This window comes from Coregonus lavaretus (genome assembly GCF_964263955.1).
Source record: "Coregonus lavaretus genome assembly, contig: HAP1_SCAFFOLD_720, whole genome shotgun sequence".
Lineage (NCBI taxonomy): Eukaryota > Metazoa > Chordata > Actinopteri > Salmoniformes > Salmonidae > Coregonus > Coregonus lavaretus.
In genome coordinates, this window is record NW_028164941.1 from 1 (window position 1) to 144,179 (window position 144,179).

The 144,179-nt window shown below is 47.8% G+C and overlaps 2 protein-coding genes and 1 long non-coding RNA gene across 3 annotated transcripts in view; all 3 read left to right on the plus strand.

The window, feature by feature from the left end:
- Positions 1 to 407: 407 nt before the first annotated feature.
- On the plus strand, positions 408 to 53,724 carry LOC311116438 (uncharacterized protein; the record flags this gene model as incomplete). The annotated part of the gene is made up of 19 exons (XM_084191524.1): positions 408 to 507; positions 5,936 to 6,083; positions 17,668 to 17,712; positions 23,499 to 23,587; positions 29,626 to 29,722; positions 30,291 to 30,433; positions 30,674 to 30,846; positions 33,304 to 33,407; positions 38,364 to 38,587; positions 38,708 to 38,815; positions 38,975 to 39,053; positions 39,170 to 39,230; positions 39,323 to 39,386; positions 39,511 to 39,873; positions 42,354 to 42,473; positions 43,450 to 43,485; positions 45,357 to 47,924; positions 48,103 to 48,247; positions 50,324 to 53,724. Coding segments are annotated over 19 exons (6,752 nt in total), but the record flags the coding sequence as incomplete, so codon positions are not given.
- A 33,356-nt stretch (positions 53,725 to 87,080) lies between these two features.
- Positions 87,081 to 109,855, plus strand: LOC311116437. Its single transcript, XR_014611414.1, has 3 exons — positions 87,081 to 87,190; positions 97,389 to 97,468; positions 109,785 to 109,855. It is a non-coding gene; the product is annotated as an uncharacterized lncRNA (long non-coding RNA).
- Positions 109,856 to 118,170: 8,315 nt separating this feature from the next.
- Positions 118,171 to 144,179, plus strand: part of LOC311116436 (trinucleotide repeat-containing gene 6A protein-like) — an 83,585-nt gene continuing 57,576 nt past the window's right edge. Inside the window, exons 1-6 of the mRNA XM_084191523.1 lie at positions 118,171 to 118,212; positions 122,524 to 122,571; positions 124,630 to 124,718; positions 127,153 to 129,853; positions 136,420 to 136,644; positions 141,400 to 141,626. Coding sequence (XP_084047649.1) covers positions 122,526 to 122,571; positions 124,630 to 124,718; positions 127,153 to 129,853; positions 136,420 to 136,644; positions 141,400 to 141,626 — 3,288 coding nt within the window. The 5' untranslated portion in view covers positions 118,171 to 118,212; positions 122,524 to 122,525. The remainder of the gene's footprint in view (positions 118,213 to 122,523; positions 122,572 to 124,629; positions 124,719 to 127,152; positions 129,854 to 136,419; positions 136,645 to 141,399; positions 141,627 to 144,179) is intronic.

The window sequence follows — 144,179 nt, forward strand, 5'->3', positions numbered from 1 at the left end:
CACTGTCGGGATCCATTTCGAAGTCTTGACAGCCAGACAGCCACTGTTGTTACTGTTCTAAGGGGCCCTATCTATTTTTGACAGGGCTTGAATAGAGTGGTCGATGTGTTTGAGCCGTTAGATTGAAGGGAAATTAATTGATATTGTGTGAACCACTTTGTTGAACCGCTTGCTCTTTGGGGTTGAGGCAAGGGTACTTTAAAAGCACTTCCAGACAGCCATGGATGTAAAAAGTGATGTGTAAATTGAATTTGATAGATCCAGATGGATTTATTTATATTTGCACGTCAACTGTTCGGGAAGAGCCGACTTGACGTGACTTTAGGTCTATAGGATAGTACCCAGGGAACTAGATATCTAGCCCTGTCAACAGACAGACCAGTAATTCCCTTGTCTCTGATCTGTAGAATACAAAGACGAGGAGGCCCTCATCCCCAAGAACTCCTCTGTCATCATCAGAAGAATACCCATCGGAGGAGTCAAGGCCACAAGCAAGATATATAACGTGTAAGTACATATACAGTGCATTCTGAAAATATTCAGACCCCCTTCCCTTTTTCCACATTTTAACGTTACAGCCTTATTCTAAAATGGATTAAATTAAATAAAAATCCTTATCAATCTACACTCAATACCACATAATGACAAAGCGAAAACAGGTTTTTAGAAATGTTAGCAAATTTATTGAAAATAAAAAAACAGATACCATATTTACATAATGATTCAGACCCTTGAAATTGAGCTCAGGTGAATCCTGTTTCCATTGATCATCCTTGAGCTGTTTCTACAACTTGATTGTGGTAAATTCAATTGATTTGACATGATTTGGAAAGGCACACTCCTGTCTATATAAGGTCCCACAGTTGACAGTGCATGTCAGAGCAAAAACCAAGCCAGGAGGTCGAAGGAATTGTCCGTAGAGCTCCGAGACAGGATTGTGTCGAGGCACAGATCTGGGGAAGGGTAGCAAAACATTTCTGCAGCATTGAAGGTCCCCAAGAACACAGTGGCCTCCATCGTTCTTAAATGGAAGAAGTTTGGAAACCACCAAGACTCTTGCTAGAGCTGGCCTCCCGGCCAAACTGAGCAATCGGGGGAGAAGGGCCTTGACATTGAATATCCCTTGTGTAAGGACACCCAGTCACTACAAAGATACAGGCGTCCTTCCTAACTCAGTTGCCGGAGAGGAAGGAAACCGCTCAGGGATTTCACCACGAGGTAAATGGTGACTTTAAAACAGTTAGTTTAATGGCTGTGATAGAACTGAGGATGGGTCAACAACATTGTAGTTACTCCACAATGCTAACATAAATGACAGAGTGAAAAGAAGGAAGCCTGTACAGAATACACATATTTAAAACATGCATCCTGTTTGCAATAAAGCACTAAAGTAAAACTGCAAAGCAGTACTGGACTTTGTGCAAACTGGAAACCTCATATCCTGAGGCCGCATTTATTGTACCTGGGGACTTTAATAAAGCAAATCTGAGGAAAACACTACCGAAGTTCTATCAACACATTGCCTGCAGGCAAAACGTCAGTACAGAGAGAATGTGGAGTCAAGGCTGTATCACCGCCTGGTACGGCAAACTGCACCGTCCATAACCGCAGGGCTCTCCAGAGGGTGGTGCAGTCTGCCCTCCAGGACATCTTCAGCACCCGGTGTCACAGGAAGGCCGAGAAGCCACCGGAGCCACGGCCTGTTCACCCCGCTATCATCCAGAAGATGAAGCCAGTACAGGTGCATCAAAGCTGGGACTGAGAGACTAAAAAACTGCTTCTATCTCAACGCCATCAGACTGTTAAATAGCCATCACTAGCCGGCCTCCACCCAGTACCCTGCCCTGAACTTAGTCTCTGTCACTAGCCAGACCTCCACCCAGTACCCTGCCCTGAACTTAGTCTCTGTCACTAGCCGGCCTCCACCCAGTACCCTGCCCTGAACTTAGTCTCTGTCACTAGCCGGCCTCCACCCAGTACCCTGCCCTGAACTTAGTCTCTGTCACTAGCCAGACCTCCACCCAGTACCCTGCCCTGAACTTAGTCTCTGTCACTAGCCGGCCTCCACCCAGTACCCTGCCCTGAACTTAGTCTCTGTCACTAGCCGGCCTCCACCCAGTACCCTGCCCTGAACTTAGTCTCTGTCACTAGCCGGCCTCCACCCAGTACCCTGCCCTGAACTTAGTCTCTGTCACTAGCCGGCCTCCACCCAGTACCCTGCCCTGAACTTAGTCTCTGTCACTAGCCGGCCACCACCCAGTACCCTGCCCTGAACTTAGTCTCTGTCACTAGCCGGCCTCCACCCGGTACCCTGCCCTGAACTTAGTCTCTGTCACTAGCCGGCCACCACCCAGTACCCTGCCCTGAACTTAGTCTCTGTCACTAGCCGGCCTCCACCCGGTACCCTGCCCTGAACTTAGTCTCTGTCACTAGCCGGCCACCACCCAGTACCCTGCCCTGAACTTAGTCTCTGTCACTAGCCGGCCTCCACCCGGTACCCTGCCCTGAACTTAGTCTCTGTCACTAGCCGGCCACCACCCAGTACCCTGCCCTGAACTTAGTCTCTGTCACTAGCCGGCCTCCACCCGGTACCCTGCCCTGAACTTAGTCTCTGTCACTAGCCGGCCACCACCCAGTACCCTGCCCTGAACTTAGTCACTGTCACTAGCCGGCCACCACCCAGTACCCTGCCCTGAACTTAGTCTCTGTCACTAGCCGGCCACCACCCAGTACCCTGCCCTGAACTTAGTCTCTGTCGCTAGCCGGCCTCCACCCAGTACCCTGCCCTGAACTTAGTCTCTGTCACTAGCCGGCCTCCACCCAGTACCCTGCCCTGAACTTAGTCACTGTCACTAGCCGGCCTCCACCCAGTACCCTGCCCTGAACTTAGTCACTGTCACTAGCCGGCCTCCACCCAGTACCCTGCCCTGAACTTAGTCACTGTCGCTAGCCGGCCACCACCCGGTTACTCAACCCTGCACCTTAGAGGCTGCTGCCCTATGTACATAGACGTGGAACACTGGTCACTTTTAATTTAATAATGTTTACATACTGTTTTACCCGTTTTGTATGTATATAATGTGTTCTAGTCAATGCCGTTGTATTCAACTATTGCTGTACATACAGTGGCTTGCGAAAGTATTCACTCCCCCTTTGGCATTTTTCCTATTTTGTTGCCTTACAACCTGGAATTAAAAGGGATTTTTGGGGGGGTGTGTATCATTTGATTTACATAACATGCCTACCACTTTGAAGATGCAAAATATTTTTTAATGTGAAACGAACAAGAAATAAGAACAGAACTTGAGCGTGCATAACTATTCACCCCCCCCCCCAAAGTCAATACTTTGTAGAGCCACCTTTTGCAGCAATTACAGCTGCAAGTCTCTTGGGGTATGTCTCTATAAGCTTGGCACATCTAGCCACTGGGATTTTTGCCCATTCTTCAAGGCAAAACTGCTCCAGCTCCTTCAAGTTGGATGGGTTCCGCTGGTGTACAGCAATCTTTAAGTCATACCACAGATTCTCAATTGGATTGAGGTCTGGGCTTTGACTAGGCCATTCCAAGACATTTAAATGTTTCCCCTTAAACCACTCAAGTGTTGCTTTAGCAGTATGCTTAGGGTCATGTTCCTGCTGGAAGGTGAACCTCCGTCCCAGTCTCTAATCTCTGGAAGTTCATATTATGTCAAGAACAGCTCAAATAAGCAAAGAGAAACGACAGTCCATCATTACTTTAAGACATGAAGGTTAGTCAATATGGAACATTTCAAAAACTTTGAAAGTTTCTTCAAGTTCAGTCACAAAAACCATCAAGCGCTATGATGAAACTGGCTCTCATGAGGACCGCCACAGGAATGGAAGACCCAGAGTTACCTCTGCTGCAGGGGATACGTTCATTTAGAGTTACCAGCCTCAGAAATTGCAGCCCAAATAAATGCTTCACAGAGTTAAAGTAACAGACACATCTCAACATCAACTGTTCAGAGGAGACTGTGTGAATCAGGCCTTCATGGTCGAATTGCTGCAAAGAAACCACTACTAAAGGACACCAATAAGAAGAAGAGACTTGCTTGGGCCAAGGAACACGAGCAATGGACATTAGACCGGTGGAAATGTGTCCAAATTTGAGATTTTTTGTTCCAACTGCCGTGTCTTTTGTAAGATGCAGAGTAGGTGAACGGATGATCTCTGCATGTGTGGTTTCCACCACGGAGCATGGAGGTGTGATGGTGTGGGGGTTGCTTTGCTGGTGACACTGTCAGTGATATATTTAGAATTCAAGACACACTTAAGCAGCATGGCTACCACAGCATTCTGCAGCGATACGCCATCCCATCTGGTTTGGGCATAGTGGCACTATCATTTGTTTTTCAACAGGACAATGACCCAACACATTTGAATGGGGATTAGTGTTGGGTTTAAATATTGCAATACTTTAACTTGTATGCGGTACAAATCACATTATTATGTAATATAATGTATACTCCTCTTAAGAGTATGAATTAGGCTGTTTTTGAGAAGGTTTGAATCCTAAGTAACCTGCCTACACATTGTTGGAAGTACAATAGACCAACATTGCTACTGCAGTAGGTCAACGCTGTGTGTTTTGAAAACCTTGGTGGAGCATGGGTGGAGTAGACATTGTGGCGCTCGTGAGAATTTTCCTTTTTTCGGCTTCAGACCAATGCCTACTTCTCACTTAAAACATTTTTTGTTTGTTTGTTTTTTTAAACGTACAGTAGGCCTGTATATTTTGTTCAAAGTATATCAGTTAACATTGTGACATTTTTTAATGGCACTTCCTGATGTGGCATCAAGTGATGGAGGAAGCGGTGAGTCGGGGGCCATTTTAGATTATTTAGAATAGTTTCCAAAGTGAGGAGATCTGGATGGTTTGTACGACCTGAGAACTGTCAGTTGGGCTATTCAAATACGTTCTGTTGGACTGCAGCTCTGCTCTCAGCCCCCCCCCTGCTCTGCTCTTGCGTGACACCAGCTGCAGGGGGCTGTGGAGCTGCGGTGGCGGGTCTGGTCTGAGGAAGCCGTGCTGCGGTGGCGGGTCTGGTCTGAGGAAGCCGTGCTGCGGTGGCAGGTCTGGTCTGTGGAAACGAATACTCTAGTGGCAGGATATGTGGTGCAATGCTTCATAATCACTTTTATTTGCCTATTTATCATAACTGCTTAGCATTTTTTTATTTTTTATTTTACAGCTCCACAAATTCAGTTAACATTGACTCTCACCAACAAACCGATCACCCATCTAAGGCCCTTGGATACAGACAGACAGATCCACTGACATTTCAGGGCAAAAGTAGACAGAATATGACTCTACCTGAGATTACTAGGTCATATAAGGTCTTAACTCTGTGTTTCAGATGTGTCATTTCTAACAGACCAGAATATGGCCAAGAGAGGGGCCGCCCACCAAAACTCACAGACCAGGCAAGGAGGGCATTCAACAGATAGGCAACAAAGAGACCAAAGATAACCCTGAAGGAGCTGCAAAGCTCCACAGCGGAGATTGGAGTATCTGTCCATAGAACCACTTTAAGCCGTACACTCCACAGAGCTGGGCTTTACGGAAGAGAGGTCAGAAAAAAGCCATTGCTTAAAGAAAAAAAATAAGCAAACACGTTTGGTGTTCGCCAAAAGGCATGTGGGAGACTCCCCAAACATATGGAAGAAGGTACTCTGGTCAGATGAGACTAAAATTGAGCTTTTTGGCCAGTTTGAGACGTGTCATTTCTAACAGACACAACAAGGCCTAACAGTTTGAGACGTGTCATTTTGGGATTTCGGGCTCAAACAAGTTCTGAATCCTGTCTTTTTCTAGACTGACTAGTTAACTCGGAAGTTAACGTCTGGAGAAGAGCGTCTGAATGACAAACATTAATTTAACCCTCTGTCTCTCTCCTGTATCTCTCTGTTCCAGTGAGCATTCTTCAGACCACAATCACTACCCCGTCGGACCCTCCAAAGCAGAGCATTCTTCAGACCACCACCACCACTACCCCGTCGGACCCTCCAAAGCAGATCATTCTTCGGACCACCACCACTACCCCGTCGGACCCTCCAAAGCAGTATGTAACAAACAACCCCACCTCTCACACACACACACACACACCGCCGCACGTGTGCTAAATGTCTTGTCATACCATTCTAGTGTTGTCATGTTTTTTTAAATGTATACGCTGCTTGCTCAGAGTACCACGTCCTCCTGATTGGGCTCACACCGAGGCTCCGACCCCAGGACCTCAGGAGTCTCTTACCAGTCGGTGTGGGGGCCCCACTTCAGGCACCGCCCTCCTGGAGTCTCTTACCAGTCGTTGTGGGGGCCCACTTCAGGCACCGCCCTCCTGGAGTCTCTTACCAGTCGGTGTGGGGGGCCCCACTTCAGGCACCGCCCTCCTGGAGTCTCTTACCAGTCGGTGTGGGGGCCCCACTTCAGGCACCGCCCTCCTGGAGTCTCTTACCAGTCGGTGTGGGGGCCCCACTTCAGGCACCGCCCTCCTGGAGTCTCTTACCAGTCGGTGTGGGGGCCCCACTTCAGCCACCGCCCTCCTGGAGTCTCTTACCAGTCGGTGTGGGGGCCCCACTTCAGGCACCGCACCGCCCTCCTGGAGTCTCTTACCAGTCGGTGTGGGGGGCCCCACTTCAGGCACCGCCCTCCTGGAGTCTCTTACCAGTCGGTGTGGGGGCCCCACTTCAGCCACCGCCCTCCTGGAGTCTCTTACCAGTCGGTGTGGGGGCCCCACTTCAGGCACCGCCCTCCTGGAGTCTCTTACCAGTCGGTGTGGGGGCCCCACTTCAGGCACCGCCCTCCTGGAGTCTCTTACCAGTCGGTGTGGGGGCCCCACTTCAGCCACCGCCCTCCTGGAGTCTCTTACCAGTCGGTGTGGGGGCCCCACTTCAGGCACCGCCCTCCTGGAGTCTCTTACCAGTCGGTGTGGGGGCCCCACTTCAGGCACCGCCCTCCTGGAGTCTCTTACCAGTCGGTGTGGGGGCCCCACTTCAGCCACCGCCCTCCTGGAGTCTCTTACCAGTCGGTGTGGGGGCCCGCCCTCCTGGAGTCTCTTACCAGTCGGTGTGGGGGGCCCCACTTCAGGCTGAGGACTAGGTTCCACACATCCCCTTTTGTGTTACACCAAAGTTGCAGTCGGCTTCTGGTTGTTTCCAAAAAACCAACGGGGGTTTCATTGACTTTCACCCATCTGCGGTTTTTAAAATGGCGGTCGGTGCACCGTGTACAGTGTTTTTCATATTGACATCAGCCTGGGATTGTTAGTTGATACATCTGTTGTACAGACCTGTGTATGATCGAACAGTGACTACGTTTTACATGGACACTAATCATTAGATATTAAACTGTGTTGGGGGGGGGATACGGAATTATATTTTACAGTGCCTTCAGAAAGTATTCAGACCCCTTGACTTATTCCACATTTTGTTGTGTTACAGCCTGATTTCGAAATGGATTAAATATATATTTTTCTCACCCATCTACAAAGTGAAAACACGTAAAAAAAAAAAAAATGTTTGCAAATGTAAATGCTGAAATATTTAATTTACATACGTTTTCACACCCCTGAGTTAATACTTTGTAGAAGCGCCTTTGTCGGCGATTACAGCTTTGAGTCGTCTTGGGTATGTCTGGATCAGCTTTGCACATCTGGATTTGGGGATTTTCTTCCTTGTAGATTTTTTTTCAAGCTCTGTTAAGTTAAATGGGGAGTGGCGCTGAACAGCAATCTTCAAGTCTTTCAACATATTTTCAATGGGATTGAAGTCAGGGCTTTGGCTGGGCCTCAAGGTCTTTTCACATTCTTTTTCTGAAACCATTGCTTTGGCTGTATGCTTGGGGGTCATTGTCCTGTTGGAACGTAAATCTTCTAAGGTCGTTTGCTCTCTGAAGCAGGATCTCATCAAGGATTTGCCTGTATCTGGGCCCCATTCGTTGCTCTCTCCGTTCTTACCAGTCTCCCCCGCCGCTGAAAAGCATCCCCATAGCATGATGCTGCCACCGCCGTGCTTCACGGTAGGGAATGGTGTTAGACGGGTGATGAGCACCGCCTGGTTTTCTCCAGACATGGCGCTTTGCATTTCAGGCCAAAGAGTTTCTGATTTCTGTCTCATCAGGACCACGGAATCTTTTGCCTTTTATGATCTGAGTCTTTCACAACTCCAGGCGTGTCGTGCCTTTTTCTCAGGAGTGGATTCCCGTCTGGCCGTTCGACCCCATAATGCCCATATTGGGGAAGTGCTGTATGGCCGTTCGACCCCATAATGCCCATATTGGGGAAGTGCTGTATGGCCGTTCGCCCCATAATGCCCATATTGGGGAAGTGCTGTATGGCCGTTCGCCCCATAATGCCCATATTGGGGAAGTGCTGTATGGCCGTTCGCCCCATAATGCCCATATTGGGGAAGTGCTGTAGAGACTGTTGTCCTTCTGGCAGTGTTCTCCCGTCTCAGCCAAAGAACTCTGTAGTTCTCTCAGTGGTCATTGGGTTCTTGGTCACCTCCCTCACCCTTTGATCGGACGGCCAGCTCTAGGCATTCTGGGTAGTTCCATATCTTTTTCCATTATCCCAACGATGGGAGACCACTGTGCTCTTGGTTAACTTTCAACACTCTTAGACATGTTTTATACCCTTCTCTAGATACAGAGCCTTCAGAAAGTATTCAGACCCCTTGACCAATTTGCAAGTCGCTCTGGATAAGAGCGTCTGCTAAATGACTAAAAATGTTGACTTATTCCACATTTTGTTGTTACAGCCTGAATTCTAAATGGGTCAAATATCATGTCTCACCAATCTACAAACAATACCCCCAAAAATGACAAAGTGAAAACATGTTTAGAAATGTATTGAAAAATGAAATACAGATCTCATTGAAGCAAGTATTCACAACCCCGTTGCTATAGATGGGATAGCTGACAATGTCACACAAACTGCTTCAATGGGAAGTCCGGGAGTTGTTGTCGATTCTGACTGGCAAGATGGCTACCGGGGAATCGTAAGTGGAGCTATAGTGTCCATGTCGTCAACAATCTAAACCAACCCAGTCTTTTTAGTTCATCTTTTGATCATCCTTGAGATGTTACTTCAACATGATTGGCGTCCGTCCACCTGTGGCCAGTTCAGTATTCACACCCCTAGACTTTTTTTTCCACATTTTGTCGTATTACAGCCTGAATTTAAAATTTATTAAAGTTGAGATGTTTGTGTCACTGGCCTACACACAATACCCCAATAATGTCAAAGTGGAATTATGTTTTGGGGGGAATTTTTACTCATTAATTAAAAATGTTATGCTGAAATGTCATGAGTCAATAAGTATTCAACCCCTGGCAAGCCTAAATAAGTTCAGGAATAGAAATGTGTCACGTAAGGTGCATGGACTCACACTGTGTGCAATAATAGTGTTTAACATGATTTTATTATTTAATAATAGTGTTTAATATGATTTTTGAATGACTACCTCGTCTCTGTACCCCACACATACAATTATATGTTAGGTCCCTCAGTCGAGCAGTGAATTTCAAACACTGACTCAACCTCAAAGACCAGGGAGGTTTTCCAATGCCTCGCAAAGAAGGGCACCGATTGGTAGATGGGTAAACATGAAAAAAGCAGACATTAAACATCCCTTTGAGCATGGTGAAGTTATTAATTACACTTTGGGTGGTGTATAAATACACCCAGTCACTACAAAGATACAGGCGTCCTTCCTAACTCAGTTGCCGGAGAGGAAGGAAACCGCTCAGGGATTTCACCATGAAGCCAATGGTGACATTAAAACAGTTACAGAGTTTAATGGCTGTGATGGGAGAAAACTGAGGATGGATCAACAACATTGTAGTTACTCCACAATACTAACCTAATTGACAGAGTGAAAAGAAGGAAGCCTGTACAGAATACAAATATTCCAAAACATGCATTCGGTTTGCAACAAGGCACTAAAGTAATACTGCAAAAAATTTGGCAAAGCAATTAACTTTTTTGTCCTGAATACAAAGTCTTATGTTTGGGGCAAATCCAATACAACACGTTACTGAGTTCCACTCTCCATATTTTCAAGCATAGTGGTGGCTGCATCATGTTATGGGTATGCATGTAATCATTAAGGACTGGGGAGTTTTTCAGAGCCCAGACTTGAATCCCATTGAAAATCTGTTGAAAGACTTGAAGATTGCTTTTTAAGCTCCGCTCCCCATCTAACTTAACAGAGCTTGAGAAAATCTGCAAGAAAGAATGGGATTAATCCCCAAATCCAAATGTGCAAAAGCTGATACAGCCATACCCAAGACGACTCAAAACTATAATCACCGCCAAGTATTGACTCGGGTATGAAATACTTATGTGAATTAGATTTCTGTATTTAATTTGCAATACATTTGCAAACATTTCTATGAACATGTTTTCACTTTGTCATTATGGGGTATTGCGTGTAGATGGATAATGAAGAAAAAAAATCAATTTAATCCATTTTGAATTCAGACTGTAACACAACAAAATGTGGAATAAGTCAAGGGGTCTGAATACTTCCTGAAGGCACTGTATATATCCATATGGAACAGGAAGCCACTGTATATATCCATATGGAACAGGAAGCCAGTGTGTATATATCCATATGGAACAGGAAGCCAGTGTATATATCCATATGGAACAGGAAGCCAGTGTGTATATATCCATATGGAACAGGAAGCCAGTGTGTATATATCCATATGGAACAGGAAGCCAGTGTATATATCCATATGGAACAGGAAGCCAGTGTGTATACAGTGGGGGAAAAAAGTATTTAGTCAGCCACCAATTGTGCAAGTTCTCCCACTTAAAAAGATGAGAGGCCTGTAATTTTCATCATAGGTACACGTCAACTATGACAGACAAATTGAGAGAAAAAAAATCCAGAAAATCACATTGTAGGATTTTTAATGAATTTATTTGCAAATTATGGTGGAAAATAAGTATTTGGTCACCTACAAACAAGAAAGATTTCTGGCTCTCACAGACCTGTAACTTCTTCTTTAAGAGGCTCCTCTGTCCTCCACTCGTTACCTGTATTAATGGCACCTGTTTGAACTTGTTATCAGTATAAAAGACACCTGTCCACAACCTCAAACAGTCACACTCCAAACTCCACTATGGCCAAGACCAAAGAGCTGTCAAAGGACACCAGAAACAAAATTGTAGACCTGCACCAGGCTGGGAAGACTGAATCTGCAATAGGTAAGCAGCTTGGTTTGAAGAAATCAACTGTGGGAGCAATTATTAGGAAATGGAAGACATACAAGACCACTGATAATCTCCCTCGATCTGGGGCTCCACGCAAGATCTCACCCCGTGGGGTCAAAATGATCACAAGAACGGTGAGCAAAAATCCCAGAACCACACGGGGGGACCTAGTGAATGACCTGCAGAGAGCTGGGACCAAAGTAACAAAGCCTACCATCAGTAACACACTACGCCGCCAGGGACTCAAATCCTGCAGTGCAAGACGTGTCCCCCTGCTTAAGCCAGTACATGTCCAGGCCCGTCTGAAGTTTGCTAGAGTGCATTTGGATGATCCAGAAGAGGATTGGGAGAATGTCAGATGAAACCAAAATATAACTTTTTGGTAAAAACTCAACTCGTCGTGTTTGGAGGACAAAGAATGCTGAGTTGCATCCAAAGAACACCATACCTACTGTGATGCATGGGGGTGGAAATATCAAGCTTTGGGGCTGTTTTTCTGCAAAGGGACCAGGACGACTGATCCGTGTAAAGGAAAGAATGAATGGGGCCATGTATCGTGAGATTTTGAGTGAAAACCTCCTTCCATCAGCAAGGGCATTGAAGATGAAACGTGGCTGGGTCTTTCAGCATGACAATGATCCCAAATACACCGCCCGGCAAACGAAGGAGTGATTTCGTAAGAAGCATTTCAAGGTCCTGGAGTGGCCTAGCCAGTCTCCAGATCTCAACCCCATAGAAAATCTTTGGAGGGAGTTGAAAGTCTGTGTTGCCCAGCGACAGCCCCAAAACATCACTGCTCTAGAGGAGATCTGCATGGAGGAATGGGCCAAAATACCAGCAACAGTGTGTGAAAACCTTGTGAAGACTTACAGAAAACGTTTGACCTGTGTCATTGCCAACAAAGGGTATATAACAAAGTATTGAGAAACTTTTGTTATTGACCAAATACTTATTTTCCACCATAATTTGCAAATAAATTCATAAAAAATCCTACAATGTGATTTTCAGGATTTCTTTTTCTAATTTTGTCTGTCATAGTTGACTTGTACCAATGATGAAAATTACAGGCCTCTCTCATCTTTTTAAGTGGGAGAACTTGCACAATTGGTGGCTGACTAAATACTTTTTTTCCCCACTGTATATCCATATGGAACAGGAAGCCAGTGTGTATATATCTATATGGAACAGGAAGCCAGTGTGTATATATCCATATGGAACAGGAAGCCAGTGTGTATATATCCATATGGCTTCTCTTTAAAGTAATTTGTTGTTGAAATCACCTCTGCATGGTGGATGAACTGTTTCCTTCCCAACGCAATTCATTCATAGAGTGATTTTGTTCTAAAACATGTTTCTCGTCTGACGAGGTGATCTAGATTCATGGGCTTCGATACAGGAACGGTCGTTTTGAAATGATTCGGTTTGATTAGAGAACGAATCCATGCTATACGATTCATGGGCTTCGATACAGGAACGGTCGTTTTGAAATGATTCGGTTTGATTAGAGAACGAATCCATGCTATACGATTCATGGGCTTCGATACAGGAACGGTCGTTTTGAAATGATTCGGTTTGATTAGAGAACGAATCCATGCTATACGATTCATGGGCTTCGATACAGGAACGGTCGTTTTGAAATGATTCGGTTTGATTAGAGAACGAATCCATGCTATACGATTCGATGCACTAACATTTATTGAATAAAGCGCTGGATCGGTCTGCAGCTGGATCGGTCTGCAGCTGGATCGGTCTGCAGCTGGATCGGTCTGCAGCTGGTGTGTGTGTGTGTCTGTCTGTGGTGTGTGTCTGTCTGTGGTGTGTGTGTGTGTGTGTGTGTCTGTCTGTGGTGTGTGTGTGTGTGTGTGTGTGTCTGTCTGTGGTGTGTGTGTCTGTCTGTCTGTGGTGTGTGTGTCTGTCTGTGGTGTGTGTGTGTGTGTCTGTCTGTGGTGTGTGTGTGTCTGTCTGTGGTGTGTGTGTGTCTGTCTGTGGTTTGTGTGTGTCTGTCTGTGGTGTGTGTGTGTGTATATATTATTTATTATTTATATTATATTATTATTATATTTATTATTATTATTTATTATTATATTATTATGTGTGTCTGTGGTGTGTGTGTGTCTGTCTGTGGTGTGTGTGTGTGTGTCTGTGGTGTGTGTGTGTGTGTGTCTGTCTGTGGTGTGTGTGTGTGTGTGTGTCTGTCTGTGGTGTGTGTGTGTGTGTGTGTGTGTCTGTCTGTGGTGTGTGTAGGCTCCTGATCTGAGTCATAACGGAGACTAGGCGTCTACCTCTATCTGATTAGGTCAATGTGAGACTGTGTTTTTCTGTCCCCCTTTTGGTTCTGAATCATTATCACCCACTCATTAACTTCAATTTTTTGCAGATTAAGTGTTTGAGCTAGTAATGTATGAATATTTATTGTTTACAAATTATAAGTGCTGAGCGATTTAGTGCTTTTCTTTTTTTAGGTCAGTTCAGTTTCGGTTAGATTATTTTTTTAAATAATCACGGATTTCGTTTTCGTTTATTTGTGTTGAATGCCGTCACAGAATAAAACAATGAATGAAAGTCCCATGATGGTAGTGACTGCCCAATATACTGCTAATCACTTATTGACCAGCATTTATTCACATTAATACAATATTTCAGATAAAGGAACTGTATAGCGACTATAGGACCAGATAAAGGAACTGGATAGTGACTATAGGACCAGATAAAGGAACTGGATAGTGACTATAGGACCAGATAAAGGAACTGGATAGCGACTATAGGACCAGATAAAGGAACTGGATAGCGACTATAGGACCAGATAAAGGAACTGGATAGTGACTATAGGACCAGATAAAGGAACTGGATAGTGACTATAGGACCAGATAAAGGAACTGGATAGCGACTATAGGACCAGATAAAGGAACTGGATAGCGACTATAGGACCAGATAAAGGAACTGTGTAGTGACTATAGGACCAGATAAAGGAACTGGATAGTGACTATAGGACCAGATAAAGGAACTGTATAGCGACTATAGGACCAGATAAAGGAACTGGATAGTGACTATAGGACCAGATAAAGGAACTGGATAGTGACTATAGGACCAGATAAAGGAACTGGATAGTGACTATAGGACCAGATAAAGGAACTGGATAGTGACTATAGGACCAGATAAAGGAACTGGATAGTGACTATAGGACCAGATAAAGGAACTGGATAGTGACTATAGGACCAGATAAAGGAACTGGATAGTGACTATAGGACCAGATAAAGTAACTGTATAGCGACTATAGGACCAGATAAAGGAACTGGATAGTGACTATAGGACCAGATAAAGGAACTGGATAGTGACTATAGGACCAGATAAAGGAACTGGATAGTGACTATAGGACCAGATAAAGGAACTGGATAGTGACTATAGGACCAGATAAAGGAACTGGATAGCGACTATAGGACCAGATAAAGGAACTGGATAGTGACTATAGGACCAGATAAAGGAACTGGATAGTGACTATAGGACCAGATAAAGGAACTGGATAGTGACTATAGGACCAGATAAAGGAACTGTATAGCGACTATAGGACCAGATAAAGGAACTGGATAGTGACTATAGGACCAGATAAAGGAACTGGATAGTGACTATAGGACCAGATAAAGGAACTGTATAGCGACTATAGGACCAGATAAAGGAACTGGATAGTGACTATAGGACCAGATAAAGGAACTGGATAGTGACTATAGGACCAGATAAAGGAACTGGATAACCAGATAAAGGAACTGGATAGTGACTATAGGACCAGATAAAGGAACTGTATAGTGACTATAGGACCAGATAAAGGAACTGGATAGTGACTATAGGACCAGATAAAGGAACTGGATAGTGACTATAGGACCAGATAAAGGAACTGGATAGTGACTATAGGACCAGATAAAGGAACTGGATAGCGACTATAGGACCAGATAAAGGAACTGGATAGTGACTATAGGACCAGATAAAGGAACTGGATAGCGACTATAGGACCAGATAAAGGAACTGGATAGTGACTATAGGACCAGATAAAGGAACTGGATAGCGACTATAGGACCAGATAAAGGAACTGGATAGCGACTATAGGACCAGATAAAGGAACTGGATAGCGACTATAGGACCAGATAAAGGAACTGTATAGTGACTATAGGACCAGATAAAGGAACTGGATAGCAACTATAGAACCAGATAAAGGAACTGTATAGTGACTATAGGACCAGATAAAGGAACTGGATAGTGACTATAGGACCAGATAAAGGAACTGGATAGTGACTATAGGACCAGATAAAGGAACTGGATAGTGACTATAGGACCAGATAAAGGAACTGGATAGTGACTATAGGACCAGATAAAGGAACTGGATAGCGACTATAGGACCAGATAAAGGAACTGTGCCCCCTACTAGACAATCTGCTTTTAGGGTCATAGGTAGGGGCAGAAGTGAGGAGACAACTTTTTGTGGAATGAAACACAACCCTAACCTGTTAAGTCTGGGAAATCCCAGACCTATGCCTGAACATTGTTAATGTGGGAGGCAACCCGTCTGCCTAGAGAGACTGCTATCGTCTCACATAGGATATTAGCGTGTTGCTAACACCTATCCAAGCTTGCTAGAGATCTGCATCGTGTCTACATAGGATATTAGCATGTTGCTAACACCTATCCAAGCTTGCTAGAGATCTGCATCGTGTCTACATAGGATATTAGCATGTTGCTAACACCTATCCAAGCTTGCTAGAGATCTGCATCGTGTCTACATAGGATATTAGCATGTTGCTAACACCTATCCAAGCTTGCTAGAGATCTGCATCGTGTCTTCATAGGATATTAGCATGTTGCTAACACCTATCCAAGCTTGCTAGAGATCTGCATCGTGTCTACATAGGATATTAGCATGTTGCTAACACCTATCCAAGCTTGCTAGAGATCTGCATCGTGTCTACATAGGATATTGGCATGTTGCTAACACCTATCCAAGCTTGCTAGAGATCTGCATCGTGTCTACATAGGATATTAGCATGTTGCTAACACCTATCCAAGCTTGCTAGAGATCTGCATCGTGTCTACATAGGATATTAGCATGTTGCTAACACCTATCCAAGCTTGCTAGAGATCTGCATCGTGTCTACATAGGATATTAGCATGTTTTGCTAACACCTATCCAAGCTTGCTAGAGATCTGCATCGTGTCTACATAGGATATTGGCATGTTGCTAACACCTATCCAAGCTTGCTAGAGATCTGCATCGTGTCTACATAGGATATTAGCATGTTGCTAACACCTACCCAAGCTTGCTAGAGATCTGCATCGTGTCTACATAGGATATTAGCATGTTGCTAACACCTATCCAAGCTTGCTAGAGATCTGCATCGTGTCTACATAGGATATTAGCGAGTTGCTAACACCTATCCAAGCTTGCTAGAGATCTGCATCGTGTCTACGCGTTGACGCTAGGTTGGGTTTGATTTTTGGAATTGGCCGTCGGTCTTCCAATTGTAAGAATCATTGACTTGAATGTTTCTATACGTTTTGAATATTCTAACTGGTTTGAAAACAAAGAGGCCGTTTATAACATTCTAGATGAGACTACTCTCCCTGACGTGTACTGAGTAACAGTGTAGGCCATGTTGAGATGCATTGAAGCGCATCAGAATAAATTCACTTCTGGGGCAGCGGGTAGCTTTAGCGGGTAAGAGCGTTGTGCCGGAAACCGAAAGGTCGCTGGTTCTAATCCCCCCCGAGCCGACTAGGTGAAAAATCTGTCGACGTGCACTTAAGCAAGGCACTTAACCCTAATTGCTCCTGTAAATCGCTCTGGATAGGAGCGTCTGCTAAAATGAGTAAAAAATGTAAAAATGTAAAATGTTAATTGACTGATTGAAGTTCTGTTGAACATGAATTGTCGTTCTGTATGAAAACTACAACTTCTGCTGCCTCAGCTCTTGTCTTCTAGAAGAATCATAAGACACAATTAAACTGGCAGAGATAGATTAGACTCCGAGTCAAATGATTGTGGATGACGGTGCACTTTTAAAAAAAGATTTAGAAAGGCCTCTAATGTAATTTCACCGTAAGACCTTTTGGGATGTTGTTTTACAAAATGAAATGGTCCTATCCCTTTTTGTAAATCATTTATTTTGTTCTGAAGGTTTTTTTTTACAAATAAATAATAGGTTTTGTTGTTTGGGACATCTTGGTCAATGTCTCCTATTCAATAGCAAGCTGATGTTTATGTATTTTGGCAATGTCTGTTCCAGTGTTTTAACTGTCTGATTTTAATACCATCAACACGGTTTTGACAGTTGATCTCTAGCTCATGTGTTACTCTACAGAATGTCTCTGTCTTCATGGTGTGTGTGTGTGTGTGTGTTCGTTCTATGGAACAGTAAACTGATCTTGTCTCTTATTCAAACAGATTGATGATCATGCTGCTTCTATATCACTGGCCCAACTCTCTAAGGTATACTATATATTCTCTCCTCTCCTCTCCTCTCCTCTCCTCTCCTCTCCTCTCCTCTCCCTTCTCGTCTCGTCTCCTCTCCTCTCCCTTCTCGTCTCCTCTCCTCTCCTCTCCTCTCCTCTCCTCTCCTCTCCTCTCCTCTCCTCTCCTCTCCCTTCTCGTCTCCTCTTCCCCTCTCCTCTCCTCTCCCTTCTCGTCTCCTCTTCCCCTCTCCTCTCCTCTCCTCTCCTCTCCTCTCCTCTCCTCTCCTCTCCTCTCCTCTCCTCTCCTCTCCTCTCCTCTCCTCTCCTCTCCTCTCCTCTCCTCTCCTCTCCTCTCCTCTCCTCTTCCCCTCCCCTCCCCTCTCTTCCCCTCTCCTCTCTCCCTCTTTTCTCTTAGTTGAGTTGATTGAATTAAGTGTAAAACTGTTTTCAAAATGTTTATGGTGACTGACTTTAACTTGGTTGGTTATGTCCAGCGTTTAGAAATGTTTAATATGATGTATTTTATTCTGTCTGTTTACGCCTGTGTGGTGTTAATAGCTATGTGATATATGTACAGTATCTAAGGAAGGGGTATAACTGACCAGTCTTAATAACAATACTGGAGGTATATAAGCCATGTCATCCGTCATTGTTTTACCCAGTTTAAATGCCTTTTTTATTTCATTTAAACCAGAATGTAACAGGATATTAGTCAATCATAACAACCAACTGTAGATGGATATTGTGCAGTATATTGATAATCACACTGGTGATTTTAAGACGATGTTAACCTTTTTTTAGACAATTCATTGCTGGTTATAATGATCTTGATTGGTTGTTGATATTGATGCATCGCTCCTGTAAAGAGATGGCTCTGCTCTGCCCTGTGTCTTTAGTCTGAAGGGACGTACACTTAACGCCTGCTGCTGCTCACCATCGCCTCGTACACACGCTCGTACGTTACACACGCTCGTACATTACACACGCTCGTACATTACACACACTCGTACACTAGAAACACTCGTACACTAGAAACACTCGTACACTAGAAACACTCGTACATTACACACACTCGTACACTACACACACTCGTACACTACACACACTCGTACACTACAAACACTCGTACATTACACACACTCGTACACTACACACACTCGTACACTACACACACTCGTACACTACAAACACTCGTACACATACACACGTATCCGGACCGTACCACAATACAGTCCCGAAGAACGAAGCTCTCGCTTGTTTTTACAATAAAAAATTAAATATGAAGATTCACGATGGTTGTTATTTTCCTCATCCGTGACCTTTCACCCCCTCACGACACTAATTAAAACATACCTGTTATCACTCTTGATTTCAAACTTATTGAAGCGATGTACAACTTTAACATTTTATTAACTTGACCTTCTGTGTAAAACCAAATCCTCTACTGCACCCCATGCTCTGTAACCACACTGTTTTGAAGACATTACGGAAGTTACCATTGTGTATCTGCTAAAATGGCACATGTTATATTTCAAATGTAGTTATTGTATATCTCAAATATAGTTTTCTGAAGTAAGACGCAGACCTACAGTGCAGTATGAAACACTGACGTGCTTCTTGTTTGAACCTTTTATGTTGTGATGGAATGTTACTGATTGTAACGGTCATATAAAGGGCTGTATTGACAGTGAGCTAATAAAGGGCTGTGTTTCACTGGGTAGCTGGAATGTGGAGTATGAATATATATATTTTTTTATCAATAAAACTTGGCAAACGTCTCGTAGACCCTGACCATTTAATGTGTGGACTGCTCATGGATTCTTGCAGGAAAACATCAGTTTTATTTTCCCGGTGGATTTACACATCCCGTCTTCACCAAGATTCACTAGAATTTACTTTACTAAAAAAGTATTTTCTTGCGATTAAATAAGTTGCATAAGCAACGTGTACTCAGACAGACCAGAGTCAATATGAGCACACCTGACAGACCGACTAGGTTAGACTCAGATCTATCAGGATCATCAGGATCTAACAGACCGACTAGGTTAGACTCAGATCTATTAGGATCTAACAGACCGACTAGGTTAGACTCAGATCTATCAGGATCATCAGGATCTAACAGACCGACTAGGTTAGACTCAGATCTATCAGGATCTAACAGACCGACTAGGTTAGACACAGATCTATCAGGATCTAACAGACCGACTAGTTTAGATCTATCAGGATCTAACAGACCGACTAGGTTAGACTCAGATCTATTAGGATCTAACAGACCGACTAGGTTAGACTCAGATCTATCAGGATCATCAGGATCTAACAGACCGACTAGGTTAGAGTCAGATCTATCAGGATCTAACAGACCGACTAGTTTAGATCTATCAGGATCTAACAGACCGACTAGGTTAGACACAGATCTATGAGGATCCAACAGACCGACTAGGTTAGACACAGATCCATCAGGATCTATCAGACCGACTAGGTTAGACACAGATCTATCAGACCGACTAGGTTAGACTCAGATCTATCAGGATCTAACAGACCGACTAGTTTAGATCTATCAGGATCTAACAGACCGACTAGGTTAGACACAGATCCATCAGGATCTAACAGACCGACTAGGTTAGACACAGATCCATCAGGATCTATCAGACCGACTAGGTTAGACTCAGATCTATCAGGATCTAACAGACCGACTAGTTTAGATCTATCAGGATCTAACAGACCGACTAGGTTAGACACAGATCCATCAGGATCTAACAGACCGACTAGGTTAGACACAGATCTATCAGGATCTATCAGACCGACTAGGTTAGACACAGATCTATCAGGATCTAACAGACCGACTAGGTTAGACACAGATCCATCAGGATCTAACAGACCAACTAGGTTAGACTCAGATCTATCAGACCGACTAGGTTAGACTCAGATCCATCAGGATCTAACAGACCGACTAGGTTAGACTCAGATCTATCAGGATCTAACAGACCGACTAGGTTAGACTCAGATCAACAAGGATCTAACAGACCGACTAGGTTAGACACAGATCAATTAGGATCTATCAGACCGACTAGGTTAGACACAGATCTATCAGGATCTATCAGACCGACTAGGTTAGACACAGATCTATCAGGATCTATCAGACCGACTAGGTTAGACACAGATCTATCAGGATCTATCAGACCGACTAGGTTAGACTCAAATCCATCAGGTCAACTTGAACATGCTGATGGTGTCCCCTCCCCTCCCCTCCCCTCCCCTCCCCTCCCCTCCCCTCCCCTCCCCTGTCTATACACTAGTTGCCTTTCTCCCCTCCCCTCCCCTCCCCTCCCCTCCCCTCCCCTCCCCTCCCCTCCCCTCCCCTCCCCTCCCCTCCCCTGTCTATACACTAGTTGCCTTTCTCCCCTCCCCTCCCCTCCCCTGTCTATACACTAGTTGCCTTTCTCCCCTCCCCTCCCCTCCCCTCCCCTCCCCTCCCCTCCCCTCCCCTCCCCTCCCCTGTCTATACACTAGTTGCCTTTCTCCCCTCCCCTCCCCTGTCTATACACTAGTTGCCTTTCTCCCCTCCCCTCCCCTCCCCTCCCCTGTCTATACACTAGTTGCCTTTCTCCCCTCCCCTCCCCTCCCCTCCCCTGTCTATACACTAGTTGCCTTTCTCCCCTCCCCTCCCCTCCCCTGTCTATACACTAGTTGCCTTTCTCCCCTCCCCTCCCCTCCCCTGTCTATACACTAGTTGCCTTTCTCCCCTCCCCTCTCCTCCCCTGTCTATACACTAGTTGCCTTTCTCCCCTCCCCTCCCCTCCCCTGTCTATACACTAGTTGCCTTTCTCCCCTCCCCTCCCCTCCCCTGTCTATACACTAGTTGCCTTTCTCCTCTCCCCTCCCCTCCCCTGTCTATACACTAGTTGCCTTTCTCCCCTCCCCTCCCCTCCCCTCCCCTCCCCTCCCCTCCCCTCCCCTCCCCTGTCTATACACTAGTTGCCTTTCTCCCCTCCCCTCCCCTCCCCTGTCTATACACTAGTTGCCTTTCTCCCCTCCCCTCCCCTCCCCTCCCCTGTCTATACACTAGTTGCCTTTCTCCCCTCCCCTCCCCTCCCCTGTCTATACACTAGTTGCCTTTCTCCCCTCCCCTCCCCTGTCTATACACTAGTTGCCTTTCTCCCCTCCCCTCCCCTCCCCTGTCTATACACTAGTTGCCTTTCTCCCCTCCCCTCCCCTCCCCTCCCCTCCCCTGTCTATACACTAGTTGCCTTTCTCCCCTCCCCTCCCCTCCCCTGTCTATACACTAGTTGCCTTTCTCCCCTCCCCTCCCCTCCCCTCCCCTGTCTATACACTAGTTGCCTTTCTCCCCTCCCCTCCCCTCCCCTGTCTATACACTAGTTGCCTTTCTCCCCTCCCCCCCCCTGTCTATACACTAGTTGCCTTTCTCCTCTCCCCTCCCCTCCCCTCCCCTGTCTATACACTAGTTGCCTTTCTCCTCTCCCCTCCCCTGTCTATACACTAGTTGCCTTTCTCCCCTCCCCTCCCCTCCCCTGTCTATACACTAGTTGCCTTTCTCCTCTCCCCTCCCCTCCCCTGTCTATACACTAGTTGCCTTTCTCCCCTCCCCTCCCCTCCCCTGTCTATACACTAGTTGCCTTTCTCCTCTCCCCTCCCCTCCCCTGTCTATACACTAGTTGCCTTTCTCCCCTCCCCTCCCCTCCCCTCCCCTCCCCTCCCCTCCCCTCCCCTGTCTATACACTAGTTGCCTTTCTCCCCTCCCCTCCCCTGTCTATACACTAGTTGCCTTTCTCCTCTCCCCATACTCCTGTTGTCACCACTTCATGGATAATTTCCAAAGCTTTAGATGAGGCAACACAGCCAAAATAATATGTTTTTACCGGCCTAAGAAATGTTCCATGCCCCCCCCCCCCCCCCACCGTAGTGTGTCTGGCACCAACCACTAGACACATCAGACTTGTTCTCAGCAATTTGGCTGGTGATCTGGTCTGGTGTTCCCTGACCAGTACCTCCCGTTGACCAGTACCTCCCGTTGTCCAGTACCTCCCGTTGACCAGTACCTCCTGTTGACCAGTACCTCCCCGTTGACCAGTACCTCCCCGTTGACCAGTACCTCCCGTTGACCACTACCTCCCGTTGACCAGTACCTCCCGTTGACCAGTACCTCCCGTTGACCAGTACCTCCCGTTGACCAGTACCTCCCCGTTGACCAGTACCTCCCCGTTGACCAGTACCTCCCGTTGACCAGTACCTCCCGTTGACCAGTACCTCCCGTTGACCAGTACCTCCCCGTTGACCAGTACCTCCCCGTTGACCAGTACCTCCCCGTTGTACCTCCCGTTGACCAGTACCTCCCGTTGACCAGTACCTCCCGTTGACCAGTACCTCCCAGGAGCCCCAGGAGCCCCAGGTGGCTGCAGCAGCAGAAGCCAACTCTTTACAGGACACTGGCTGTTTTTTTTAGCAGGGTGCATCGTGGGCTGTTTCAGATAGCAGCTCTATCCCAATGGTATTTCTATGATGACCAATTGTTCTACATGTCAGAGCGCCGTGTCTGTTTTTCTATATACGGTACATTTGTGTCTGAACGTTTCCGCAACGTTGTTCCCCTGCTGAACACGGCCCCAGGGGGCGTCCGTCTCTGTCTGTGTCTGAACGTTTCCGCAACGTTGTTCCCCTGCTGAACACGGCCCCAGGGGCGTCTGTCCGTCTGTCTGTCTGTGTCTGTGTTGAGGTGTCAGGTCTCTTTCACCCCCCCTGACCTCTGTCTTTGTCATATCCTGGTGACCCCTGGTGACCCCTGGTGACCCCCTTTCCTGGCAACAGACGGCTAACCTGGCGGAGGCCAACGCATCAGAGGACGACAAGATCAGAGCCATGATGTCACAGTCCAACCACGACTACGACCCCATACAGTGAGTATTCACACACACAGTCCAACCACGACTACGACCCCATACAGTGAGTATTCACACACACAGTCCAACCACGACTACGACCCCATACAGTGAGTATTAACACACAGTCCAACCACGACTACGACCCCATACAGTGAGTATTAACACACAGTCCAACCACGACTACGACCCCATACAGTGAGTATTAACACACAGTCCAACCACGACTACGACCCCATACAGTGAGTATTAACACACAGTCCAACCACGACTACGACCCCATACAGTGAGTATTAACACACAGTCCAACCACGACTACGACCCCATACAGTGAGTATTAACACACAGTCCAACCACGACTACGACCCCATACAGTGAGTATTAACACACAGTCCAACCACGACTACGACCCCATACAGTGAGTATTAACACACAGTCCAACCACGACTACGACCCCATACAGTGAGTTAACACACAGTCCAACCACGACTACGACCCCATACAGTGAGTATTAACACACAGTCCAACCATGACTACGAACCCCATACAGTCAGTATTAACACACAGTCCAACCACGACTACGACCCCATACAGTGAGTATTAACACACAGTCCAACCACGACTACGACCCCATACAGTGATTATTAACACACAGTCCAACCACGACCACGACCCCATACAGTGAGTATTAACACACAGTCCAACCACGACTACGACCCCATACAGTGACTATTAACACACAGTCCAACCACGACTACGACCCCATACAGTGAGTATTAACACACAGTCCAACCACGACTACGACCCCGTACAGTGAGTATTAACACACAGTCCAACCACGACCACGACCCCATACAGTGAGTATTAACACACAGTCCAACCACGACTACGACCCCATACAGTGAGTATTAACACACAGTCCAACCACGACTACGACCCCATACAGTGAGTATTAACACACAGTCCAACCACGACTACGACCCCATACAGTGAGTATTAACACACAGTCCAACCACGACTACGACCCCATACAGTGAGTATTAACACACAGTCCAACCACGACTACGACCCCATACAGTGAGTATTAACACACAGTCCAACCACGACTACGACCCTATACAGTGAGTATTAACACACAGTCCAACCACGACCACGACCCCATACAGTGAGTATTAACACACACACAGTCCAACCACGACTACGACCCCATACAGTGAGTATTAACACACAGTCCAACCACGACCACGACCCCATACAGTGAGTATTAACACACACACAGTCCAACCACGACTACGACCCCATACAGTGAGTATTAACACACAGTCCAACCACGACTACGACCCCATACAGTGAGTATTAACACACAGTCCAACCACGACTACGACCCCATACAGTGACTATTAACACACAGTCCAACCACGACTACGACCCCATACAGTGAGTATTAACACACAGTCCAACCACGACTACGACCCCATACAGTGAGTATTAACACACAGTCCAACCACGACTACGACCCCATACAGTGAGTATTAACACACAGTCCAACCACGACTACGACCCCATACAGTGATTATTAACACACAGTCCAACCACGACTACGACCCCATACAGTGACTATTAACACACAGTCCAACCACGACTACGACCCCATACAGTGAGTATTAACACACAGTCCAACCACGACTACGACCCCATACAGTGAGTATTAACACACAGTCCAACCACGACTACGACCCCATACAGTGAGTATTAACACACAGTCCAACCACGACTACGACCCCATACAGTGATTATTAACACACAGTCCAACCACGACTACGACCCCATACAGTGACTATTAACACACAGTCCAACCACGACCCCATACAGTGAGTATTAACACACAGTCCAACCATGACTACGACCCCATACAGTGAGTATTAACACACAGTCCAACCACGACTACGACCCCATACAGTGATTATTAACACACAGTCCAACCACGACTACGACCCCATACAGTGAGTATTAACACACAGTCCAACCACGACTACGACCCCATACAGTCAGTATTAACACACAGTCCAACCACGACTACGACCCCATACAGTGAGTATTAACACACAGTCCAACCACGAATACGACCCCATACAAACGCACAGTGAATAGGTATAAGCAATATGGTAGTAGCTCTACTCTATCCTGTAACTGAACCAGTAGAGGATGTAGCAGCAGCTCTATCCTGTAACTGAACCAGTAGAGGATGTAGCAGCTCTATCCTGTAACTGAACCAGTAGAGGATGTAGCAGCTCTATCCTGTAACTGAACCAGTAGAGGATGTAGCAGCTCTATCCTGTAACTGAACCAGTAGAGGATGTAGCAGCTCTATCCTGTAACTGAACCAGTAGAGGATGTAGCAGCTCTATCCTGTAACTGAACCAGTAGAGGATGTAGCAGCTCTATGCTGTAACTGAACCAGTAGAGGATGTAGCAGCTCTATCCTGTAACGGAACCAGGAGAGGATGTAGCAGCAGCTCTATCCTGTAACTGAACCAGTAGAGGATGTAGCAGCAGCTCTATCCTGTAACTGAACCAGTAGAGGATGTAGCAGCAGCTCTATCCTGTAACTGAACCAGTAGAGGATGCAGCAGCTCTATCCTGTAACTGAACCAGTAGAGGATGTAGCAGCTCTATCCTGTAACTGAACCAGTAGAGGATGTAGCAGCTCTATCCTGTAACTGAACCAGTAGAGGATGTAGCAGCTCTATCCTGTAACTGAACCAGTAGAGGATGTAGCAGCAGCTCTATCCTGTAACTGAACCAGTAGAGGATGTAGCAGCTCTATCTTGTAACTGAACCAGTAGAGGATGTAGCAGCAGCTCTATCCTGTAACTGAACCAGTAGAGGATGTAGCAGCAGCTCTATCCTGTAACTGAACCAGTAGAGGATGTAGCAGCTCTATCCTGTAACTGAACCAGTAGAGGATGTAGCAGCTCTATCCTGTAACTGAACCAGTAGAGGATGTAGCAGCTCTATCCTGTAACTGAACCAGTAGAGGATGTAGCAGCTCTATCCTGTAACTGAACCAGTAGAGGATGTAGCAGCTCTATCCTGTAACTGAACCAGTAGAGGATGTAGCAGCAGCTCTATCCTGTAACTGAACCAGTAGAGGATGTAGCAGCTCTATCCTGTAACTGAACCAGTAGAGGATGTAGCAGCTCTATCCTGTAACTGAACCAGTAGAGGATGTAGCAGCTCTATCCTGTAACTGAACCAGTAGAGGATGTAGCAGCTCTATCCTGTAACTGAACCAGTAGAGGATGTAGCAGCTCTATCCTGTAACTGAACCAGTAGAGGATGTAGCAGCAGCTCTATCCTGTAACTGAACCAGTAGAGGATGTAGCAGCTCTATCCTGTAACTGAACCAGTAGAGGATGTAGCAGCTCTATCCTGTAACTGAACCAGTAGAGGATGTAGCAGCTCTATCCTGTAACTGAACCAGTAGAGGATGTAGCAGCTCTATCCTGTAACTGAACCAGTAGAGGATGTAGCAGCTCTATCCTGTAACTGAACCAGTAGAGGACGTAGCAGCTCTATCCTGTAACTGAACCAGTAGAGGATGTAGCAGCAGCTCTATCCTGTAACTGAACCAGTAGAGGATGTAGCAGCTCTATCTTGTAACTGAACCAGTAGAGGATGCAGCAGCTCTATCCTGTAACTGAACCAGTAGAGGATGTAGCAGCAGCTCTATCCTGTAACTGAACCAGTAGAGGATGTAGCAGCTCTATCTTGTAACTGAACCAGTAGAGGATGCAGCAGCTCTATCCTGTAACTGAACCAGTAGAGGATGTAGCAGCTCTATCCTGTAACTGAACCAGTAGAGGATGTAGCAGCTCTATCCTGTAACTGAACCAGTAGAGGATGTAGCAGCTCTATCCTGTAACTCAACCAGTAGAGGATGTAGCAGCTCTATCCTGTAACTCAACCAGTAGAGGATGTAGCAGCTCTATCCTGTAACTCAACCAGTAGAGGATGTAGCAGCTCTATCCTGTAACTGAACCAGTAGAGGATGTAGCAGCTCTATCCTGTAACAACCAGTAGAGGATGTAGCAGCTCTATCCTGTAACTGAACCAGTAGAGGATGTAGCAGCTCTATCCTGTAACTGAACCAGTAGAGGATGTAGCAGCTCTATCCTGTAACTGAACCAGTAGAGGATGTAGCAGCTCTATCCTGTAACTGAACCAGTAGAGGATGTAGCAGCAGCTCTATCCTGTAACTGAACCAGTAGAGGATGTAGCAGCTCTATCCTGTAACTGAACCAGTAGAGGATGTAGCAGCTCTATCCTGTAACTCAACCAGTAGAGGATGTAGCAGCAGCTCTATCCTGTAACTGAACCAGTAGAGGATGTAGCAGCTCTATCCTGTAACTGAACCAGTAGAGGATGTAGCAGCTCTATCCTGTAACTGAACCAGTAGAGGATGTAGCAGCTCTATCCTGTAACTGAACCAGTAGAGGATGTAGCAGCAGCTCTATCCTGTAACTGAACCAGTAGAGGATGTAGCAGCTCTATCCTGTAACTGAACCAGTAGAGGATGTAGCAGCAGCTCTATCCTGTAACTGAACCAGTAGAGGATGTAGCAGCAGCTCTATCCTGTAACTGAACCAGTAGAGGATGTAGCAGCAGCTCTATCCTGTAACTGAACCAGTAGAGGATGTAGCAGCAGCTCTATCCTGTAACTGAACCAGTAGAGGATGTAGCAGCTCTATCCTGTAACTGAACCAGTAGAGGATGTAGCAGCAGCTCTATCCTGTAACTGAACCAGTAGAGGATGTAGCAGCTCTATCCTGTAACTGAACCAGTAGAGGATGTAGCAGCTCTATCCTGTAACTCAACCAGTAGAGGATGTAGCAGCTCTATCCTGTAACTGAACCAGTAGAGGATGTAGCAGCAGCTCTATCCTGTAACTGAACCAGTAGAGGATGTAGCAGCTCTATCCTGTAACTGAACCAGTAGAGGATGCAGCAGCTCTATCCTGTAACTGAACCAGTAGAGGATGTAGCAGCTCTATCCTGTAACTGAACCAGTAGAGGATGTAGCAGCTCTATCCTGTAACTGAACCAGTAGAGGATGTAGCAGCTCTATCCTGTAACTGAACCAGTAGAGGATGCAGCAGCTCTATCCTGTAACTGAACCAGTAGAGGATGTAGCAGCTCTATCCTGTAACTGAACCAGTAGAGGATGTAGCAGCTCTATCCTGTAACTGAACCAGTAGAGGATGTAGCAGCTCTATCCTGTAACTCAACCAGTAGAGGATGTAGCAGCTCTATCCTGTAACTCAACCAGTAGAGGATGTAGCAGCTCTATCCTGTAACTCAACCAGTAGAGGATGTAGCAGCTCTATCCTGTAACTGAACCAGTAGAGGATGTAGCAGCTCTATCCTGTAACAACCAGTAGAGGATGTAGCAGCTCTATCCTGTAACTGAACCAGTAGAGGATGTAGCAGCTCTATCCTGTAACTGAACCAGTAGAGGATGTAGCAGCTCTATCCTGTAACTGAACCAGTAGAGGATGTAGCAGCAGCTCTATCCTGTGTTAATGTTAACAGCTGCATTGCAGTGCTAGCTGTGCCACTAGAGATCCTGGTTCGAATCCAGGCTCTGTCGTAGCCGGCCGCGGGGAGGGTTTGGCCGGCAGGGATGTTCTTTGTCCCATCGCGCACTAGCGACTCCTTGTGGCGGGCCGGGCGCAGTGCACGCTGACTCGGTCGCCAGGCGTACGGCGTTTCCCTCCGACACATTGGTGCGGCTGGCTTCCGGGTTAAGCGCGGGCTCTGTGTCAAGGAGCAGTGCGGCTCGGTTGTGTTTACGGAGGACCGGCGCGGCTCTCGACCTTCGCCTCTCCCGTGTCCGTAACGGAGTTGCAGCGATGGGACAAGACTGTAACTACCAATTGGATACCACGAAATTGGGGAGAAAAAGGGGGGTAAAATACCAACAAAACAAAAACAATGTTAACAGCTGTCTGGAACTAACAGTAATGTGTTGTGTTAATGTTGTGTTAATGTTAATAGTTATATGAAGAAGTTGACGGGTCTCCCGCCACCCAACTACACCTGTTATCGCTGTGGCAAGAATGGACACCACATCAGGAACTGTCCTACTAACGGGGTAAGAGGACACATCCTTGGAGCAACCCAGTAAATGTGTGTGTTATCGCTGACCAGAGCAACCCAGTAAATGTGTGTGTAATCGCTGACCAGAGCAACCCAGTAAATGTGTGTGTAATCGCTGACCAGAGCAACCCAGTAAATGTGTGTGTTTTATAGCTGACCAGAGAAACCCAGTAAATGTGTGTGTTTTATCGCTGACCAGAGCAACCCAGTAAATGTGTGTGTGATCGCTGACCAGAGCAACCCAGTAAATGTGTGTTTTATCGCTGACCAGAGCAACCCAGTAAATGTGTGTTTTATCGCTGACCAGAGCAACCCAGTAAATGTGTGTTTTATCGCTGACCAGAGCAACCCAGTAAATGTGTGTTTTATCGCTGACCAGAGAAACCCAGTAAATGTGTGTGTTTTATCGCTGACCAGAGCAACCCAGTAAATGTGTGTTTTATAGCTGACCAGAGCAACCCAGTAAATGTGTGTGTGATCGCTGACCAGAGCAACCCAGTAAATGTGTGTGTTATCGCTGACCAGAGCAACCCAGTAAATGTGTGTGTGTGTGTGTGTGTTAGAAGGACAAAGGGTTTGAGCCGCCCCAGAGGATTAAGAAGAGCACCGGCATCCCTCGCTCCTTCATGACGGAGGTGGACGACCCGTCTATAAAGGGAGCAATGCTGACCAACACTGGCCGCTACGCCATCCCTACTATAGATGCGTGAGTTGACCTCTGACCCCTGACCTCCGACCCCTGACACCGGTGCCTTCCAAATTGAGAATGAATAAAGTATCACCAAGCAAAGGTTGTTTAAAATATCCTGATTTAACGGCTTAACAGCAGCTTAATGCAAGACCTCAGACACAAGCTTTAGAAAGGGTTTCAGTTTACTTGGCTGTAACTCCTGACCTTTAACCTCTAAACCTGTGAACCTGTGTGTCCTGCTCCTCTCCTCCACAGTGAGGCCTACGCTGTAGGTAAGAAGGAGAAGCCTCCGTTCGTCCCCAGAGACAAGTCCAGTTCTGAGGAGGACGAGGATCCTATTCCTGATGAGCTGCTCTGTCTGCTCTGTAAAGACCTGATGACTGATGCTGTGGTCATACCCTGCTGCGGAAACTCCTACTGCGACGACTGTGAGTTCAACGCTCACACACCCGGAAAGACCTGATGACTGATGCCGTCTCCTCTCCTCAGGTCTCCCTGATGACTGATGCCATCTCCTCTCCTCAGGTCTCCCTGATGACTGATGCCGTCTCCTCTCCTCAGGTCTCCCTGATGACTGATGCTGTCTCCTCTCCTCAGGTCTCCCTGATGACTGATGCCGTCTCCTCTCCTCAGGTCTCCCTGATGACTGATGCCATCTCCTCTCCTCAGGTCTCCCTGATGACTGATGCTGTCTCCTCTCCTCAGGTCTCCCTGATGACTGATGCCGTCTCCTCTCCTCAGGTCTCCCTGATGACTGATGCCGTCTCCTCTCCTCAGGTCTCCCTGATGACGTCTCCTCAGGTCTCCCTGATGACTGATGCCGTCTCCTCTCCTCAGGTCTCCCTGATGACTGATGGCGTCTCCTCTCCTCAGGTCTCCCTGATGACTGATGCCGTCTCCTCAGGTCTCCCTGATGACTGATGCCGTCTCCTCAGGTCTCCCTGATGACTGATGCCGCCTCCTCTCCTCAGGTCTCCCTGATGACTGATGCCGTCTCCTCTCCTCAGGTCTCCCTGATGACTGATCCTGTCTCCTCTCCTCAGGTCTCCCTGATGACTGATGCCGTCTCCTCAGGTCTCCCTGATGACTGATGCTGTCTCCTCTCCTCAGGTCTCCCTGATGCTGTCTCCTCTCCTCAGGTCTCCCTGATGACTGATGCTGTCTCCTCTCCTCAGGTCTCCCTGATGACTGATGCCGTCTCCTCAGGTCTCCCTGATGACTGATGCCGTCTCCTCTCCTCAGGTCTCCCTGATGACTGATGCCGTCTCCTCTCCTCAGGTCTCCCTGATGACTGATGCCGTCTCCTCTCCTCAGGTCTCCCTGATGACTGATGCCGTCTCCTCAGGTCTCCCTGATGACTGATGCTGTCTCCTCTCCTCAGGTCTCCCTGATGCCGTCTCCTCTCCTCAGGTCTCCCTGATGACTGATGCTGTCTCCTCTCCTCAGGTCTCCCTGATGACTGATGCCGTCTCCTCTCCTCAGGTCTCCCTGATGACTGATGCCGTCTCCTCTCCTCAGGTCTCCCTGATGACTGATGCTGTCTCCTCTCCTCAGGTCGTCTCCCTGATGACTGATGCTGTCTCCTCTCCTCAGGTCGTCTCCCTGATGACTGATGGCGTCTCCTCTCCTCAGGTCTCCCTGATGACTGATGCCGTCTCCTCTCCTCAGGTCTCCCTGATGACTGATGCCGTCTCCTCTCCTCAGGTCTCCCTGATGACTGATGCCGTCTCCTCTCCTCAGGTCTCCCTGATGACTGATGCCGTCTCCCTGATGACTGATGCCGTCTCCTCAGGTCTCCCTGATGACTGATGCCGTCTCCTCTCCTCAGGTCTCCCTGATGACTGATGCCGTCTCCTCTCCTCAGGTCTCCCTGATGACTGATGCCGTCTCCCTGATGACTGATGCCGTCTCCTCTCCTCAGGTCTCCCTGCTGACTGATGCCGTCTCCTCTCCTCAGGTCTCCCTGATGACTGATGCCGTCTCCTCAGGTCTCCCTGATGACTGATGCCGTCTCCCTGATGACTGATGCCGTCTCCTCTCCTCAGGTCTCCCTGATGACTGATGCCGTCTCCTCAGGTCTCCCTGATGACTGATGCCGTCTCCTCAGGTCTCCCTGATGACTGATGCCGTCTCCTCTCCTCAGGTCTCCCTGATGACTGATGCTGTCTCCTCTCCTCAGGTCTCCCTGATGACTGATGCGTCTCCTCTCCTCAGGTCTCCCTGATGACTGATGCCGTCTCCTCTCCTCAGGTCTCCCTGATGACTGATGCCGTCTCCTCTCCTCAGGTCTCCCTGATGACTGATGCCGTCTCCTCTCCTCAGGTCTCCCTGATGACTGATGCCGTCTCCTCTCCTCAGGTCTCCCTGATGACTGATGCCGTCTCCTCTCCTCAGGTCTCCCTGATGACTGATGCTGTCTCCTCAGGTCTCCCTGATGACTGATGCCGTCTCCTCTCCTCAGGTCTCCCTGATGACTGATGCTGTCTCCTCTCCTCAGGTCTCCCTGATGACTGATGCCGTCTCCTCTCCTCAGGTCTCCCTGATGACTGATGCTGTCTCCTCAGGTCTCCCTGATGACTGATGCCGTCTCCTCTCCTCAGGTCTCCCCTGATGACTGATGCCGTCTCCTCTCCTCAGGTCTCCCCTGATGACTGATGCCGTCTCCTCTCCTCAGGTCTCCCTGATGACTGATGCCGTCTCCTCTCCTCAGGTCTCCCTGATGACTGATGCCGTCTCCTCAGGTCTCCCTGATGACTGATGGCGTCTCCTCTCCTCAGGTCTCCCTGATGACTGATGCCGTCTCCTCTCCTCAGGTCTCCCTGATGACTGATGCCGTCTCCTCTCCTCAGGTCTCCCTGATGACTGATGCTGTCTCCTCTCCTCAGGTATCCGTACGTCTCTGCTGGAGTCAGAGGAACATGTGTGTCCCACCTGTAGCCAATCGGATGTCTCCCCTGACGCCCTCATAGCCAATAAGTTCCTGCGCCAGGTAAATCTCTCTCAGGCTCCGCCTACTCAACCCTGGGCTTTATTTAGTGAGGTTAACGTGTATGAAATCTGTTCTACAGTATACAGTGGCCTTCGGAAAGTATTCAGACCCCTTGACTTTTTCCACATTTTGTTACATTGCAGCCTTATTCCACATCAATCTACAAACAATACCCCATAATGACGAAGCAAAAACTGGCTTTTGGAAATGTTCTCCCATCTCCACGGTTCTCCCATCTCCACAGAGGAACTCTGGAGCTCTGTCAGAGTGACCATCGGGTTCTTGGTCACCTCCCTGACCAAGGCCCTTCTCCCCCGATTGCTCAGTTTGGCCGGGCGGCCAGCTCTAGGAAGAGTCTTGGTGGTTCCAAACTTCTTCCATTTAAGAATGATGGAGGCCACTGTGTTCTTGGGGACCTGTTTTGTTACCCTTCCCCAGATCTGTGCCTCGACACAATCCTGTCTCGGAGCTCTACGGACAATTCCCTCGACCTCATGGCTTGGTTTTTTGACATGCACTGTCAACTGTGGGACCTTATATAGACAGGTGTGTGCCTTTCCAAATCATGTCCAATCAATTGAATTTACCACAGGTGGACTCCAATCAAGGTTGTAGAAACATCTCAAGGATGATCAATGGAAACAGGATGCACCCGAGCTCAATGTCAAGTCTCATAGCAAAGGGTCTGAATACTTACGTATTTTTAATACATTCGCAAACAGTTCTAAAAAACCTGTTTTCACTTTGTCATTATGGGGTATTGTGTGTAGATTGATGATGATCATTTAATCAATTTTAGAATAAGGCTTTAACGTAACAAAATGTGGAAAAAGTCAAGGGGTCTGAATACTTTTCCGAATGCACTCATTACTACATACTGTTCATGTAAGATACTGTATAAATATGTTGAATTCATTACTACATTACTGTTCATGTAACATACTGTATAAATATGTTGAATTCATTACTACATTACTGTTCATGTAACATACTGTATAAATATGTTGAATTCATTACTACATTACTGTTCATGTAACATACTGTATAAATATGTTGAATTCATTACATTACCGTTCATGTAACATACTGCATAAATATGTTGAATTCATTACTACATTACTGTTCATGTAACATACTGTATAAATATGTTGAATTCATTACTACATTACTGTTCATGTAACATACTGCATAAATATGTTGAATTCATTACTACATTACCGTTCATGTAACATACTGTATAAATATGTTTAATTCATTACTACATTACTGTTCCATGTAACATACTGTATAAATATGTTGAATTCATTACTACATTACCATTCATGTAACATACTGTATAAATATGTTGAATTCATTACTACATTACTGTTCGTGTAACATACTGTATAAATATGTTGAATTCATTACTACATTACTGTTCGTGTAACATACTGTATAAATATGTTGAATTCATTACTACATTACTGTTCATGTAACCTACTGTGTAAATATGTTGAATTCATTACTACATTACTGTTCATGTAACATACTGTATAAATATGTTGAATTCATTACTACATTACTGTTCATGTAACATACTGTATAAATATGTTGAATTCATTACTACATTACTGTTCGTGTAACATACTGTATAAATATGTTGAATTCATTACTACATTACCGTCCATGTAACATACTGTATAAATATGTTGAATTCATTACTACATTACCGTTCATGTAACATAGTGTATAAATATGTTGAATTCATTACTACATTACCGTTCATGTAACATACTGTATAAATATGTTGAATTCATTACTACATTACCGTTCATGTAACATACTGTATAAATATGTTGAATTCATTACTACATTACCGTTCATGTAACATACTGTATAAATATGTTGAATTCATTACTACATTACCGTTCGTGTAACATACTGTTTAAATATGTTGAATTCATTACTACATTACTGTTCATGTAACATACTGTATAAATATGTTGAATTCATTACTACATTACCGTTCGTGTAACATACTGTATAAATATGTTGAATTCATTACTACATTACTGTCCGTGTAACATACTGTATAAATATGTTGAATTCATTACTACATTACTGTTCATGTAACATACTGTATAAATATGTTGAATTCATTACTACATTACTGTTCATGTAACATACTGTATAAATATGTTGAATTCATTACTACATTACCGTTCCATGTAACATACTGTATAAATATGTTGAATTCATTACTACATTACCGTTCCATGTAACATACTGTATAAATATGTTGAATTCATTACTACATTACCGTTCCATGTAACATACTGTGTAAATATGTTGAATTCATTACTACATTACTGTTCGTGTAACCTACTGTATAAATATGTTGAATTCCTTACTACATTACTGTTCGTGTAACATACTGTATAAATATGTTGAATTCATTACTACATTACTGTTCATGTAACATACTGTATAAATATGTTGAATTCATTACTACATTACCGTTCATGTAACATACTGTATAAATATGTTGAATTCATTACTACATTACCGTTCGTGTAACATACTGTATAAATATGTTGAATTCATTACTACATTACTGTCCGTGTAACATACTGTATAAATATGTTGAATTCATTACTACATTACTGTTCATGTAACATACTGTATAAATATGTTGAATTCATTACTACATTACTGTTCATGTAACATACTGTATAAATATGTTGAATTCATTACTACATTACCGTTCCATGTAACATACTGTATAAATATGTTGAATTCATTACTACATTACCGTTCCATGTAACATACTGTATAAATATGTTGAATTCATTACTACATTACCGTTCCATGTAACATACTGTGTAAATATGTTGAATTCATTACTACATTACTGTTCGTGTAACTTACTGTATAAATATGTTGAATTCCTTACTACATTACTGTTCGTGTAACATACTGTATAAATATGTTGAATTCATTACTACATTACCGTTCGTGTAACATACTGTATAAATATGTTGAATTCATTACTACATTACTGTCCGTGTAACATACTGTATAAATATGTTGAATTCATTACTACATTACCGTTCCATGTAACATACTGTATAAATATGTTGAATTCATTACTACATTACCGTTCCATGTAACATACTGTGTAAATATGTTGAATTCATTACTACATTACTGTTCGTGTAACCTACTGTATAAATATGTTGAATTCCTTACTACATTACTGTTCGTGTAACATACTGTATAAACATGTTGAATTCATTACTACATTACTGTTCATGTAACATACTGTATAAATATGTTGAATTCATTACTACATTACCGTTCGTGTAACATACTGTATAAATATGTTGAATTAATTAATACATTACTGTCCGTGTAACCTACTGCATAAATATGTTGAATTCATTACTACATTACCGTTCATGTGACATACTGTATAAATATGTTGAATTCATTACTACATTACTGTTCCTGTAACATACTGTATAAATATGTTGAATTCATTACTACATTACCGTTCGTGTAACATACTGTATAAATATGTTGAATTCATTACTACATTACTGTCCGTGTAACCTACTGTATAAATATGTTGAATTCATTACTACATTACCGTTCATGTGACATACTGTATAAATATGTTGAATTCATTACTACATTACTGTTCCTGTAACATACTGTATAAATATGTTGAATTCATTACTACATTACTGTTCATGTAACATACTGTATAAATATGTTGAATTCATTACTACATTACCGTTCGTGTAACATACTGTATAAATATGTTGAATTCATTACTACATTACTGTCCGTGTAACCTACTGTATAAATATGTTGAATTCATTACTACATTACCGTTCATGTGACATACTGTATAAATATGTTGAATTCATTACTACATTACTGTCCGTGTAACCTACTGTATAAATATGTTGAATTCATTACTACATTACCGTTCATGTGACATACTGTGTAAATATGTTGAATTCCTTACTACATTACTGTTCGTGTAACATACTGTATAAATATGTTGAATTCATTACTACATTACCGTTCATGTAACATACTGTATAAATATGTTGAATTCATTACTACATTACCGTTCATGTAACATACTGTATAAATATGTTGAATTCATTACTACATTACCGTTCGTGTAACATACAGTTTAAATATGTTGAATTCATTACTACATTACTGTTCATGTAACATACTGTATAAATATGTTGAATTCATTACTACATTACCGTTCGTGTAACATACTGTATAAATATGTTGAATTCATTACTACATTACTGTCCGTGTAACATACTGTATAAATATGTTGAATTCATTACTACATTACTGTTCATGTAACATACTGTATAAATATGTTGAATTCATTACTACATTACTGTTCATGTAACATACTGTATAAATATGTTGAATTCATTACTACATTACCGTTCCATGTAACATACTGTATAAATATGTTGAATTCATTACTACATTACCGTTCCATGTAACATACTGTATAAATATGTTGAATTCATTACTACATTACCGTTCGTGTAACATACTGTATAAATATGTTGAATTCATTACTACATTACTGTCCGTGTAACCTACTGTATAAATATGTTGAATTCATTACTACATTACCGTTCATGTGACATACTGTATAAATATGTTGAATTCATTACTACATTACTGTTCCTGTAACATACTGTATAAATATGTTGAATTCATTACTACATTACTGTTCGTGTAACATACTGTATAAATATGTTGAATTCATTACTACATTACCGTTCATGTGACATACTGTATAAATATGTTGAATTCATTACTACATTACCGTTCATGTAACATACTGCATAAATATGTTGAATTCATTACTACATTACTGTTCATGTAACATACTGTATAAATATGTTGAATTCCTCTCCTCTCCACCAGGCGGTAAATAACTTCAAGAATGAGACGGGTTACACCAAACGCATGACGGGAGTAGCCCAGCCTCCCTTTGTTCCCAACCCCGCCCCTCCTCTTCAGCCTCAGTCCCGCCCTCAGTGCCCGCTCCAGCCTATCAGGAGCCAGCAAGACCCTCTCATGCCCCGCCCTCCAGCCTTAGACACGCCACCATTGGCTCAGCAGCAGCAGCAGGTTGCCACGCCCCTCAGGTAAAGATACATGGAGTTCTCACTAGTGTCCTGGCGAAAAAAGATCAAATGCACAACAACCAACCAAGTGCCTGGGTGACGTATTCCTCACACATTTATGATGTTATTTTTTACCCCTAGGGTCGGGAACCAGAATAACTCCTCCCGCGTGGCTGCTGGCTCCTCCTATAACTCAGCGGGCCCCTCCCCCCAGCACCCAACCAATCACAACAACACGCTCATGCCAAAGTAAGATTCTCTCTCTCCTCGCTTTCTCTCTCTCTCTCTCTCTCTGTTTCTCTTTCTCTCTCTCATAGACACGGTCGTGTGTCCTGGGCCAGTGAATCCGAGCTGTCTGTAAGGTTTGGGACGTTTTTAAGTAATGATGATACATGTTTTTTTTTCCAGAGAGCCAGAGAGTGGGGGGGGTGCTCAGCCTGTGGTGGACTCAGCCGACCCCCCTCTATCCACTCCCCTCATGGCCAAGGTGAACACACACACACACACACACACACCTTCAAATGTATCTGTCGTTCATTGTCAATTCAGATAAAGGCTACGTATTGTTGTTGATACAAAGTTCTGTGTGTGTGCTGTCCGCAGGGCTACCGTGTTCCAGTGCCGGGCCAACACCGGTCTGTCAGTCACACCCTGCAGAGGACAGGTAACACCAACCGCTGCCAAACCCCAGAGACACCTTCCTCTTGCAACCGACACTGTAGTATTTCAAAGTGCTGTTTTCCTCCTAACCGACAGGTCCTCCACCCAGGTCCAACCCCACTAGACCCTCTGAAGGACCACCCCATTGGGACAGGTACAGGTGTGTTCTCGTGGCTGTGTTCCTTGCCTCTGTTATATGAAGTTCCAACATTTTCGACAAATGCTATTACCCGGTTCACACCTGACTGATGACGTCACGTTCCTCTCTTCCTGTCTCTCTCCAGCCCCTCCGGTCGTGGCAGGAACCATAGCGACCGCGCCCCTCCCTCCCAGCCCCCTCCCTCCAACGTGCCACCCCCTCTCTACACCCCTCCCTCCCTTTTCTCTTCCCCGCTCCCCCATCCCCCGGGTGTCATGCCCCCCCACTACCCCCCTCCCCACTTCCCCCCGGGTCAACAGCCCCCATCCAGCTACTCCCTGCCCCCACCTGGCTACCCACCCACCCCAGGAGTCACCAACCCTCCCTGGGCGCCCCCCAACACCCAGCCCCCCCTCACCGGCAAGCCCATCCCCTCCCCCTCCTCTTCCTCCTCATCCTTCCTCTCCAAGGATGAGTTCTACAGACAACAGAAGAGGCTGAAGGACAAGTGAGTGGACTGACTGTCATTCTTACTGTTGAGTAGGTAGTCTTCCTCTGTTCTGATGGACTGACTGTCATTCTTACTGTTGAGTAGGTAGTCTTCCTCTGTTCGGATGGACTGACTGTCATTCTTACTGTTGAGTAGGTAGTCTTCCTCTGTTCTGATGGACTGACTGTCATTCTTACTGTTGAGTAGGTAGTCTTCCTCTGTTCTGATGGACTGACTGTCATTCTTACTGTTGAGTAGGTAGTCTTCTGTTCTGATGGACTGACTGTCATTCTTACTGTTGAGTAGGTAGTCTTCCTCTGTTCTGATGGACTGACTGTCATTCTTACTGTTGAGTAGGTAGTCTTCCTCTGTTCTGATGGACTGACTGTCATTCTTACTGTGGAGTAGGTAGTCTTCCTCTGTTCTGATGGACTGACTGTCATTCTTACTGTTGAGTAGGTAGTCTTCCTCTGTTCTGATGGACTGACTGTCATTCTTACTGTTGAGTAGGTAGTAGGGGTGTAACGATTCGTTTTAACAACGATTCGATTTGTATCACGATTCGTGGTTGTCGATACGATTCAAGGACGATATTGGTTCATTTAGAACGATACGATCCGAAACGATTCAGTGACTTGAAATCGATTCAGGAACCTTTTAGCCAAAAATACAACCAGTGTGACTGAAATAAATACCTGGATACTGGACAGTGCAGGTGAAGTTTCCTAGATTCCTGTTTCTTGTAAGGACCGCAATGGTGGCTTGATAATTTCTCGCTCGTCGGCTTCTCCTCTGTCGTCCGCCATGCTATGTTTTGTTGTCTTGGTGCCTTTGCGCTGCTGCTGGCGCGATGACGTGACGGATAGGCAGACTGAATCGAGTAATGTTTAAAGCCTTTATCATTAAAAGAGCTAAGAAAAAACATCCATATAAAGTCTGACGTGCTTAAATCCAATGGGTTATTTCCTAGTATCGATACAATCGATTTATTACATTTTAAAACGATGTTAGATTGATATATGTTGTCCAAAAGGCCAACTCGCCGAGCACAGATCGATGTAGTTGGATCATAGGAATATAAATCGATACATCGATGTAGTAGATGGATCGTTACACCCCTAGTAGGTAGTCTTCCTCTGTTCTGATGGACTGACTGTCATTCTTACTGTTGAGTAGGTAGTCTTCCTCTGTTCTGATGGACTGACTGTCATTCTTACTGTTGAGTAGGTAGTCTTCCTCAGTTCTGATGGACTGACTGTCATTCTTACTGTTGAGTAGGTAGTCTTCCTCTGTTCTGATGGACTGACTGTCATTCTTACTGTTGAGTAGGTAGTCTTCCTCTGTTCTGATGGACTGACTGTCATTCTTACTGTTGAGTAGGTAGTCTTCCTCTGTTCTGATGGACTGACTGTCATTCTTACTGTGGAGTAGGTAGTCTTCCTCTGTTCTGATGGACTGACTGTCATTCTTACTGTGGAGTAGGTAGTCTTCCTCTGTTCTGATGGACTGACTGTCATTCTTACTGTGGAGTAGGTAGTCTTCCTCTGTTCTGATGGACTGACTGTCATTCTTACTGTGGAGTAGGTAGTCTTCCTCTGTTCTGATGGACTGACTGTCATTCTTACTGTGGAGTAGGTAGTCTTCCTCTGTTCTGATGGACTGACTGTCATTCTTACTATTGAGTAGGGAGTCTTCCTCTGTTCTGATGGACTGACTGTCATTCTTACTGTTGAGTAGGTAGTCTTCCTCTGTTATGATGGACTGACTGTCATTCTTACTGTTGAGTAGGTAGTCTTCCTCTGTTCTGATGGACTGACTGTCATTCTTACTGTGGAGTAGGTAGTCTTCCTCTGTTCTGATGGACTGACTGTCATTCTTACTGTGGAGTAGGTAGTCTTCTGTTCTGATGGACTGACTGTCATTCTTACTGTGGAGTAGGTAGTCTTCCTCTGTTCTGATGGACTGACTGTCATTCTTACTGTGGAGTAGGTAGTCTTCCTCTGTTCTGATGGACTGACTGTCATTCTTACTGTGGAGTAGGTAGTCTTCCTCTGTTCTGATGGACTGACTGTCATTCTTACTGTTGAGTAGGTAGTCTTCCTCTGTTCCGATGGACTGACTGTCATTCTTACTGTTGAGTAGGTAGTCTTCCTCTGTTCTGATTCCTAACCAATCAATGACCTTAATGGATCAATCAAGTACAAGGTAGGAGTGAAAACTCAAGACACTCTGCCCCGTCAATGGAATGAGTTTGCCGCCTGTGTGTTCGGTCATTCTCCTCCGCTAACATGTATTGTGTGAGCGACTAAAGTCTCAGGCCAAAGTGTGGTTCACAGAACTACTTCTCTTTCAAGCGCTCTAGTTTATCATTTTAACTGTGACGGGAGACGTTGACCCCGCTCATTAAACTGAGCAGTGTCCCTTCTCTCTCTCTCCTGCCTCACCTCTTCATACTGTTATCAAAAATATCGTTCCCTCTCCCTCCTGTCCTCCCCCAGCTCCCACTGTCGCTATGGTAACCGGGAAAAGTCCAAGCTGGATGAGTTCACGAACGACTTTGCAAAGGAGCTGCTGGAGTACAGAAAGATCCAGAAGGAGAGGAGGCGTTCTTACTCCAGGTATAATATTCAATACTCATACAATACAGAAAGATCCAGAAGGAGAGACAACGCCCTTACTCCAGGTATAATACTCAATACTCATACAATACAGAAAGATCCAGAAGGAGAGGAGGCGCTCTTACTCCAGGTATAATACTCAATACTCATACAATACAGAAAGATCCAGAAGGAGAGACAACGCCCTTACTCCAGGTATAATACTCAATACTCATACAATACAGAAAGATCCAGAAGGAGAGGAGGCGCTCTTACTCCAGGGATAATACTCATACAATACAGAAAGATCCAGAAGGAGAGACAACGCCCTTACTCCAGGTATAATACTCAATACTCATACAATACAGAAAGATCCAGAAGGAGAGACAACGCCCTTACTCCAGGTATAATACTCAATACTCATACAATACAGAAAGATCCAGAAGGAGAGGAGGCGCTCTTACTCCAGGTATAATACTCAATACTCATACAATACAGAAAGATCCAGAAGGAGAGACAACGCCCTTACTCCAGGTATAATACTCAATACTCATACAATACAGAAAGATCCAGAAGGAGAGGAGGCGCTCTTACTCCAGGTATAATACTCATACAATACAGAAAGATCCAGAAGGAGAGACAACGCCCTTACTCCAGGTATAATACTCAATACTCATACAATACAGAAAGATCCAGAAGGAGAGGAGGCGCTCTTACTCCAGGTATAATACTCATACAATACAGAAAGATCCAGAAGGAGAGACAACGCCCTTACTCCAGGTATAATACTCAATACTCATACAATACAGAAAGATCCAGAAGGAGAGACAACGCCCTTACTCCAGGTATAATACTCAATACTCATACAATACAGAAAGATCCAGAAGGAGAGGAGGCGCTCTTACTCCAGGTATAATACTCATACAATACAGAAAGATCCAGAAGGAGAGACAACGCCCTTACTCCAGGTATAATACTCAATACTCATACAATACAGAAAGATCCAGAAGGAGAGGAGGCGCTCTTACTCCAGGTATAATACTCATACAATACAGAAAGATCCAGAAGGAGAGACAACGCCCTTACTCCAGGTATAATACTCAATACTCATACAATACAGAAAGATCCAGAAGGAGAGACAACGCCCTTACTCCAGGTATAATACTCAATACTCATACAATACAGAAAGATCCAGAAGGAGAGACAACGCCCTTACTCCAGGTATAATACTCAATACTCATACAATACAGAAAGATCCAGAAGGAGAGGAGACGCCCTTACTCCAGGTATAATACTCATACAATATTCACATCATACTCATAACTGTAATACAATACTCATACAACACTCATATAATAGTATTCTATACTTGCATAATATTCTATACTCATATAGTAGTATTCTATACTCGCATACTATTATTGTATACTACTCACACTTAATCTTTCCCTCTCTTTCTCTCTCTCCCTCTCCATCTGTCCTTTCTCTCTCTCCCTCTCCATCTGTCCATTCTCTCTCTCCCTCTCATCTGTCCATTCTCTCTCTCCCTCTCCATCTGTCCTTTCTCTCTCTCCCTCTCCATCTGTCCATTTCTCTCTCTCCATCTGTCCTTTCTCTCTCTCTCCCTCTCCATCTGTCCTTTCTCTCTCTCTCCCTCTCCATCTGTCCTTTCTCTCTCTCCCTCTCATCTGTCCATTTCTCTCTCTCCCTCTCCATCTGTCCTTTCTCTCTCTCCCTCTCTCCCTCTCCATCTGTCCTTTCTCTCTCTCCCTCTCCATCTGTCCATTTCTCTCTCTCTCCCTCTCCATCTGTCCATTTCTCTCTCTCCCTCTCCATCTGTCCTTTCTCCCTCTCCCCCTCTCCATCTGTCCTTTCTCTCTCTCCCTCTCCATCTGTCCTTTCTCTCTCTCCCTCTCCATCTGTCCTTTCTCTCTCTCCCTCTCCATCTGTCCTTTCTCTCTCTCCCTCTCCATCTGTCCTTTCTCTCTCTCCCTCTCCATCTGTCCATTTCTCTCTCTCTCCCTCTCCATCTGTCCATTTCTCTCCCTCTCCATCTGTCCATTTCTCTCTCTCTCCCTCTCCATCTGTCCATTTCTCTCTCTCCCTCTCCATCTGTCCTTTCTCTCTCTCCCTCTCCATCTGTCCTTTCTCTCTCTCCCTCTCCATCTGTCCATTTCTCTCTCTCCCTCTCCATCTGTCCATTTCTCTATCTCCCTCTCCATCTGTCCATTTCTCCCTCTCCCTCTCCATCTGTCAATTTCTCTCTCTCCCTCTCCATCTGTCCTTTCTCTCTCTCCCTCTCCATCTGTCCATTTCTCTCTCTCCCTCTCCATCTGTCCTTTCTCTCTCTCCCTCTCTATCTGTCCTTTCTCTCTCTCCCTCTCCATCTGTCCTTTCTCTCTCTCCCTCTCCATCTGTCCTTTCTCTCTCTCCCTCTCCATCTGTCCTTTCTCTCTCTCCCTCTCCATCTGTCCATTTCTCTCTCTCCCTCTCCATCTGTCCATTTCTCTCTCTCCCTCTCCATCTGTCCTTTCTCTCTCTCCCTCTCCATCTGTCCATTTCTCTCTCTCCCTCTCCATCTGTCCTTTCTCTCTCTCCCTCTCCATCTGTCCTTTCTCTCTCTCCCTCTCCATCTGTCCATTTCTCTCTCCCTCTCCATCTGTCCTTTCTCTCTCTCCCTCTCCATCTGTCCTTTCTCTCTCTCTCTCTCCCTCTCCATCTGTCCTTTCTCTCTCTCCCTCTCCATCTGTCCATTTCTCTCTCTCCCTCTCCATCTGTCCTTTCTCTCTCTCCCTCTCCATCTGTCCTTTCTCTCTCTCCCTCTCCATCTGTCCATTTCTCTCTCCCTCTCCATCTGTCATTTCTCTCTCTCCCTCTCCATCTGTCCTTTCTCTCTCTCCCCAGGTCTAGGTCGTCCTACAGTAGCTCTTCCTACTCCAAATCCCGTTCCCGTTCTCGTTCATACTCCCGTTCCTCCAGTCGTTCCAGATCCCGTTCCAGATCCCGTTCCAGGTCTTACTCCCGCTCCTCCCCTTACTCCCGCCGCCACGGACGACCTCGCGGCTACCGCTCCCGCTCCCGTTCCCGCGGCTACCGCCGATCACGCTCGCCACCGCCTTACCGGGGCCGAGATGTGGCGGGACGCGGGAGAGGACGGGGACGAGGAGGGGGGTACCGGTCACGCTCCAGATCACCAGGCCAAGGGGGTTACCGGACCCACACACCTCCACCCCCATGCTCCAGGAAGCCTGCCGCTGCTGGGCCGCCGCCTGAGGGAGAGAGGAAATACCCGGGCCGGACCGGGGAGAGGGATCGGGAGAGGGAGCCGGCGGTGTACGGCCGAGGCCCAGACCACAACGACCCGTACGAGAGGGAGAGGTACCGGGAGTGGGAGAGGGAATACAGGGAGTGGTACGAGAAATACTTCAAAAACTACAGCTCCCACAACCCCCTTCCCAATACCCCACCTCCCTACAGGGGCCGATCCGCGCTTAGCTCCACCCCTGCCCCTGTGCCACCCCCAGCCGGACGAAACAGAGACCCCCACAGCCCTCCTCCCCCCTCTGACTTCTACCCCTCCCCTCGACACCGCCTGGACCGTGAATCCTCCCCCTTCAGCCGAGGGAGGAGGCGAGGTGAGGACTATCCCCCTCCCCCCTCACACCTCTCCCCCAGGGGCAGGAACCAGCCAATGACTTACCAGGAGAAGTGTGCTGAGCAGTTTGGACATCTGCCGCTGGCCCGGCCAGCCAATCAGGATCCTCAGATGCCACTGAAGGTCGCTAAGGGTGACGGAGGTCCGTCGTCGAGCATCGCCGGTGCCACGGTCACTGTGACCTCCGACCTGAAAGAGCAGAAGCACAGGAAGAGGAAGAGGAGGAAGACGGAGGAAGGGAGAGGGGGAGGAGAGTCCTCGCGCTCCAGTGCGTCTGACTCTACGGACGACGCTCGGAAAGAAGAGAAGAAGAGAACCAGGAGGACTCCCGTTGGCTCGTCAAGCCACGATGACTCCACCCCCGTACGGGACGAGCCAATGGACAGCGACGCCTCAGACGTAGTCCCGGACAAAGCTGATAGGTGGACCGGGGACAGTAAGGGGGAGGTAGAGGGGAGAAGAGGAGGGTCCAAACGCAGACCGGACTCCAGCACAGCTAGGAAAGACTCACCGTCCAAGAGCTGGAAGACCGACAGAGAGAGAGACGCAGAGACAGACCGGGACGAGACTGGGACAGACCGGGAAAAGACCACCCCAGCCAGTAGAGACCGGGACAAGATCACCCCAGCCAGTAGAGACCGGGACAAGATCACCCCAGCCAGTAGAGACCGGGACAAGATCACCCCAGCCAGTAGAGACCGGGACAAGATCACCCCAGCCAGTAGAGACCGGGACAAGATCACCCCAGCCAGTAGAGACCGGGACAAGACTACCCCAGCCGGTACAGACCGGGGCAAGACTACCCCAGCCGGTACAGACCGGGACAAGACTACCCCAGCCGGTACAGACCGGGACAAGACCACCCCAGCCGGTACAGACCGGGACAAGACCACCCCAGCTGGTACAGACTACCAGGAGACCTCTCTAACAGAACCGTCAGTCAAACGGGTCAAAGATGAATTTACTCCCCTCCAACCAGACTCTTCCAAACCCACCTCCCCCCAACCCCCTGCACCCCTAACATCAGCTCCCAAACTACCTCCTCCTAAACCCGACCCAGACCTGCTCAAGCCGGTTAGAATCGAACCAGACCCATTCAAACCGGTTAGAACTGACCCAAACCAGTTTAAACCTGTCAGAACCAACCCAGACCAATTCAATACAGTTAAAACCGACCCAGACCAGTTTAAACCGGTTAGAACTGACCCGGACCAGTTGAAACCGTTCAGAACCGACCTGGACCATTCCAGACCAGCCAAGGAGGAGCAGAGAGGGAAGCGAGATCCAGAGGTTCGGCAGGACAGGAGCTCAGGGAGAGAGGACAAGCCCAGGAGAGAGGCTGACAGGGTGGGTAGAGAACAGGAGAGAGCCCCTGGCAAAGCTCCAGACACCAAGCCTGAGAAGAAGAGGAGGAGGAGGGGGAAGGAGGAGGAGGAGGAGGAGAGGAAGGCGAGAAAGGAGGAGAGGAGTACGTCTGATAAGGAGATGGAGGTGCCCCAAATCAAATCTCCCAGAGTGGAGCTCACCGAGACCCCAAAACCTTGCAACCCCAAACGTGACGTAGAGAAGGAGATGGAGAGGGGTTCCATAAGGCCTCTGATGGAGAGAGGGATGGAGGGAGAGCCTCAGAGGAAGATCAAGAACAACAACAGAGGAGGAGGGAGGCTGGCTGGGGCTGGTGTGGTTGTGGGCGTGGCCGGAACAGAGGCAGCCAATCAGAGCAGCTATATGAAGGGAAGCGTAGAGAGGAGCAGAGCCAAGAGGGGCTGTAAGGGCCTGGCGCCCGACGGATCAGGAGCCGTAGTGGATTACACCAGGTGAGACTGGCTGTCTGGGGAACTGACCGTTCCATCTAATAACAGCGGTGTGTCTCTAATAATAATTACTGTCTACCTTAAGTGGAATGAATGGAAGTCTCTCTGGATAAGAGTGTCAATGTTAAGTCATAACACGTGATAAAGTCCTACTCTGAAATACTGTATGTGTTGTGTAAAGCAGCACCAGTCCCCCAGGGGGCAGTAGTCCTGTGTGTGGTGGAGCAGAGGGCAGAGCAGAGCACAGGAAGACTGTCGTTAAAACGCTGGAGGAATACACCAAGGACAGCTCCGCACCTGCTGACGACCAGATAGTACTCGTACAGGTCAGAGACACACAGCTCTACACCTGTTAGACCAGATAGTACTCGTACAGGTCAGACACACAGCTCTACACCTGTTAGACCAGATAGTACTCGTACAGTTTAGACACACACAGCTCTACACCTGTTAGACCAGATAGTACTCGTACAGGTCTGACACACACAGCTCTACACCTGTTAGACCAGATAGTACTCGTACAGGTCAGACACACAGCTCTACACCTGTTAGACCAGATAGTACTCGTACAGGTCAGACACACACAGCTCTACACCTGTTAGACCAGATAGTACTCATACAGGTCAGAGACACACAGCTCTACACCTGTTAGACCAGATAGTACTCGTACAGGTCAGAGACACACAGCTCTACACCTGTTAGACCAGATAGTACTCATACAGGTCAGAGACACACAGCTCTACACCTGTTAGACCAGATAGTACTCATACAGGTCAGACACACACAGCTCTACACCTGTTAGACCAGATAGTACTCATACAGGTCACACACAGCTCTACACCTGTTAGACCTGATAGTACTCATACAGGTCAGACACACAGCTCTACACCTGTTAGACCAGATAGTACTCATACAGGTCACACACAGCTCTACACCTGTTAGACCAGATAGTACTCATACAGGTCAGAGACACACAGCTCTACACCTGTTAGACCAGATAGTACTCGTACAGGTCAGAGACACACAGCTCTACACCTGTTAGACCAGATAGTACTCGTACAGGTCAGAGACACACATCTCTACACCTGTTAGACCAGATAGTACTCGTACAGGTCAGAGACACACAGCTCTACACCTGTTAGACCAGATAGTACTCATACAGGTCAGACACACACAGCTCTACACCTGTTAGACCAGATAGTACTCATACAGGTCAGACACACTCAGCTCTACACCTGTTAGACCAGATAGTACTCATACAGGTCAGACACACAGCTCTACACCTGTTAGACCTGATAGTACTCATACAGGTCAGACACACAGCTCTACACCTGTTAGACCAGATAGTACTCATACAGGTCTGACACAGCTCTACACCTGTTAGACCAGATAGTACTCATACAGGTCTGACACACACAGCTCTACACCTGTTAGACCAGATAGTACTCATACAGGTCAGACACAGCTCTACACCTGTTAGACCAGATAGTACTCATACAGGTCACACACAGCTCTACACCTGTTAGACCAGATGGTACTCATACAGGTCTGACACACACAGCTCTACACCTGTTAGACCAGATGGTACTCATACAGGTCAGACACACACAGCTCTACACCTGTTAGACCAGATAGTACTCATACAGGTCAGACACACACAGCTCTACACCTGTTAGACCAGATAGTACTCATACAGGTCAGAGACACACAGCTCTACACCTGTTAGACCAGATAGTACTCATACAGGTCAGAGACACACAGCTCTACACCTGTTAGACCAGATAGTACTCATACAGGTCAGACACACAGCTCTACACCTGTTAGACCAGATAGTACTCATACAGGTCAGACACACAGCTCTACACCTGTTAGACCAGATAGTACTCATACAGGTCAGACACACACAGCTCTACACCTGTTAGACCAGATAGTACTCATACAGGTCAGACACAGCTCTACACCTGTTAGACCAGATGGTACTCATACAGGTCAGACACACACAGCTCTACACCTGTTAGACCAGATAGTACTCATACAGGTCAGACACAGCTCTACACCTGTTAGACCAGATGGTACTCATACAGGTCAGACACACACAGCTCTACACCTGTTAGACCAGATAGTACTCATACAGGTCAGACACACAGCTCTACACCTGTTAGACCAGATAGTACTCATACAGGTCAGACACACACAGCTCTACACCTGTTAGACCAGATAGTACTCATACAGGTCAGACACAGCTCTACACCTGTTAGACCAGATAGTACTCATACAGGTCAGACACAGCTCTACACCTGTTAGACCAGATGGTACTCGTACAGGTCTGACGGTAGACCAAATGTCACACACACCCTGAAAAAAATCAAGCTGAGCAGATCTTCCGTTCTCTCCTCCTGCAGGTCCCTCGGTCCAAGTGGGAGAAGGAGGACTACGAATCAGAGGAAGAGGAAGGAGGAGGGGTCAGGGTTCAACTCCGCCCCTTGCTCAACCCCTCTCTCCCTTTCCCCCCTGGACCCCACATCGCCGTGACAACAGAGACCGCGGCAATGCGAGCGAAAGAGAGGGACCGTACCTTTCCCAAGCCAGAGAGAACTCTGTCCCCCTCTAGTGGCAGAGACGGAGAAGACAGCCTGCAGGATGGAAAACACTCCAAAGACCACATAGCTACTGAGAAAGACAGAGAGATGGAGGGAGAGAGGGAGCGGTTAAAGGATCGGGAGAGAGAGAGGGAGCGGTTAAAGGATCGGGAGAGAGAGAGGGAGCGGTTAAAGGAGATGGAGGGAGAGAGGGAGCGATTAAAGGAGATGGAGGGAGAGCGGGAGCGGTTAAAGGAGCGGGAGAGAGAGAGGGGGAAAGAGAGAGAAAGAGAGAGGCAGCACAGCCGCGCTTCTGACAAAGAGATGGACAGACCTTCCTCTCAGCGGCCGGAGCGAGAGAGGAGAGAGAGAGAACGAGAGAGGACTTGGCGGAGAGGGAGCGACCACGGCAGTGAAAAGAGCTCCTCTTCCTCCTCACACTCTTTCTCACGCGACCGTAAACCCTCTTCTTCCAGGGACCACAACTCAACCTCTGACCCCAGAGCCAGAGAGCACAGAGACCACAGAGACCACAAACAGAGAGACCACCTCCACCACAAACATAAAGACGGCAAAGACCAGAACTCCTCCACCGTTGACCGTAACACAAACTCTACTGACCGCAGGCAGAGAGACCACCTCGACCACAAACGTAAAGACAGCAAAGACCAGAACTCCTCCACCGTTGACCGTAACACAAACTCTACTGACCGCAGACCACCAGACGACCAAGAGACCACCAGAGAGCAGAGAGACCACCCCAAAGACCACAGAGACCACCTCGCCGACTGCAGACAACCAGACCACGGAAAGCTAGGCAGTGCCTCTCCGCCCTCCAAGAGAGACCCACCCCCATCTGACCCCTCCTCCTCCACCAGCACCCAGAGAGATCAGGGAGGGTCTGAGCCCACCAGGCCCAGTGAGAGCAGCCCTGGCAGGGACACGACGCAGGACATATACCCCTCTCTTCCGGTCTCCAGCTCCATGGAGAACCAGCCCAGGAGAGGGGAGGCTGAGGGAGAGGAACCCAGAGCAGAGCGCCCCTCAGCGGGGAGGGAGAGCCAGCAGGCCAGCCTAGGCACCCTAGAGAAGGAGATGAGTGGTGGAAAGTCCCCCATACAGCCCCCCAGGACTGACAACAGGGCAGGGGTACCCCGAGCTGTCAGAGAGAGAGAAAGAAAGAAGGAGAGAGAGGGGGAGATGCAAAGGATGAGAGAGAAGGAGAGGGAGAAGGAGAGGGAGAGGGAGAAGGAGAAGGAGAGAGGGGTGCAGAAGGAGAGAGAGAGGGAGCACCCTAAAGTCAGACCTCCTCCCCCGGTCACTTCTTCCAGATCTCCTCCCTCAGTCCCTTCTTCCAGATCTCCTCTCTCTGTCCCTTCTTCCAGATCTCCTCCCTCTGTCCTTTCTTCCAGATCTCCTCCCTCTGTCCCTTCTTCCAGACCTCCTCCTGACCTGGCCAGAGAGACTGATGAAGCGGCCTTCGAACCTGACTACAGCGAGGGAGAGATCTCAGAGGGGGAGGACAGGGGGGAGGAGGAGGAGGGAGAGAAAAAAGTGTCCGGACAGAGAGTGGCGTCGGGACAGAGAGCGGCGTCGGGAGAGAGAGCGGCGTCGGGACAGAGAGCGGCGTCGGGAGAGAGAGCGGTGGTTGGGGGCAGCAGCAGCAGAAGTCGTAGCAGCAGCTCCAGCTCTGTCGGTAGCCTGGGCAACAAGAAAGACAAGAAGAAGAAGAAGGAGAAAAAGGAGAAGAAGAAACGGAAGAAGAAGAAGAAGGAGAAAAAGCAGAAGAGACAGGCGAGCCTGGAGGCTGAGGAGGGAGAGATCACAGGACTGAAACACAAGAAGAAGAAGAAGAAGGAGAAGGAGGAGGACGAGGAGCTGGGGAGAGAAGAAGAGCCGAATTGCTAGCGGAGCCTTATGAGACGTTTCATTGTGAAGCGTTCAACGCGTTTCAGCCCAAGAGTGTGTCCCAAAACCCTATTCCCTATCTAGTACACACTACTTAAGGCTGTGGATAAAAAGTAGTGCACTAGAAAAGGGAGTAGGGAGCCATTTTGGAGGAAGGATATTGGTTTCCTTCTTAGACTCTGTCGTCAGGTGAGGTCTCAGGGGATCACCCAGGCTGCATTCCAAATCCCATCCTATTCACTGTGTAGGGCACTGTGTAGGGCACTATGTAGGGCTCTATGTAGGGGATAGGGTGCCATTTGTGATGATCGGAAGAGGACTACCGCGCTGCGCTGTTCACTTTAGTTCAACACTTTATCTGGTTTTGCTGAGGATTTTTGAATTCATTTAAATACATTTTAAGGCTGACGTATGAAATATTAATTTTGGACTGTTGTAACTTAGGCTGCTGCTTGGACGAGTCGGTTTGCTTGAGTGATGGTTGGAACTTTTATTTTATTTTTTGTGCTTAAAAAAGGAACTAATTGCAAAACCTTGATTTGTTCCCCCCCTCCCCAGGTCCTTTTGAAGAGTTTGTACAACCTAGGGTGCGTCCCAAATAGCAACCAGTTCCCGATGTAGTGGACTATATACAGAATAGTGAACCCCTGTTAGGGACACGCGCGAAATACCGTCTTTCACGTCGGAATGTGCATTTTTGAGTGAAAACGTTTAGGAGGAAGGAAAAGGTACTTTCAAGATACAGTTGAATGTTACTCTGCTGTTAGCAGGCTGGGGTAGAGCAGCTTAGTGGTAGCAATGGGCCTAGGGTTGCTAAACTATTTCCCCTAATTCACCAGATTTCCCAGAAATCCCGGTTGAGAGGATTCCCCTTCTTGATTTCAGGAATCTGGGAATTTGTTCAAGCCAAGTTGCAGTAGTTGGTTCCACGTCTTATGGTACCGGAATTAATTATATTTACACAATTATGACAGTATGTGAATATTGTTGCTAGTTGAGCTGGACTGGGTAGAGATCCACTGGAGGGTGTTTAAGGGACATGTTGGATTGAAGGGTTCCGTGCGTTGCACTGTGAAGATTAAAAATCTATCTGTTTCCTGTTTTGGTTTTTAGTTTTGCAATGACCTCTGTTTAATTTAAACTACCAGCTGAATGAATACCGGAGGGACATTTTTTTTTTTTTTTTCTCTTGTTTTGAAGATAATAAAAAAAACTTTTCAGCAAAAATGTTGATCTCCATTTTCTTGTTTTTCACCTCTGCTTTTAAAAAAGGGCTTCACCTGTGGATAATTGTATATTAAGGGTCTGTAATAAAACGTTTTATAAAGGCATTTACAAACCGTTTACTCACCTTTTATTACCTTTATTCCTACATCTGTTCATGTTAGTAAAGCTAGTCACACATTTATATTTCCTTAAACATCCTGTGTTGTTGCTTATTCTTTTACTAGGCACAAGTGCAGCAGCGTCTACCAAGGGCCCATCTTTTTGTGAGAAATTACACTGGTCACTTAAAACATTTTATAAAGTATAAATCACACTCACTTTAGATTAGGGACTGCAAAAAAAAATACTTTTAACTAAATAGTTTTATAAATACCAATAATTAGTAAAATGGTGGATACATTCGGGGTTAATGATTTAATAAATGGTGAACACACACTTTTATAAATGCTGTATAAATGCTTTATTACGGACCCTTAAAATAAAGGGTTGCCCAAATGTGTCCCAAGTGAAAAGCTTGGGAGAGTGAAGTTCTTGCAGCTTGGCTATCTATCTTGATCTATTTTTCTGTAGGATTCACTTTCCCTAGGCGGCTACATTAGGTTTTGGAACTTTCATTGAAGTAGCCTACTAGTCAAGCGCAGGAACCGCGAGGAAGGTCGATGTCAAGGTTTTAGCCTACTAGTCAAGCGCAGGAACCGCGAGGAAGGTCGATGTCAAGGTTTTAGCCTACTAGTCAAGCGCAGGAACCGCGAGGAAGGTCGATGTCAAGTCGAGGTTTTAGCCTACTAGTCAAGCGCAGGAACCGCGAGGAAGGTCGATGTCAAGGTTTTAGCCTACTAGTCAAGCGCAGGAACCGCGAGGAAGGTCGATGTCAAGGTTTTAGCCTACTAGTCAAGCGCAGGAACCGCGAGGAAGGTCGATGTCAAGGTGTGGTTTTAGCCTACTGGTCAAGCACAGTAACCGCGAGGAAGGTCGATGTCAAGGTGAGGTTTTAGCCTACTAGTCAAGCGCAGGAACCGCGAGGAAGGTCGATGTCAAGGTGTGGTTTTAGCCTACTAGTCAAGCACAGTAACCGCGAGGAAGGTCGATGTCAAGGTGAGGTTTTAGCCTACTAGTCAAGCGCAGGAACCGCGAGGAAGGTCGATGTCAAGGTGTGGTTTTAGCCTACTAGTCAAGCGCAGGAACCGCGAGGAAGGTCGATGTCAAGGTGTGGTTTTAGCCTACTGGTCAAGCACAGTAACCGTGAGGAAGGTCGATGTCAAGGTGAGGTTTTAGCCTACTAGTCAAGCGCAGGAACCGCGAGGAAGGTCGATGTCAAGGTGTGGTTTTAGCCTACTAGTCAAGCGCAGGAACCGCGAGGAAGGTCGATGTCAAGTCGAGGTTTTAGCCTACTAGTCAAGCGCAGGAACCGCGAGGAAGGTCGATGTCAAGGTTTTAGCCTACAGGTCAAGCGCAGGAACCGCGAGGAAGGTCGATGTCAAGGTGAGGTTTTAGCCTACTGGTCAAGCGCAGGAACTGCGAGGAAGGTCGGTGTCAAGGTTTTAGCCTACTAGTCAAGCACAGTAACCGCGAGGAAGGTCGGTGTCAAGGCGAGGTTTTAGCCTACTAGTCAAGTGCAGGAACCGCGAGGAAGGTCGATGGCAAGGTTTTAGCCTACTAGTCAAGCGCAGGAACCGCGAGGAAGGTCGGTGTCAAGGTTTTAGCCTACTAGTCAAGTGCAGGAACCGCGAGGAAGGTCGATGGCGAGGTTTTAGCCTACTAGTCAAGCGCAGGAACCGCGAGGAAGGTCGATGTCAAGGTTTTAGCCTACTAGTCAAGCGCAGGAACCGCGAGGAAGGTCGATAGCAAGGCGAGGTTTTAGCCTACTGGTCAAGCGCAGGAACCAAGAGGAAGGTCGATGTCAAGGTTAGGTTTTAGCCTACCAGTCAAGCACAGTAACCGCGAGGAAGGTCGGTGTCAAGGCGAGGTTTTAGCCTACTAGTCAAGCGCAGGAACCGCGAGGAAGGTCGTTGTCAAGGTGTGGTTATAGCCTATTGGTCAAGCACAGTAACCGCGAGGAAGGTCGGTTTCAAGGTTTTAGCCTACTAGTCAAGCGCAGGAACCGCGAGGAAGGTCGATGTCAAGTCGAGGTTTTAGCCTACTAGTCAAGCGTAGGAAACGCGAGGAAGGTCGATGTCAAGGTTTTAGCCTACAGGTCAAGCGCAGGAACCGCGAGGAAGGTCGGTGTCAAGGTCTTAGCCTACTAGTCAAGCACAGTAACCGCGAGGAAGGTCGGTGTCAAGGCGAGGTTTTAGCCTACTAGTCAAGTGCAGGAACCGCGAGGAAGGTCGATGGCAAGGCGAAGTTTTAGCCTACTAGTCAAGCGCAGGAACCGCGAGAAAGGTCGATGGCAAGGTTTTAACCTACTGGTCAAGCACAGTAACCGCGAGGAAGGTCGATGTCAAGGTGAGGTTTTAGCCTACTGGTCAAGCGCAGGAACTGCGAGGAAGGTCGGTGTCAAGGTCTTAGCCTACTAGTCAAGCACAGTAACCGCGAGGAAGGTCGGTGTCAAGGCGAGGTTTTAGCCTACTAGTCAAGTGCAGGAACCGCGAGGAAGGTCGATGGCAAGGCGAGGTTTTAGCCTACTGGTCAAGCACAGGAACCGCGAGGAAGGTCGATGGCAAGGCAAGGTTTTAGCCTACTGGTCAAGCGCAGGAACCGCGAGGAAGGTCGATGTGAAGGTTTTAGCTTACTAGTCAAGCGCAGGAACTGCGAGGAAGGTCAATGTCAGGGCGAGGTTTTAGCCTAAAGGTCAAGCGCAGGAACCACGAGGAAGGTTGATGTCAAGGCAAGGTTTTAGCCTACCAGTCAAGCACAGGAACCGCGAGGAAGGTCGATGGCAAGGCGAGATTTTAGCCTACTAGTCAAGTGCAGGAACCGCGAGGAAGGTTGGTGTCAAGGCAAGGTTTTAGCCTACTAGTCAAGCACAGTAACCGCGAGGAAGGTCGGTGTCAAGGCGAGGTTTTAGCCTACTAGTCAAGCGCAGGAACCGCGAGGAAGGTTGATGTCAAGGCGAGTTTTTAGCCTACAGGTCAAGCGCAGGAACCGCGAGGAAGGTCGATGTCAAGGCGAGGTTTTAGCCTACGAGCTGGCTACAGGCGCTATGACGGTAGGCTGGCTACTAACCTAACGTAGCAGGCCAGCTGGCTACAGGCGCTATGACGGTAGGCTGGCTACTAACCTAACGTAGCAGGCCAGCTGGCTACAGGCGCTATGACGGTAGGCCGGCTACTAACCTAACGTAGCAGGCCAGCTGGCTACAGGCGCTATGACGGTAGGCCGGCTACTAACCTAACGTAGCAGGCCAGCTGGCTACAGGCGCTATGACGGTAGGCCGGCTACTAACCTAACGTAGCAGGCCAGCTGGCTACAGGCGCTATGACGGTAGGCCGGCTACTAACCTAACGTAGCAGGCCAGCTGGCTACAGGCGCTATGACGGTAGGCCGGCTACTAACCTAACGTAGCAGGCCAGCTGGCTACAGGCGCTATGACGGTAGGCCGGCTACTAACCTAACGTAGCAGGCCAGCTGGCTACAGGCGCTATGACGGTAGGCTGGCTACTAACCTAACGTAGCAGGCCAGCTGGCTACAGGCGCTATGACGGTAGGCCGGCTACTAACCTAACGTAGCAGGCCAGCTGGCTACAGGCGCTATGACGGTAGGCCGGCTGTAAGCTACATGTATTTAATGTACTGCAGGGCAGGAGTTCCCGGTCTATTTCGATATGCACAGGCGCACTGTTCATGACCCAAGCTGTTCACACCCCTCTTGTTGGCGGAGATAACATTTTGCAGGATTAAAGCTTATTTCTTGTAATTCTATACATTTTGCCATGTCTAATGTGTATTCATGCGACTCGATGATTACTACAAAATCTATGTGCTATGGTGGATGTGTCATAACACCCATAAAACCTAGCGGTCAAACAGGGAAATGGTTCCAATCGTTTTCCCACCATTCATTTTTCCCATAGGGAATTTTAGAAACACTTCAAATGAAATTGTATCGGTCACATACACATTTTTAGCAGATGTTATTGTGGGTGTAGCAGTAGTAACAGTGCAGTAGTATCTAACAATACACAAATCTAAAAGTAAACAAATGGACTTTTGATTGTCTTTATTAAGACATCCTCTACAGTGGGGAAAAAAAGTATTTAGTCAGCCACCAATTGTGCAAGTTCTCCCACTTAAAAAGATAAGAGAGGCCTGTAATTTTCATCATAGGTACATGTCAACTATGACAGACAAAATGAGAAAAAAAAATCCAGAAAATCACATTGTAGGATTTTTTATGAATTTATTTGCAAATTATGGTGGAAAATAAGTATTTGGTCAATAACAAAAGTTTCTCAATACTTTGTTATATACCCTTTGTTGGCAATGACACAGGTCAAACGTTTTCTGTAAGTCTTCACAAGGTTTTCACACACTGTTGCTGGTATTTTGGCCCATTCCTCCATGCAGATCTCCTCTAGAGCAGTGATGTTTTGGGGCTGTCGCTGGGCAACACGGACTTTCAACTCCCTCCAAAGATTTTCTATGGGGTTGAGATCTGGAGACTGGCTAGACCACTCCAGGACCTTGAAATGCTTCTTACGAAGCCACTCCTTTGTTGCCCGGGCGGTGTGTTTGGGATCATTGTCATGCTGAAAGACCCAGCCACGTTTCATCTTCAATGCCCTTGCTGATGGAAGGAGTTTTTCACTCAAAATCTCACGATACATGGCCCCATTCATTCTTTCCTTTACACGGATCAGTCGTCCTGGTCCCTTTGCAGAAAAACAGCCCCAAAGCATGATGTTTCCACCCCCATGCTTCACAGTAGGTATGGTGTTCTTTGGATGCAACTCAGCATTCTTTGTCCTCCAAACACGACGAGTTGAGTTTTTACCAAAAAGTTCTATTTTGGTTTCATCTGACCATATGACATTCTCCCAATCCTCTTCTGGATCATCCAAATGCACTCTAGCAAACTTCAGACGGGCCTGGACATGTACTGGCTTAAGCAGGGGGACACGTCTGGCACTGCAGGATTTGAGTCCCTGGCGGCGTAGTGTGTTACTGATGGTAGGCTTTGTTACTTTGGTCCCAGCTCTCTGCAGGTCATTCACTAGGTCCCCCCGTGTGGTTCTGGGATTTTTGCTCACTGTTCTTGTGATCATTTTGACCCCACGGGGTGAGATCTTGCGTGGAGCCCCAGATCGAGGGAGATTATCAGTGGTCTTGTATGTCTTCCATTTCCTAATAATTGCTCCCACAGTTGATTTCTTCAAACCAAGCTGCTTACCTATTGCAGATTCAGTCTTCCCAGCCTGGTGCAGGTCTACAATTTTGTTTCTGGTGTCCTTTGACAGCTCTTTGGTCTTGGCCATAGTGGAGTTTGGAGTGTGACTGTTTGAGGTTGTGGACAGGTGTCTTTTATACTGATAACAAGTTCAAACAGGTGCCATTAATACAGGTAACGAGTGGAGGACAGAGGAGCCTCTTAAAGAAGAAGTTACAGGTCTGTGAGAGCCAGAAATCTTGCTTGTTTGTAGGTGACCAAATACTTATTTTCCACCATAATTTGCAAATAAATTCATTAAAAATCCTACAATGTGATTTTCTGGAGATTTTTTTTTTCAATTTGTCTGTCATAGTTGACATGTACCTATGATGAAAATTACAGGCCTCTCTCATCTTTTTAAGTGGGAGAACTTGCACAATTGGTGGCTGACTAAATACTTTTTTTCCCCACTGTATATCACGTGTTAGCCAGAACACCCAGCCAGCCCGAGCCACCTGCACGCCCAGCCAGCCCGAGCCACCTGCAACTCTCTCCCCGACCCCCACCTGTCTAGTCAATACCTCAACTCTCTCCCCGACCCCCACCTGTCTAGTCAATACCTCAACTCTCTCCCCGACCCCCCCACCTGTCTAGTCAATACCTCAACTCTCTCCCCGACCCCCACCAGTCTAGTCAATACCTCAACTCTCTCCCCGACCCCCACCAGTCTAGTCAATAACTCAACTCTCTCCCCGACCCCCACCAGTCTAGTCAATACCTCAACTCTCTCCCTGACCCCCACCAGTCTAGTCAATACCTCAACTCTCTCCCCGACCCCCACCAGTCTAGTCAATACCTCAACTCTCTCCCCGACCCCCCCACCTGTCTAGTCAATACCTCAACTCTCTCCCCGACCCCCACCAGTCTAGTCAATACCTCAACTCTCTCCCCGACCCCCACCAGTCTAGTCAATAACTCAACTATCTCCCCGACCCCCACCAGTCTAGTCAATACCTCAACTCTCTCCCCGACCCCCCCACCAGTCTAGTCAATACCTCAACTCTCTCCCCGACCCCCCACCAGTCTAGTCAATACCTCAACTCTCTCCCCGACCCCCACCAGTCTAGTCAATAACTCAACTCTCTCCCCGGCCCCCACCAGTCTAGTCAATACCTCAACTCTCTCCCCGACCCCCCCACCAGTCTAGTCAATACCTCAACTCTCTCCCCGACCCCCACCAGTCTAGTCAATACCTCAACTCTCTCCCCGACCCCCACCAGTCTAGTCAATAACTCAACTCTCTCCCCGGCCCCCACCAGTCTAGTCAATACCTCAACTCTCTCCCCGACCCCCCCACCAGTCTAGTCAATACCTCAACTCTCTCCCCGACCCCCCCCACCAGTCTAGTCAATACCTCAACTCTCTCCTCGACCCCCCCACCAGTCTAGTCAATACCTCAACTCTCTCCCCGACCCCCACCAGTCTAGTCAATACCTCAACTCTCTCCCCGACCCCCACCAGTCTAGTCAATACCTCAACTCTCTCCCCGACCCCCACCAGTCTAGTCAATACCTCAACTCTCTCCCCGACCCCCACCAGTCTAGTCAATACCTCAACTCTCTCCCCGACCCCCACCAGTCTAGTCAATACCTCAACTCTCTCCCCGACCCCCACCAGTCTAGTCAATAACTCAACTCTCTCCCCGACCCCCACCAGTCTAGTCAATATCTCAACTCTCTCCCCGGCCCCCACCAGTCTAGTCAATACCTCAACTCTCTCCCCGACCCCCACCAGTCTAGTCAATACCTCAACTCTCTCCCCGACCCCACCAGTCTAGTCAATACCTCAACTCTCTCCCCGACCCCCACCAGTCTAGTCAATACCTCAACTCTCTCCCCGACCCCCACCAGTCTAGTCAATACCTCAACTCTCTCCCCGACCCCCACCAGTCTAGTCAATACCTCAACTCTCTCCCCGGCCCCCACCAGTCTAGTCAATACTTCAACTCTCTCCCCGACCCCCACCAGTCTAGTCAATACCTCATCTCTCTCCCCGACCCCCCCACCAGTCTAGTCAATACCTCAACTCTCTCCCCGACCCCCACCAGTCTAGTCAATAACTCAACTCTCTCCCCGACCCCCACCAGTCTAGTCAATAACTCAACTCTCTCCCCGACCCCCACCAGTCTAGTCAATACCTCAACTCTCTCCCCGACCCCCACCAGTCTAGTCAGTACCTCAACTCTCTCCCCGGCCCCCACCAGTCTAGTCAATACCTCAACTCTCTCCCCGACCCCCCCCCCAGTCTAGTCAATACCTCAACTCTCTCCCCGAACCCCACCAGTCTAGTCAATACCTCAACTCTCTCCCCGACCCCCCCCCCCCCACCAGTCTAGTCAATACCTCAACTCTCTCCCCGACCCCCCCACCAGTCTAGTCAATACCTCAACTCTCTCCCCGACCCCCACCAGTCTAGTCAATAACTCAACTCTCTCCCCGGCCCCCACCAGTCTAGTCAATACCTCAACTCTCTCCCCGACCCCCCACCAGTCTAGTCAATACCTCAACTCTCTCCCCGACCCCCCCACCAGTCTAGTCAATACCTCAACTCTCTCCCCGACCCCCCCACCAGTCTAGTCAATACCTCAACTCTCTCCCCGACCCCCCCACCAGTCTAGTCAATACCTCAACTCTCTCCCCGACCCCCCCACCAGTCTAGTCAATACCTCAACTCTCTCCCCGACCCCCCCACCAGTCTAGTCAATACCTCAACTCTCTCCCCGACCCCCACCAGTCTAGTCAATACCTCATCTCTCTCCCCGACCCCCACCAGTCTAGTCAATACCTCAACTCTCTCCCCGACCCCCCCCCCCCCACCCCCCACCAGTCTAGTCAATACCTCAACTCTCTTCTCGACCCCCCACCAGTCTAGTCAATACCTCAACTCTCTCCCCGACCCCCACCAGTCTAGTCAATACCTCAACTCTCTCCCCGACCCCCACCAGTCTAGTCAATACCTCAACTCTCTCCCCGACCCCCCCACCAGTCTAGTCAATACCTCAACTCTCTCCCCGACCCCCCCACCAGTCTAGTCAATACCTCATCTCTCTCCCCGACCCCCCCCCCCCCCCCAGTCTAGTCAATACCTCAACTCTCTCCCCGACCCCCCCACCAGTCTAGTCAATACCTCAACTCTCTCCCCGACCCCCACCAGTCTAGTCAATACCTCAACTCTCTCCCCGACCCCCACCAGTCTAGTCAATACCTCAACTCTCTCCCCGACCCCCCACCAGTCTAGTCAATACCTCAACTCTCTCCCCGACCCCCACCAGTCTAGTCAATAACTCAACTCTCTCCCCGGCCCCCACCAGTCTAGTCAATACCTCAACTCTCTCCCCGACCCCCCCACCAGTCTAGTCAATACCTCAACTCTCTCCCCGACCCCCCCACCAGTCTAGTCAATACCTCAACTCTCTCCCCGACCCCCACCAGTCTAGTCAATACCTCAACTCTCTCCCCGACCCCCCCACCAGTCTAGTCAATACCTCAACTCTCTCCTCGACCCCCCCACCAGTCTAGTCAATACCTCAACTCTCTCCCCGACCCCCACCAGTCTAGTCAATACCTCAACTCTCTCCCCGACCCCCACCAGTCTAGTCAATACCTCAACTCTCTCCCCGACCCCCACCAGTCTAGTCAATACCTCAACTCTCTCCCCGACCCCCACCAGTCTAGTCAATACCTCAACTCTCTCCCCGACCCCCACCAGTCTAGTCAATACCTCAACTCTCTCCCCGACCCCCACCAGTCTAGTCAATACCTCAACTCTCTCCCCGACCCCCACCAGTCTAGTCAATAACTCAACTCTCTCCCCGGCCCCCATCAGTCTAGTCAATACCTCAACTCTCTCCCCGACCCCCACCAGTCTAGTCAATACCTCAACTCTCTCCCCGACCCCCACCAGTCTAGTCAATACCTCAACTCTCTCCCCGACCCCACCAGTCTAGTCAATACCTCAACTCTCTCCCCGACCCCCACCAGTCTAGTCAATACCTCAACTCTCTCCCCGACCCCCACCAGTCTAGTCAATACCTCAACTCTCTCCCCGACCCCCACCAGTCTAGTCAATACCTCAACTCTCTCCCCGGCCCCCACCAGTCTAGTCAATACCTCAACTCTCTCCCCGACCCCCACCAGTCTAGTCAATACCTCATCTCTCTCCCCGACCCCCCACCAGTCTAGTCAATACCTCAACTCTCTCCCCGACCCCCCCCCCTCCACCAGTCTAGTCAATACCTCAACTCTCTCCCCGACCCCCACCAGTCTAGTCAATACCTCAACTCTCTCCCCGGCCCCCACCAGTCTAGTCAATAACTCAACTCTCTCCCCGGCCCCCACCAGTCTAGTCAATACCTCAACTCTCTCCCCGACCCCCCCACCAGTCTAGTCAATACCTCAACTCTCTCCCCGACCCCCCCACCAGTCTAGTCAATACCTCAACTCTCTCCCCGACCCCCCCACCAGTCTAGTCAATACCTCAACTCTCTCCCCGACCCCCACCAGTCTAGTCAATAACTCAACTCTCTCCCCGACCCCCCCACCAGTCTGGTCAATACCTCAACTCTCTCCCCGACCCCCCCATCAGTCTAGTCAATACCTCAACTCTCTCCCCGACCCCCACCAGTCTAATCAATACCTCAACTCTCTCCCCGACCCCCCCACCAGTCTAGTCAATACCTCAACTCTCTCCCCGACCCCCACCAGTCTAGTCAATACCTCAACTCTCTCCCCGACCCCCACCAGTCTAGTCAATACCTCAACTCTCTCCCCGACCCCCACCAGTCTAGTCAATACCTCAACTCTCTCCCCGGCCCCCACCAGTCTAGTCAATACCTCAACTCTCTCCCCGACCCCCACCAGTCTAGTCAATACCTCATCTCTCTCCCCGACCCCCCCACCAGTCTAGTCAATACCTCATCTCTCTCCCCGACCCCCCCACCAGTCTAGTCAATACCTCAACTCTCTCCCCGACCCCCACCAGTCTAGTCAATAACTCAACTCTCTCCCCGGCCCCCACCAGTCTAGACAATACCTCAACTCTCTCCCCGACCCCCCCACCAGTCTAGTCAATACCTCAACTCTCTCCCCGACCCCCCCCCCACCAGTCTGGTCAATACCTCAACTCTCTCCCCGACCCCCCCACCAGTCTAGTCAATACCTCAACTCTCTCCTCGACCCCCCCCACCAGTCTAGTCAATACCTCAACTCTCTCCCCGACCCCCCCACCAGTCTAGTCAATACCTCAACTCTCTCCCCGACCCCAGCAGTCTAGTCAATACCTCAACTCTCTCCCCGACCCCCCCCACCAGTCTGGTCAATACCTCAACTCTCTCCCCGACCCCCCCACCAGTCTAGTCAATACCTCAACTCTCTCCTCGACCCCCCCACCAGTCTAGTCAATACCTCAACTCTCTCCCCGACCCCCACCAGTCTAGTCAATAACTCAACTCTCTCCCCGGCCCCCCCACCAGTCTAGTCAATACCTCAACTCTCTCCCCGACCCCCACCAGTCTAGTCAATACCTCAACTCTCTCCCCGGCCCCCACCAGTCTAGTCAATACCTCAACTCTCTCCCCGACCCCCCCACCAGTCTAGTCAATACCTCAACTCTCTCCCCGACCCCCCCCCCTCCACCAGTCTAGTCAATACCTCAACTCTCTCCCCGACCCCCCCACCAGTCTAGTCAATACCTCAACTCTCTCCCCGACCCCCACCAGTCTAGTCAATACCTCAACTCTCTCCCCGACCCCAGCAGTCTAGTCAATACCTCAACTCTCTCCCCGACCCCCCCCACCAGTCTAGTCAATACCTCAACTCTCTCCCCGACCCCCCCCCCCCCCCACCAGTCTAGTCAATAACTCAACTCTCTCCCCGACCCCCACCACCAGTCTAGTCAATACCTCAACTCTCTCCCCGACCCCCCCACCAGTCTAGTCAATACCTCAACTCTCTCCCCGACCCCCACCAGTCTAGTCAATAACTCAACTCTCTCCCCGGCCCCCCACCAGTCTAGTCAATACCTCAACTCTCTCCCAAAACAAATTTTATTTTATTTTTTATTCCCAAGTGAAAGGTTTGGAAACAAAAGTTTTTTTAAAAACACACACAAAAGACACATACTACTACACAGACATGTTAACACACAGAAATGGTGCACATTAAGATAAACAATAAGCATTTAATAATTAATCTCAGAGGTCCAATAGGACTGTAGAGGTCTCTTTACTAGCACACAATATATCTGGGTCGCTCCGTGCAGCCCCCTAGGGGATCCACCGCCCTGCAGCGCCCCCCAACCCATCACACCCCACTCAGCTTTAGGATCTTTAGTGAAACATTCATTATTGGTTTTGGGTGTGTTAGGCCATGGCTGAGCAGCCCAGCAGACCCCCCCAGGGCCGGGACTGAGCAGCCCAGCAGACCCCCCCCAGGGCCGGGACTGAGCAGCCCAGCAGACCCCCCCAGGGCCGGGACTGAGCAGCCTGGCAGCTAGGGATTCCCTAAATAGTTATCTCCCCTGACGTGGGCATGTTTTCAATACCGATTCCTTTTGTCCTACTGTATTCCACAGAAGGCATTCAGACCTTGTGAAAGTTGCCCAGTATACCCTTCATCTTGTAATACATCTAATCTAGTGATACATGACTTGACATTTTCTGTTATCCATTGTGACATTGTGGGAAGGATAACCAACCCTCCAATTAATGGCAATGCATTTTTTTGATTTTTACATTTACATTTCAGTCATTTTAGCAGACGCTCTTATCCAGAGCGACTTACAGTTAAGTGAGTGCTTACATTTTTCATACTGGCCCCCCCCGTGGGAAACGAACCCACAACCCTGGCGTTGCAAGCGCCATGCTCTACCAACTGAGCTACACGGGACCACTGAGTACCAGGTAATAACATGGCTATATACAGGAAGTACCAGGTAATAACATGGCTATATACAGGGAGTACCAGGTAATAACATGGCTATATACAGGGAGTACCAGGTAATAACATGGCTATATACAGGGAGTACCAGGTAATAACATGGCTATATACAGGAAGTACCAGGTAATAACATGGCTATATACAGGGAGTACCAGGTAATAACATGGCTATATACAGGAAGTACCAGGTAATAACATGGCTATATACAGAGAGTACCAGGTAATAACATGGCTATATACAGAGAGTACCAGGTAATAACATGGCTATATACAGGGAGTACCAGGTAATAACATGGTTATATACAGGGAGTACCAGGTAATAACATGGCTATATACAGAGAGTACCAGGTAATAACATGGCTATATACAGGGAGTACCAGGTAATAACATGGCTATATACAGAGAGTACCAGGTAATAACATGGCTATATACAGGGAGTACCAGGTAATAACATGGCTATATACAGAGAGTACCAGGTAATAACATGGCTATATACAGAGAGTACCAGGTAATAACATGGCTATATACAGGGAGTATCAGGTAATAACATGGCTATATACAGGGAGTACCAGGTAATAACATGGCCATATACAGAGAGTACCAGGTAATAACATGGCCATATACAGAGAGTACCAGGTAATAACATGGCTATATACAGGGAGTACCAGGTAATAACATGGCTATATACAGGGAGTACCAGGTAATAACATGGCTATATACAGGGAGTACCAGGTAATAACATGGCCATATACAGAGAGTACCAGGTAATAACATGGCTATATACAGAGAGTACCAGGTAATAACATGGCTATATACAGGGAGTACCAGGTAATAACATGGCTATATACAGGGAGTACCAGGTAATAACATGGCTATATACAGGGAGTACCAGGTAATAACATGGCTATATACAGGGAGTACCAGGTAATAACATGGCTATATACAGAGAGTACCAGGTAATAACATGGCTATATACAGAGAGTACCAGGTAATAACATGGCTATATACAGGGAGTACCAGGTAATAACATGGCTATATACAGAGAGTACCAGGTAATAACATGGCTATATACAGAGAGTACCAGGTAATAACATGGCTATATACAGAAACTGAAACCACTGTTATCAAATGAAACTGAAACCACTGTTATCAATCTACACACAATATCACATAATGAGACTTGCTATGAGACTCGAAATTGAGCTCAGGTGCATCCTGTTTCCATTGATCATCCTTGAGATGTTTCTACAACTTGATTGGGCATGATTTGGAAAGGCACACACCTGTCTATATAAGGTCCCACAGTTGACAGTGCATGTCAGAGCAAAAACCAAGCCATGAGGTCGAAGGAATTGTCCGTAGAGCTCCGAGACAGGATTGTGTCAAGGCACAGATCTGGGGAAGGATAACAAAAAAATTCAGGTCCCCAAGAACACAGTTGCCCCCATTATTCTTAAATGGAAGAACTTTGGAACCACCAAGACTCTTCCTAGAGCTGGCTGCCCTGCCAAACTGAGCAATCGGGGGAGAAGGGCCTTGGTCAGGGAGGTGACCAAGAACCTGATGGTCACTCCGACAGAGCTCCAGAGTTCCTCTGTAGAGATGGGGGAAACGTCCAGAAGGACAACCATCTCTGCAGCACTCCACCAATCAGGCCTTTATGGTAGAGTGGCCAGACGGAAGCCACTCCTCAGTAAAAGGCACATGACAGCCAACTTGGAGTTTGCCAAAAGGCACCTAAAGGACTCTCAGACCATGAGAAACAAGATTGAACTCTTTGGCCTGAATGCCAAACGTCACGTCTGGAGGAAACCTGGCACCATCCCTACGGTGAAGCATGGTAGTGGCAGCATCATGCTGTGGGGATGTTTTTCAGCGGCAGGGACTGGGAGGCTAGTCAGGATCAAAAGCACAGAGAGATCCTTGACCTCTCTGGAGAGACCTGAAAATAGCTGTGCAGTAACGCTCCCCATCCAAGCTGACAGAGCTTGAGAGGATCTGCAGAGAAGAATGGGAGAAACTCCCCAAATACAGGTGTGCCAAGCTTGTAGCGTCATATCCCAAGAAGACTCAAAGCTGTAGTCGCTGCCAAAAGTGCTTCAACAGTACTGAATGCGTTTTTTATTTTTAATAAATGTGCAAACATTTCTAAAACCTGTTTTTGCTTTGTCATTATGGGGTATATTGATGAGGGCAAAAAAACTATTTAATCCATTTTAGAATAAGGCTGGAACATAACAAAATGTGGAAAAAGTCAAGGGGTCTGAATACTTTCCGAATGCACCGTATATACAAAGGTATGTGGACACCCCTTCAAATTAGTGGATTCGGCTATTTCAAACACACCGGTTGCTGACAGGTGTGTAAAATCGAGCACGCAGCCATGCAATCTCCATAGACAAACATTGGCAGTAGAATGGCCTTACTGAAGAGCTCAGTGACTTTCAACGTGGCACCGTCATAGGATGCCACCTTTCCAACAAGTCAGTTCATCACATGTCTGCCCTGCTAGAGCTGCCCCGGTCAACTGTAAGTGCTGTTATTGTGAAGTGGAAACGTCTAGGAGCAACAACGGCTCAGCCGCGAAGTGGTAGGCCACACAAGCTCACAGAATGGGACCGCCGAGTCCTGAAGTGCGTAAGAATTGTCTGTCCTCGGTTGCAACACTCACTACCGAGTTCCAAACTGCCTTCAGCACAATAACTGTTCGTCGGGAGCTTCTTGAAATGGGTTTCCATGGCCGAGCAGCCTCACACAAGCCTAAGATCACCATGCGCAATGCCAAGCGTCGGCTGGAGTGGTGTAAAGCTCGCCGCCATTGGACTCTGGAGCAGTGGAAACGCGTTCTCTGGAGGGATGAATCACGCTTCACCATCTGTCAGTCCAACGAAATAATCTGGGTTTGGCGGATGCCAGGAGAACGCTACCTGCCCGAATACATATTGCCAACTGTAAAGTTTGGTGGAGGAGGAATAATGGTCTGGGGCTGTTTTTCATGGTTCGGGCTAGGCCCCTTAGTTCCAGTGAAGGGAAATCTTAACGCTACAGCATACAATGACATTCTAGATGATTCTGTGCTTCCAACTTTGTGGCAACAGTTTGGGGAAGTGCCCTTTCCTGTTTCAGCATGACAATGCCCCCGTGCACAAAGCGAGGTCCATACAGAAATGGGTTGTCGAGATCGGTGTGGAAGAACTTGACTGGCCTGCACAGAGCCCTGACCTCAACCCCATCGTACACCTTTGGGATGAATTGGAATGCCGACTGCGAGCCAGGTCTAATCGACCAACGTCAGTGCCCGACCTCACTAATGCTCTCGTGGCTGAATGGAAGCAAGTCCCTGCCGCAATGTTCCAACATCTAGTGGAAAGCCTTCCCAGAAGAGTGGAGGCTGTTATAGCAGCAAAAGGGGGGGGACCAACTCCATATTAATGCCCAAGATTTTGGAATGAAATGTTCGACGAGCAGGTGTCCACATACTTTTGGTCATGTAGTGTATAGTTTTTCTTAATTCATATTGATAAACAGTCAAACTATTTCTGATACATTATTTTACATCAGTACAGCTTTTTGTTCATATCTGTTTTTGATGTTATTGTACCTTTTATGATCATCCAGTTAGTTCAAAACGATTGATGAGACGGTAATTGTACATCTTCTATAAGGTTTGCGTTCCCCCATGAGTGTTTTATGATCTCATTTCCGATTACTAAACAACACTATAAATCATAGACTTAACGGCTATAAATATGCTGTAACTTCTAATGGAGCAGTACCAATGTATACCACTAGAGGTCACCCTACACAAGTGAACAGTGGGTTTGCTATACACATTGAGAGCAAAATCCAATGTGCCAAAGACCATTTTGGATGGGGGCGATTTTCCAACTGATCTACAATGTGAAACCATTACTGATGCATAAGAGCCTATCAGATAGCTGCTGGGTGGTGGTAGTATGGTGGTGCTGCTGGGTGGTGGTAGTATGGTGGTGCTGCTGGGTACAACAGTATAGTGGTAGTATGGTGGTGCTGCTGGGTACAACAGTATAGTGGTAGTCTGGTGGTGCTGCTGGGTTCAACAGTATAGTGGTAGTATGGTGGTGCTGCTGGGTACAACAGTATAGTGGTAGTATAGTGGTGCTGCTGGGTACAACAGTATAGTGGTGCTGCTGGGTACAACAGTATAGTGGTAGTCTGGTGGTGCTGCTGGGTACAACAGTATAGTGGTGCTGCTGGGTACAACAGTATAGTGGTAGTCTGGTGGTGCTGCTGGGTACAACAGTATAGTGGTGCTGCTGGGTACAACAGTATAGTGGTGCTGCTGGGTACAACAGTATAGTGGTAGTATGGTGGTGCTGATGGGTACAACAGTATAGTGGTAGTATGGTGGTGCTGCTGGGTACAACAGTATAGTGGTAGTATGGTGGTGCTGCTGGGTACAACAGTATAGTGGTGCTGCTGGGTACAACAGTATAGTGGTAGTATAGTGGTGCTGCTGGGTACAACAGTATAGTGGTGCTGCTGGGTACAACAGTATAGTGGTAGTCTGGTGGTGCTGCTGGGTACAACAGTATAGTGGTAGTATGGTGGTGCTGCTGGGTACAACAGTATAGTGGTGCTGCTGGGTACAACAGTATAGTGGTGCTGCTGGGTACAACAGTATAGTGGTGCTGCTGGGTACAACAGTATAGTGGTGCTGCTGGGTACAACAGTATAGTGGTAGTATGGTGGTGCTGCTGGGTACAACAGTATAGTGGTGCTGCTGGGTACAACAGTATAGTGGTAGTATGGTGGTGCTGCTGGGTACAACAGTATAGTGGTGCTGCTGGGTACAACAGTATAGTGGTAGTCTGGTGGTGCTGCTGGGTACAACAGTATAGTGGTGCTGCTGGGTACAACAGTATAGTGGTGCTGCTGGGTACAACAGTATAGTGGTAGTATGGTGGTGCTGCTGGGTACAACAGTATGGTGGTGCTGCTGGGTACAACAGTATAGTGGTGCTGCTGGGTACAACAGTATAGTGGTAGTCTGGTGGTGCTACTGGGTACAACAGTATAGTGGTGCTGCTGGGTACAACAGTATAGTGGTGCTGCTGGGTACAACAGTATAGTGGTAGTATAGTGGTGCTGCTGGGTACAACAGTATAGTGGTAGTCTGGTGGTGCTGCTGGGTACAACAGTATAGTGGTAGTATGGTGGTGCTGCTGGGTACAACAGTATAGTGGTAGTATAGTGGTGCTGCTGGGTACAACAGTATAGTGGTAGTCTGGTGGTGCTGCTGGGTACAACAGTATAGTGGTGCTGCTGGGTACAACAGTATAGTGGTGCTGCTGGGTACAACAGTATAGTGGTAGTATAGTGGTGCTGCTGGGTACAACAGTATAGTGGTAGTCTGGTGGTGCTGCTGGGTACAACAGTATAGTGGTAGTCTGGTGGTGCTGCTGGGTACAACAGTATAGTGGTGCTGCTGGGTACAACAGTATAGTGGTAGTCTGGTGGTGCTGCTGGGTACAACAGTATAGTGGTGCTGCTGGGTACAACAGTATAGTGGTGCTGCTGGGTACAACAGTATAGTGGTAGTCTGGTGGTGCTGCTGGGTACAACAGTATAGTGGTGCTGCTGGGTACAACAGTATAGTGGTAGTATAGTGGTGCTGCTGGGTACAACAGTATAGTGGTAGTATAGTGGTGCTGCTGGGTACAACAGTATAGTGGTAGTCTGGTGGTGCTGCTGGGTTCAACAGTATAGTGGTAGTATGGTGGTGCTGCTGGGTACAACAGTATAGTGGTAGTATAGTGGTGCTGCTGGGTACAACAGTATAGTGGTAGTATAGTGGTGCTGCTGGGTACAACAGTATAGTGGTAGTCTAGTGGTGCTGCTGGGTACAACAGTATAGTGGTGCTGCTGGGTACAACAGTATAGTGGTGCTGCTGGGTACAACAGTATAGTGGTAGTCTGGTGGTGCTGCTGGGTACAACAGTATAGTGGTGCTGCTGGGTACAACAGAATAGTGGTGCTGCTGGGTACAACAGTATAGTGGTAGTATGGTGGTGCTGCTGGGTACAACAGTATAGTGGTGCTGCTGGGTACAACAGTATAGTGGTAGTCTGGTGGTGCTGCTGGGTACAACAGTATAGTGGTAGTATGGTGGTGCTGCTGGGTACAACAGTATAGTGGTAGTATGGTGGTGCTGCTGGGTACAACAGTATAGTGGTAGTCTGGTGGTGCTGCTGGGTACAACAGTATAGTGGTAGTATAGTGGTGCTGCTGGGTACAACAGTATAGTGGTGCTGCTGGGTACAACAGTATAGTGGTAGTATGGTGGTGCTGCTGGGTACAACAGTATAGTGGTAGTATGGTGGTGCTGCTGGGTACAACAGTATAGTGGTAGTATGGTGGTGCTGCTGGGTACAACAGTATAGTGGTAGTCTGGTGGTGCTGCTGGGTACAACAGTATAGTGGTAGTATGGTGGTGCTGCTGGGTACAACAGTATAGTGGTAGTATGGTGGTGCTGCTGGGTACAACAGTATAGTGGTAGTATAGTGGTGCTGCTGGGTACAACAGTATAGTGGTAGTCTGGTGGTGCTGCTGGGTACAACAGTATAGTGGTAGTCTGGTGGTGCTGCTGGGTACAACAGTATAGTGGTAGTATGGTGGTGCTGCTGGGTACAACAGTATAGTGGTAGTATAGTGGTGCTGCTGGGTACAACAGTATAGTGGTAGTCTGGTGGTGCTGCTGGGTACAACAGTATAGTGGTAGTATGGTGGTGCTGCTGGGTACAACAGTATAGTGGTAGTATGGAGAGGGAGAGCAGAGAGGGAGAGCAGAGAGGGAGAGCAGAGGGGAGAGCAGAGAGGGAGAGCAGAGGTAGAGATGGAGAGGAGGGGAGCGGGAGAGAGGGACGGAGGAGAGTGCTATGGCTTAGGTTAATCTCAGCGTGTGAACCAGGAGGGTCATTGTCCCGACCCCATTGATATGGAGATAGACTGGGATCAGAACTGTGTGTGTGTGATCATGTTTTAAGTCTCTCAGAATGAACACCAAATGCTGGTGAAAAGTAAGGCTCCCCACCATGTTATAAAGCTCTCTCCCCCCCGTATTATGAGGCTCCCCCTTCCCCCCGTATTATAAGGCTCTCTCTCCCTCCCGTATTATAAGGCTCTCTCTCCCCCCCGTATTATAAGGCTCTCTCCCCCCCATATTATAAGGCTCTCTCCCCCCCGTATTATGAGGCTCCCCCTTCCCCCCGTATTATAAGGCTCTCTCTCCCCCCCGTATTATAAGGCTCTCTCTCCCCCCCGTATTATAAGGCTCTCTCTCCCCCCCGTTTTATAAGGCTCTCTCTCCCCCCCGTATTATAAGGCTCTCTCTCCCCCCCGTTTTATAAGGCTCTCCCCCCGTATTATAAGGCTCTCCCCCCCGTATTATAAGGCTCTTTCCCCCCCGTATTGTAAGGCTCTCTCCCCCCCGTATTATACGGCTCTCTCCCCCCTGTATTATAAGGCTCTCTTCCCCCCTGTATTGTAAGGCTCTCTTCCCCCCTGTATTGTAAGGCTCTCTTCCCCCCTGTATTGTAAGGCTCTCCTCCCCCCCGTATTATAAGGCTCTCTCCTCCCCCCCCGTATTATAAGGCTCTCTCCTCCCCCCTGTATTATAAGGCTCTCTCCCCCGTATTATAAGGCTCTCTTTCCCCCCTGTTTTATAAGGCTCTCCCCCCTGTTTTATAAGGCTCTCTCCCCCCCCCCCCCGTATTATAAGGCTCTCTCTCCCCCCCCGTATTATAAGGCTCCCCCCCCCACGTTTTATAAGGCCCCCCACCCCCTCCATAAGTAAGCATTTCACTGTAATGTCTACACCTGTTGTATTCGGCGCATGTGGCAAATAAGATTTGATTTGATGACATCTAGTGGAAAGCCTTCCCAGAAGAGTGGAGGCTGTTTTAGCAGCAAAGGGGGGACCAACTCCATATTAATGCCCATGATTTTGGAATGAGATATTCAATGAGCAGGTGTCCACATACTTTTGGTCACGTAGTGTACCTTTACGAAATGTAACATATCATACAAAATGGAGTGTCTTACGCCCTTTTTAGTGATTTACGTAAAGAATAATACGAAATGCTCTGAGACCAGGTTTAGTATTAACACAGTAGCTCTTTTTTCAATGGTCAAATTAACTCACAGATTGGTCTTGGGTCCCTGTATAAAAACCTACAACTACTACCAGGGTGAACCCTCTCACCAACCTGGTCTCAAAGCATTTCGTATTATTCTGTACGTAAATCCGAGAAACACTACATTTAGTATGATATGTTACGTATGGTATGTATTAACTTGTGGATGTTCTGATGTTAAGGTAAAGATTTTGAATGGAGAAAGCTGATCCGAGAGCAGCGCCACCTTTCTTTCGATCCTATCAGTGTGGACACATGCTCCGAGGATACACTTAGTGACCGTTCTCTCTGCGTGGTGTTTTGGGAAAAAACACGTTGCATCTTGGGCCGTTGTAGGAAAGATTGTTAAAACACAAGCCTAAGTTCCATCGCTATCGGGAAACCGGGCCCAGGTCTGTTACGGAGAGGTCAGGTGTCTGTGTGTGTGTGTGTGTGTGTGTGTGTGTGTGTAGAGGTCTGTGTGTGTGTGTGTGTGTGTGTGTGTGTGTGTGTGTAGAGGTCAGGTGTCTGTGTGTCTGTGTGTGTGTGTGTGTGTGTGTGTGTAGAGGTCTGTGTGTGTGTGTGTGTGTGTGTGGTGTGTCTGTGTGTGTGTGGAGGTCAGGTGTGTGTATATGTGTGTGTGTGTAGAGGTCAGGTGTGTGTGTGTGTGTAGAGGTCAGGTGTGTGTGTGTGTGTGTGTGTGTATAGAGGTCTGTGTGTGGTGTGTGTGTGTGTGTCTGTGTGTGTGTCTGTGGAGGTCAGGTCTGCAGTAGTGGCTGTTCTGTCTTGGGATTGTAAACATGCAGTACCTCTGACCTCCAGGACTTTGAGGTAGATCAGAGAGTGATCTCATGTCACCATATAGTCTACTATTAGGTGATCCTGGCTGCTTAGCTGTCTGGTTGAGTCTGTCTACTATCAGGTGATCCTGGCTGCTTAGCTGTCTGGTTGAGTCTGTCTACTATCAGGTGATCCTGGCTGCTTCGATGTCTGGTTGAGTCTGTCTACTATCAGGTGATCCTGGCTGCTTCGATGTCTGGTTGAGTCTGTCTACTATCAGGTGATCCTGGCTGCTTAGCTGTCTGGTTGAGTCTGTCTACTATCAGGTGATCCTGGCTGCTTAGCTGTCTGGTTGAGTCTGTCTACTATCAGGTGATCCTGGTTGCTTAGCTGTCTGGTTGAGTCTGTCTACTAACAGGTGATCCTGGCTGCTTAGATGTCTGGTTGAGTCTGTCTACTATCAGGTGATCCTGGCTGCTTAGCTGTCTGGTTGAGTCTGTCTACTATCAGGTGATCCTGGCTGCTTAGCTGTCTGGTTGAGTCTGTCTACTATCAGGTGATCCTGGCTGCTTAGCTGTCTGGTTGAGTCTGTCTACTAACAGGTGATCCTGGCTGCTTAGCTGTCTGGTTGAGTCTGTCTACTATCAGGTGATCCTGGCTGCTTAGCTGTCTGGTTGAGTCTGTCTACTAACAGGTGATCCTGGCTGCTTAGCTGTCTGGTTGAGTCTGTCTACTAACAGGTGATCCTGGCTGCTTAGCTGTCTGGTTGAGTCTGTCTACTAACAGGTGATCCTGGCTGCTTAGCTGTCTGGTTGAGTCTGTCTACTATCAGGTGATCCTGGCTGCTTAGCTGTCTGGTTGAGTCTGTCTACTAACAGGTGATCCTGGCTGCTTAGCTGTCTGGTTGAGTCTGTCTACTAAATGTAAAAACAAATTTTAATTGCCATTTAGCAGATGCTTTTATCCAAAGCGACTTAGTCATGTGGGCATACATTTTTACATATGGGTGGTCCAAGGGGATCGAACCCACTACCCTGGCGTTACAAGTGCCGTGCTCTACCAGCTGGTGATCCTGGCTGCATAGCTGTCTGGTTGAGTCTGTCTACTATCAGGTGATCCTCCCCTCCTCCTCCCCTCCCCCCTCCTCCTCCCCTACTCCCCCTCCCCCCTGTCATCAAGGCAAAGGGTGGCTATTTGAAGAATCTCAAATATAAAATCTATTTTGATTTGATTAACACTTTGTTGGCTACAACATGATTCCATCTGTGTTATTTCATAGTTTTGATGTCTTCACTATTATTCTACACTGTAGAAAATAGTACAAATAAAGAAAAACCCTTGAATGGGTAGGTGTTCTAAAACTTTTGACCGGTAGTGTAAGTATTCAGACCCCTTTACTCAGTACTTTGGCAGCAATTACAGCCTCGAGTCTTCTTGGGTATGACCCTAAAAGCTTGGCACACCTGTATTTGTGGAGTTTCTCCCATTCTTCTTTGTAGATCCTCTCAAGCTCTGTCAGGTTGGATGGGGAGTGTCGCTGCACCGGTATTTTCAGGTCTCTCCAGAGATGTTCGATCGAGAAGTCCGGGCTCTGGCTGGGCCACTGAAGGACATTGAGACTTGTCCCGAAGCCACTCCTGTGTTGTCTTGGCTCTGTGCTTAGGGTCGTTGTCCTGTTGGAAGGTGAACCTTCACCCCAGTCTGAGGTCCTGAGCACTCTGGAGGAGGTTTTCATCAAGGATCTCTCTGTACTTTGCTCCATTCATCTTTCCCTCGATCCTGACTAGTCTCCCAGTCCCTGCCAATGAAAAACATCCCCACAGCATGATGCTGCCACCACCATGCTTCACTGTAGGGATGGTGCCAGGTTTCCTCCAGATGTGACGATTGGCATTCAGGCCAAAGAGTTCAATCTTAGTTTCATCAGACCAGAGAATCTTATTTCTCATGATCTGAGAGTCCTTTAGGTGCCTTTTGGCAAACTCCAAGCGGGCTGTCATGTGCCTTTTACTGAGGAGTGGCTTCCGTCTGGCAACTCTACCATAAAGGCCTGATTGCTGGAGTGCTGTAGAGATGGTTGTCCTTCTGGAAAGTTCTCCCATCTCCACAGAGGAACTCTGGAGCTCTGTCAGAGTGACCATCGGGTTCTTGGTCACCTCCCTGATCAAGGCCTTTCTCCACCGATTACTCCGTTTGGCTGGGCGGCCAGCTCTAAGAAGAGTCTTGGTGGTTCCAAACATCTTCCATTTAAGAATGATGGAGGCCACTGTGTTCTTGGGGACCTTCAATGCTGCAGAAATGTTTTGGTACCCTTCCCCAGATCTGTGCCTCGACACAATCCTGTCTTGGAGCTCTACGGACAATTCCTTCGATATCATGGCTTGGTTTTTGCTCTGACATGCACTGTCAACTGTCGGACCTTATTTAGACGTGTGTGCTTTTCAAAATCATGTCCAATCAATTGAATTGACCACAGGTGGACTCCAACCAACAATTCTACAATCAAGTTGTAGAAACAGCTCAAGGATGATCAATGGAAACAGGATGCACCTGAGCTCAATTTCGAGTCTCATAGTAAAGGGTCTGAATACTTTTTGTAATAAATTTGCAAACATTTCTAAAAACCAGTTTTCGCTTTGTCATTATGGGGTATTGTGTGTAGATTGATGAGGAAACATTTTTATTTAAATCCATTTCAGAATAAGGCTGTAACGTAACAAAATGTGTTAAAAGTAAAGGGGTCTGAATACTTTCCGAATGCACTGTAGGTCTACACTGAGGAGAAATAGGTCTACACTGAGGAGAGAAATAGCTGGACTAGTGGCAGTGTGTGTGTGTGTGTGTGTGTGTGTGTGTAGGACAGGTATGTGTGTGTGTGTGTCACATGTGAGTGAGCTCTCTGTAGTGTGTTAGCATCTGTAGATGACAGCACTCCACTCGCCTGCCTGTCACCCCTTCTGTCTGCCTGCCTGTATCTGCCTGCCTACCTGTCTGCCTGCCTGTCTGTGTCTGCCTGTCTGTGTCTGCCTGCCTGTCTGCTTGCCTGCCTACCTGTCTGCGTCTGTCTGCCTGTCTGCCTGCCTGCCTGCCTGCCTGCCTGCCTGCCTACCTACCAGTCTGCCTGCCTGTCTGTCTGCCTGTCTGTCTGTCTTGCTGTCTGTCTGCCTGCTTGTGTGAGAGTGATAAATCACACTGCAGCACTCCTGCATGAAGAGCTGCTTTCTGTGTCTGTGTGTGTCGACCCGGGGAGAAAGGGAGCGGGAGGGAGAGGGCCGTTCAGGTTGAAGGCTGAGAGTAATTCAGACCCCACAAATCTATTTCACAGCTGGTACCATGTCTGGAGGAGAGAGAGGGGAGGGAGATCTGGTACCATGTCTGGAGGAGAGAGAGAGGGGAGGGAGATCTGGTACCATGTCTGGAGGAGAGAGAGAGGGGAGGGAGATCTGGTACCATGTCTGGAGGAGAGAGAGAGGGGAGGGAGATCTGGTACCATGTCTGGAGGAGAGAGAGAGGGGAGGGAGATCTGGTACCATGTCTGGAGGAGAGAGAGAGGGGAGGGAGATCTGGTACCATGTCTGGAGGAGAGAGAGGGGAGGGAGATCTGGTACCATGTCTGGAGGAGAGAGAGAGGGGAGGGAGATCTGGTACCATGTCTGGAGGAGAGAGAGGGGAGGGAGATCTGGTACAGAGAGAGAGAGAGAGAGAGAGGAGGGAGATCTGAGAGAGAGAGAGAGAGAGAGAGAGAGAGAGAGGAGGGAGATCTGAGAGAGAGAGAGAGAGAGAGAGAGAGAGAGAGAGAGAGAGAGAGAGAGAGAGAGACTATATGCACCCACTGGACTCTACCCACACCCCAACACGCGCCCTGCTGCTTCTGTCCTGTTGCCTCGTCACTTTACCCCTCCCTTTATGTGCATACACTACGTGGCCGAAAGTATATTATTCAAATTAGTGGCTTCGGCTACTTCAGTCACACCAGTTTCTGACAGGTAAATAAAACCGAGCACGCAGCCATGCAATCTCCATAGACAAACATTGGCAGTAGAACGGACTTACTGAAGAGCTCAGTGACTTTCAAACGTGGCACCCGTCATAGGATGCCACCTTTCCAACAAGTCAGTTCGTCAAATTTCTGCCCTGCTAGAGCTGCCCCCGGTCAACTGTAAGTGCTGTTGTTGTGAAGTGGAAACGTCTAGGAGCAACAACGACTCAGCCGTGAAGTGGTAGGCCACACCAAGCTCACAGAACGGGACCGCCGAGTGCTGAAGCACGTAACGCGTAATAATCGTCTGTCCTCGGTTGCAACCCTCACTACCGAGTTCCAAACTGCCTCTGGAAGCAACGTCAGCACAAGAGCTGTTAGTCCGGAGCTTCATGAAATGGGTTTCCGTGGCCGAGCAGCTGCACACAAGCCTAAGATCACCATGCGCAATGCCAAGCATCGGCTGGAGTGGTGTAAAGCTAGCCACCATATACTCTCTGTATATAGCCATGTTATTACCTGGTACTCTCTGTATATAGCCATGTTATTACCTGGTACTCTCTGTATATAGCCATGTTATTACCTGGTACTCCCTGTATATAGCCATGTTATTACCTGGTACTCCCTGTATATAGCCATGTTATTACCTGGTACTCTCTGTATATAGCCATGTTATTACCTGGTACTCTCTGTATATAGCCATGTTATTACCTGGTACTCTCTGTATATAGCCATGTTATTACCTGGTACTCTCTGTATATAGCCATGTTATTACCTGGTACTCCCTGTATATAGCCATGTTATTACCTGGTACTCCCTGTATATAGCCATGTTATTACCTGGTACTCTCTGTATATAGCCATGTTATTACCTGGTACTCCCTGTATATAGCCATGTTATTACCTGGTACTCCCTGTATATAGCCATGTTATTACCTGGTACTCTCTGTATATAGCCATGTTATTACCTGGTACTCTCTGTATATAGCCATGTTATTACCTGGTACTCTCTGTATATAGCCATGTTATTACCTGGTACTCTCTGTATATAGCCATGTTATTACCTGGTACTCTCTGTATATAGCCATGTTATTACCTGGTACTCCCTGTATATAGCCATGTTATTACCTGGTACTCTCTGTATATAACCATGTTATTACCTGGTACTCTCTGTATATAGCCATGTTATTACCTGGTACTCTCTGTATATAGCCATGTTATTACCTGGTACTCCCTGTATATAGCCAAGTTATTACCTGGTACTCTCTGTATATAGCCATGTTATTACCTGGTACTCCCTGTATATAGCCAAGTTATTACCTGGTACTCTCTGTATATAGCCTCGTTATTACCTGGTACTCCCTGTATATAGGCATGTTATTACCTGGTACTCTCTGTATATAGCCATGTTATTACCTGGTACTCTCTGTATATAGCCATGTTATTACCTGGTACTCTCTGTATATAGCCATGTTATTACCTGGTACTCTCTGTATATAGCCATGTTATTACCTGGTACTCTCTGTATATAGCCATGTTATTACCTGGTACTCTCTGTATATAGCCATGTTATTACCTGGTACTCCCTGTATATAGCCATGTTATTACCTGGTACTCTCTGTATATAGACATGTTATTACCTGGTACTCCCTGTATATAGCCATGTTATTACCTGGTACTCTCTGTATATAGCCATGTTATTACCTGGTACTCTCTGTATATAGCCATGTTATTACCTGGTACTCCCCTGTATATAGCCATGTTATTACCTGGTACTCTCTGTATATAGCCATGTTATTACCTGGTACTCTCTGTATATAGCCATGTTATTACCTGGTACTCTGTATATAGCCATGTTATTACCTGGTACTCTCTGTATATAGCCATGTTATTACCTGGTACTCTCTGCATATAGCCATGTTATTACCTGGTACTCTCTGTATATAGCCATGTTATTACCTGGTACTCCCTGTATATAGCCATGTTATTACCTGGTACTCCCTGTATATAGCCATGTTATTACCTGGTACTCTCTGTATATAGCCATGTTATTACCTGGTACTCCTTGTATAGAGCCATGTTATTACCTGGTACTCCCTGTATATAGCCATGTTATTACCTGGTACTCTCTGTATATAGCCATGTTATTACCTGGTACTCTCTGTATATAGCCATATTAGTTTTACTTGATATAGTTATTCACTGTGTATTCATTCCTCCTGTCTCTATTTCCATTTAATATTTTCTCTTTAAATCTGCATTGTTGGAAAAAGACCCGTAAGTAAGCGTTTCACTGTTAGTCTACAAAATGTGATTTGATCTCATTAAAAACACATCTATATTCTAGTGTTTTCTCTTGGTATATTCAATCAACACAATACTCCGCCGCTCTAATCCCAACTCATCTGATCTTCAGCTACAGGACATTTACAGTTGAAGTCGGAAGTTTACATACACCTTAGCCAAATACATTTAAACTCAGTTTCTGACATTTAATCCTAGTACAAATTCCCTGTCTTAGGTCAGTTAGGATCACCACTTTATTTTAAGAATGTGAAATGTCAGAATAATAGTAGAGTACGATTTATTTCAGCTTTTATTTATTTCATCACATTCCCAGTGGGTCAGAAGTTTACATACACTCAATTAGTATTCGGTAGCATTGCCTTTAAATTGTTTAACTTGGGTCAAACGTTTTGGGTAGCCTTCCACAAGCTTCCCACAATAAGTTGGGTGAATTTTGGCCCATTCCTCCTGACAGAGCTGGTGTAACTGAGTCAGGTTTGTAGGCCTCCTTGCTCGCACACGCTTTTTCAGTTCTGCTCACACATCTTCTATAGGATTGAGGTCAGGGCTTTGTGATGGCCACTCCAATACCTTGATTTTGTTGTCCTTAAGCCATTTTGCCACAACTTTGGAAGTATGCTTGGGGTCATTGTCCATTTGGAAGACCCATTTGCGACCAAGCTTTAACTTCCTGACTGATGTCTTGAGATGTTGCTTCAATATATCCACATCATTTTCCTTCCTCATGATGCCATCTATTTTGTGAAGTGCACCAGTCCCTCCTGCAGCAAAGCACCCCCACAGCATGATGCTGCCACCCCCATGCTTCACGGTTGGGATGGTGTTCTTTGGCTTGCAAGCAATCCCCTTTTTCCTCCAAACATAACGATGGTCATTATGGCCAAACAGTTCTATTTTTGTTTCATCAGACCAGAGGACATTTCTCCAAAAAGTACTATCTTTGTCCCCATGTGCAGTTGCAAACCGTAGTCTGGCTTTTTTATGGCGGTTTTGGAGCAGTGGCTTCTTCCTTGCTGAGCAGCCTTTCAGGTTATGTCGATATAGGACTCGTTTAACTGTGGATATAGATACTTTTGTACCTGTTTCCTCCAGCATCTTCACAAGGTCCTTTGCTGTTGTTCTGGGATTGATTTGCACTTTTCGCACCAAAGTACATTCATCTCTAGGAGACAGAACGCGTCTCCTTCCTGAGCGGTATGACGGCTGCGTGGTCCCATGGTGTTTATACTTGCATACTATTGTTTGTACAGATGAGCGTGCTACCTTCAAGCGTTTGGAAATTGCTCCCAAGGATGAACCAGACTTGTGGAGGTCAAACATTTTTTTTTCAATTTCTTTTGATTTTCCCATGATGTCAAGCAAAGAGGCACTGAGGTTGAAGGTAGGCCTTGAAATACATCCACAGGTACACCTCCAATTGACTAAAATGATGATATCAGAAGCTTCTAAAGCATTTTCCAAGCTTTTTAAAAGGCACAGTCAACTTAGTGTATATAAACTTCTGACCCACTCGAATTGTGATACAGTGAATTATAAATCAAATAATCTGTCTGTAAACAATTGTTGGAAAAATTACTTGTGTCATGTACAAAGTAGATGACTTGCCAAAACTATAGTTTGTTAACAAGACATTTGTGGAGTGGTTGAAAAAACGAGTTTTAATGACTCCAACCTAAGGGTATGTAAACTTCCGACTTCAACTGTAGATTATACTGTACAAAGGGTGGTTAAAATCCTGAATGCTGATTGGTTAAAACCGCATTCCAGCCTGTGTCTATTCCACAAGTTACCACCGGCTAAATACCTATTTACTCTGTTCCATCTGAAGAAGAAAAAAAACAGTGTGCTGTAAGTGTGTATTTAGCGTTCGTGAAATTATTTTTGATGTGATATGAAAGTAGAGGGCTTTGTGTTTCTAGAACAGTACCACAATGGGAGAATCGATCCACGTTTAGATGGAGTATTTGCCTGTTTTTGTCTTCCAGAGACAATTTGCCTTTTAACAGAACATATAAAAAGGGTCCTTACATTTGAGTCATTTAGACGACGGTCTTAACCAGAGCGATTTACAGTTAGTGCATTCATCTAGGTGGGTTAACCACATGCTGTAGCGTTCACGTTTCCCTTCACTGGAACCAAGGCCTTAACCATTAAAAACAGCAAGATTATTTTTAATATTTTCAAACTGCAGCCAAGCATCGATTATCATGTCACCAGAAGAAGACCCTCGATATTTATTGGAAAGGAGCGTCCCCGTGCAGTTTATCATATAATTTATATAATCTGCATGCTTTAATCTGCTTGGTTTCCCCAACGAGTCGTAGTGGGGAGATCACACAACATGACATCGCGTGGCTACAAGCTTGATATTATGTTTTTTTTTGCGCATAAAAGCGTTTACACCGACATTTTTTCGCGTAATTCATTTTACAGACACAAAAAGATCCCAACCTTGTCTAACGTATTTTTTTTTGTCGACATTTACCTAAACTTGTTCTGTTTCCATCAGTCCTGTCATGATATTGGTCCTTTACTCGCATCAAAAGGTTGGATGGAACCCTGGTTATAGTAAGTACATTTTAACTAAATGAAGTACACTATACAGTGCATTGGGAAAGTATTCAGACCCATTGACTTTTTCCACATTTTGTTACGTTACAGCCTTATTCTAAAATGGATTGAATAACATTACAGCCTTATTCTAAAATGGATTGAATAATTCCCCCCCCCCCCCCCCTCAATCCCCCCCTCCCCTCAATCTATCTATACACAATACCTCATAATGACAAAGCGAAAACAGGATATACATTTTTTGCTAATTTATTAAAAATAAAAAACAGAAATACCTTATTTATGTAAGTATTCAGACCCTTTGCTATGAGACTCGAAATTGAGTTCAGGTGCATCCTGTTTCCATTGATCATCCTCGAGATGTTTCTACAACTTGATTGGAGTCCACCGGTGGTAAATTAAATTGGACTGGACATAATTTGGAAAGGCAAATCAATTGTAAAGTCCCTGCAGCAATGTTCCAACATCTAGTGGAAAGCCTTCCCAGAAGAGTGGAGGCTGTTATAGCAGCAAAGGGGGGGGGAACCAACTCCATATTAATGCCCATGATTTTGGAATGAGATGTTTGACGAGCATACTTTTGGTCATGTAGTGTAGCTATCAGCAAAGTCTGTGCAAGTAGGGGAGAAAAAGTCAAGTGCGAGGGTTAGTTAAATGAAAGGCAAGTTTTATTTGGTGGTGGGGGGGGGGGGGGTTGGATGGATTAGACTCTTTGAAGAGGAAGGGTTTCAGCATGAACTGCAGGAGCGAGTCACTGCTTTGATGTTTGCAGGTGTTGTCCAGGGTCACGCCAAGGTTCCTTGTACTCTGGGAGGGGGACACCGTGGAGTTGTCAACCGTGATGGAGAGGTCTTGGAGCGGGCAGGCCTTCCCCCGGGAGGAAGAGCAGCTCTGTCTTGTCGAGGTTGAGCTTGAGGTGGTGGGCCGACATTCCAAGTTGAGATATCTGCCAGGCACACAGAGATGCTGTCGCCACCTGGGTGTCAGAAGGGGTGAAGGAGAAAAGTAGTTGAGTGTCGTCCGCATAGCAATGATAGGAGAGACCATGTGAGGAGATGACGGAGCCGAGTGACTTGGTGTATAGAGAGAAGAGGGGAGGGCCTAGAACCGAGCCCTGGGGGACACCAGTAGTGAGAGTACGTGGTGCAGACACAGATCCTCTCCACGTCACCTGGTAGGAGCGGCCTGCTAGGTAGGATGCAATCCAACAGTGTGCAGGGCCTGAGACGCCCAGCCCTGAAAGGGTGGAGAGGAGGATCTGATGGTTCACGGTGTCGAAAGCAAAGGATAGATCTAAGAGGATAAGAACAGAGGAGAGAGAGTCAGCTTTGGCAGAGCGGAGAGCCTCCGTGACACAGAGAGGAAAGCAGTCTCTGTTGAGTGATCCGTCTTGAAGCCTGACTGGTTAGGGTCAAGAAGATGGTTCTGAGAGAGATAACGACAGAGTTGGATCAGAGACAGCACGCTCAAGAGTTTTAGAAAGAAGGGACACGGGTCTGTAGTATTTGTGACGACGCATGACCATGTGGGTAGGGCCTGAGTGGGTAGGGTTGGAGGAAAGGGAGACAGAAAAGGAAACAAAGTAGTGATCAGAGACCTGGAGGTGGGGTTGCAGTGAGATTAGTAGGAGAACAGCTTCTGGTAAAGATGAGGTATCTGCTAGCGTGCTAGTAGATACCCATAGACGTCCAGTCATTGCGCTAACGCTAGTTAGCATTGGCTTTCGAAACTACCTCCAACGTCCTTCATACAGGACACAGAGACATAAAAATGGTTATCCTGGAGTTCATCTGTCTCTGGGGAAGTAGATTAAGGGGTCTCATTGCAGAAAATCCCAAAGTATTACCCCTTTAATCCTGGTTGATGTTTCAACAATCAGCTGCAAGTTATGAGCAGTCGGTAGTTCACACACCAAGTAGGCCTCTAGGAAGACAGACAGCTCTTAAAGTAGACGGCCCCCAGCTAGCAACAAGACAGTACTAGACAGATTAAGACAATTATACTTCTCACTCCTGGGGATAATCAGGAGTCCTCTAGCAACACATTGGACTCTAAGGAGTAACTGTAGGCTCCTTTAGTCCGGTATTGCTCTTTGTCTTAGTATGCTGTTGTAACCTGTAACAGTGTTGCTTCCGTTCCCTCTCCTCGCCCCTTACCTGGGCTTGAACCAGGGGACCCTCTGCACACATCGACAACAGTCACCCTCGAGGCACCGTTACCCGTCGCTCCACAAAAAGCCGCGGCCCTTGCAGAGCAAAGGGGAAACAACTACTTCCGAGGTCTCAGAGCGAGTGACGTCACCCCGATTTGAAACGCTACTAGTGCGCACCGCTAAGCTAGCTAGCCATTTCACACCGGGTTACACTGTGTAACTGGACACCCTGCTTCTGAAGAGGCTGTCTCTTTTCTCTCGGTTTGTGAACTCTGTATAGCTCCCCTGGCCAGTTCTACACCAGGATGTAATCTCTCTCTCTCCCCCCATCACCTATGATCTGAGTATTATCTTGTATTGACAGAATATGTCACCATCTCTGTCCGACACCCTCCTGAAAAAACTGGACTGTACACTAGTTAAAGGCTATTTCCCAAATAACATGGAGAGCAGCCTGCGGGTGATCTGGGGGTGAAGAGTTTATAAAAATAGGAAATTGAATAATATAATAGATAAAGATGTTGCCAATAACTTGCTGATAAGAACTTACTCTTATCAGCTCTTTGACTTTGGTAACCTTGCACCTAAGTTGTGTGAATGTTACTGTAAATCAACGTAGAACTCTAAAACAAACCACACATACACAATGTAAGAACACTAGTGTATTTCTTCACTCAAGACTAGCTACCAGTACTATAACTCCAGAGAAGCTAGACTTTTGGCACTCACCAGTGCTCCACTCCAAAGCGACCATTTTGGGTCTGTGTGTGCCTTCGAGAGAGGAAGTGGTTCTCTAGCAACTAGTTTCCTGCAGCCCCCCGAATTGCACACAGCCAGAGGAGGCGAGAGCGACCATTTTGGGTCTGTGTGTGCCTTCGAGAGAGGAAGTGGTTCTCTAGCAACTACTTTCCTGCAGCCCCCCCCCCGAATTGCACACAGCCAGAGGAGGCGAGAGCGACCATTTTGGGTCTGTGTGTGCCTTCGAGAGAGGAAGTGGTTCTCTAGCAACTAGTTTCCTGCAGCCCCCCCCCGAATTGCACACAGGCAGAGGAGGCGAGAGCGACCATTTTGGGTCTGTGTGTGCCTTCGAGAAGGAAGTGGTTCTCTAGCAACTAGTTTCCTGCAGCCCCCCGAATTGCACACAGCGAGAGGAGGCGAGAGCAAAAAAAAAAAAAAAGGTTAGCGAGTGAAGAAAATGGCGACCATACAGGACGAATGCCTCACCTCGTAAAAGCGGCAAATGCGTTGCATTTCTTTAGCCTTACAGCCCCGGGCTTTCATTTCCACTCTGTTGCACTTTACATTTTATGAGGTAAGGCTCTTTTTTTTTTAAGACGTTTTCCAGATTGGGGGAATCGTGCTTTTGGCCAGTATCGATGTGTTACGCAGCTCGCCGGGCCACCCGAGGAAAGCTTGTCGTAGTTGTTTGCCCGCTGTTGTTACCTAGCTAGCTTGTTAGCCATTGAGGCCCGCTTGTATTAACATGTTAGCTACATAGTCGTAGTTAGGCGGTAGTGTGTTTGCATGGGAATAAAATGGAGAAACCACTTGTTAGGCACCGTCACGGCAGAGTACGATTTGATAGTTAATATTACCGGCATGTGGATGACTCGGGTCTGAAAACTTTTGTTAGCTAACGTTAGCTAGGTAACTAAAATGTTGGCTACGCTGCTTGCAAGAGTCAAGCTTGCAAAGGGCTGCTGCAGAATTAAAAGGGCGTCAAATATTCGATGATTTTTTTTTCGTTAACTTAAGTTTCAATTAATACTGCCAACACCGATGTTGTTAAGAGTTCTGCTTAACTGTTTGATCGATTGCGATAAAGTTTAAGAGAATACGTTAGTTGGGACTAACTGCTAGTTAGCATAAATCCAACCAAGTTGTCGCTTGGTAACGCAGAATGTCCTCACTGTAGCCAAGGTTACGGGTTTAACAACAATTAACTTTAGTGTGCAACATTTTGTTATTTGTCCTTTTTGGTTGGTTGATAGCCAGCTAGCAAGCTATTATCCCGCTCCTCCAGACTGTATTTTTTCAGATAGCTAGCTAACAACCGGGATTTTATGCACAGGAGTAGCCTAGCTAGCTAGTAAATCGATTTGCTGCACTTATGTCAAACCAAGCAAGTGTTTCCTAAAGTAATACATGCGTTTTAAACATAGATGTTTGCTAGCTAAGCTAATGTTAGCTGTTGCGCCTTCGTGAATAAACACCTGAGCAAGAGCCAGCCAGTACAGTCAGTGGCCATGTTAAGCTGCTAATGGCCGATCAACACCAAACGTTAACCCTCTATTTTCCTTTCAGACTACTTTACTTCAGGGTGGAGGCTTAAACTCTAACGTTGGCTAGCAGACCGAGAAGGGTGCAACTGCAGCCAGCAATTAGGGGCGTTCCTGCATCTGCAGGAATCCCTCTTTATACTTCTATTGGTCAATTTTTTAAGCTATGACTCCAGTACATAGGCGGGAGGCAGGGACTCTCCGGTACAGTAGGTGGCGGTAATGCACCATAACCAGTGTTGCCAAACTCCTCAGTAAGGAAAGTAGCTATTGGCTGTCCTAAAAGTCGCTAAATGACGTCATCACCTAATTTGCATAATTGGCAATGTGCATGTAATTGTGTTGGACGCTGTATGAGAGAGGAGTAACGTCGTGGGAGAGACATAATAAAGTGAGTAAAAAGCTACGCGAGGTCTGGGCCGCCTGTGAGTGCTTTGGGACCGGGGGTGGGGCCCGCGGCAGCACCCGCTGCTCGTTGAGAAGAGTAAGAACGATACGTGCTTTCACGTCAGAGTCTCCAATAACACCAGAAAAAGTCGCTAGATTTGTCGCTAGTCGCTTTTTTTATTTTTGAAAATGTGTCGCTAGAGGGGTCTGAATACTCGCTAAATATAGTGACTAAGTCGCTAGGTTGGCTACACAGACCATAACATTGGATTCCAACTGCCGATAAACCCCACAGAAGAGGCGGGGGGCAATAACGGTAGCTAGCTATAGCTAGTAGTGACCTTCGCCCCCCCCGCCTGTCGGGCACTGTTTTCCCACAGTTCTGTTATCGAAGGTGAGGGCGGGAGCGAAGGACACTGTGCTAGCTTAGCCAGCTAGTCCTAAGGAGGACTCCGGTACACAGCAGGCGGGGAGCGACACTGTGCTAGCTAACTAGCTAGCTAGCGGGAGGCAGGGGCAACTGGTTGACAGTGTCCTTCGCTCCCACCCGTCAGGCACGGTTTTCTCCGGTACACAAGAGGCGGGGGGGCGACACTGTGCGTTAACTAGCAAGCTAGCACACGGTGTTGCGAGCTAGCTAGTTAGCACACTGTCGCCCCAGCCCCCCCGTCTGCTGGTCTAGCGGGAGGCAGGGACGACCGGTAGACAGTGCCCATGGCCCCATACTTGTCGGGTATGGTTTTCTAGCAAGCTTGCACACAGTGTTGCTAGCTAGTTAGCGCACGTTGTCGCTCCAGCCTCCCGCCTGCTGTACTAGTGGGCGGCGGGGCCAACCGGTAGACGGGTGTCCTTCGCCCCCTGCTTGTCAGGCACTGTTTTCACGCATTTCTGTTAATATATACACTACCGTTCAAAAGTTTGGGGTCACTTAGAAATCTCCTTGTTTTCCATGAAAACATACATGAAATGAGTTTGAATAGGAAATATAGCAAAATGCAAAGGAAATGTAGTCATTGACAAGGTTAGAAATAAAGATTTTTTTATAGAAATAATAATTGTGTCCATCAAACTTTGCTTTCGTCAAAGAATCCTCCATTTGCAGCAATTACAGCCTTGTAGACCTTTGGCATTCTAGTTGTCAATTTGTTGAGGTAATCTGAAGAGATTTCACCCCATGCTTCCTGAAGCACCTCCCACAAGTTGGATTGGCTTGATGGGCACTTCTTACGTACCATACGGTCAAGCTGCTCCCACAACAGCTCAATAGGGTTGAGATCCGGTGACTGTGCTGGCCACTCCATTATAGACAGAATACCAGCTGACTGCTTCTTCCCTAAATAGTTCTTGCATCGTTTGGAGCTGTGCTTTGAGTCATTGTCCTGTTGAAGGAGGAAATTGGCTCCAATCAAGCGCCGTCCACAGGGTATGGCATTGCTTTGCAAAATGAAGTGATAGCCTTCCTTCTTCAAGATCCCTTTTACCCTGTACAAATCTCCCACTTACCCACCACCAAAGCACCCCCAGACCATCACATTGCTTCCACAATGCTTGACAGATGACATCAAGCACTCCTCCAGCATATTTTCATTTGGTCTGCGTCTCACAAATGTTCTTCTTTATGATCCGAACACCTCAAACTTGGATTCGTCTGTCCATAGCACTTTTTTCCAATCTTCCTCTGTCCAATGTCTGTGTTCTTTTGCCCATCTTAATCTTTTCTTTTTATTGGCCAGTCTGAGATGAGGCTTTTTCTTTGTAACTCTGTCTAGAAGATCAGCATCCCGGAGTCGCCTCTTCACTGTTGACGTTGAGACTGGTGTTTTGCGGGTACTATTTAATGAAGCTGCCAGTTGAGGACTTGTGAGGCGTCTGTTTCTCAAACTAGACACACTAATGTACCTCTTGCTCAGTTGTGCACCGGGGCCTCCCACTCCTCTTTTCTATTCTGGTTAGAGTCAGTTTGCGCTGTTCTGTGAAGGGAGTAGTACACAGCGTTGTACGAGATCTTCAGTTTCTTGGCAATTTCTCGCATGGAATAGCCTTCATTTCTCAGAACAAGAATAGACTGACGAGTTTCAGAAGAAAGTTATTTGTTTCTGGCCATTTTGAGCCTGTAATCGAACCCACAATTGCTGATGCTCCAGATACTCAACTAGTCTCAAGAAGGCCAGTTTTATTGCTTCTTTAATCAGCACAACAGTTTTCAGCTGTGCTAACATAATTGCAAAAGGGGTTTCTAATGATCAATTAGCCTTTTTAAAATGATAAACTTGAATTAGCAAACACAACGTGCCATTGGAACACAGGACTGATGGTTGCTGATAATGGGCCTCTGTACGCCTATGTAGATATTCCATTAAAAATCAGCCGTTTCCAGCTACAATAGACATTTACAACATTAACAATGTCTACACTGTATTTCTGATCAATTTGATGTTATTTTAAATGGACCCAAAAAAATTGCTTTTCTTTCGAAAACAATGACATTTCTAAGTGACCCCAATCTTTTAAACGGTAGTGTAAATTTGGGGGCGTCAAATCTCTTGTTGTCAAATTTGACTGGGCCTGACCTGCACGCTTAACTGTCTGTGGCACAAGCCGTTAGTGCGCTGTACTAAATCTCTGAGCCCCAGTCAATTTGACACCCGAGAGATTTGCTGCCCCAACAAATATTACACGGAGCTCCTTTTAAACATCTCTATGGGGGCCAACATGTTCATTGGCTCTGCCTCATACTACGTCATGTACTAGGGGTAACATGGAGTAGGCAGGGCAGACCCGTTTTGGTCATTTCTGGTATATCATCAAAATATATCAATCGCAGCCAGGGCATATAATTTACTTTTGGGTCACTCTAAAATTACACCAGCAAAACACAAACAAACAAAAAAACAACAACAGATGAGCATGCTTTGGTAATGTTTCTAAAAACAATAAATGTATTACTATTAAGAAGTAATGTGATTATATTGTTTAATTTCATTTCTTTTTTAAAAATTTTTTGTGACCTGAGTCTTTTAACCAAAATATCACAGATGAGATGAAGGGCGGGGATGTTACCGCGGTAACGTGATGTTTGTACCTGTGAGATTTGAGAGTGTTGACCAACGGTAGCTCGTGAAACAAAACAACGTAAGTAGCCAAGAAACAACACAAGGATATAAACTCTCAATTCAGTTGACTTTCGTTTCAAGTAAATTAGACCTACTTGATTGTGCAGCGCTTCTAAAAATAAAATAAATAAATAAAATGAATATTTTCCCTCTGCTCTTTACGTGCTCCCAGCCCAGTGTTGCAGCGCCAGGTGGAATAGGCTGTTTAGGATTCGTAGTTATTTTGACTTTGTGCTGTTAAATACTTTTGAAAACAGCAACCGCAGCATTTTTTATTTTTTTTACTATAAATGTGATCATACTTGACTATTTGTATTCACAAATGCGAGCGAGTGAAATGCTGGCACAGTGGGAACCCCTGGCCACCTGCCGACGTGGCTGGTGAAATAGACATCTTAACTGCCAATGCCAAAATCTACCCCGCAGGTGGTGGGTGTTTAATTTTAGGCCCTGATTGCAGCATGTTTTGGACTCATTCACCAGTTCTTCCCCCTCCCCCCCGATTTAACTACAATACCATTTGAAATTCATGTTGAAAATGATGCTGTTGCTGCTTCCTGTTGACAAGACATTTTGATAAATAGCCCAGTGTCAAAACGTGTTTTAACGTGTCCAAATCAATAACCAATATGCAGAAACAGTTTGATGTATTGAACACATTAAAATATACTACCTACACATACAGTTGTAAATGACAACTTGTTCTCAACTGGCTTATCTGGTTAAATAAAGGTTAAATAAAAAAAAAATATATATTTATATATATATATATATATATATATATACCACAATGATAATCACATGACTTGTAAACCTTATAAACTGCATACGCACCAAAACCCTGTTGTTTCAGCTATTGGCATCAAATCACTGATATCGATTAGGGGGGGAAATCAGGTTGTACGCGCTGTTGAAACCAACGCAACAAAAAACATGGAAACTGTAGATATTTTTTTATATCACAGGTTAGAGAACAACCTGCAGAGAAGACAGTCAGCTACATTTTGGAGTGATGCATTTTGATTTGGGGGGGTGGGGGGGGTCGCCAAAACAGAAAGAGAAACGCGACACTTAATTGTCAACTCATATCACGTTGAAATCAATTGCGCGAGAGAGGGGGGAGAGAGAGAGAGGGGGGGGGGGGGGGAGATGAGGTTGCATGTGTCGTTAAACCAACACAGCTCAAAAACCAAACAGAATCTGAGAATAATGTGTATGAAAATGTATGCACTCACTAACTGTAAGTCGCTCTGGATAAGAGCGTCTGCTAAATGACTGAAATGTAAAATGTACATCACTGGTTAGAGGACACTTTTTTATTTTTTAAATTTTATTTTTTATAAAATACAAATTTAGGGGGTAGATCAGCTTTAATATTGCAGATAGATTGTAACTTCCATCAATGTAATTGTCTGCATCACTTCCAATCCCCCATATGTTTTTAGGTTAGGTTGTAAGTCGCTTTGGATAAAAGCGTCTGCTAAATGGCTTATTATTATTATTATTATTATTATTATTGTTAGAGGACACATTTGTAAAAGACCGCTAGCTTCATTTTTTAAGTGTTGTATTTTGATTCAAGCGGGTCGCCAACGCAGTAAGTGTAACGCAACACTTATTATTATTATTATTATTATTTTATTTTTTTATCACTTCCATCGATGTCACACTGAAATCAATAGAACAAGGAGGCAAACTTTTTGTGGGTGGTATGGGTGGTCCTCTGTAGCTCAATTGGTAGAGCACGGCGCTTGGAACGCCAGGGTAGTGGGTTCGATCCCCGGGAACCACCCATGCGTAAAAATGTATGCGCATATGACTGTAAGTCGCTTTGGATAAAAGCGTCTGCTAAATGGCTTATTATTATTATTATTATTATTATGGGTGTAGCGCTGTTTTAAACTAACACTATTCAAAGGCCACAGGGGAAACTTGGAATAACCTATACGTTGGTTGGTTAGATGAGAACTTGTAGAAGGCTAATATCTATATTTTGGAATGTCGGATGTTGATTTCGGGAGGCTGACATTAACATTAAAGATAACGGGCCACTTTTTTTTGTTAAGTTGAACGTATCATGACGCGGAGGACAGGATATCAACGTTGACAACGGTTGGCTGCTATCTAAGGGATAGTTTTGACTGTCAAATCCATTGTATTGTTGTGTGGCCAGCGACTTTTATACATTACATTTCTTAATTTTGTTTTACATTTGAGTCATTTAGCAGATGCTCTTATGCAGAGCGACTTACAGGAGCAATTAGGGTTAAGTGCCTTGCTCAAGGGCACATCGACAGATATATATATATATATATTTATTTATTTTTTTACCTGGCCAGCTCGGGGATCCGACCCAGCGACCTTTCGGTTACTGGCCCAACAGTGTTAACGGCTAGGCTACCTGCCGCCCCGAGAGCGACCGCCTCGATTTTTACCATTTTAATTAACTCCGCGTTCTAAGTCCTGTGCAACCCAGAGCGTGTGACAAAATCAACGGTACAAAACCAAAGATTTTAAGCAGTCAGTCTTATGTCACCGTGACGACTACATTTTTTATACTAACATCGCCAATCTGAGGTAAAAAGGATGTGTAATTTCACTCATTTTATGGGGAGAAAATGCAACCTTGTGGAAGATAGTAACACAAACTGTCCACATTAAAGCAAATTAGTGCAATATACAATTTGAATATGACAAAATAATTCAGCGTGCCAATTTAAGATGATAGTGTATGTTGCCCACAGTTGCAACAATGACATTTATTTCACCCTCATTTAACCCTGATCCAATTCAAGCAGGCGCTCTAGACTAAAAGCTCCGTGGCGTCTGTGGATGGACTAGAAGCTCCGTGGTGTCTGTGGATAGACTAGATGCTCCGTGGTGTCTGGATAGACTAGAAGCTCCGTGGTGTCTGTGGATGGACTAGAAGCTCCGTGGTGTCTGTGGATGGACTAGAAGCTCCGTGGTGTCTGTGGATGGACTAGAAGCTCTGTGGTGTCTGTGGATAGACTAGAAGCTCCGTGGTGTCTGGATAGACTAGAAGCTCCGTGGTGTCTGTGGATGGACTAGAAGCTCCGTGGTGTCTGTGGATGGACTAGAAGCTCCGTGGTGTCTGTGGATGGACTAGAAGCTCTGTAGTGTCTGTGGATGGACTAGAAGCTCCGTGGTGTCTGTGGATGGACTAGAAGCTCCGTGGCGTCTGTGGATGGACTAGAAGCTCTGTGGCGTCTGTGGATGGACTAGAAGCTCTGTGGTGTCTGTGGATGGACTAGAAGCTCCGTGGCGTCTGTGGATGGACTAGAAGCTCCGTGGTGTCTGTGGATGGACTAGGAGCTCTGTGGCGTCTGTGGATGGACTAGAAGCTCCGTGGTGTCTGTGGATGGACTAGAAGCTCCGTAGTGTCTGTGGATAGACTAGATGCTCCGTAGTGTCTGTGGATGGACTAGAAGCTCTGTGGCGTCTGTGGATGGACTAGAAGCTCCGTGGTGTCTGTGGATGGACTAGAAGCTCCGTGGTGTCTGTGGATGGACTAGAAGCTCCGTGGTGTCTGTGGATGGACTAGAAGCTCTGTAGTGTCTGTGGATGGACTAGAAGCTCCGTGGTGTCTGTGGATGGACTAGATGCTCCGTAGTGTCTGTGGATAGACTAGATGCTCCGTAGTGTCTGTGGATGGACTAGAAGCTCCGTGGCGTCTGTGGATGGACTAGAAGCTCCGTGGTGTCTGTGGATGGACTAGAAGCTCCGTGGTGTCTGTGGATGGACTAGAAGCTCTGTAGTGTCTGTGGATGGACTAGAAGCTCTGTAGTGGTTGACCTCCCTACATGTAGAATGAAGATCGAGTGATGGGGGGTTAACCAAATTCCAATTAAAAAATGGCCTAATTGAAAAACTTTTAGTGTATTTCCTGAATTTAATGGAATTATGGAATTAAAGTGGAATTGACCCCAATCCCGGTAGACAGATCCATAGCTAGATCCATATATTTATTTTTGAAATAAGAAACTCATTTCAAACTCTTAACGCCTAGTGGGCAATTCCATAGTAACTGAATTATGCTAAGACTCAGATTTTTCACTTTAAAATGTTATACCAAACAAAAACCATTGATTTTCAAAGTTTAACAAACCATACAACTCTATGCACAAGGACAATGTTTTTAACAAGCTCCTCTGAACGTTTTACAAAATCACATTTACAGGAAGAACTGTGCAGATACAAAGTTGGGTAGCGTAATAAAACTGAGATTTTACTGTAATTCTGTTACCAAACTTTGCATCTGCAGTTTTTACAGTAAATGTATTTTATTTTTTAACTATGTAAATTGTTCAAAGTAGTCGTTGTGCATAGAGTTGTATGGTTTGTTAAACGTTGATACGTGAACTGACCTGTCTTTGTTTTGACTGGAGAGTTTATTAGTGAGTTAGATACGTGAACTGACCTGTCTTTGTTTTGACTGGAGAGTTAATTAGTGAGCTAGGTACATGAACTGACCTGTCTTTGTTTTGACTGGAGAGTTTATTAGTGAGTTAGATACGTGAACTGACCTGTCTTTGTTTTGACTGGAGAGTTTATTAGTGAGTTAGATACGTGAACTGACCTGTCTTTGTTTTGACTGGAGAGTTAATTAGTGAGCTAGGTACATGAACTGACCTGTCTTTGTTTTGACTGGAGAGTTTATTAGTGAGTTAGATACGTGAACTGACCTGTCTTTGTTTTGACTGGAGAGTTTATTAGTGAGTTAGATCCATGAACTGACCTGTCTTTGTTTTGACTGGAGAGTTAATTAGTGAGTTAGATACATGAACTGACCTGTCTTTGTTTTGACTGGAGAGTTAATTAGTGAGCTAGATCCATGAACTGACCTGTCTTTATTTTGACTGGAGAGTTTATTAGTGAGTTAGATCCATGAACTGACCTGTCTTCGTTTTGACTGGAGAGTTAATTAGTGAGCTAGATCCATGAACTGACCTGTCTTTGTTTTGACTGGAGAGTTTATTAGTGAGTTAGATACGTGAACTGACCTGTCTTTGTTTTGACTGGAGAGTTTATTAGTGAGTTAGATACATGAACTGACCTGTCTTTGTTTTGACTGGAGAGTTTATTAGTGAGTTAGATACGTGAACTGACCTGTCTTTGTTTTGACTGGAGAGTTTATTAGTGAGCTAGGTACATGAACTGACCTGTCTTTGTTTTGACTGGAGAGTTTATTAGTGAGTTAGATCCATGAACTGACCTGTCTTTGTTTTGACTGGAGAGTTTATTAGTGAGCTAGATCCATGAACTGACCTGTCTTTGTTTTGACTGGAGAGTTTATTAGTGAGCTAGATCCATGAACTGACCTGTCTTTGTTTTGACTGGAGAGTTTATTAGTGAGTTAGATACATGAACTGACCTGTCTTTGTTTTGACTGGAGAGTTTATTAGTGAGTTAGATCCATGAACTGACCTGTCTTTGTTTTGACTGGAGAGTTTATTAGTGAGCTAGATCCATGAACTGACCTGTCTTTGTTTTGACTGGAGAGTTTATTAGTGAGCTAGATCCATGAACTGACCTGTCTTTGTTTTGACTGGAGAGTTTATTAGTGAGTTAGATCCATGAACTGACCTGTCTTTGTTTTGACTGGAGAGTTTATTAGTGAGTTAGATACATGAACTGACCTGTCTTTGTTTTGACTGGAGAGTTTATTAGTGAGCTAGATCCATGAACTGACCTGTCTTTGTTTGTTTCTCAGAGATCTGGAATTGGAAGCTGTTCAATACAACACAATACAAGCTGTTGCCACCAAAGAAACTAACTAAAGAGTCAGAACAGGTGAGTCCTGGATCTGAGTGAGTTTATAGATCCCTGGATCTGGTGTGTGTTTGTGTGTGCGTGCGCTGTGTGTGTGTGTGTGTGTGCGCCGTGTGTGTGTGTGTGTGCCTGCCTGCCTTTCTGGCCTTTTCCATTGTGTCCCTACTGTTGTGTGTGTGTGTGTATGTGTGTATACTGGAGGTAAAGCCTGGTGAAAGCAGCTGCTGCTTGTCTAAGCACATGCAGTTCCGTTGTAATGTAGCGTCCGAGCGGCCCTGCCCGACTGCTGAGTAAGCGCTGCTGTTTTAAAGGCTAAATGAAAGCCACTGTCACACTGTTGTTGTGGACGGCTGTTTGTGTAGCTCATTGTAGACATACAGTTCATGCAGAAACAAAAGACCTGTGGCCTCCTAGTCACCCCTGTTCCCAGCTCCTAGTCACCCCTGTTCCCAGCTCCTAGTCACCCCTGTTCCCAGCTCCTAGTCACCCCTGTTCCCAGCTCCTAGTCACCCCTGTTCCCAGCTCCTAGTCACCCCTGTTCCCAGCTCCTAGTCACCCCTGTTCCCAGCTCCTAGTCACCCCTGTTCCCAGCTCCTAGTCACCCCTGTTCCCAGCTCCTAGTCACCCCTGTTCCCAGCTCCTAGTCACCCCTGTTCCCAGCTCCTAGTCACCCCTGTTCCCAGCTCCTAGTCACCCCTGTTCCCAGCTCCTAGTCACCCCTGTTCCCAGCTCCTAGTCACCCCTGTTCCCAGCTCCTAGTCACCCCTGTTCCCAGCTCCTAGTCACCCCTGTTCCCAGCTCCTAGTCACCCCTGTTCCCAGCTCCTAGTCACCCCTGTTCCCAGCTCCTAGTCACCCCTGTTCCCAGCTCCTAGTCACCCCTGTTCCCAGCTCCTAGTCACCCCTGTTCCCATCTCCAGCTCCTAGTCACCCCTGTTCCCATCTCCAGCTCCTAGCCACCCCAGTTCCCATCTCCATCTCCTAGTCACCCCTGTTCCCATCCCCATCTCCTAGTCACCCCTGTTCCCATCTCCTAGTCACCCCTGTTCCCAGCTCCTAGCCACCCCTGTTCCCAGCTCCTAGCCACCCCTGTTCCCAGCTCCCAGCTCCTAGCCACCCCAGTTCCCAGCCCCAGATCCTACACCCAGCACCTCTGTGATGCTGATTGCCTTTAAATGAACAGATAATTGGATAACAGAAAAATATCGTTACAGGTGAGATGAATAACAGGGTTTGAATACCTTAGTTGAATGAGCTGAATAGAGCTATCTGATATCTGATAGAGGCCCTGTAGCATGTGCGTTACCATAGTCCTTCGGGCCCTGTAGTTCACCCACTGCGCTAATTATCAGGAGTCATTTTCCTGGACAGAGGAAGCAGCAGCCAGCCTCATGCTAATGAATGCTAACGTCATCACGGCTGTATGCTAATTAGCCACTCCACCGGACACTGGCTTTTGTTTGTTCTTGGTGTGAGTGTTCTGTATGCGTTCCCAACACCTTGGCAGAGAACGGGCCGTGTTAGCCTCCTGTGTAGCTGGCTCTCACTCCCAGGCAGCCATTTACTGTTCAATGCGTTAACGTGTTATTCCTGGTGTACGGTCACTCTGACCCCTGACCTCTGTAGACTTGAACTCCGGGGGGGGGGGGGGGGGGGGGTTAGGGACAGCCCAAGTGCATGCTGCAGCTAACAGTGTATTGAAGGAAGCTAATAGCCTGGGCCCAGTTCAGGGGCTAAATGTGGTTGAAGGAAGCTAATAGCCTGGGCCCAGTTCAGGGGCTAAATGTGGTTGAAGGAAGCTAATAGCCTGGGCCCCGTTCAGGGGCTAAATGTGGTTGAAGGAAGCTAATAGCCTGGGCCCCGTTCAGTAGTTAAATGTGGTTGAAGGAAGCTAATAGCCTGGGCCCTGTTCAGTAGTTAAATGTGGTTGAAGGAAGCTAATAGCCTGGGCCCAGTTCAGGGGCTAAATGTGGTTGAAGGAAGCTAATAGCCTGGGCCCAGTTCAGGGGCTAAATGTGGTTGAAGGAAGCTAATAGCCTGGGCCCAGTTCAGGGGCTAAATGTGGTTGAAGGAAGCTAATAGCCTGGGCCCAGTTCAGGGGCTAAATGTGGTTGAAGGAAGCTAATAGCCTGGGCCCCGTTCAGGGGCTAAATGTGGTTGAAGGAAGCTAATAGCCTGGGCCCCGTTCAGTAGTTAAATGTGGTTGAAGGAAGCTAATAGCCTGGGCCCAGTTCAGGGGCTAAATGTGGTTGAAGGAAGCTAATAGCCTGGGCCCAGTTCAGGGGCTAAATGTGGTTGAAGGAAGCTAATAGCTTGGGCCCCGTTCAGTAGTTAAATGTGGTTGAAGGAAGCTAATAGCCTGGGCCCCGTTCAGGGGCTAAATGTGGTTGAAGGAAGCTAATAGCCTGGGCCCCGTTCAGGGGCTAAATGTGGTTGAAGGAAGCTAATAGCCTGGGCCCAGTTCAGGGGCTAAATGTGGTTGAAGGAAGCTAATAGCCTGGGCCCCGTTCAGGGGCTAAATGTGGTTGAAGGAAGCTAATAGCCTGGGCCCCGTTCAGTAGTTAAATGTGGTTGAAGGAAGCTAATAGCCTGGGCCCCGTTCAGTAGTTAAATGTGGTTGAAGGAAGCTAATAGCCTGGGCCCAGTTCAGGGGCTAAATGTGGTTGAAGGAAGCTAATAGCCTGGGCCCAGTTCAGGGGCTAAATGTGGTTGAAGGAAGCTAATAGCCTGGGCCCCGTTCAGGGGCTAAATGTGGTTGAAGGAAGCTAATAGCCTGGGCCCCGTTCAGTAGTTAAATGTGGTTGAAGGAAGCTAATAGCCTGGGCCCCGTTCAGTAGTTAAATGTGGTTGAAGGAAGCTAATAGCCTGGGCCCAGTTCAGGGGCTAAATGTGGTTGAAGGAAGCTAATAGCCTGGGCCCAGTTCAGGGGCTAAATGTGGTTGAAGGAAGCTAATAGCCTGGGCCCCGTTCAGGGGCTAAATGTGGTTGAAGGAAGCTAATAGCCTGGGCCCCGTTCAGTAGTTAAATGTGGTTGAAGGAAGCTAATAGCCTGGGCCCCGTTCAGTAGTTAAATGTGGTTGAAGGAAGCTAATAGCCTGGGCCCAGTTCAGGGGCTAAATGTGGTTGAAGGAAGCTAATAGCCTGGGCCCAGTTCAGGGGCTAAATGTGGTTGAAGGAAGCTAATAGCCTGGGCCCAGTTCAGGGGCTAAATGTGGTTGAAGGAAGCTAATAGCCTGGGCCCAGTTCAGGGGCTAAATGTGGTTGAAGGAAGCTAATAGCTTGGGCCCCGTTCAGTAGTTAAATGTGGTTGAAGGAAGCTAATAGCCTGGGCCCCGTTCAGGGGCTAAATGTGGTTGAAGGAAGCTAATAGCCTGGGCCCCGTTCAGGGGCTAAATGTGGTTGAAGGAAGCTAATAGCTTGGGCCCCGTTCAGTAGTTAAATGTGGTTGAAGGAAGCTAATAGCCTGGGCCCCGTTCAGGGGCTAAATGTGGTTGAAGGAAGCTAATAGCCTGGGCCCCGTTCAGGGGCTAAATGTGGTTGAAGGAAGCTAATAGCCTGGGCCCAGTTCAGGGGCTAAATGTGGTTGAAGGAAGCTAATAGCCTGGGCCCCGTTCAGGGGCTAAATGTGGTTGAAGGAAGCTAATAGCCTGGGCCCCGTTCAGTAGTTAAATGTGGTTGAAGGAAGCTAATAGCCTGGGCCCCGTTCAGTAGTTAAATGTGGTTGAAGGAAGCTAATAGCCTGGGCCCAGTTCAGGGGCTAAATGTGGTTGAAGGAAGCTAATAGCCTGGGCCCAGTTCAGGGGCTAAATGTGGTTGAAGGAAGCTAATAGCCTGGGCCCCGTTCAGGGGCTAAATGTGGTTGAAGGAAGCTAATAGCCTGGGCCCCGTTCAGTAGTTAAATGTGGTTGAAGGAAGCTAATAGCCTGGGCCCCGTTCAGTAGTTAAATGTGGTTGAAGGAAGCTAATAGCCTGGGCCCAGTTCAGGGGCTAAATGTGGTTGAAGGAAGCTAATAGCCTGGGCCCAGTTCAGGGGCTAAATGTGGTTGAAGGAAGCTAATAGCCTGGGCCCAGTTCAGGGGCTAAATGTGGTTGAAGGAAGCTAATAGCCTGGGCCCAGTTCAGGGGCTAAATGTGGTTGAAGGAAGCTAATAGCCTGGGCCCCGTTCAGGGGCTAAATGTGGTTGAAGGAAGCTAATAGCCTGGGCCCCGTTCAGTAGTTAAATGTGGTTGAAGGAAGCTAATAGCCTGGGCCCAGTTCAGGGGCTAAATGTGGTTGAAGGAAGCTAATAGCCTGGGCCCAGTTCAGGGGCTAAATGTGGTTGAAGGAAGCTAATAGCTTGGGCCCCGTTCAGTAGTTAAATGTGGTTGAAGGAAGCTAATAGCCTGGGCCCCGTTCAGGGGCTAAATGTGGTTGAAGGAAGCTAATAGCCTGGGCCCCGTTCAGGGGCTAAATGTGGTTGAAGGAAGCTAATAGCCTGGGCCCCGTTCAGTAGTTAAATGTGGTTGAAGGAAGCTAATAGCCTGGGCCCCGTTCAGTAGTTAAATGTGGTTGAAGGAAGCTAATAGCCTGGGCCCCGTTCAGTAGTTAAATGTGGTTGAAGGAAGCTAATAGCCTGGGCCCAGTTCAGGGGCTAAATGTGGTTGAAGAAAGCTAATAGCCTGGGCCCCGTTCAGTAGTTAAATGTGGTTGAAGGAAGCTAATAGCCTGGGCCCCGTTCAGGGGATAAATGTGGTTGAACTTTGCAGATAGAAATGCAAAGAATAGAGCCGACCATGAGTCCTTGGTCTACATGTCAGAGAGGCATGTTTGTTCTACATAACATATTTCTATCTGAACGTTCGAAAATGTTGCATTCTACTGAACGCACCCCTGGTATCAAGGCCTGGTCCTCTCCTCTCTCTCAGCTGTCCTGTAGTGGTTTGGTTCCTTTCACCACTAGTGCTCTGGTCTTATCCCCTCAGCGGTGGCAGGCCCTGCTGTTCTGTTCTGACGGGGAGGGAGGGAGGGAGGCCCTGCTGTTCTGACGGGGAGGGAGGGAGGCCCTGCTGTTCTGTTCTGACGGGGAGGGAGGGAGGCCCTGCTGTTCTGTTCTGACGGGGAGGGAGGGAGGGAGGCCCTGCTGTTCTGTTCTGACGGGGAGGGAGGGAGGCCCTGCTGTTCTGTTCTGACAGGGAGGGTGGCAGGCCCTGCTGTTCTGTTCTGACGGGGAGGGAGGGAGGCCCTGCTGTTCTGTTCTGACGGGGAGGGAGGGAGGCCCTGCTGTTCTGTTCTGACGGGGAGGGAGGGAGGCCCTGCTGTTCTGTTCTGACGGGGAGGGAGGGAGGCCCTGCTGTTCTGTTCTGACGGGGAGGGAGGGAGGCCCTGCTGTTCTGTTCTGACGGGGAGGGAGGGAGGCCCTGCTGTTCTGTTCTGACGGGGAGGGAGGGAGGCCCTGCTGTTCTGTTCTGACGGGGAGGGAGGGAGGCCCTGCTGTTCTGTTCTGACGGGGAGGGAGGGAGGCCCTGCTGTTCTGTTCTGACGGGGAGGGAGGGAGGCCCTGCTGTTCTGTTCTGACGGGGAGGGAGGGAGGGAGGCCCTGCTGTTCTGTTCTGACGGGGAGGGAGGGAGGCCCTGCTGTTCTGTTCTGACAGGGAGGGTGGCAGGCCCTGCTGTTCTGTTCTGACGGGGAGGGAGGGAGGCCCTGCTGTTCTGTTCTGACGGGGAGGGAGGGAGGCCCTGCTGTTCTGTTTTGTTCTGTGTACTGGCTACGGCGTCTCAAAATGGACAAACTGTACTATTGCCGTTTTTTATTCTTGTTTTTCAAGAGAATGTATTTTTAAGCGAGTATACGAGCACGGTCGTTGGGCTATGCGCCAGTCGAACTGAAGCATGCTGATGCCATTTAGACAGCTGTCTGCAGGAGCACTTCAGGGCTGGAGAGGAGGGCAGGGTGGAGGGTGGACTAGACTCACTCACTCTCTCCCTCTGCTGGAGGGCGACAGGCAGACACTGGACCACTGGCCACAGTGAGAGTTGATGGAACATCTTTTCTCAGAATACAGTCCCAGTTCTTAAAGGGATACCTGGGGGATTCCGTCAGTGAGGATCTTTATCTACTTCCCCAGAGTCAGATTAACTTTTTTTTATGTCTCTGTGTCCAGTATGAAGTAAGTTGGAGGTAGTTTTGTGAGCCGACGCTAACTAATGTTAGCGCAACGACTGGAAGTCTATGGGTAACGTTTGATGCAAAAAATTCTAGCAAAATGTATTGCGCATAGAATTAAAAAGGTATTGTCGGATATTATTCATTCTAATCAGACAGGTTTTTTACATGGACGATACATTGGAGATAATATAAGGCAAGTATTGGAAACAATAGAACACTATGGGAAACCAGGCCTGCTATTCATAGCAGACTTCGAAAAGGCATTTGATAAAGTTCGACTGGGGTGTATATATAAATGCCTGGAGCATTTCAATTTTGGAGAATCTCTTATAAAATAGGTCAAAATCATGTATAGTAACCATAGGTGTAAAATAGTAAATAATGGCTATTTCTCAGAAAGTTTTAAACTGTCAAGAGGAGTGAAACAAGGTTGTCCACTATCGGCATATCTATTTATTGTGGCCATCGAGATGTTAGCTATTAAAATCAGATCCAACAATAATATCAAGGGATTAGAAATCCAGGGCTTAAAAACAAAGGTGTCATTGTACGCTGATGATTCATGTTTTCTTTTAAATCCACAACTAGAATCCCTCCACAGCCTCATAGAGGATCTAGATACATTTTCTAACCTCTCTGGATTACAACCAAATTATGACAAATGTACTATATTACATATTGGATCACTAAAAAATAAAAATTTTACATTACCATGTAGTTTACCAATAAAATGGTCTGATGGTGATGTGGATACATTTTAATAGAAAGTTAGCAAAAATAGATAAGATCTTGCTACCATGGAAAGGTAAATACCTGTCAATTTGTGGAAAGATCACCCTGATTAACTCTTTAGTATTATCCCAGTTTACCTATTTGCTTATGGTCTTGCCTACGCCTAGCGAACAGTTTTTAAAAAAATTATATGAGAGAAAAAATATTTAATTTGGAACGACAAACCAGACAAAATTTAAACGGGCATATTTATATAATGATGAATTCCAGGAGGATTCTCCATAGTTTAAATCTCCAGTTTGGGAACATTTTGGCTTCGCAGTAGATCACGACGACGATGGGACAGAGAGTTGTGGGTAACGCGTTAGTGTGTCGCCACGCTCAACTAGAATAGGCTACGTAGCTGCCGACACATTTACACTGACATCACCCCAGGATACTGGAGCAAGACGGAACTACAGAGAGGCAACACAACGTCGTCTCCACAGCTGGTTCTGACCGGGCCAGAGAGGCAACACAACGTCGTCTCCACAGCTGGTTCTGACCGGGCCAGAGAGGCAACACAACGTCGTCTCCACAGCTGGTTCTGACCGGGCCAGAGAGGCAACACAACGTCGTCTCCACAGCTGGTTCTGACCGGGCCAGAGAGGCAACACAACGTCGTCTCCACAGCTGGTTCTGACCGGGCCAGAGAGGCAACCCAACGTCGTCTCCACAGCTGGTTCTGACCGGGCCAGAGAGGCAACACAACATCGTCTCCACAGCTGGTTCTGACCGGGCCAGAGAGAGGCAACACAACGTCGTCTCCACAGCTGGTTCTGACCGGGCCAGAGAGGCAACACAACATCGTCTACACAGCTGGTTCTGACCGGGCCAGAGAGAGGCAACACAACATCGTCTACACAGCTGGTTCTGACCGGGCCAGAGAGAGGCAACACAACGTCGTCTCCACAGCTGGTTCTGACCGGGCCAGAGAGGCAACACAACATCGTCTCCACAGCTGGTTCTGACCGGGCCAGAGAGAGGCAACACAACATCGTCTCCACAGCTGGTTCTGACCGGGCCAGAGAGGCAACACAACGTCGTCTCCACAGCTGATTCTGACCGGGCCAGAGAGGCAACACAACGTCGTCTCCACAGCTGGTTCTGACCGGGCCAGAGAGGCAACACCACGTCGTCTCCACAGCTGGTTCTGACCGGGCCAGAGAGGCAACACAACGTCGTCTCCACAGCTGGTTCTGACCGGGCCAGAGAGGCAACACAACATCGTCTCCACAGCTGGTTCTGACCGGGCCAGAGAGGCAACACAACGTCGTCTCCACAGCTGATTCTGACCGGGCCAGAGAGGCAACACAACGTCGTCTCCACAGCTGGTTCTGACCGGGCCAGAGAGGCAACACCACGTCGTCTCCACAGCTGGTTCTGACCGGGCCAGAGAGGCAACACAACGTCGTCTCCACAGCTGGTTCTGACCGGGCCAGAGAGGCAACACCACGTCGTCTCCACAGCTGGTTCTGACCGGGCCAGAGAGGCAACACAACATCGTCTCCACAGCTGGTTCTGACCGGGCCAGAGAGGCAACACAACGTCGTCTCCACAGCTGGTTCTGACCGGGCCAGAGAGGCAACACCACGTCGTCTCCACAGCTGGTTCTGACCGGGCCAGAGAGGCAACACAACATCGTCTCCACAGCTGGTTCTGACCGGGCCAAAGAGACAACACAACATCGTCTCCACAGCTGGTTCTGACCGGGCCAGAGAGAGGCAACACAACATCGTCTCCACAGCTGGTTCTGACCGGGCCAGAGAGGCAACACAACATCGTCTCCACAGCTGATTCTGACCGGGCCAGAGAGACAACACAATGTCGTCTCCACAGCTGGTTCTGACCGGGCCAAAGAGACAACACAACATCGTCTCCACAGCTGGTTCTGACCGGGCCAAAGAGACAACACAACATCGTCTCCACAGCTGGTTCTGACCGGGCCAGAGAGGCAACACAACATCGTCTCCACAGCTGGTTCTGACCGGGCCAGAGAGAGGCAACACAACATCGTCTCCACAGCTGGTTCTGACCGGGCCAGAGAGACAACACAATGTCGTCTCCACAGCTGGTTCTGACCGGGCCAAAGAGACAACACAACATCGTCTCCACAGCTGGTTCTGACCGGGCCAAAGAGACAACACAACATCGTCTCCACAGCTGGTTCTGACCGGGCCAGAGAGGCAACACAACATCGTCTCCACAGCTGGTTCTGACCGGGCCAAAGAGACAACACAACATCGTCTCCACAGCTGATTCTGACCGGGCCAGAGAGGCAACACAACATCGTCTCCCCTCTGCATTCAAGCAGCCCCTTCACAGCTGATTCTGACCGGGCCCAAATCAATTCCAACAGTGATAGGAATAGCTATGTTTCTATGTTTTTACAGTCTTTGGTTTATAGCCGTGGAGGGACAGGGGGGTTTCAGCACCTCGTCAAAGTGCTTGAGCCACGTTACAAACTTCCCTCTCACAACCCATTTCAGCTAACAGGTAGCACCCGCTCTATACAAGCAAACCAAAGCACAATATTTCAAACGAATTGGCCCCCAAACGTACCCAGTGCTGCACTTAACTTAACAGTGTCAGCCGTCACATTACCCCCCCCCCCCAGAAGGGAAGATGTACCGCGCTATAGATGCGCCCCCTTTTACGAGAGTCACAAGTGCGCGCGTCTGGCACTGAAGGAGGCTGTGTCGTGCTGCATTCATCACCAAGATGGAAGTGGGAATTTACCACACGTGACACGTGAAAAATCCACTTTGAACGGCTCTCCAACTGGTGATTTACTAGTGGGAAACTAGTCTTATCATCCTGAGCACCCACTTCTCCCACATGGTGACCTCTGACCTCCCCCTACTAAGGAAATGACCTCTATAACAGCATTTTTGGCAGTTAAATGCAACAACAAATTGTTTTTTATTTTTATTTGTTCACAAGCATGTTAGCTATACTTTTAGTTTATGGTTGACGCAAATTTTGTTGACCGTTAGCCAATCGGCCCCTATGAGTTCAAATCACATGAATGCATCCAACTTGGTATTTATGACTTCATAACTGGTAAATTCCCACCTCCCACATGGTTACAAACACAGCATCAGAGTGGAAACTTGAAGCCCAACAGAACAATCCTGTCACAACAGACAATGCCAGAAACATTGTGAATGCCATTTTAATTTCCCCGCATGTACCGAAACTGAACCGCGATCCCCCCCCCCAAAACCGCTTTATGTACTGAACCATGGATTTGGTCAACTGTTACACCCTTAGATGGTTGCTTTGAAATGAACTGTTTACACCCCTTTTTATAAAACAGCAGTAAAACAAGAAGCACATGAAATCAAGCCGTTATGACCCCATGGTCCACGTAGCAGCCGTTATGACCCTATGGTCCACGTAGCAGCCGTTATGACCCCATGTAGCAGCCGTTATGACCCCATGTAGCAGCCGTTATGACCCCATGGTCCACGTAGCAGCCGTTATGACCCCATGTAGCAGCCGTTATGACCCCATGTAGCAGCCGTTATGACCCCATGTAGCAGCCGTTATGACCCCATGGTCCATGTAGCAGCCGTTATGACCCCATGGTCCACGTAGCAGCCGTTATGACATGTGGTGGATTTTAGTCAAAAGTAGTAGTGGATTTTCTAGGGAACATGGTGCCATGGTGCCAACCTAGTCCTGAGCCGTGGGGGAGGGGAGTTGGGTAGTGGAGCTGATTTGGTGACAGACTGAACCTTTTTCTGTTCCCTTGGTGACCCTGAGGTCAACAGACTGAGTTCCCACGCTCCTCCTGCCCCTCCGGAAAGACCTCATCCTCTCCTCACCCTCAGACAGAAGCACCAACTCTACCCTCCATAGGCACAGACGGGGTTAGACTAAAAAAACTATAAAACGTTTTTGGGGGGGGGGGGGGGAACCTTCTGGAAATGTGCCAACTATTCCAAAAATGTGTCTTGTCGCATAAAGTTGTGCATAATATCCAGACTGATTAATCATTGGCTGAAATAAGGATCCAGTCCACAACCTAGTATCAGAGCCTGTCCAAAAGTAGCAATGCACTACATAGGGAATAGGGTGCACTACATAGGGAATAGGGTGCACTACATAGGGAATAGGGTGCACTACATAGGGAATAGGGTGCACTACATAGGGAATAGGGTGCACTACAATAGGGAATAGGGTGCACTACATAGGGAATAGGGTGCACTACATAGGGAATAGGGTACACTACATAGGGAATAGGGTGCAATACATAGGGAATAGGGTGCAATACATAGGGAATAGGGTGCACTACATAGGGAATAGGGTGCACTACATAGGGAATAGGGTGCACTACATAGGGAATAGGGTGCAATACATAGGGAATAGGGTGCCCTACATAGGGAATAGGGTGCACTACATAGGGAATAGGGTGCACTACATAGGGAATAGGGTACACTACATAGGGAATAGGGTGCACTACATAGGGAATAGGGTACACTACATAGGAAATAAAAGAACGTTATTAACCGGTTCCCATGCTTTTAAAATAACAGTTCGGTTCCGGAACAGTTTGGATCACTTTCGTTCCCGATTCCCTTTCTGTTCCTTGAATTTTGTATTTCTTTTTTTGGTTCTGTTTCCTGAACCGGTTCCAACCCCTGCCCCATCAGTGATGCAGGAACAGCTTGTTCTGATGAGCACGGTTCAGACTGGTCCGGGCCCGTGTGTTAGTGAGAGTGAGTTTGGGCCAGTTAGTGAGAGGGGGTGGGTGTGAGTGTCTATAGAGTAGTAATGCAGTGCTGGAATCCCATAAAGAGATTAGCAGGCAGCAGCAGTTCTCTCCTGGCTCGGGGTTAATTGGTCCTCTATTGATGCATTATGGCCAGCAACTCCAATACAGGCCTGGTGGTAACATGGTGCCCATCACTGCCCAGTGTTCATGTGTTAATTGGGTTTGATTCCCGCTGGTGCCACCGATACGAAAATGATCCACGCACTACTGTAATTTGCAAGGGATAAAAGAGTCTGTGTTACCCTCCTGTTACCCACCCATCACTGGACCACAGGGCTGAATCTAACCCTGTTACCCACCTGGACCACAGGACCAGAAACACGTTCCGGTCCTGGTCGGGAGCCCCAGAGGCAGGACCCAGTAGTCGGAGCTTGGCTTCCCCAGAAACACGTTCCGGTCCTGGTCGGGAGTCCCAGAGGCAGGACCCAGTAGTCGGGAGTCCCAGAGGCAGGACCCAGTAGTCGGAGCTTGGCTTCCCCAGAAACACGTTCCGGTCCTGGTCGGGAGTCCCAGAGGCAGGACCCAGTAGTCGGGAGTCCCAGAGGCAGGACCCAGTAGTCGGAGCTTGGCTTCCCCAGAAACACAAGGCCCTTGTGTGGTATATAGACTAACGTCTCCCCCTCCCCACTCTGCCTCTACAGGCAAACAGCCCGTAGAAGAAAGAACAGTGGATGGAAGAGCGAGAGAGAGAGTGAAGAGGAAGGAGGATAAGGTAAGAACCTTCGATATTTGACATCGTACACCATTTAGTCATTACATTTACATTTTTAGTCATTTAGCAGACGCTCTTATCCAGAGCGACATACAGGAGCGATTACGGTTAAGTGCCTTGCTCAAGGGCACATCGACAGATTTTTCAACCTAGTCGGCTGGGGGATTAGAACCAGCGACCTTTCGGTTACTGGCACAACGCTCTTAACCACTAAGCTACCTGCCGCCCTATATCAACAGTCATCAACATCAACAGAATTCTAATCTACCAAGACTGACGCTAATGGCTGTCCTCTGTTTGAACCCTCCCCCTTTTTGGCCTTGAAGAGCCAATGGATGAAACCTCGGCCACGGTTAGATGTTGTGCTGTTGTGGACTGAACCATTAGAAGTGGTTAGAGAGATTTAAACCCTGCAGCGTGATGTAGAAACATGTCTTACACAACAACAACACAACGCTGCTATTATCTGGAGGTTTCCATGGTAAAACAACATGGTCTCCCGCTCAGCCCGGTAGCCTGGTCTCCAGCTCAGCCCGGTAGCCTGGTCTCAGCCCGGTATCCTGGTCTCCAGCTCAGCCCGGTAGCCTGGTCTCCAGCTCAGCCCGGTAGCCTGGTCTCCAGCTCAGCCCGGTAGCCTGGTCTCCAGCTCAGCCCGGTAGCCTGGTCTCCAGCTCAGCCCGGTAGCCTGGTCTCCAGCTCAGCCCGGTAGCCTGGTCTCCCGCTCAGCCCGGTAGCCTGGTCTCAGCCCGGTAGCCTGGTCTCCAGCTCAGCCCGGTAGCCTGGTCTCAGCCCGGTAGCCTGGTCTCCAGCTCAGCCCGGTAGCCTGGTCTCCAGCTCAGCCCGGTAGCCTGGTCTCAGCCCGGTAGCCTGGTCTCAGCCCGGTAGCCTGGTCTCCAGCTCGGCCCGGGCCGGTAGCCTGGTCTCAGCCCAGTAGCCTCGGCCCAGCGTCAGCTCAGTGTATTACCCTACATGGTTTTCTGAGACAACATGGTGGGCTGCGTTGTCAACACAACGCTAAGGGACAATCTCACTTTCATTTCCCTTCATTCTCTTTGCGTCCTCTCGACCCCCGGCCTCAAAACCCATCGGCTGAGAAGATCAGAGGGGAGGAACATCTAACCTTCTCGTTCAATAGGTGGTGAGGAGAGAGGACGCGAGTAATCAAGGAAATGCAATTGAGAAGAATTAGAATGGTACGTTTAGGCCTACTTCCTTAATTGACGAAATGGAACAGAATTGACCCCAACTCTGGTGGGGGGGGGGAACCACTGGAGCGGGGCAGTGTGCCCAGACCAGGCCACTGGGGTTGTTTTTACTGGTTGGAGTGATACAGTTGATAGTCAGGCTGGGTTTGAGTCAGGAGTGGGCCTCAGTAGCAGGGTTAACTTATCTCCTGCCCTAGACAGCTACTAGCTAGTTACATGTTGTTAGCCTAGCTGTTCTGCAGGGTGGCTACTAGCTAGTTACATGTTGTTAGCCTAGCTGTTCTGCAGGGTAGCTACTAGCTGGTTACATGTTGTTAGCCTAGCTGTTCTGCAGGGTGGCTACTAGCTGGTTACATGTTGTTAGCCTAGCTGTTCTGCAGGGTGGCTACTAGCTAGTTACATGTTGTTAGCCTAGCTGTTCTGCAGGGTGGCTACTAGCTAGTTACATGTTGTTAGCCTAGCTGTTCTGCAGGTGCGGCTACTAGCTAGTTACATGTTGTTAGCCTAGCTGTTCTGCAGGGTAGCTACTAGCTGGTTACATGTTGTTAGCCTAGCTGTTCTGCAGGGTGGCTACTAGCTGGTTACATGTTGTTAGCCTAGCTGTTCTGCAGGGTGGCTACTAGCTAGTTACATGTTGTTAGCCTAGCTGTTCTGCAGGGTGGCTACTAGCTAGCTACATGTTGTTAGCCTAGCTGTTCTGCAGGTGCGGCTACTAGCTGGTTACATGTTGTTAGCCTAGCTGTTCTGCAGATGCGGCTACTAGCTAGTTACATGTTGTTAGCCTAGCTGTTCTGCAGGGTGGCTACTAGCTAGTTACATGTTGTTAGCCTAGCTGTTCTGCAGGTGCGGCTACTAGCCAGTTACATGTTGTTAGCCTAGCTGTTCTGCAGGGTGGCTACTAGCTGGTTACATGTTGTTAGCCTAGCTGTTCTGCAGGGTGTCTACTAGCTAGTTACATGTTGTTAGCCTAGCTGTTCTGCAGGTGTTGTTAGCCTAGCTGTTCTGCAGGGTGGCTACTAGCTAGTTACATGTTGTTAGCCTAGCTGTTCTGCAGGTGCGGCTACTAGCCAGTTACATGTTGTTAGCCTAGCTGTTCTGCAGGGTAGCTATGTGTTATTATGTAGCGTAGCCGCTACATGTCTCAGCAGTCCTTCCTATAAGTGTTAATTCCTCCTCTGGCATCATTGAGTCCTGTTACACCACACCCTCCTCAGGTACTGTCTCTGTGATACATACGCTGAGTGGACAAATCATTAAGAACCCCTGCTCTTTCCATGACATAGACTGACCAGGTGAATCCAGGTAAAAGCTATGATCCCTTATTGATGTCACTTGTTAAATCCACTTCAATCAGTGTAGATGAAGGGGTGAAGACAGGTTAAAGAAGGATTTTTCAGCCTTGAGACAATTGAGACATGGATTGTGTATGTGTGCCATTCAGAGGGTGAATGGGCAAGACAAAAGATTGAAGTGCCTTTGAACGGGGTATGGTAGTAGGTGCCAGACGCACCGGTTTGTGCCAAGAACTGCAACGCTGCTGGGTTTTTCACGCTCAACGGTTTCCCCTGTGTATCAAGAATGGTCCACATCCAGCAACTTGACACAACTGTTGGAAGCATTGGAGTCAACATGGGCCAGCATCCCTGTGGAAGGCTTTTGACTCTAGTAGAGTTCATGCCCCGACGAATTGAGGCTGTTATAAGGTCAAAAGTGGGGGGGGGGGGGAGTGCAACTCAATATTAGGAAGGTGCTACATTTTAGTCATTTAGCAGACGCTCTTATCCAGAGCGTCTTACAGTTAGTGAGTGCATACATTTTCATACTGGCCCTCCCGTGGGAAACGAACCCACAACCCTGGCGTTGCAAGCGCCATGCCCTACCAACTGAGCTACAGGGGACTAACCTACAACCTCACAGCAGAGAACAGACCAGGCTATCTAGTATCTACCCCACAGGCTGAACCAACCTCACTGCAGAGAACAGACCAGGCTATCTAGTATCTACCCCACAGGCTAGAACCAACCTCACTGCAGAGAACAGACCAGGCTATCTAGTATCGACCCCCCAGGCTGAACCAACCTCACTGCAGAGAACAGACCAGGCTATCTAGTATCTACCCCACAGGCTGAACCAACCTCACTGCAGAGAACAGACCAGGCTATCTAGTATCTACCCCACAGGCTGAACCAACCTCACTGCAGAGAACAGACCAGGCTATCTAGTATCTACCCCCAGGCTGAACCAACCTCACTGCAGAGAACAGACCAGGCTATCTAGTATCTACCCCCAGGCTGAACCAACCTCACTGCAGAGAACAGACCAGGCTATCTAGTATCTACCCCACAGGCTGAACCAACCTCACTGCAGAGAACAGACCAGGCTATCTAGTATCTACCCCCAGGCTGAACCAACCTCACTGCAGAGAACAGACCAGGCTATCTAGTATCTACCCCACAGGCTGAACCAACCTCACTGCAGAGAACAGACCAGGCTATCTAGTATCTACCCCACAGGCTGAACCAACCTCACTGCAGAGAACAGACCAGGCTATCTAGTATCTACCCCACAGGCTGAACAAACCTCACTGCAGAGAACAGACCAGGCTATCTAGTATCTACCCCCCAGGCTGAACCAACCTCACTGCAGAGAACAGACCAGGCTATCTAGTATCTACCCCACAGGCTGAACCAACCTCACTGCAGAGAACAGACCAGGCTATCTAGTATCTACCCCCAGGCTGAACCAACCTCACTGCAGATAACAGACCAGGCTATCTAGTATCTACCCCACAGGCTGAACCAACCTCACTGCAGAGAACAGACCAGGCTATCTAGTATCTACCCCACAGGCTGAACCAACCTCACTGCAGAGAACAGACCAGGCTATCTAGTATCTACCCCACAGGCTGAACCAACCTCACTGCAGAGAACAGACCAGGCTATCTAGTATCTACCCCACAGGCTGAACCAACCTCACTGCAGAGAACAGACCAGGCTATCTAGTATCTACCCCACAGGCTGAACCAACCTCACTGCAGAGAACAGACCAGGCTATCTAGTATCTACCCCACAGGCTGAACCAACCTCACTGCAGAGAACAGACCAGGCTATCTAGTATCTACCCCACAGGCTGAACCAACCTCACTGCAGAGAACAGACCAGGCTATCTAGTATCTACCCCACAGGCTGAACCAACCTCACTGCAGAGAACAGACCAGGCTATCTAGTATCTACCCCACAGGCTGAACCAACCTCACTGCAGAGAACAGACCAGGCTATCTAGTATCTACCCCACAGGCTGAACCAACCTCACTGCAGAGAACAGACCAGGCTATCTAGTATCTACCCCACAGGCTGAACCAACCTCACTGCAGAGAACAGACCAGGCTATCTAGTATCTACCCCACAGGCTGAACCAACCTCACTGCAGAGAACAGACCAGGCTATCTAGTATCTACCCCACAGGCTGAACCAACCTCACTGCAGAGAACAGACCAGGCTATCTAGTATCTACCCCACAGGCTGAACCAACCTCACTGCAGAGAACAGACCAGGCTATCTAGTATCTACCCCACAGGCTGAACCAACCTCACTGCAGAGAACAGACCAGGCTATCTAGTATCTACCCCACAGGCTGAACCAACCTCACTGCAGAGAACAGACCAGGCTATCTAGTATCTACCCCACAGGCTGAACCAACCTCACTGCAGAGAACAGACCAGGCTATCTAGTATCTACCCCACAGGCTGAACCAACCTCACTGCAGAGAACAGACCAGGCTATCTAGTATCTACCCCACAGGCTGAACCAACCTCACTGCAGAGAACAGACCAGGCTATCTAGTATCTACCCCCCCAGGCTGAACCAACCTCACTGCAGAGAACAGACCAGGCTATCTAGTATCTACCCCACAGGCTGAACCAACCTCACTGCAGAGAACAGACCTGGCGATCCACCTCTTTCCTGTCTTCTAGATGTTTCTAGTCAGTGTATTTTAGTACAGGGTTGTTTATATAAAGGTGTAAAGAGACTTCCTTTCCCTGGAGGACAATACATGTAGTTTCCTGTTGTGTTGTCGTCGTGCTCTCTCTCTCCTCTGTGGGTGGTTTCTACAACCGCTCAGTCACTCTGTTGATTAGCCACAGGGGTGCAGGCTTTCATTCTAGCCCTGCAGTAACGTAGCATCTTCAGATAATCCCGTCCCCACCAGAATGAAAAAAAAACATGATTTTAGTTCAGCGTTGGAAACGGGTGTGTTAGTGAAGGCCTGGAGCAAAGTCCTGCACACCCCAGTCAAGGGTTGACATTAACTTTTACAGCCACTTGTTCTTTTAGCCACTCCTCCGTCTCTCTCCTCTCCCCCTCTCCTCTCCCCCTCTCCTCTCCCCCATCTCGCCCAAACTCCCACTCTGAGCTCTGTCGCCCTTGCGCGTCCTCTCGCTGCCTGAGGGCACACACTTAATATGTTGTGAAATCTGTTATGAATGTATTGCAATGTTTTTTTAAAAATGTATAACCGCCTTAATTTTGCTGGACCCCAGGAAGAGTAGCTGCTGCCTTGGCAGGAACTAATGGGGATCCATAATAAATACAAATATCAACACCTAGTCCACATACCAACACCTAACCCAACACCTAGTCCACATACCAACACCTAACCCAACACCTAGTCCACATACCAACACCTAACACCTAGTCCACATACCAACACCTAGTCCACATACCAACACCTAGTCCACATACCAACACCTAACCAGCACCTAGTCCACATACAACACCTAACCCAACACCTAGTCCATATACCAACACCTAGTCCACATACCAACACATAGTCCACATACCAACACCTAGTCCACATACCAACACCTAGTCCACATACCAACACCTAACCCAACACCTAGTCCACATACCAACACCTAGTCCACATACCAACACCTAGTCCACATACCAACACCTAGTCCACATACCAACACCTAGACCACATACCAACACCTAGTCCACATACCAACACCTAGTCCACATACCAACACCTAACACCTAGTCCACATACCAACACCTAACACCTAGTCCACATACCAACACCTAGTCCACATACCAACACCTAACACCTAGTCCACATACCAACACCTAGTCCACATACCAACACCTAGTCCACATACCAACACCTAGTCCACATACCAACACCCTAACCAACACCTAGTCCACATACAACACCTAACCCAACACCTAGTCCACATACCAACACCTAGTCCACATACCAACACCTAGTCCACATACCAACACATAGTCCACATACCAACACCTAGTCCACATACCAACACCTAACCCAACACCTAGTCCACATACCAACACCTAAGCCAACACCTAGTCCACATTCAACACCTAGTCCACATACCAACACCTAGTCCACATACCAACACCTAGTCCACATACAACACCTAACCCAACACCTAGTCCACATACCAACACCTAGTCCACATACCAACACCTAGTCCACATACCAACACCTAACCCAACACCTAGTCCACATACCAACACCTAAGCCAACACCTAGTCCACATACCAACACCTAGTCCACATACCAACACCTAGCTTGCCCGCTTTCTCTCTTCTAAGAGATTTTGTTGCCATGGAGGCAGATCTTTTCCAAATCCTGTTGTATAACAGAGACTAGAGTTCCTTCCCTGTTCTCACAAGTCATCGGAGGGGAGGGGAGTAACACACCTGTGACTGTAATGTGATCTCTACGCTCTGGGCTCTTGGCCATGTTTGCAAACAGACACACAGAGATTCTGTTCTCCTAGAAGTGGTGTGGAATTACCAGACTGCCGCTGCGCTACACCGCCTGGTGTCCATGATATTCTCCTGGGAGGGAGAGAGAGCGAAGGGGAACACTGTCACTAAGTGTGGAGTGTGTCTGTGTTAGTCAGTGGCTGGATCAAGAGAAGTGTGGAGACAGACAGACAGACAGGCAGCCAGACAGGCAGACAGGCAGACAGCCAGCTGAAAGGTTTTAGTATAGACGATAGAGGAGGTGGAAGCAGGAGAAGTTCTGGTGTCTGACACTCACATCAAAGTACACAGGAGGAGAATCCAACCTAACTAATTTGTCTCTTCCTCCTACCTCCCTCCTTCTCTTCCTCCCTCCTCCTCTCCTCCTCTCCCTCCCTCCTCCTCTCCTCCTCTTCCTCCCTCCTCCTCTCCCTCCCTCCTCCCTCCTCCTCTCCTCCTCTCCTCCCTCCTCCTCTCCTCCCCTCCTCCCTCCTCCTCTTCCTCCCTCCTCCTCGCCTCCCTCTCCCCTCCTCCTCCCTCTCCTCCTCTCCCTCCCTCCTCCTCTCCCTCCCTCCTCCCTCCCTCCCTCCTCCCTCCTCCTCTTCCCTCCCTCCTCCTCTCCTCCTCTTCCTCCCTCCTCCTCTCCTCCTCTTCCTCCTCTCCTCCTCTCCTCCTCTTCCTCCCTCCTCCTCTCCCTCCCTCCTCCCCTCCTCCTCTCCTCCTCTCCCTCCTCCTCCTCTCCCTCCCTCCTCCTCTTCCTCCCTCCTCCCTCCTCCTCTCCCTCCCTCCTCCTCTTCCTCCCTCCTCCCTCCTCCTCTCCCTCCCTCCTCCTCTCCTCCTCTCCCTCCCTCCTCCTCTTCCTCCCTCCTCTCTCCTCCTCTCCCTCCCTCCTCCTCTCCTCCTCTCCCTCCTCTTCCTCCTCTCCTCCTCTCCCTCCCTCCTCCTCTCCCTCCCTCCTCCTCTCCTGCTCTCCCTCCCCTCCTCCTCTCCTCCTCCTCCCTCCTCTCCTCCTCTTCCTCCCTCCTCCTCTTCCTCCTCTGCAGTATCAGAACATATCAAATCCAGGCAGAGTCCTGATCCTCGGCCTGCCATCTGAACGACAACCTCCCCACTACACACACACACACACACACACACACACACACACACACACACACACACAACACACACATTCTGCTCCGAGCATCTTCAGCGATGCCAACAGGGTTCCAGCCAGCCGCCAGCCCCTCTCCCAGGCTAGCCCCGTGTGTCCAGCCCTGAGCCCTGACCTCCTAACCACTAGCTGACCCCGTGGCTCTAGGAAACCCCGGTGCAGCTGTCCTCCACACAGCAGGGGGCGCCCTGACCCGGACCGCCACCGGACAGGCAGCGCCACTAACAGGTAATAAAATGGAGATTTGATTTCTATGAACATTACCTCACCTCACCTAGGCTACATCTGAAATGGCATTATTCCTCTGTCTCAGTAGGTTAACACTGCCAACACTAAGGTCCTCTATGTCTCAGTAGGTTAACACTGCCAACACTAAGGTCCTCTATGGCTCAGTAGGTTAACACTGCCAACACTAAGGTCCTCTATGGCTCAGTAGGTTAACACTGCCAACACTAAGGTCCTCTATGTCTCAGTAGGTTAACACTGCCAACACTAAGGTCCTCTATGTCTCAGTAGGTTAACACTGCCAACACTAAGGCCCTCTATGGCTCAGTAGGTTAACACTGCCAACACTAAGGTCCTCTATGGCTCAGTAGGTTAACACTGCCAACACTAAGGTCCTCTATGGTTCAGTAGGTTAACACTGCCAACACTAAGGTCCTCTATGTCTCAGTAGGTTAACACTGCCAACACTAAGGTCCTCTATGTCTCAGTAGGTTAACACTGCCAACACTAAGGTCCTCTATGGCTCAGTAGGTTAACACTGCCAACACTAAGGTCCTCTATGTCTCAGTAGGTTAACACTGCCAACACTAAGGTCCTCTATGGTTCAGTAGGTTAACACTGCCAACACTAAGGTCCTCTATGGTTCAGTAGGTTAACACTGCCAACACTAAGGTCCTCTATGTCCTCAGTAGGTTAACACTTGCCAACACTAAGGTCCTCTATGGCTCAGTAGGTTAACACTGCCAACACTAAGGTCCTCTATGGCTCAGTAGGTTAACACTGCCAACACTAAGGTCCTCTATGGCTCAGTAGGTTAACACTGCCAACACTAAGGTCCTCTATGGCTCAGTAGGTTAACACTGCCAACACTAAGGTCCTCTATGTCTCAGTAGGTTAACACTGCCAACACTAAGGTCCTCTATGGTTCAGTAGGTTAACACTGCCAACACTAAGGTCCTCTATGGCTCAGTAGGTTAACACTGCCAACACTAAGGTCCTCTATGGCTCAGTAGGTTAACACTGCCAACACTAAGGTCCTCTATGTCTCAGTAAGTTAACACTGCCAACACTAAGGTCCTCTATGTCTCAGTAGGTTAACACTGCCAACACTAAGGTCCTCTATGTCTCAGTAGGTTAACACTGCCAACACTAAGGTCCTCTATGGCTCAGTAGGTTAACACTGCCAACACTAAGGTCCTCTATGGTTCAGTAGGTTAACACTGCCAACACTAAGGCCCTCTATGGCTCAGTAGGTTAACACTGCCAACACTAAGGTCCTCTATGGTTCAGTAGGTTAACACTGCCAACACTAAGGTCCTCTATGTCTCAGTAGGTTAACACTGCCAACACTAAGGTCCTCTATGTCTCAGTAGGTTAACACTGCCAACACTAAGGTCCTCTATGGCTCAGTAGGTTAACACTGCCAACACTAAGGTCCTCTATGGCTCAGTAGGTTAACACTGCCAACACTAAGGTCCTCTATGGCTCAGTAGGTTAACACTGCCAACACTAAGGTCCTCTATGGCTCAGTAGGTTAACACTGCCAACACTAAGGTCCTCTATGGTTCAGTAGGTTAACACTGAGATAGTGGGATTAATTCCCACAGGGATCACATAGACATACTAATGTGTCATAGTAGACAGCAGTAGTTAGAAGCACTAGCATGTAGTGTCTGTAGGGGTGGTGGTGGTGGTAATAATGAACTAGACAGTAGTGGTGGTAGTGTCTGTAGGGGTGGTGGTGGTGGTAATAATGAACTAGACAGTAGTGGTGGTAGTGTCTGTAGGGGTGGTGGTGGTGGTAATAATGAACTAGACAGTAGTGGTGGTAGTGTCTGTAGGGGTGGTGGTGGTGGTAATAATGAACTAGACAGTAGTGGTGGTAGTGTCTGTAGGGGTGGTGGTGGTGGTAATAATGAACTAGACAGTAGTGGTGGTAGTGTCTGTAGGGGTGGTGGTGGTGGTAATAATGAACTAGACAGTAGTGGTGGTAGTGTCTGTAGGGGGGGGTGGTGGTGGTAATAATGAACTAGACAGTAGTGGTGGTAGTGTCTGTAGGGGTGGTGGTGGTGGTAATAATGAACTAGACAGTAGTGGTGGTATTGTCTGTAGGGGTGGTGGTGGTGGTGGTAATAATGAACTAGACAGTAGTGGTGGTAGTGTCTGTAGGGGTGGTGGTGGTAATAATGAACTAGACAGTAGTGGTGGTAGTGTCTGTAGGGGTGGTGGTGGTGGTGGTAATAATGAACTAGACAGTAGTGGTGGTAGTGTCTGTAGGGGTGGTGGGGGTGGTGGTAATAATGAACTAGACAGTAGTGGTGGTAGTGTCTGTAGGGGTGGTGGTGGTGGTAATAATGAACTAGACAGTAGTGGTGGTAGTGTCTGTAGGGGTGGTGGTGGTGGTGGTAATAATGAACTAGACAGTAGTGGTGGTAGTGTCTGTAGGGGTGGTGGGGGTGGTGGTAATAATGAACTAGACAGTAGTGGTGGTAGTGTCTGTAGGGGTGGTGGTGGTGGTAATAATGAACTAGACAGTAGTGGTGGTAGTGTCTGTAGGGGGGGTGGTGGTGGTAATAATGAACTAGACAGTAGTGGTGGTAGTGTCTGTAGGGGTGGTGGGGGTGGTGGTAATAATGAACTAGACAGTAGTGGTGGTAGTGTCTGTAGGGGTGGTGGTGGTGGTAATAATGAACTAGACAGTAGTGGTGGTAGTGTCTGTAGGGGTGGTGTTGGTAATAATGAACTAGACAGTAGTGGTGGTAGTGTCTGTAGGGGTGGTGGGGGTGGTGGTAATAATGAACTAGACAGTAGTGGTGGTAGTGTCTGTAGGGGTGGTGGTGGTAATAATGAACTAGACAGTAGTGGTGGTAGTGTCTGTAGGGGTGGTGGTGGTGGTGGTAATAATGAACTAGACAGTAGTGGTGGTAGTGTCTGTAGGGGTGGTGGTGGTGGTGGTAATAATGAACTAGACAGTAGTGGTGGTAGTGTCTGTAGGGGTGGTGGTGGTAATAATGAACTAGACAGTAGTGGTGGTAGTGTCTGTAGGGGTGGTGGTGGTGGTAATAATGAACTAGACAGTAGTGGTGGTAGTGTCTGTAGGGGTGGTGGTGGTGGTAATAATGAACTAGACAGTAGTGGTGGTAGTGTCTGTAGGGGTGGTGGTGGTAATAATGAACTAGACAGTAGTGGTGGTAGTGTCTGTAGGGGTGGTGGTGGTAATAATGAACTAGACAGTAGTGGTGGTAGTGTCTGTAGGGGTGGTGGTGGTGGTAATAATGAACTAGACAGTAGTGGTGGTAGTGTCTGTAGGGGTGGTGGTGGTGGTGGTAATAATGAACTAGACAGTAGTGGTGGTAGTGTCTGTAGGGGTGGTGGTGGTAATAATGAACTAGACAGTAGTGGTGGTAGTGTCTGTAGGGGGGGTGGTGGTGGTAATAATGAACTAGACAGTAGTGGTGGTAGTGTATGTAGGGGTGGTGGTGGTGGTAATAATGAACTAGACAGTAGTGGTGGTAGTGTCTGTAGGGGTGGTGGTGGTGGTGGTAATAATGAACTAGACAGTAGTGGTGGTAGTGTCTGTAGGGGTGGTGGTGGTGGTAATAATGAACTAGACAGTAGTGGTGGTAGTGTCTGTATGGGTGGTGGTGGTGGTAATAATGAACTAGACAGTAGTGGTGGTAGTGTCTGTAGGGGTGGTGGTGGTAATAATGAACTAGACAGTAGTGGTGGTAGTGTCTGTAGGGGTGGTGGTGGTGGTAATAATGAACTAGACAGTAGTGGTGGTGTCTGTAGGGGTGGTGGTGGTGTTAATACGTTTGTAGTGTACCTAGACAGTATCTAAACTAGGAGCAGGTGGTAGTGTACCTAGACAGTATCTAAACTAGGACCAACTGAGTGGTCATGTTGCTCGTCTCTTCTTTTAAACCTGCTTTATTTCTTCTGCTGCTGTTTAATATTCTATTATGGGTTTTTACTCTCTCTGTCTCTCATGTTCTCTCTCTCTCTGTCTCTCTCTCATGTTCTCTCTCTTGTTCTCTCTCTCTCTGTCTCTCTCTCATGTTCTCTCTCTCTCTCTGTCTCTCTCTCATGTTCTCTCTCTCTCTCTATCTCTATCTGTCTATCTATCTATCAATGTATCTTTCTCTCTCCTACTCTCTCTCGCTCTCCCATGTTCTCTCTATCTATCCTCTCTCTCTCTCTGTCCTCTCTCTATCTATCATTCTCTCCTCCCTCTCTCTCTCCCTCCCCCTCTCTCTCTCTCTCTTTATCCTCCTCTCTCTCATGTTCTTGCCTCTCTTCTGTCTTGTATCCTAGGCATGGCTCCAATTCGGGACTCGGTCAGCCACTCCCCTAACCAAACAGGTGACAACCTTTGACCTTGCCTCCTGTTGTCTCTGCCTCTGAACCTCTCCCTATACTACTACAGTCAGACAACAAGTGCATTCCTGAAGTCCCCCCAGGAGCTCACGTTAACGTTAATGCTGTTATGTCGACTCAGTGTGTCGGTCCTTGTCTGATCTTGCCTGCTGTCCACCTTTAGATAGTCTCACCTTGCCTGCTGTCCACCTTTAGATAGTCTCACCTTGCCTGCTGTCCACCTTTAGATAGTCTCACCTTGCCTGCTGTCCACCTTTAGATAGTCTCACCTTGCCTGCTGTCCACCTTTAGATAGTCTCACCTTGCCTGCTGTCCACTTTTAGATAGTCTCACCTTGCCTGCTGTCCACTTTTAGATAGTCTCACCTTGCCTGCTGTCCACTTTTAGATAGTCTCACCTTGCCTGCTGTCCACCTTTAGATAGTCTCACCTTGCCTGCTGTCCACCTTTAGATAGTCTCACCTTGCCTGCTGTCCACCTTTAGATAGTCTCACCTTGCCTGCTGTCCACCTTTAGATAGTCTCACCTTGCCTGCTGTCCACCTTTAGATAGTCTCACCTTGCCTGCTGTCCACCTTTAGATAGTCTCACCTTGCCTGCTGTCCACCTTAAACTACTTTTGTCACAGCATGGCTCCTACAAAGGTAGGGGTTAGGGTACAAAGGTAGGGGTTAGGGTACAAAGGTAGGGGTTAGGGTACAAAGGTAGGGGTTAGGGTACAAAGGCACAGACAGCTAGAGAGGATGGAGGGAGGGAGGGAGAGAGGAGGGAGAGGGAGCATTCTGACTTGGCAGCCATCGTGTGTGTGTGTGTGTGACTGACGAGAATGAGAGCGGCTTTCCAGAGAACCAGGGTGGCTAATTCTGAGAAGAACGGATAGAGAATGAGAATAGAGGGGGGTGGAGGGATATAGGAGACATGAAAGGCTTCCTTTAGTACTGAGGAAGAGCTGCTAGCAGTAGAAGAACCAACAGCCCCCCCTCTCCAATGTCCTTCCTTTTCCCTCCCCTGTCTCCCCCCGTCTCCCTCCCTCCTCCGTCTCCACTGTCTCCCTCCCTCTCCCCTCCCCCCCCGTCTCCCTCCCCTGTCTCCCCCCGTCTCCCTCCCCATGTCTCCCCCCTTCCCCCTTCTCCCTCCCTCCCCTGTCTTCCCCGTCTCCCTCCCTCACTCACTCACTCCCCTCACCCCCCCCCCCGTCTCCCTCCCTCCTCCGTCTCCACTGTCTCCCTCCCCCCTCCCCCCGTCTCCCCCCCGTCTCCCCCCCGTCTCCCCCCCCCCCCCGTCTCCCTCCCTCCCCCCCCCCCGTCTCCCTCCCTCCTCCGTCTCCACTGTCTCCCTCCCTCCCCCCCAGTCTCCCTCCCTCCCCCCATCTCCCTCCCTCCTCCGTCTCCCCCCGTCTCCCTCCCTCCTCCGTCTCCACTGTCTCCCCCCCCCCGTCTCCCTCCCTCCCCCCCCCCCCCCCCCCCCCCACACTCCCTCACCTGTCTGATCCTGTGGTAGGCTGTAACATCATGCTGCTGAAACAAAATGGTGGCAGCTGACTAGACCGACACACACACTGCCGAAACAAAATGGTGGCAGCTGACTAGACCGACACACACACTGCCGAAACAAAATGGTGGCAGCTGACTAGACCGACACACACACTGCCGAAACAAAATGGTGGCAGCTGACTAGACCGGCACACACACTGCCGAAACAAAATGGTGGCAGCTGACTAGACCGACACACACTGTGAATGTCTGCATGGTTATCACAGACAACACTGGGGCATTAGGTTAGAGTGGCACGTTGAGAGCAATAGTGTTACTGAGATCAGAGAAACCTGTGGAATACTTACACACAATGCACCTTTCCTTCTTTTCACTAAGTAACAGGGTGTATGTCTGGGTTCAATCCCACAGCTTCCACCAATCCACACGTTAAAATCAATGATTTAGTTGAAAGCAAGAAGATTTGTCCTGGTGTGTGTGTGTTCTCTGTAGAGCTAACCAACCTCCACCAACGACCTCTTCCCCCCCCCCCGCCGCCTTTCTGTTCCCCAGGTCTGGACCACCCTGGCCTGGATTCGCAGTATGACAATTCCCCCTGGAGCTCTGGTTCTCCCTGCGACAGCAACAGTAACTGGGGCAAGGTGAGTACTCTCTGACCTTCTCCAAATGTACACGTAAATCCTGCCATGTTTTTTTCACTTGTATTTTGAACTTGAACGTTATATGTGGAGGTGGCCTACGGGGAAACCTGTCGGACGTCGCGCCAAAAATGCAACGGAAATCAGTTTTTTTTTTGTGGAAATTTAGATTTTGGTTGTTTTTGAATACTTAAAAAAAAAAAAACGAAATAGTATGATTTACTTAAGGAACATTTTCCAAGGTTAGCTAGCGTGCGTAATGTGAAAACGCTAGCTCAAACTTCCCTGACTCGATCAGACTGGTTTAGACTGAATAGTGAACTAGCTAGTTAGTAATGAAATCAGACTGGTTTAGTCTGAATAGTGAACTAGCTAGTTAGTAATGAAATCAGACTGGTTTAGACTGAATAGTGAACTAGCTAGTTAGTAATGAAATCAGACTGGTTTAGACTGAATAGTGAACTAGCTAGTTAGTAATGAAATCAGGCTGGTTTAGACTGAATAGTGAACTAGCTAGTTAGTAATGAAATCAGACTGGTTTAGACTGAATAGTGAACTAGCTAGTTAGTAATGAAATCAGGCTGGTTTAGTCTGAATAGTGAACTAGCTAGTTAGTAATGAAATCAGACTGGTTTAGACTGAATAGTGAACTAGCTAGTTAGTAATGAAATCAGGCTGGTTTAGTCTGAATAGTGAACTAGCTAGTTAGTAATGAAATCAGACTGGTTTAGACTGAATAGTGAACTAGCTAGTTAGTAATGAAATCAGACTGGTTTAGACTGAATAGTGAACTAGCTAGTTAGTAATGAAATCAGACTGGTTTAGACTGAATAGTGAACTAGCTAGTTAGTAATGAAATCAGACTGGTTTAGACTGAATAGTGAACTAGCTAGTTAGTAATGAAATCAGACTGGTTTAGACTGAATAGTGAACTAGCTAGTTAGTAATGAAATCAGACTGGTTTAGACTGAATAGTGAACTAGCTAGTTAGTAATGAAATCAGACTGGTTTAGACTGAATAGTGAACTAGCTAGTTAGTAATGAAATCAGACTGGTTTAGACTGAATAGTGAACTAGCTAGTTAGTAATGAAATCAGACTGGTTTAGACTGAATAGTGAACTAGCTAGTTAGTAATGAAATCAGACTGGTTTAGTCTGAATAGTGAACTAGCTAGTTAGTAATGAAATCAGACTGGTTTAGACTGAATAGTGAACTAGCTAGTTAGTAATGAAATCAGACTGGTTTAGACTGAATAGTGAACTAGCTAGTTAGTAATGAAATCAGACTGGTTTAGACTGAATAGTGAACTAGCTAGTTAGTAATGAAATCAGACTGGTTTAGACTGAATAGTGAACTAGCTAGTTAGTAATGAAATCAGACTGGTTTAGACTGAATAGTGAACTAGCTAGTTAGTAATGAAATCAGACTGGTTTAGACTGAATAGTGAACTAGCTAGTTAGTAATGAAATCAGACTGGTTTAGACTGAATAGTGAACTAGCTAGTTAGTAATGAAATCAGACTGGTTTAGACTGAATAGTGAACTAGCTAGTTAGTAATGAAATCAGACTGGTTTAGACTGAATAGTGAACTAGCTAGTTAGTAATGAAATCAGACTGGTTTAGACTGAATAGTGAACTAGCTAGTTAGTAATGAAATCAGACTGGTTTAGACTGAATAGTGAACTAGCTAGTTAGTAATGAAATCAGACTGGTTTAGTCTGAATAGTGAACTAGCTAGTTAGTAATGAAATCAGACTGGTTTAGACTGAATAGTGAACTAGCTAGTTAGTAATGAAATCAGACTGGTTTAGACTGAATAGTGAACTAGCTAGTTAGTAATGAAATCAGACTGGTTTAGACTGAATAGTGAACTAGCTAGTTAGTAATGAAATCAGACTGGTTTAGACTGAATAGTGAACTAGCTAGTTAGTAATGAAATCAGACTGGTTTAGTCTGAATAGTGAACTAGCTAGTTAGTAATGAAATCAGACTGGTTTAGACTGAATAGTGAACTAGCTAGTTAGTAATGAAATCAGACTAGTTTAGACTGAATAGTGAACTAGCTAGTTAGTAATGTAGTAAGTAGTGTAAAGGGATGATTGGTGTTTTTCTCTCAGTGGAATTAGAAAAAAAACTTAATGGAATCTTTGAATGCTGTTTTCTCACTTTATACTTTTTTTTGGCTGAAGTCAACTTTAAAAGCCCATAACTCAAGTTCTGATAAAGATATCTCAGTGATTTTAAAAAGATCCGAAGTTTTCCGAAGTTTTCAGACGCAATATCAACGCAATATCCATGTATTTCAGTGTCTACGACTGCCATGTGGATATTATACAATTTTTAAAGCGAATTTGGGTCCTTTTTAAACAAGCTCGCGCTTTATAAATACTGTTTTATTATTATTAAAACGTTTAACTTTTTTATTTAATTTTCAAGGTGCTGGTAGACTCGGTCTGCAGTGACACTCCCTCCCCCGCCAGCGCCTGGCCCTCCTCCTCGTCCTCCTCAGGCTCGAACTCTGCAGCCGGCAGCAGCTCCGGCTCCGGCAGCGACCCCGAGCTCACCTCAGAATGCATGGACGCAGACTCCGCCTCTAGCTCGGGCTCGGAGAAGAACTTGGCCGCCACGATGATGGTGGCCGCCACCGCGACATCGTCCGTGTCATCGCCCAGCGCTAACGGAAACGGAGACGGTAACAGGAACCGGCAGCAGGGGGGGAACCGCTTCTCCCCGCTAACGGTGGTTAACGGCAGCGCCCCTCCCGGGAGCGACGGCGGCGATGACGTAATAACGTGTAACGGGGCGGTGAAGGGCCCGTGGGGTGGCGTGGCTAACGGCTCCACGATGAACATCGGCCCCAACGACGACGACGCCGCCGCCGCCGACGGTAGCCACGCCAACAAGCTGAGCCCCTGGGCGTCGGCCAATGGAATGGAGGTGACCCCCAGCACTTTGAACCCAAAGGCTAACCGCAGTGCCTGGCCCGACCCCCAGGGACCCCCTGCCTGTAAGATTGGCCTGCAGGGAGGTTCTCTGGGCTGGGGAGGGATGCAGCCGGGCAGCCTCTCTCCGTCTCTGGCTGAACAGCGACACGACCTCCTGAACGGTACTACTGTCAAGGCTCGCCACCTTAACACCGAAGCAACCAACGGACCAAATAACACTACTAACGCCGTCGACACCTCTAGTTTACCAAACTCTACAGGCGGCTCCGTGCAGATGAGCGAGCCCGGCTCCGGGCTGCGTTCCTGGGGAGCCGGTGGAGGAGGAGTGGGGTCAGCCCCTGGAGATCAGCTCTCCAACGGGCCCCTGTCTGGCACCCAGCAACCCCGCAGCGAGGGCCTGGCAGGGGGCTTCTCTATGCCCTGGGGGGCGTCGGGCCCTGGAGACACTGTGAACGGCCAGGGACGGGGCCAGTCCTCCCCTGCTGCTGCTGCTGCTTACAACGGTAATAATAACAGCAAGGCCCCTGGAGGGAGGTGGGACTCTGGCCCAGCTGCATCCCCCCTTCCTCACAACCTGTCCTCGGGGGCCGGAGTGGGGAGCAATGGGAACGGAGTGGGTCCTGACGGGATCCCCCGACCGCGGGGCGGCGGCGCCGCCTCCTCTTCCTCCTCCTCCTCCTCTTCTTCGTCCGGCTCCTCCTCCAACAGGCAGCCTTCCAATGGGGAGTGGAGCTCGTTGCCCGGCAACAACTCTCGGCATTCCGGCGACGGCCGGAAGCCAGGGGGAGGAGCCAACGGCTGGAAGAGCCTCGAAGATGACGCCCTCGGGATGGGAGGAGGAGCGAGAGGAGGAGTGCAGGGACCTCCGAGAGGGTGCTGGGGGAGGTCTGGAGGCAGCGAGGGGAGTGGGGAGAGCTCTGGAGGTCCTAACTCCGACGGGGACAGGAACGACCCCCGTCGAAGAGGCCCCCTCCCTGGGTCAACTCAGCCAGTCCTCTCCAGCTCAGACGTGGACCCTCGCGTCCTCTGCAACACCGGCTGGGGCCAGACCCCAGTACGCCAGAACACCGCCTGGGACGTCACCTCTCCCGCCCCGAGACCTAACGACAGGAAGCCCAGTAACGGAGGCCCCGGCTGGGGCTCGGCAGGCCATAAAGCACCCTCTCAGACCTCCAGCTCTGGAGGATGGGGGGACGGGCCGGGCAACAACGCAGGCCCAGAGTCAGGAGGGTCTGGCTGGGCGGAGCGGAAGGCCTTGTCTGGGTGTGGAGACAGAGACACCACTGGAGGAGAGGGGAGATGGGAGGATGGAAGCTCCTTTAAGAACAACAGCAACTCCTCCTCTACCTGGGGGGACAGCCAGAAGGAGGACCGCTCCAACACCTGGACCAACGCTCCTAAACCCCAAAAGCAGGGCTGGGGCGCCCCTAGTGGTGGTGGTGGTGGTGGGGGAGACCGCTCCAGAGGAGGAGGAGGGGGCAGCTACTGGGGCCAGCCCCAGAAGACTAGCGGGTCTGGGGGATGGGACAACGACAGCGACCGCTCAGGGTCTGGAGGATGGGGCGAGCCCGGCCGTCCGGCCAACACCAACACACACCCCAGCAGCAGCAGCAGCACCTGGGGCGGCAGCGGAGGGTCCAGCACGCCCGATCAGACCCACGGCAACAACCCCAACAACCCTCACTCAGGCTGGGGAGAGCCCCCCAAGCCCCAGCCCCAGAACCACCCGACCCAGGAGGGCTGGGGAGAGCCAGCCATGAAGCCCAGCCACCCCTCTCAGAGCTGGGGTGACCCGGCGCCTAAACCCTGCCCCTCCGAGTGGGGTAAAGGCCCAGACTCTAACCCCAACCCCGGCCCGGACCCTAGAGGACCTCCCCCAGGCTCCGGGGTTTCCAAACCCAGCGGCTGGATGGGGGGGGCGGCGGTCCCCGCTGGACCGTCCCACAAGGAGGAAGAGTCTACGGGGTGGGAGGAGCCCAGTCCGGAGTCGGTGAGGAGGAGGATGGAGATCGATGACGGGACCGCCGCGTGGGGAGACCCGAGCAAATACAACTGCAGCGGGGTTAATATGTGGAACAAGACCAGCCAATCAGAGCAGGACGCCATGGCCGTGACCACACCCCCCCAGCCCCAGCAGCAGCCCCCCCCACCCCAGAACAGCGTGGCCAACAAGGACAAGACCTGCAGCCCTGGTGAGTGGAGGGGGCTGTACACTCACACTGTATGGACACCACACACACCACACACACACACACACACCACACACCACACACACACCGTACACACACACACACACACCACACACACACACACCGTACACACACACACACACCACACACACACACACACACACACACACACCACACGCACACACCACACACACACGCGCACACCACACACACACGCGCACACCACACACACACACACACACACACCACACCACACACACACACACACCACACGCACACACCACACACACACGCACACACCACACACACACGCGCACACCACACACACACACACACCACACCACACACACACACACACACACCACACGCACACACCACACACACACGCACACACCACACACACACGCGCACACCACACACACACACACACACACACCACACACACACACACCCACATTGTGTCCTACACCTCCCCTTAGTGTGTGTTCAGGGCTTTTATGGTTGCGTCATCCTTCTGGAATGTTCTAAGCATTGGTTTTCTCCCTCTGAGCTGAGAGCGCAGACAGAAACACAGACCTTTGTTTGGCCTGAAATACAGAGTTCCAGAGGGGGGGGAGACTGAGGGAAAGGGGGGAGACTGAGGGAAAGGGGGGAGACTGGGAGGAAAGGGGGGAGACTGAGAGGAAAGGGGGGAGACTGAGGGAAAGGGGGGAGACTGAGAGGAAAGGGGGGAGACTGAGAGGAAAGGGGGGAGACTGAGAGGAAGGGGGGAGACTGAGAGGAAGGGGGGAGACTGAGAGGAAAGGGGGGAGACTGAGAGGAAAGGGGGAGAGACTGAGAGGAAAGGGGGGAGACTGAGAGAAAGTGGGGGAGACTGAGGGAAAGGGGGAGAGACTGAGAGAAAGTGGGGAGAGACTGAGAGAAAGTGGGGGAGACTGAGAGAAAGGGGGGAGACTGAGGGAAAGGGGGGAGACTGAGAGGAAAGGGGGGAGACTGAGAGGAAATGGGGGAGACTGAGGAAAGGGGGGAGACTGAGAGGAAAGGGGGAGACTGAGAGGAAAGGGGGGAGACTGAGAGGAAAGGGGGAGAGACTGAGAGGAAAGGGGGGAGACTGAGAGAAAGTGGGGGAGACTGAGGGAAAGGGGGAGAGACTGAGAGAAAGTGGGGAGAGACTGAGAGAAAGTGGGGAGACTGAGAGAAAGGGGAGACTGAGAGGAAGGGGGGAGACTGAGAGGAAGGGTGGAGAGACTGAGAGGAAGGGGGGGAGACTGAGAGGAAGGGGGGAGACTGAGAGAAAGGGTGGAGAGACAGAGGAAGGGGAGACTGAGAGGAAGGGGGGAGACTGAGAGGAAAGGGGGAGACTGAGAGGAAGGGGGGAGACTGAGAGGAAGGGGGGAGACTGAGAGGAAAGGGGGGAGACTGAGAGGAAAGGGGGGAGACTGAGAGAAAGGGGGGCGACTGAGAGAAATGGGCGAGACAGAGAAAGGGGGAGAGACTGAGAGGAAAGGGGGAGAGACTGGGAGAAAGGGGGAGAGACTGAGAGGAAAGGGGGAGACTGAGAAAAAGGAGGAGAGACTGAGAGGAAAGGGGGAGAGACTGAGAGGAAAGGGGGAGAGACTGAGAGGAAAGGGGGAGAGACTGAGAGGAAGGGGGGAGACTGAGGGGAAAGGGGGAGACTGAGAGGAAGGGGGGAGACAGAGAAAGGGGAGAGACTGAGAGGAAAGGGGGGAGAGACTGAGAGGAAAGAGGGGAGACTGAGAGAAAGGGGGGGAGACTGAGAGGAAAGGGGGAGACTGAGAGGAAAGGGGGAGACTGAGAGGAAGGGGGGAGACAGAGAAAGGGGAGAGACTGAGAGGAAAGGGGGAGAGACTGAGAGAAAGTGGGGAGAGACTGAGAGAAAGTTGTAAGTCGCTCTGGATAAGAAAATGTAAATGTAAAGTGGGGAGACTGAGAGAAAGGGGGGAGAGAAGCCCTCCGCGGACAGCGTTTAACCAGTCAGCTACTGATAACAGAAGCCCTCCGCGGACAGCGTTTAACCAGTCAGCTACTGATAACAGAAGCCCTCCGCGGACAGCGTTTAACCAGTCAGCTACTGATAACAGAAGCCCTCCGCGGACAGCGTTTAACCAGTCAACTACTGATAACAGAAGCCCTCCGCGGACAGCGTTTAACCAGTCAGCTACTGATAACAGAAGCCCTCCGCGGACAGCGTTTAACCAGTCAGCTACTGATAACAGAAGCCCTCCGCGGACAGCGTTTAACCAGTCAGCTACTGATAACAGAAGCCCTCCGCGGACAGCGTTTAACCAGTCAGCTACTGATAACAGAAGCCCTCCGCGGACAGCGTTTAACCAGTCAGCTACTGATAACAGAAGCCCTCCGCGGACAGCGTTTAACCAGTCAGCTACTGATAACAGAAGCCCTCCGCGGACAGCGTTTAACCAGTCAGCTACTGATAACAGAAGCCCTCCGCGGACAGCGTTTAACCAGTCAGCTACTGATAACAGAAGCCCTCCTCGGACAGCGTTTAACCAGTCAGCTACTGATAACAGAAGCCCTCCGCGGACAGCGTTTAACCAGTCAGCTACTGATAACAGAAGCCCTCCGCGGACAGCGTTTAACCAGTCAGCTACTGATAACAGAAGCCCTCCGCGGACAGCGTTTAACCAGTCAGCTACTGATAACAGAAGCCCTCCGCGGACAGCGTTTAACCAGTCAGCTACTGATAACAGAAGCCCTCCGCGGACAGCGTTTAACCAGTCAGCTACTGATAACAGAAGCCCTCCGCGGACAGCGTTTAACCAGTCAGCTACTGATAACAGAAGCCCTCCGCGGACAGCGTTTAACCAGTCAGCTACTGATAACAGAAGCCCTCCGCGGACAGCGTTTAACCAGTCAGCTACTGATAACAGAAGCCCTCCGCGGACAGCGTTTAACCAGTCAGCTACTGATAACAGAAGCCCTCCACGGACAGCGTTTAACCAGTCAGCTACTGATAACAGAAGCCCTCCACGGACAGCGTTAGTGTGTGTGTGTGATAGGTCAGTCACATGGGACATTGGAGCAGCGATCAGCTCTATTTCTACTGAGGGTGGGGGGGGGGCAGAGACCTGGAGTCACACACTCACACTCACACACAGACACACACACACACACACACACACACACACAGACAGTCAGTGTAAGTAAACAAAGCTTACATAAGCCTGTTGCTACGGGGTCCCCTGGTGACCAGAGCAGGGGTCTCTGAACAGGGCTGTTCTCTACTACCAGACACAGAACTGCTGAACAAAATGCCACCCTATTCCCTATATAGTGCACTACTTTAGACCAGAGCTCTATGACACCCTATTCCCTACATAGTGCACTACTTTAGACCAGAGCCCTATGACACCCTATTCCCTATATAGTGCACTACTTTAGACCAGAGCCCTGTGACACCCTATTCCCTATATAGTGCACTACTTTAGACCAGAGCTCTATGAAACCCTATTCCCTACATAGTGCACTACTTTTGACCAGGACCAGAGGCGCACCTCGTCCATTTGTTCATTCATTCATTTTCAGCGTTGGCAAGACAGCACACACAGATACAGGCCTCTATACAATCACACAGATACAGGCCTCTATAAAATCACACAGACACAGGCCTCTATACAATCACACAGATACAGGCCTCTATAACATCGCACAGATACAGGCCTCTATAAAATCACACAGACACAGGCCTCTATAAAATCACACACAGATTACAGGCCTCTATAAAATCACACAGACACAGGCCTCTATAAAATCACACACAGATACAGGCCTCTATAAAATCACACACAGATACAGGCCTCTATAAAATCACACAGATACAGGCCTCTATAAAATCACACACAGATACAGGCCTCTATAAAATCACACACAGATACAGGCCTCTATAAAATCACACAGATACAGGCCTCTATAACATCACACAGATACAGGCCTCTATAAAATCACACAGATACAGGACTCTATAACATCACACAGACACAGGCCTCTATAAAATCACACAGATACAGGCCTCTATACAATCACACAGATACAGGCCTCCATAACATCGCACAGATACAGGCCTCTATAAAATCTGCATCGCAGAGAACGCAGACAGAATCATGGAATCCAGACACTAAAACTGAATTCAACAATATTCAAACGTATTGAACTTAGTAGGGAATCAACTAAATGTATTGAACTTAGTAGGGAATCAACTAAATGTATTGAACTTAGTAGGGAATCAACTAAATGTATTGAACTTAGTAGGGAATCAACTAAATGTATTGAACTTAGTAGGGAATCAACTAAATGTATTGAACTTAGTAGGGAATCAACTAAATGTATTGAACTTAGTAGGGAATCAACTAAATGTATTGAACTTAGTAGGGAATCAACTAAATGTATTGAACTTAGTAGGGAATCAACTAAATGTATTGAACTTAGTAGGGAATCAACTAAATGTATTGAACTTAGTAGGGAATCAACTAAATGTATTGAACTTAGTAGGGAATCAACTAAATGTATTGAACTTAGTAGGGAATCAACTAAATGTATTGAACTTAGTATGGAATCAACTAAATGTATTGAACTTAGTAGGGAATCAACTAAATGTATTGAACTTAGTAGGGAATCAACTAAATGTATTGAACTTAGTAGGGAATCAACTAAATGTATTGAACTTAGTAGGGAATCAACTAAATGTATTGAACTTAGTATGGAATCAACTAAATGTATTGAACTTAGTAGGGAATCAACTAAATGTATTGAACTTAGTAGGGAATCAACTAAATGTATTGAACTTAGTAGGGAATCAACTAAATGTATTGAACTTAGTAGGGAATCAACTAAATGTATTGAACTTAGTATGGAATCAACTAAATGTATTGAACTTAGTAGGAAATCAACTAAATGTATTGAACTTAGTAGGGAATCAACTAAATGTATTGAACAGAATGCATCAGTGATTTCGTATTTTCTGAAACTTTCTGAAGAGGCAATGAGAATTCCCCGTCTTTCTGTGTGGCGCGCGCATCTAGCACTCTGTGTAACCGTTAGCGACGCATCTAGCACTCTGTGTAACCGTTAGCGACGCATCTAGCACTCTGTGTAACCGTCGCTGTTACACTCTGTGTAACCGTTAGCGACGACGCTGAGGAAGACAGTCTTCTGGTAGAGATGGAAAGGCTTTAGCCCAAAAAAACTCTCAATTAAAATGTGAACTACAAAGTAGCCTATGTTTACCATGGCAGAACGATATCACGATTAGTTTTCATCAATCCACTGGGTATTTGTTTTGCTCTACCGTCCCATTACATAAACACAGCTAAACAACAGCCTCTTGCTAGGCGCACACTTGAATTAAAGGGGAAACGGAAACCTGAAGAAAAAAAAAAAAATGGTGAAAACTGAATCGGGCAAAGAAATCAAATCAGCGTTGTTCTAGCGCTCTACAGATCTGTGACGAGGCTAGAAACCCAGTTGGTCTTCTATTGATCTATTGGAGTCAGTACAACATTAGTCTTCTATTGGAGTCAGTACAACATTAGTCTTCTATTGATCTATTGGAGTCAGTACAACATTAGTCTTCTATTGATCTATTGGAGTCAGTACAACATTAGTCTTCTATTGATCTATAGGAGTCAGTACAACATTAGTCTTCTATTGATCTATAGGAGTCAGTACAACATTAGTCTTCTATTGATCTATTGGAGTCAGTATAACATTAGTCTTCTATTGATCTATTGGAGTCAGTACAACATTAGTCTTCTATTGATCTATTGGAGTCAGTACAACATTAGTCTTCTATTGATCTATTGGAGTCAGTACAACATTAGTCTTCTATTGATCTATTGGAGTCAGTACAACATTAGTCTTCTATTGATCTATTGGAGTCAGTACAACATTAGTCTTCTATTGATCTATTGGAGTCAGTACAACATTAGTCTTCTATTGATCTATTGGAGTCAGTACAACATTAGTCTTCTATTGATCTATTGGAGTCAGTACAACATTAGTCTTCTATTGATCTATAGGAGTCAGTACAACATTAGTCTTCTATTGATCTATAGGAGTCAGTACAACATTAGTCTTCTATTGATCTATAGGAGTCAGTACAACATTAGTCTTCTATTGATCTATTGGAGTCAGTACAACATTAGTCTTCTATTGATCTATTGGAGTCAGTACAACATTAGTCTTCTATTGATCTATTGGAGTCAGTACAACATTAGTCTTCTATTGATCTATTGGAGTCAGTACAACATTAGTCTTCTATTGATCTATTGGAGTCAGTACAACATTAGTCTTCTATTGATCTATTGGAGTCAGTACAACATTAGTCTTCTATTGATCTATTGGAGTCAGTACAACATTAGTCTTCTATTGATCTATTGGAGTCAGTACAACATTAGTCTTCTATTGATCTATTGGAGTCAGTATAACAGCAGAGTCCAGAAGGGACTTGGTTACCTGTCATTTAGGAATCTCCATCTTACGTACCTCCCCCCTCCTCCCCCTCTTCCCCTCTCTCTCTCTCCTCGCTCCAGGTTGGGGTGATCAGTTCGGGGGTCCCCAGAAAATGGAGTCAGGAACGTGGCGCGAGCCGTCAGGTCCCCCTGTCTCTGTGGACAACGGGACATCGGCCTGGGGGAAACCCATGGACACCAGCTCCACCTGGGAGGAGCTGGGACACAGAGGGGACAGAGACAGGGGGGATAACTCTGGGACAGGAGGCTGGGGAGGACGTGGACCACAGGACCACAACAAACCTGGTGAGACACGCACACATCAACCTGGTGAGACAGTCCCCTCTCTCCTTTTACAACCAGGACAGAGAGACACCAACCTGGTGAGACAGTCCCCTCTCTCCTTTTACTACCAGGACAGAGAGAGAGAGACACCAACCTGGTGAGACAGTCCCCTCTCTCCTTTTACTACCAGGACAGAGAGAGAGACATCAACCTGGTGAGACAGTCCCCTCTCTCCTTTTACAACCAGGACAGAGAGAGAGACACCAACCTGGTGAGACAGTCCCCTCTCTCCTTTTACTACCAGGACAGAGAGAGAGAGAGACATCAACCTGGTGAGACAGTCCCCTCTCTCCTTTTACAACCAGGACAGAGAGAGAGACACCAACCTGGTGAGACAGTCCCCTCTCTCCTTTTACAACCAGGACAGAGAGAGAGAGACACCAACCTGGTGAGACAGTCCCCTCTCTCCTTTTACTACCAGGACAGAGAGAGAGAGACACCAACCTGGTGAGACAGTCCCCTCTCTCCTTTTACTACCAGGACAGAGAGAGAGAGAGAGACATCAACCTGGTGAGACAGTCCCCTCTCTCCTTTTACAACCAGGACAGAGAGAGAGAGAGACACCAACCTGGTGAGACAGTCCTCTCTCTCCTTTTACTACCAGGACAGAGAGAGAGAGAGACACCAACCTGGTGAGACAGTCCCCTCTCTCCTTTTACAACCAGGACAGAGAGAGACACCAACCTGGTGAGACAGTCCCCTCTCTCCTTTTACAACCAGGACAGAGAGAGAGACACCAACCTGGTGAGACAGTCCCCTCTCTCCTTTTACAACCAGGACAGAGAGAGAGAGACACCAACCTGGTGAGACAGTCCCCTCTCTCCTTTTACAACCAGGACAGAGAGAGAGAGAGAGAGACACCAACCTGGTGAGACAGTCCCCTCTCTCCTTTTACAACCAGGACAGAGAGAGACACCAACCTGGTGAGACAGTCCCCTCTCTCCTTTTACAACCAGGACAGAGAGAGAGAGAGACACCAACCTGGTGAGACAGTCCCCTCTCTCCTTTTACAACCAGGACAGAGAGAGAGAGAGACACCAACCTGGTGAGACAGTCCCCTCTCTCCTTTTACTACCAGGACAGAGAGAGACACCAACCTGGTGAGACAGTCCCCTCTCTCCTTTTACAACCAGGACAGAGAGAGAGAGAGACACAAACCTGGTGAGACAGTCCCCTCTCTCCTTTTACAACCAGGACAGAGAGAGAGAGAGACACAAACCTGGTGAGACAGTCCCCTCTCTCCTTTTACAACCAGGACAGAGAGAGAGAGAGACACAAACCTGGTGAGACAGTCCCCTCTCTCCTTTTACAACCAGGACAGAGAGAGAGAGAGACACCAACCTGGTGAGACAGTCCCCTCTCTCCTTTTACAACCAGGACAGAGAGAGAGACACCAACCTGGTGAGACAGTCCCCTCTCTCCTTTTACAACCAGGACAGAGAGAGAGAGACCAACCTGGTGAGACAGTCCCCTCTCTCCTTTTACAACCAGGACAGAGAGAGAGACACCAACCTGGTGAGACAGTCCCCTCTCTCCTTTTACTACCAGGACAGAGAGAGAGACATCAACCTGGTGAGACAGTCCCCTCTCTCCTTTTACAACCAGGACAGAGAGAGAGACACCAACCTGGTGAGACAGTCCCCTCTCTCCTTTTACTACCAGGACAGAGAGAGAGAGAGACATCAACCTGGTGAGACAGTCCCCTCTCTCCTTTTACAACCAGGACAGAGAGAGAGACACCAACCTGGTGAGACAGTCCCCTCTCTCCTTTTACAACCAGGACAGAGAGAGAGAGACACCAACCTGGTGAGACAGTCCCCTCTCTCCTTTTACTACCAGGACAGAGAGAGAGAGACACCAACCTGGTGAGACAGTCCCCTCTCTCCTTTTACTACCAGGACAGAGAGAGAGAGAGAGACATCAACCTGGTGAGACAGTCCCCTCTCTCCTTTTACAACCAGGACAGAGAGAGAGAGAGACACCAACCTGGTGAGACAGTCCCCTCTCTCCTTTTACTACCAGGACAGAGAGAGAGAGAGACACCAACCTGGTGAGACAGTCCCCTCTCTCCTTTTACAACCAGGACAGAGAGAGACACCAACCTGGTGAGACAGTCCCCTCTCTCCTTTTACAACCAGGACAGAGAGAGAGACACCAACCTGGTGAGACAGTCCCCTCTCTCCTTTTACAACCAGGACAGAGAGAGAGAGACACCAACCTGGTGAGACAGTCCCCTCTCTCCTTTTACAACCAGGACAGAGAGAGAGAGAGAGAGACACCAACCTGGTGAGACAGTCCCCTCTCTCCTTTTACAACCAGGACAGAGAGAGACACCAACCTGGTGAGACAGTCCCCTCTCTCCTTTTACAACCAGGACAGAGAGAGAGAGAGACACCAACCTGGTGAGACAGTCCCCTCTCTCCTTTTACAACCAGGACAGAGAGAGAGAGAGACACCAACCTGGTGAGACAGTCCCCTCTCTCCTTTTACTACCAGGACAGAGAGAGACACCAACCTGGTGAGACAGTCCCCTCTCTCCTTTTACAACCAGGACAGAGAGAGAGAGAGACACAAACCTGGTGAGACAGTCCCCTCTCTCCTTTTACAACCAGGACAGAGAGAGAGAGAGACACAAACCTGGTGAGACAGTCCCCTCTCTCCTTTTACAACCAGGACAGAGAGAGAGAGAGACACAAACCTGGTGAGACAGTCCCCTCTCTCCTTTTACAACCAGGACAGAGAGAGAGAGAGACACCAACCTGGTGAGACAGTCCCCTCTCTCCTTTTACAACCAGGACAGAGAGAGAGACACCAACCTGGTGAGACAGTCCCCTCTCTCCTTTTACAACCAGGACAGAGAGAGAGAGACCAACCTGGTGAGACAGTCCCCTCTCTCCTTTTACAACCAGGACAGAGAGAGAGACACCAACCTGGTGAGACAGTCCCCTCTCTCCTTTTACAACCAGGACAGAGAGAGAGAGAGACACCAACCTGGTGAGACAGTCCCCTCTCTCCTTTTACAACCAGGACAGAGAGAGAGAGAGACACCAACCTGGTGAGACAGTCCCCTCTCTCCTTTTACAACCAGGACAGAGAGAGAGACACCAACCTGGTGAGACAGTCCCCTCTCTCCTTTTACAACCAGGACAGAGAGAGAGAGACACCAACCTGGTGAGACAGTCCCCTCTCTCCTTTTACAACCAGGACAGAGAGAGAGAGAGACACCAACCTGGTTATTACACTGCACCTATCATACTACTATGGCTGACCCTGTAAAACAACACATTACACTGCACCTATCATACTACTATGGCTGACCCTGTAAAACAACACATTACACTGCACCTATCATACTACTATGGCTGACCCTGTAAAACAACACATTACACTGCACCTATCATACTACTATGGCTGACCCTGTAAAACAACACATTACACTGGACCTATCATACTACTATGGCTGACCCTGTAAAACAACACATTACACTGGACCTATTTTTTTATTTTTATTTATTTTTTATTTAACCTTTATTTAACTAGGCAAGTCAGTTAAGAACAAATTCTTATTTACAATGACGGCCTACACCGGCCAAACCCGGACGACGCTGGGCCAATTGTGCACCGCCCTATGGGACTCCCAATCACGGCCGGTTGTGATCCAGCCTGGAATCGAACCAGGGGGTCTGTAGTGACGCCTCAAGCACTGAGATGCAGTGCCTTAAGACCGCTGCGCCACTCAGGAGCCAAATACCAACACACTCATCCCCTGTTCTCCAGGTCCTATCCCCTCTTCTCTCGCCAGGTCCTATCCCCTCCTCTCTCTCCAGGTCCTATCCCCTCCTTCTCTCTCCGGGTCCTATCCCCTCCTCTCTCTCCAGGTCCTATCCCCTCCTTCTCTCTCCAGGTCCTATCCCCTCTTCTCTCTCCGGGTCCTATCCCCTCTTCTCTCTCCAGGTCCTATCCCCCCTTCTCTCTCCAGGTCCTATCCCCTCTTCTCTCTCCAGGTCCTATCCCCTCCCCTCCTCTCTCTCCGGGTCCTATCCCCTCTTCTCTCTCCAGGTCCTATCCCCTCCTTCTCTCTCCAGGTCCTATCCCCTCTTCTCTCTCCAGGTCCTATCCCCTCTTCTCTCTCCAGGTCCTATCCCCTCTTCTCTCTCCAGGTCCTATCCCCTCCTTCTCTCTCCAGGTCCTATCCCCTCTTCTCTCTCCGGGTCCTATCCCCTCTTCTCTCTCCGGGTCCTATCCCCTCTTCTCTCTCCAGGTCCTATCCCCTCTTCTCTCTCCGGGTCCTATCCCCTCTTCTCTCTCCGGGTCCTATCCCCTCTTCTCTCTCCAGGTCCTATCCCCCCTTCTCTCTCCAGGTCCTATCCACTCTTCTCTCTCTGGGTCCTATCCAGTCTTCTCTCTCCGGGTCCTATCCCCTCTTCTCTCTCCAGGTCCTATCCCCTCTTCTCTCTCCGGGTCCTATCCCCTCTTCTCTCTCCAGGTCTCATCCCCCTGTTCTCTCCCCCCGTCTCTCTCCAGGTCTCATCCCCCTGTTCTCTCCCCCCGTCTCTCTCCAGGTCTCATCCCCCTGTTCTCTCCCCCCGTCTCTCTCCAGGTCTCATCCCCCTGTTCTCTCCCCCCGTCTCTCTCCAGGTCTCATCCCCCTGTTCTCTCCCCCCGTCTCTCTCCAGGTCTCATCCCCCTGTTCTCTCTCCCCCCGTCTCTCTCCAGGTCCCAAGCCCATGCAGCAGCAGGAGAGTAGTAGCTGGTGTGGGGAGGAGGTGTCGTGCCAGTCCAGCTGGGAGCCAGAGGAGGAGGTGGAGATTGGGATGTGGAGCAACACCCCCAGTCACAGAGACAGGGAGAGAGACGGTCACAGAGACAGCCACGGTCAGGACAACAGGAACAATGGCCCACAGCAACACAGCTGGAACTACATGAAGAAAGTCCCTCCCAAGGTATACTGCAGCTTCAACTTCTAGATGTAGCTTCAACTTCTAGATGTAGCTTCAACTTCTAGATGTAGCTTCAACTTCTAGATGTAGCTTCAACTTCTAGATGTAGCTTCAACTTCTAGATGTAGCTTCAACTTCTAGATGTAGCTTCAACTTCTAGATGTAACTTCAACTTCTAGATGTAACTTCAACTTCTAGATGTAGCTTCAACTTCTAGATGTAGCTTCAACTTCTAGATGTAACTTCAACTTCTAGATGTAACTTCAACTTCTAGATATAGCTTCAACTTCTAGATGTAGCTTCAACTTCTAGATGTAGCTTCAACTTCTAGATGTAGCTTCAACTTCTAGGCCTTTACCTGAGTTCTATTTCTTCTCCCAAGGTACACTACATCTTCAGCGCATAGGCCTCTACTGGAGTTATATTGACTGTACAACGAGGGCCGGTTTCCCGGACACAGATTAAGCCTAGTCCTGGACCACCAACACCTTTTTAGACTTAATCTGGTGTCCGGGAAACCGGCCCTGAAAGATCAGCGTCTCCTACATAGCTACATACTTAGAGGGAAAACAACAACAGAGGATCAAGTGGAGGACATGCTTCTGTTTTGGGTTGATGCTGTGCTGTGGGCTACTGATCTTGACTCAATGGTCTGTCTGTGCAAAGCACCATGGGTTATTATCCAGAGTGGCGCAGTGGTCTAAGGCGCTGCATCGCACTGCTAGCCGTGCCGCTAGAGATCCTGGTTCGAATCCAGGCTCTGTCGTAGCCGGGCCGCGACCGGGAGACCCCATGGGGACGGCGCGCAATTGGCCCAGCGTCGTCCAGGGTATGGGGAGGGGATGTAGCTCAGTTGGTAGAGTTTGTTGTGGGTTCGATTCCCACGGGGGGCCAGTATGAAAATTTAAAAAAGAATGTCTGCTAAATGACTCAAATGTAAAATATGATGGTTGGATGTTAACCAGGTCTCTCTCTGTATAGGTTATTGATATGGTGGTTGGATGTTAACCAGGTCTCTCTCTGTATAGGTTATTGATATGGTGGTTGGATGTTAACCAGGTCTCTCTCTGTATAGGTTATTGATATGTTGGTTGGATGTTAACCAGGTCTCTCTCTGTATCGGTTATTGATATGTTGGTTGGATGTTAACCAGGTCTCTCTCTGTATAGGTTATTGATATGTTGGTTGGATGTTAACCAGGTCTCTCTCTGTATAGGTTATTGATATGGTGGTTGGATGTTAACCAGGTCTCTGTCTGTATCGGTTATTGATATGTTGGTTGAATGTTAACCAGGTCTCTCTCTGTATAGGTTATTGATATGGTGGTTGGATGTTAACCAGGTCTCTCTCTGTATAGGTTATTGATATGGTGGTTGGATGTTAACCAGGTCTCTCTCTGTATAGGTTAACCAGGTCTCTCTCTGTATAGGTTATTGATATGGTGGTTGGATGTTAACCAGGTCTCTCTCTGTATAGGTTAACCAGGTCTCTCTCTGTATAGGTTATTGATATGGTGGTTGGATGTTAACCAGGTCTCTCTCTGTATTGGTTATTGATATGGTGGTTGGATGTTAACCAGGTCTCTCTCTGTATAGGTTAACCAGGTCTCTCTCTGTATAGGTTATTGATATGGTGGTTGGATGTTAACCAGGTCTCTCTCTGTATCGGTTATTGATATGGTGGTTGGATGTTAACCAGGTCTCTCTCTGTATAGGTTATTGATATGGTGGTTGGATGTTAACCAGGTCTCTCTCTGTATAGGTTATTGATATGGTGGTTGGATGTTAACCAGGTCTCTCTCTGTATAGGTTATTGATATGGTGGTTGGATGTTAACCAGGTCTCTCTCTGTATCGGTTATTGATATGGTGGTTGGATGTTAACCAGGTCTCTCTCTGTATAGGTTATTGATATGGTGGTTGGATGTTAACCAGGTCTCTCTCTGTATAGGTTATTGATATGGTGGTTGGATGTTAACCAGGTCTCTCTCTGTATAGGTTATTGATATGGTGGTTGGATGTTAACCAGGTCTCTCTCTGTATCGGTTATTGATATGGTGGTTGGACGTTAACCAGGTCTCTCTCTGTATAGGTTAACCAGGTCTCTCTCTGTATAGGTTATTGATATGGTGGTTGGATGTTAACCAGGTCTCTCTCTGTATAGGTTATTGATATGGTGGTTGGATGTTAACCAGGACTCTCTCTGTATAGGTTATTGATATGGTGGTTGGACGTTAACCAGGTCTCTCTCTGTATAGGTTATTGATAAGGTGGTTGGATGTTAACCAGGTCTCTCTCTGTATAGGTTATTGATATGGTGGTTGGATGTTTAACCAGGTCTCTCTCTGTATCGGTTATTGATATGGTGGTTGGACGTTAACCAGGTCTCTCTCTGTATAGGTTAACCAGGTCTCTCTCTGTATAGGTTATTGATATGGTGGTTGGATGTTAACCAGGTCTCTCTCTGTATAGGTTATTGATATGGTGGTTGGATGTTTAACCAGGTCTCTCTCTGTATCGGTTATTGATATGGTGGTTGGACGTTAACCAGGTCTCTC